The 137345-nt window shown below is 54.9% G+C and overlaps 7 protein-coding genes across 12 annotated transcripts; 4 read left to right on the top strand and 3 right to left on the bottom strand.

The window, feature by feature from the left end:
* The first annotated feature begins 48933 nt into the window (after positions 1-48933).
* On the top strand, positions 48934-58888 carry ZNF703 (zinc finger protein 703). Of its 4 annotated transcripts, none has more exons than XR_010442628.1 (3): positions 48934-49146; positions 49571-51626; positions 53698-58888. XR_010442628.1 is itself a non-coding variant. In XM_064731100.1 (2 exons), the coding sequence occupies exons 1-2, from the start codon at positions 48934-48936 to the stop codon at positions 50948-50950; spliced, it is 1593 nt and encodes a 530-aa protein (XP_064587170.1). In that variant the 3' UTR covers positions 50951-58888. The 4 variants fall into 4 exon arrangements, 1 of the variants encoding a protein (XP_064587170.1); XR_010442630.1 differs by having other exon boundaries at positions 49571-56970; positions 57070-58888; XR_010442629.1 differs by having other exon boundaries at positions 49571-58463; positions 58564-58888.
* A 4834-nt stretch (positions 58889-63722) lies between these two features.
* Positions 63723-75382, top strand: ERLIN2 (ER lipid raft associated 2). Its single transcript, XM_064731115.1, has 11 exons — positions 63723-63854; positions 63962-64043; positions 64189-64235; positions 64572-64633; positions 66012-66137; positions 68092-68165; positions 68529-68587; positions 69352-69443; positions 69733-69822; positions 71232-71311; positions 73005-75382. The coding sequence occupies exons 1-11, from the start codon at positions 63748-63750 to the stop codon at positions 73212-73214; spliced, it is 1029 nt and encodes a 342-aa protein (XP_064587185.1). The 5' UTR covers positions 63723-63747; the 3' UTR covers positions 73215-75382.
* Positions 75383-76260: 878 nt separating this feature from the next.
* Positions 76261-81708, top strand: PLPBP (pyridoxal phosphate binding protein). Its single transcript, XM_064731131.1, has 8 exons — positions 76261-76371; positions 77244-77351; positions 78158-78193; positions 78714-78789; positions 79086-79220; positions 79321-79463; positions 79873-79971; positions 80207-81708. The coding sequence occupies exons 1-8, from the start codon at positions 76276-76278 to the stop codon at positions 80342-80344; spliced, it is 831 nt and encodes a 276-aa protein (XP_064587201.1). The 5' UTR covers positions 76261-76275; the 3' UTR covers positions 80345-81708.
* A 3954-nt stretch (positions 81709-85662) lies between these two features.
* Positions 85663-109097, top strand: ADGRA2 (adhesion G protein-coupled receptor A2). The gene is made up of 19 exons (XM_064731084.1): positions 85663-85916; positions 94749-94820; positions 98584-98655; positions 98740-98811; positions 98953-99024; positions 99653-99816; positions 99884-100097; positions 100958-101122; positions 102085-102286; positions 102365-102514; positions 102645-102806; positions 102902-103117; positions 103853-104054; positions 104287-104495; positions 104602-104729; positions 105103-105226; positions 105316-105461; positions 105788-105877; positions 106374-109097. The coding sequence occupies exons 1-19, from the start codon at positions 85696-85698 to the stop codon at positions 107554-107556; spliced, it is 3864 nt and encodes a 1287-aa protein (XP_064587154.1). The 5' UTR covers positions 85663-85695; the 3' UTR covers positions 107557-109097.
* Positions 109098-109214: 117 nt separating this feature from the next.
* On the bottom strand, positions 109215-114068 carry BRF2 (BRF2 RNA polymerase III transcription initiation factor subunit). Its single transcript, XM_064731114.1, has 4 exons — positions 113895-114068; positions 113276-113335; positions 112080-112401; positions 109215-110481 (listed from the first exon to the last, which is right to left on the bottom strand). Exons 1-4 carry the CDS (start codon positions 114046-114048, stop codon positions 109878-109880), a joined length of 1140 nt encoding a protein of 379 aa, XP_064587184.1. The 5' UTR covers positions 114049-114068; the 3' UTR covers positions 109215-109877.
* An 834-nt stretch (positions 114069-114902) lies between these two features.
* Positions 114903-128594, bottom strand: RAB11FIP1 (RAB11 family interacting protein 1). 3 transcript variants are annotated; one of them, XM_064731081.1, is made up of 6 exons: positions 128196-128594; positions 124563-125008; positions 123593-124385; positions 120121-122298; positions 118804-118909; positions 114903-117321 (listed from the first exon to the last, which is right to left on the bottom strand). In XM_064731081.1, the coding sequence occupies exons 1-6, from the start codon at positions 128516-128518 to the stop codon at positions 117103-117105; spliced, it is 4065 nt and encodes a 1354-aa protein (XP_064587151.1). In that variant the 5' UTR covers positions 128519-128594; the 3' UTR covers positions 114903-117102. The 3 variants fall into 3 exon arrangements, with proteins under 3 accessions (XP_064587151.1, XP_064587152.1, XP_064587153.1); XM_064731082.1 differs by having other exon boundaries at positions 120121-120270; XM_064731083.1 differs by lacking the exon at positions 120121-122298.
* Positions 128595-130830: 2236 nt separating this feature from the next.
* ADRB3 (adrenoceptor beta 3) lies at positions 130831-133090 on the bottom strand. Its single transcript, XM_064731112.1, has 2 exons — positions 131871-133090; positions 130831-130870 (listed from the first exon to the last, which is right to left on the bottom strand). The coding sequence occupies exons 1-2, from the start codon at positions 133088-133090 to the stop codon at positions 130831-130833; spliced, it is 1260 nt and encodes a 419-aa protein (XP_064587182.1).
* Between the last annotated feature and the right edge of the window lie 4255 nt (positions 133091-137345).

The raw sequence follows: 137345 nt of genomic DNA, 5'->3' as shown, positions 1-137345 counted from the left end.
CCTGCAAGGAGCTCGCCTCGTTAGGGCGATAATGGAGCGTTTCAAACCCTGCTGCATTCAAACCAAGCCCTCCCCACGCCTCACCCCTGCCCTAAATATCCATCACAAGGCAGGAAGGCAGCCGGGAGCGGATGTTGACAGCCTTGATGTCTTGGCAGGCAGGATCCAGCAGCATCTCCCACTGTATGGCGCTAGATATTTAATAAAGTAAAACCCCCAGGATCAAGCAGGCTGCAATCCCTCCCAGCTCCTTTCTTCTGCCTTGCTCGAGCTCTTTCAAGCCTGCCTCCCGTCTCTCTCCAGAAAATCCTTTCATGCCTCCCTCACCAGACTGACATTTTGACAAGTTGCCACGAGTGACATCTGATTTGTACAAATTTCAAGACTAATAAATCTACCTGTCAAAGCGGAAACTTTAAAAGGAGCTAAGCCCAGCGGGTATAGTTTAACAGAACTCAAGTTGATGAAACTGTAGGATGGAGAAATTATATCTGTCACAATCCACCCACATTAGTTCTGTAGAGATGTTGGCAACTGAAACAAACGTCTTTCACAGCCTTGGAAAAAAAAAAAAAGGGGGAAAAAAATAAAAGGAGACTGTTAATACTGTGAGTAACAAGTAACAGTTCTATTTGTAAACTAGCAAATTTATTTATTTCATTTTTAATTTGCCTGTAGACACGCGAGGAGGGGAGTGACCCTCCCTTACCCCACACCCCTGGCCCAGGGTCTGGGGGCTCTGGGCCCCCCACTCTGCCCCAGTTCCTCGCTGTGCTTGTGGCAGTGTGGGGATGTGCTGCTGCAGGTGCTGTCCTGCTGGATCCAGCCATGAATCCCTCTCAATTTCATGCCTCTCCTCACCCTGAGCCTGGTGGGATGTGTCACCCCCAGCCCTTCTGTTCTTTGCTGGCTTTTTGGTTGCATTTTTGGGGGTTTTGCTGGTATTTTCTCTGTTCTCTCTGCTGTGGTTCTCCTGGGACACTCAGGGAATGCTCTGTCTCTGCCAGACTCACCCATCCACAGCCCTGGAGCTTTCCAAGGGCTCTGCTTGACCTTCCCCCCTGTCTGAGGTTGGTGTCCCCAGGAACCGTGAACACCCATAGCAGAGCAGAGCAGGGGCTCCATCCCCCTGGCTCTGTGCAGAAATGAAAATAAAGGAAAGAAATCACAAACCTTTCCCATTCCCTACCTTGGAGTGCAGAAAATAAAGGAAAGAAAACACAAACCTTTCCCATTCCCTACCTTGGACACAGGGATTTGAAACTTCCTGATGGGTGTTTGAAGAGCAGATGAAGAGGCATCCAAGGGAAGGAGATGTGGCCTCGTACCCAGCTGAATTCCCTTTTTTATTGCATCTCCTCTTTGAGGCACACAGACGTGAGCAGCCAGTTCATTCTGCCTGCTGGAGAGAGATTGATTTGGAAGTCACACATTGCATGAAACTCCTGCAGCCACGTCTGCAGCGCTCAGAGTGTCTCCAGGTGGATCTAATGACTGAGTGAAACCTCAGAGCTGAATATTTATGACAGCTGGTGTGGTTAGAACTTGCCCATCTCCCTTCATTACAGGGGAGGCAGCAGTGTGAGCTCTTTCCACTCGATTCCCAAGTGTGGAGAGGCTCCCTGCCTTCTCCCCAGCCTGCAGAGCTGCTGCCTCACCCAGCCAGGATGTGTTGGCTGTGCAGAGAGCAGAGGAGGGGAGTGCTGCTGGTCTCCCCTGCCTGCTGTGGGCTCAGTCCTGCTGCCCTTTGGCACAGCACGGTGCCAGCCAGGCTCAGAGCAAGTCCCATCCTGCCAAAGCTCCATGAAATCCCCTTCAAGTGATGCCCAAACAGCAAAGCCAGGCCAGGCTGTGGCTCCCAGGACACTCTCACTTGGGCAAGACCCAGCTGGGAGACCCCAGGTTTGGTTCTACTCCTGGAGAATCAGCAGGAACTCTCCCATTGTGCAGACTGGCATTTCCACAGGATGAAGAAATTCCCACCTGTTGGGGAAGATGAAACAGTAAAGCCTTATAAATATGATTGCCTGACAAAAGATTTTGAGAATATAGAAACTATAAGTGAGATTGAAATGAAAGCAAGCTTTGAGATCCCTCAGTTACTGAACAACTGGAAAACAATGGTGTGGCTGGCTGAGGGTAATCCCCTTTTGATGGAACAACACCCTCTGCTTGCAGACAGCTCCAAGGAGCAGAGCAGACCCTACAGCTTGGCAGAAGGGGCCCAAAGAGGAGTTTTTAGGGTTTAAAATGTAACACAGCATGGTAATGTAATGATTCTTATAGGCTGTATGTAAATGCTGTAGGATTTGTATCTTGTACTAGATTGGTTAGTAAGAATCAGAATATTCAGCACAGAAGATTTATTGTATTGGAACGGGAACTTCACTGTCTTAGCTCTTACCCCTTTTACTCTCTTACCTCTTGTCTCTTAGCTCTTGCCTTTTACGCTCTTACCCCTTTTACTCTCTTACACTTTTACTCTCTCACCCTCTCATCCTCTCTCCCCCTCTCTTCTCTCAGGCCTGCTCTGAGCTGTGGCTGGCAGCTCCAAGCAGGGCCCTGCACTTGGCCCTTTGCAATAAACCCAAATTCCACCATCTGGCTTCAGAGATCTCTCATCTCCATCCGTCCCCACCCTCCTACTCCCCCGTAAATCCTACACCCACCCAGTCAGCAAATCCCACCCAAGCCTCACCCAGAACCTCAGGGAGGTTTCTGAAACCTCAGCTGGGATCACCCAGGGCCATTCCTCACTTCCACCAAGTCTTATTTAGCCATGTGCTTGCAGCAATAGATTTGTTTTCCTGTGGATGTGCAGCTGCAGGAGCGAGCTGTGCAGGAAGTTTATTAAGCTTGGTTAATTTTCTAATGGCCACAGTGCTGATGGATGGGAGCCGCGCCGGCTTCCTGCTCCACTCAGAAGTCAAATAAAAATAATCATGCTGATGGGAAAATATATTTCTTGTAGCTGCAGCAGATAATAGATGAGATGGGAGTACCTGCCAAGTGTCTCCTCTCTGGTAACATTCCCAGGGTCAGGGTTGGGGCTGTGATTTCAGTGTAAACAACCTGCCCTGGGGAGTTTTCAATTGTATTGTTTCAATTCCTGCTGTAGGCTCTGGTGTGATGAGGATGGGACAGAGAGGGGCTCTGGCACCCAGGGTGGGTCTGGCTGATGGGTTTGGGGGTCTCACCTGCAGCTCTCCCACCTGGAGAGAGGAATTGGCTTCCAGTAATACCTGCCATAACCCCAAGGGCTCCCAGTGTGTCCCAGCTCTCAGACATGGCTGTGCCCTCTCACTGCAGATGAACCCCAGTTTGAACAGTCTCTCTCCCTCAGGCCAGACCCAGAGCCACTCATTTCCATCCCAAAAGCTCCTGCTCAGAAAAGCACAGCAGGCAGGGATTATCCAAGAGGAATTTAACTCACTTCTCTGCGATAAACTCTGGTTTAGGGAGATTAGGACTGTTTACCCAAGAAGTAAATATTGCTCAGTGCTCAGCTGCTGCCAGACACCAGGGAAAGGGCTGGAGGCAGGGCCAGGGATCCTGCAGCACCCCAGGAGTGGTGGCAGACACCTGCAATCCTTGTTAATTCCTGCCCTCCTTGTTAATTCCTGCCCATCTCTGCTGCCTGGTTGCTGCAGCCAACCTTGGGACAGAGCTGGAACATGAACTCCACTCTGCACATCTGTTTGGGAGAATAATATTGTAAATTTGTGCACTGGAAGTGTCTAGGGCCAATGATGGGGCTTACAGCAGCCTGGGCTGAGGGTTGAAGTGGACTTTAAGGTCCTTTCCAGCCCAAACCATTCTGGGAGTCTCTGAGGTGCTCAGAGGTTTCCGAAGCACAGCTGAAAATCAGGCTGAGTACCAAGTCCAGCACTCCCAAAGCTTTGTACAGCTGAAAATCAGGCTGAGCACCAAACCCAGCACTCCCAGCTCGTGCTCTGAAGCCACCAGACCTCCTTGGCTGTTTCACACCAGGCACACCTTTGGTGAAGAGCATTTGCAGCCCCCCAGGTCCCTCCTGGAGAGTTTAAACTGGGCTTTGTCCCAGCAGGGATGGCAGCAGAAGACAGATAGACCCCGATGTGTTTGCAGTTCCCCCTCCTTTGTGGCATGGGAGCTCCCCTCCCTGCCTGGGGTTCTTATCAGCCCTCCAGGTTTCAAAGGGCACTAATCAGATCCATCACAGGGCTCCCATTCCAGGCCAGCTCCGGGCTGTCACCGCCCTCCCGTGCAGATGTTGGGTGATTTAGAGGGGACCATTCACATTCACAGTCATCGCTTCAAATAAACAGGCTGAGAGTTTAATGATTTCAAGGTAAAGCTCTTTTATTAAGACAACACAGAGAACTTTTTTTCAACCACAGCTGACATCACTATAATAAATCACCATCATGTCTTGTGGGATTGAAAAAGCCAAAATACTGTCAGAACTGATTTTTCTGGCTACTCGTGCCTCCAGAACAAACCATGTGTTTTTAATCAACAAATCTTTGTTTTGCATTTCTAAGACCCTAGCACTCTTTAAATAGTTAGCATTTACCAGAGGGATATTTTAAATTCAACACACTGCTTCCTTACTGGAGAGATTAGGAAACAGGACACCACATTACAGCCTCACCGCCCCTGTCCGGGGCTCTCGGAAATTTGTTTTTGTTACATCCATGCAGCATGGAGAAGGGCTTTCCCATGCTTGTCTCCAGCTTCATTAGACCTTTTCTCCCCAAAATCAGAACATTTACATCTCATACGAACCAAACCATCTACTGAGACATTGTGAAAAAAGTCTCTGTGCAAAGATGGGAGAAAAAGTAACGGTGTCGCAGACATCTTTTATGAAAAATCCTTTCTTTAGGATTTTTCCTTCTGAGAAGCTGAGAGGCCTCAAGAACAAAATGTAAACAATGATTATCTGCTGCTGTGGAATGCAACAAGTAGATCTTTGATTAGCTCATGTTAGTTGTTTCTAATTAATGGCCAATCACAGTCAGCTGGCTCGGACTCTCTGTCTGAGACACAAACCTTTGTTATCATTCCTTCTTTTTCTATTCTTAGCCAGCCTTCTGATGAAATCCTTTCTTCTATTTTTTTAGTATAGTTTTAATGTAATATATATCATAAAATAATAAATCAAGCCTTCTGAAACATGGAGTCAGATCCTCATCTCTTCCCTCATCCTCAGACCCTTGTGAACACGGTCACATAATGGGAACAGCACAAGGACACAGTCTCAAACTACATCAGGAAAGGGATAGGTTGGATATTAGGAAAAAAAATTCACCAAAAGAATAATAAAGCACTGGAATGCTCTTCCCAGGGAGGTGGGGGAATCACCATCTCTGGATGTGTTTAAAAAAAGCCTGGACATGGCACTGGGTGCTATGGTCTGGGTGAGGTGTTGGGGCACAGGTTGGGCTGGATGATCTCAGAGGTCTCTTCCAACCTCATCATTCTGTGATTCTGGGATTCTGGGATTCTGGGGTTCCTTGTGACCTCCAAATCCCTGGGGTTGGGAAAGCCCTCCAAGATCATTGGATCCAACTTGTGACCTGTCCCCACCTTGCCAACCCAGACCCCTGAGTGCCACATCCAGTTGTTCCTTGGGCACCTCCAGGGATGGGGATTTTACAGGGGCCTGGATCTTACAGGGGCCCTGGCTGGCACCCAGATATCCCTGTTGAGAGGTGCTGGGGCACAGGTTGGACTCGATGATCTCAGAGGTCTCTTCCAACCTCATCATTCTGGGATTCTGAGATCTGGGGAGTCTGCAGCAGGCCCATGAGACCCTCTGCCCACCATCCCTGGGGCATCCTTGCCCCCATGGCCTGGAGGAGCTCCTGCAGAGCAGGTTCTGGGCTGGGCTGGGCACGGCTGGGGCTGTCCCCGCTGTCCCCCAGCGCTGCTGGCCCGTGCCTGGGGCGTGCCAGGCTTCCCCAGCGTGCTTCCCCATCACCAGCAGTGCGTGTGAGCCAGGGGGGCTCAGCTCCCTGCTCGGGTTTCAAGGTCAGCCTGAAAGCAGAGATGTTGGGATCCTCTTTCAGGCTGCACAGGGACCCCTCCTTGCTCTGCTTGCTTGGCACAAATGTCAGGGCTGAGAATAACCCGGGCCAGGCCTGGGGTGAAGGTGCCCACGCCAATCATCATTGAGGCAGCAGAAAATGCCCACAGGGAATGGCCCCAACCCACAGAGAGCAGCCTCAGGGCCCTGGGGGTGCTGTGAGGGGCCAATCTGGACCCAATCCTGGTGGGTTTGGTCTGGAATCCTGATGGGAAGGAGCTGGGTGATCCTTGTACTCACAGAGGACACCATTCAGTGCTGCTGCCTGCTGTCCCCTGGTGCCACAGATGTGGCACTTGGGGTCAGGGTGTGACACTCATGGATGTGATTATGGTGGCACTGGGTTGGTGGTTGGACTGGATAATCCTGGAGATGTCCAGCATTGATGATTCTGTGCCTGTGGTTGTGCCAGGCTGGTGACAAATGATCAAAGGGACACTGGTGCAGGCTCTCAGCAGGACAGTGACAGCAGGGAGGGTGGGGACACAACCAACAGCCCTTTGGGCTGGAGCAGGTGGAGGAGGACAAGGTGAAACCTTCAGACCAGGTGGAGGGGGATAAGGTGACCTCATTGGACCAGGTGGAGACGGACAAGGTGACCTCGTTCAACCACGTGGAGGGGGACAAGGTGACCTCTCTGCAGTGGTGACAGGGCCAAGCCTCCCCACTGCTCACTCACCCCCTTCCCTCAGGCCAGCACCACGACCCTCGGCTTGGGGATGAACTTTCCCCTTCCGACGAACTCGGCTTGGCCCCGGCACCTCCTGGGCTGACCCCAGGCCGGCAGCCGAGCCCCCTCCCCACCCCTGGGACCCCCTGCAAGCAGCATAAAAGCGCCCTGAGCTCGGGGATCGCTCCAACACCCTCCCACGCAGCCGGCCCAGATCAAAGCCAGCGCCGGGAATCAAAGCATGTGACAGGCAGGTGTCCGTCCCCTCGACAGGGCCGCGATTAATCACAGGGTCTATCCCACAAGGAGATCAAACCGGCCCTCCTGCGGCTGCTGCTTAAAGCCTGCCTTCAAGTTAGCCTAATTAAAGTTTTCCCCCGGCCTCCCCCGTGCCTGCCCGGCTGACTGCTGTCCCATGACCGCCCCTTTCACTCCCTAAAACAAAGGATGCACTCAGCAGCTCCGGGCAGCCGGAGCGCCTGCCCTGGCCATGCTTGGCCGGTCCTTTCTTCTGAAACCTGGCAGGAGACCCTTCCCCACATCCCCACCGCACCGAGCCCTGCGCCCACCCGGGCACAGCCTCCCCACCTTTACATCACCCGAAATTCCCTATTTATTCCACCTGGAACTCCCCACTTTTCCTCCTGCTAAGCTGGGAGAGGATCAGTTGAAAAGCATCACTCAAAAGTATTTTCAGAACCCACAGAACGGTGGTGGGACCTCATGGTCTCCGTCCCCCTCGCCGAGATTCTCCTCTTGCCGTGACATCAAGAGCGGCATTTTGATGAGAAGCAAAGGAATTGCTCCCCTCCAGCGAGGCTTGGCTTTGAAATGCTGCAGGGCTGCATAAAAGCGATGCAGGGGGAGAACCAAGCCGTTTCTGTAACCAAAAACTCGGGGAGGGGGAGGTTAAATGCACATTTTAGACATGTCACATTATGAAGAAGTTTTCAGGTTTTTTCCCTTCCCCTTAAATGTGCGCAGGGGGAAGAAGAAAGGGGAAGATCACACGGTTTCACGGCGAGGCCACTCACAGTGGGGAAATCAATCATTGCCATGGCAAAACCTGCTCCAAAGAGCTCTGGCATGACCAGGGCTCACCCCTGGCTGCACCCGGGGAAGGACAGAGGGACCGGGAGGAATGACTGAGCTGGGGATGCTCAGTTTGGTTACAGCCCCTCACTCTGCTCTCGCTCCTCGCTCACCCAAGGCCAGCAGAGTGGAATGAGGCTGTGGAGATTGATGGCCATGAGGCAGAGCAGGAGCCAGCCCAGGCTGACTCTGGCACGGGCACAAAGCACCTCTGACAGCCTCTCTGCGCTCCTCCCCGTCACCGCTCCAGCGCCTGCCCCAAACCTGACCTTTTTTTTTATTTCCACAGGAGTGTTTCCAAAAGCAGCATTCCTTCCCCAGCCCCAGCACAGGAATTTGGTGGCTGTGGTCTGAGGAGGTCACCTTGTCCCCCTCCACCTGGTCCAACAAGGTCACCTTGTCCCCTGTACTTGGTCCAACAAGGTCACCTGGTCCCCATTCACCTGATTTGAAGATGTCACCTTGTCCCCCTCCACCTGGTCTTAAGACATCACCTTGTCCCTCTCGCAGGGATTTATCAATTTGCACAGCTGCTCCTCATCCCCACTTTGAAGTCCTCCCTCTCTGCTTTCCTGGCTGGGTTCTGGGGGTCAGGACAGCAAAAAGGGCTCGCAGGAAGGTTCAGGGCAGCACCCAAAATTTCAGGCTCTTCCCAGTGCCCAGCACGAGCATCCTCCCACTGAGGCCGCTGCAAACTTGGAAATTTGGGCTGTCCCAAATTAACAGGGGACTCCTCTGTTAAAAACACCAAGGCAGGGGTTTTGTGCAGCTCACACGCACACAGCCTAATGCAATGTTGTTCTGGTCTTGGCCTTACATTATTAATAATAATAACTGTAAAATTCTGTTACCCACAACGCGGATTTAAGTAGCCAGATAAAGGCCTGAGAGCTGCACAATCTGCTCCTGGGGGAGCTTGTAATCTAAATAAGATTTTTTTTTTAAAGCCCAAGATAATAATGATAATGCTAATAACAATAATATAATAATTCCTCTTTTTAGCCTGCTTCAAGATCTAGATCTTATCCTAAACAAGAAAGTCATTCTAAACCCTGGAGAATGCATTGAGAATTAATATTGATTATTAGGAATAATATTCGTGCTAGGAATGGCATTGCAGTGTCTAGGGAAAGGATTCCTCCAGGGCCAGGTAATAATCACAATCATATTTAGTGTCTGCACTGTACTTTGTGTCCCAAACCTGATTAACCCCTTCTGCACCACATTCCTGGAGGCAGCAGCTGTGCCACTGGAACACCTTTCACGGGAGGACTCCCCAAACTTGAAACACCTGACCCTGCAGCAAACATGGCCCCAGGAGAGCTGTGAGGGTCCCCAGGAGCCAGCAGGGTCCTGCTGCCCCTCCAGGCACCCCGACCCCTCCAATCTCAGCCCCCTCCCCTGCTCCAGCTGTGCCAGGTTCTCTGGGAGACCACACAATGTGCCTGACATGCCATTTAATACAACACAATGAAATATTGAAAAGGCTTTCAAAACTCTACGTGTTGAGGCAGAAATCTATGGAAGATGTTTAATACTAATTCTATTAGGCATCTGAGTTAATGAATCACAACTGTAAGAAATCATGATAATCCAGCAGGCATTAGTGACAGATTAGCTTCAAAGCTACCATAAAAGTGCCATAATGCTTACCTAGCGGGGTGATTAATGCCAGCAATCCATAATGGCATTATGAGGGATGGAGCAGCACGGGCTGGCAGCCCCTCTGCCCCTCACCTCACACCTCACAGCCTCCAGCAGGCTCTGCCTGAATAGAAACCCCCATGGGGCCCATCCTGCTCTGCTCTCCCCCATCCCAGGCAGGGATGCTGCAGGTGCTGGCACTCAGGAAGGGGTGAGAGGTCATAAACAGGAGCTCAGCAACCCCAATCCTGGTGTGGGAGCTGCTCTGGGGGCTCTGAGGGTCATGGCTGGACCAGCAGGGCATGGTGATGGAGGTGCTCACAGGTGGCAGAGAGAAGCTCCTGTGCTGTGATGCTTCAGCTGTTCCTCCAAGGCACTCCCAGCTGAGACTTCAAAGTGTGGACTCAATGATCTCGGAGCCCTTTTCCATCCTAAATGATTCTGAGACTGTGATTTGGCAAACCCTGAAGGTGGACTCAATGATCTCGGAGCCCTTTTCCATCCTAAATGATTCTGAGTCTGTGATTTGGCAAACCCTGAAGGTGAACTCTCTGATTTTGGAGCCCTTTTCCATCCCAAATGATTCTGAGTCTGTGATTTGGCAAACCCTGCAGAGCTCGCCTGTCCCCAGGGCTGGTGCTGCCAAAGCCGGAGTCCTTCTGCACTGAGGGTCACACCAGCAGAGCTCGATGGCTCTCACCTTCCTTGGCACCTTCCTGGGCACTGGATGTGCCCTCCTGGCTGGGCACTGGCAGTGCTGGGTGTCAGCACAAACCTGAGTGCAAGGAGCTGCTGTTGAATGGAACTCGACGTCTCGTTATGGCTCTTCGGGATTGTTTTCCTACATCTTTATTGCTCAGGTTTGCTTAATTCTGGAGTGGATGTCTGCCAAATTGTCTATCAAATTACTTACTGGCAAGTAAACCAAGATTAGTTCACTTGAGTGCGGCCCTCTTATATTTGACTTATAGCCAAGCAAAATATGGGTTTAATCAAGGGATAAATTGGACATGATGTTTCAATGAAAGATAGCAGGGCACTCTCTGCTCAGCGGAAACAGGGGAAGACAGCACCTGAGGCAGCAGCAGAGGAGGCTCCACAAGAACCAGCTGACGATGGTGGCTCTGAGCAGCTTGGGGACACAGAAACTCACCCTGCAAACTGCTCCTTGTGTCCTCCTTCTTGCTTTTTGCTCTCCTTGGTGGAGGTGAAATGATGTGGGGACCCTAACTGGGCTTCCCAGTCATTTCTTCCCCACAGTGATGTCCCCTTCTGAGGATCCCATGATGTTGCAGCTGTGTCCTGTACAGGTCCTGTCCTCCAGGAAACCCCTCCTGTCCCAGGAGCTGGGTTAGGAGATCACAGGTTAGGAGAACACAGATCCTGCTGTGCTTGCCCCAGGTAGAGCAGGAGCAGACAGAAGTTGGTGAGCTCACACTGACTCAGCCTCAGCTGCTCTGATTTGCTGTCTGAGGGAAGAATTTCACCCAGGCCCTGCAGATCCAGAGCCCCAACAACTATAGGATGGGCTTGGTTGGGAGCTGAGGAAGAAGATGAAGCTCCTGTGAGGAGCAGGTACCCCACATTTAGGGTTTGTGCTGGCACATCAGCAGCTTTGGGTAAAATCTCCATCCAGCTCCTTGTGCTTCACTTCGAGCTTTGAGGAACCAGAGTGAGACATGGGGATGTTCCTGTGCCCCAAAACCTTTTGGCTCTGGGATGGTTCTCTTATGGTACCACTTCAAACACCCAGCTTCATGTGGGCACATTCCGCTTCTTTTCTTCCTCCTCCCCTCTTTAATTTTAAGCTCAAAAATCTGACTCCTGAAGGCTAAAAACTGGAAGGTAAATAAAAATAACCCCAAAGTTAATTATACACTTAACAAGTCATGATTTTTTTAAGCCCAGCTCGTTCCTTGTGGGGGTCTGACTCATGGCTCTGAGCACTTGCAGTTGGCGATAATATCTTGCTGTAATTTGAATTAAACCACTTGTAGCAGCGCTCTGTTCTCTAATTTCATTTAGGCCCAGTGGGTGTCCTGTCTTCCTGGAATTTGTTGGCTATCTAATGAGAAGCAGCCCAGCAAAGCCAGCTAATGAAGCAAGGCAGTGTCTGCTGGGGTGAGAGGGATGGTGGGAGGGCTTTGTGGGGCTGCTGACGGGGGCTCCTCAGGCATCAGGTGCTGCCTGAGCTGTCCCTGTGTCCCCATGGTCCCTGCAGCAACCTCTTGACCCAGCGCTGAACTCAGCCCCGAGCTGCAGAGGTGTGTTTGATCCTTGCCATCTGCCCCAGGTCTCCTGTGAAAGGGCTCCGTGCTGCTCAGGGCTGTCCCTTGGCCCAAGGAGCGGCTGTGCCTGAGGGGCCACCAAGGCTGGGGGAGCAGGAGGGAACATGGTGCCCCCAGAAACCCTGTGATGGTGTGGGATGCTGTGGGACACGGGTGTGTGACACTATAGGATGCAGTGTGTGACCCTGTGGGACACTGTGGGACATGGGTGTGTGACCCTGTGGGACACGGGTGTGTGACATTGTGGGACACAGTTGTGTTACCCTGTGGGACACAGGTGTGTCACCCTGTGTGGTGCTATGGGACATAGGTGTGTGACCCTTTGGGACATAGATGTGTGACACTGTAGGTTGCTGTGTGACACTGTGTGACCCTGTGGGACACTGTGGCACACAGGTGTGTGATGCTGTGGCACATGGGTGTGTGACAGTGGCAGGATGGGGGTGTGACACTGCAGGACATGGGTGTGGGACACTGTAGGACACTGTAGGACACAGGTGTGTGACACTGTGTGACCCTGTGGGACACAGGTGTGTGACACCGTGGGACATTGTGGGACGTGGGTGTGTGATCCTGTGGGACACTGTGGGACATGGGTGTGTGACAGTGGTGGCATGGGGATGTGACGCTGTGGGACACGGGTACGTGACCTTGTGGGACGCTGTGGGACACAGGTATGTGACACTGTGGGACAATGTGGGACATGGGTGTGTGACACTGTGGGATGCTGTGGGACATGGATGTGTGACACTATGGGACACAGGTGTGTGACACTGTGGGACACGGGTGTGGGACCCTCTGGGACACTCCCCTCCATCTCACAAATCCTGTCCTGCTCCCCTCCATCCCACATGTCCTGTTCCCCTCCATCCCACAATTCCTGCTCCCCTCCATCCCACCCATCCCACTCCCTCCCATCCCTCATGTCCTGCTCCCCTCCATCCCCCTGTGCCCAGCCCCACACTGGAGCTCCAGCCCCATGGAGCCGCCTGCTCCCCGTTACCTTGGAGAAAGAACAGGGAGGCAGCAGCCATGCAGCCAGTGCTGCTCCTTCAAGGGGGAAAAAAAAACGGAAAAAAGAAAAAAGAAGGAAAAACATTTGGGTTTTTATATGTTAAAAAGAGCAAGGGGAGGAAAAAAAGAAAAAAAGAACAGGCTTGCAAAGAGTTGCTGAGTTGAATTACGGGGGCTGGGGTCGGATGATTAACAACCCTCCCGCATTTCGGCATCGCAGTCATTACTCACTCCAAACCTGAGGCTTCTCAGTTACATACCCCGGCACAGCCCGACCATTTTTTCCATTGACTGAAAACACATTCTGACTGAAAACAAACTTTCGATCCCCGAGGCTTGGCACGCTGCGGGTCCTTCACCGTGTTTAATCAACGGGAAGCTAAACACTTTCAATCTGTGATGGCTCATTTGGAGAGGGAGCTCTGGGCCCTCGCTAGGTGCCAGATATAATAACTCTCCCCTTTTCTTTTCTGAGGCCTACTTTTATAATTTTGCTATTTTTCAATGTCAGACCCATCTTTTGAAGAAATTTTATTGGATTTCCTGCTAGACTTCAGCAAGGATTTTTCTTTCTTTGGCAGAAATATCAAGCAGAACAGGGGAAAAACTCAATCATAATCTTGGAACAAGGATTATTATTAGTTGGGATTTCTTTGTCTGTTTGCACAAACACATTATTTAAGAGCCCAGCAGGTCAGCAAACCCCCAGCTCTGGGGCTCCAGGCTCTGCTGCTGCTGGTCTGTGCTGGGAGGGAAGCAGAGCACAGCAAGGAGAGGCTTGGGGGCTGTTCCCTCCTCAGCCAGGGTATTCCCAAAACCTTTCCAAGGCTTTAAATCTTTGCCCAATCATTCAGCTCTGTGCAAAGCAGGGTCTGGGGGCAGCCAGGTGTTTGGGGGGCTTCTCTGTGCAGGCAGGTCCTGCTGGGTGCAGGCACAGCAGGTGCTGGGAGCAGGGTTTGTGCTGACCCTCCATTCCCCAGCAGGGATTAAAGCCCAGGGGACCTGCAGGGATGAGCTCATTTCTTCTTTAGCTCTGCAAGTGTCACTGGATGCTTCTGTGCCTCCATCCCAGCTCCCTGTCCCTCCTGCTCTGGGGGTCCTGGCAGTCAGAACAGCTTTGGAACCAAACCTGGGTGTGAGTGAGCACAAACCAACCCCATCCCTGGGCTCTGGGGTGTGGAACCCACATCCCTCTCCTGCTCCCAGCCCTTCCCAGCAAGTCCCTGCTGCTGGAGTGAGCTCCTGCCCTCCGAGCTGAGCAGCTTTTGCTGCCTCAAGGTTTTCCAGGGGTTCTCAAGGCTTTCCTTCTTTTTTTTTTTTTTTCCTGCCGGTGTTTGAGGTTAAGAAGAATGCTACAGGATTCAATAAATCGCTTGGCATGGCGTAGGCCAAAACAAGAAAATGTAATTCAGATTAAAGTCACCCTCTGGCTAAACTGATAGTTTATTAAATAAACTGCAGCGCTGCCAATCAACTCTGCTGGCAAGCAATCCTCTGACATTAATCTTTTCTGATGTGATTTAGGGTACACCTGGGCCTTTGTAGAGTATCTCCCATAATTTCTTTCCCATCTCTCTGGATCAAGCTGCTGTGCTTGGCTCCGTTGACAAATTCCCCAAGTAATCCCTCAAAAGATTGGAGAAATGCTCCAAACGCTCCATTAAATTTATTTTCCGTGCTTTAAGAGCCCCAAAACTATGTCCAATAAATAAGTGTTCGCTGTGATTTATTGAAATGCTGCTCTGATTTAGAGTTATAGGAGGGGGGAAATATGTCACCCTTGGGAACTGGGAGCCCAGCCCTGCGAGCAGGACCAGATGTGCTGGTGTGGGCGGGGGGAACCAGCCAGGCCAGGGGAGGCTGCACAGCCCAGAGCTGGACCCCGCTCCCAAACCCTGCCCCAAAAGGGCCCCGCTCGAGTTTTCTTGCCTGCAAAATTTATTGTGGTTGTAGTTATTGGGAGAACCATCAAAAGAGTAATTCTGGCCCTTGTTTTTGCACAGGCCTTTTGATAAATATGATACTTAGAAATATGCCTCCCCCAAGACGGGAAAGCCATAGAGTTAAAATGAAGTAATCTGTCAGTAAACTCGCTGGAATCGAGGCCAAACCGAAACCTGCGAGAGCAGGAGGGGGAGAAGGGAGCCCGTGCTCCGTGGATTTGTATCACTGCAGATAAAAGTGAGGATTTATTGCCAAAGGGCTCTGTCCTGGCTGCTCTGCTGCTGCACAGGCTCGTGCTCTGTGCCCTGGGGTTCCCCCAGATGCTCTGAGGGTTTTGGGGGGCTCACCCTGGGGGATGCCCCAGCTGGGTTTTCATGCCCAGGGTCTGCATAGCTCCTGGAAGGGGCGAGGTGCTCTGCAGCACCTGCAGCACTGGGGAGCTGCAGTTGGGGCAGAAACACTGAAAACACTCAGAGCTCTTTGGGCAAGGGCAGCTCGTGTGACAGCAGCGATGGCCCCGATAACTCCAGCAGGGCTGCTCCAGCAGGAGGCAACACGAAAATCCAGTCTGGAGCTCCGGTGTGTGAGCTCAGAGAGTGCCTCTGATCCACTGCCAAGCTCCCTGGGTGCTGCTGGGAGGGGCTGTGCAAGGAGAACCTGGGGATCAGGAATGGGGGATCAGGGATATGGGATGTGGGATGAGGGATCAGGGATGTGGAATTGGCTCCAGACCCACAGCGAGGTCCATGCCCACCTGCAGCCCCCCCTGCTCAGGAGGCACCCATGGGGTACCTGTGCCCCAAAATCAGTATGGTGCCCATGGAGTATCTTGCCCCAAAATCAGCATGGTGCCTATGGGGTACCTGTGCCCCAAAATCAGGAGGTGCCAGGGGTACCTGTGCCCCAAAATCAGCATGGTGGCCATGGGATACCTGTGCCCCAAAACCAGCATGGTGCCCTCTTGTTCCACTCTTTGTCAGCCAAACCAAAGGTGCCATCCACGAGTGAGGAGGCTGCAGATGCACAGGGTGACCTGAACCCTGCCTGGCACCCAAAATGCCCCGAAATCCTGCACCCCCAGGTTGTGCTTCTGGCAGGACAAAGGCCAGTGGGTGCTCTGGGCACCCTGACCCTGCCCAGGCCCACAATGAAGAGAAGGATTTTTCAGGACACTGCAGAGCAGAGGGAGCAGGGAGGGTTTTGGGGGGTTCTGGGACCCTCTCCAGGATCTGGGTCCTGGTGTGGAGAAAGGGGAAGGCAACCAGAGGGGCTGAGCAGGGAGAAGGGGGAAGGAAAGCAGCGAGGAGGAGGCGTGTGTGTGACTGTTCAGAGAAACAGGATTCATGGTAATTTCCTGCCAGATGCCTGAGCTCCTCCGGCACGCAGACGTTTCACATGAGAAATATCAAAGCGTTCCCAGTAACAAATGTACTTCCTGCAGTTCCTCAGATCTGCCTCGGTGCCAGGGAGCGGGGCCGCCCGAGGAGCAGCGCTGCCGCCGCCGTGGGGTCGGGCTGGGTCGGGTCCAGCCCGGCACGGTCCGGTCCGGCTCGGCCCGGGGGATGCGGCACCGCCGGCTCCGGGTGGGAAAGGCACACCGAGATTTTTGGGAAGTGCTGCCCGCTCCTCCCCGGGTGGTTGTGCGCAGATTGATCCTGACAGCTCGAATTAATCCGTCAGAGTGTGCGATCCGCGCTGGCCCCTGACCCCGTCAGCACCGGCTGAGCCTCTCCCGGCCTCTGTGCCGAGCTCTGTAAACATCCTGATGTGGGGCAGGGAGAGGGGAGGAGGGGGAAACACCCTCAGCACCGAGCTGGGATGGGAATGTGGGAATATGGGGATGTGGGGATATGGGAACATAGGATGGGAATATGGGAATGGATGATGGAAATGGAATGGGATGGATGGAAATTGGGAAATGGAGATAGAATGGGAGGATGGGAAATGGGAATTGGGAATAGGATGGTGGATGGAAATAGGAATTGGGAAATGGGAATATGGGAATATGGGAATATGAGATGGGATGGGATGAGATCAGAATATGGGATGAGATGGGATGGGAATATGGGATGGGATGGGAACATGTGAATATGGGAATATGGGAGTATGGGATAGGATGAGAATAAGGGATGGGATGGGATGGGATGGGATGGGATGGGATGGGATGGGATGGGATCAGAATATGGGATGAGATGGGATGGGATGGGAAGATGGGAAGATGAGATGAGAATATGGGATGGCAATATGGGATGGCATGGGACCATGGGAGTACTGGAATATGGGAATATGGGGTAGGAATATGGGAATATGAGAATATGGGAATATGGTAATATGGGATGGCAATATGGGAATATGGAAATATGGGATGGGCTCTCCTGATCCCTCCATGTCCCCTCAAAGCCACCCCTGGAGCTGTGAGTGCTGCTCACTGGCCCCCACCAGCCCAGCCTCAAGATGTCCCTGCTCTCTGGGGTTTTTTCAACAATGTCTCATAGTTTCTCAGTTTTCTTTGCAATTCTTTTTAATGCCTCAAAAAGTTGTTTCACAATCCCAGTGTAGATAAAACCCACCCTGTGAACTTGATCTGATGATGTTTTTCAAGCTCTTCCTTGTCACTGCTCATGGAAAAGTGGAGAATTTAATTTGATTTAGCATTTTTAGTGTGTGGTAAGAGCTGGAAGATGCTGCCAGTGTTCTCCAAGCAGTCAGAGGGCCCTGCCAGGTGCCTCAGCCTTGTGGACCTTGCAGCAAACCTCTCTCCCTCCTGCTTGTGCTTCTCAGCACAAACAAATGCGTGAGCCTTGTGGGCACAGAGCTGCTGTGCCTGGGAGAAACTCATGCAAAAGACCCAAATAATCATAAATCAATATTAACTCTGCATTGCTTATTATTTCCTGTTTATTGTCTCTTGGCCCGAGAAGTTGGTATTGACCCGGTCAGAACAAAATGCCAATAACTGCAGCCCTTGAAGGTCGGGGGAGATTGATGCCAATTAAACTCCTTGGCCAGTGGTGTGGGCAGGAGCAGGGATGAGCCATGGTGGGACAGAGGCAGCTCCTGATGGGAGAGGTTCAGGCAGGGAGGAACGTGCCATGCCAAAGCCAGGGAATAATCCTCCTCTTGGTCCTCTTGAGCTGGTTCAGGGAAGCAGAAAACCTTCCCCAGGTGAGTGCACCAACACCTGGAGCTGTTTGTGCCCCTCCTCTGCCAGAACTCTGAGGGACAAGGCCATCACCTGCCCTGGGGCAGTGTCCCCAGGGTTACAGCCCTGCCACAGAGACTTGGCATGCAACAGGCCCCAAACTGGTGGGAGTCAAGGTGAAAAATTGACTCCTTCTCTGCAGTCCATTGTTCTGCTCCTTCCCTGCTCATTCCCTTGTGTTTCCCTGCTGTTGGTGTTCCCCTGCCTCCTGCCAGATTTCCCTGATTTCCCAGATTTCTCAAATTTCCCCAATATTATGAGAATATTATATATATGAGAATATGGGATGGGAATATGGGATGGGAATATGAGAATATGGGATGGCATTATGGGAATATGGGATAGGATGAGAATATAGGACGGGAGTATGGGATAGGATGAGAATATGGGATGGGAATGTGGGATGGGATGTGAATATGGGATGGGAATATGGGAATATGGGATGCAATGAAAATATGGGATGTGATGGGATGGGAATGTGAGAATATGAGAATATGAGATGGGAATATGGGATGGGATGGGAATATGGGAATATGGGATGGGAATATGAGAATATGGGACGAGAATATGAGAATATGTGATGGGAATATGGGAATATGGGATGGCAATATGGGAATATGGGATGGGATGGGCTCTCCTGGCCCCTCTGTGTCCCCTCAAAGCCACCCCCGGAGCTGTGGGTGCTGCTCACAGTCCCCAGGCCGGTGCCAGCACCCCGGCACGGGGCAGAGCTGGGCAGTGCCCTGGCAGAGCTCCTGCCTTGGCCCAGCAGAGCAGCAGAGCGCGGAGCTGGCGCCGAGCCGCCGCGGGAAGGGGGGGACGCGTCCCTGGGGAGCGCGGGGCTGCTCCTGGAGCCTGCCCGCTCCCTGTCACGTCTGTCACTTCTCGTTAGTGCCCGTCAGGCGGGTAACACGACCTGACTGATGTAATGGGGCCGACACAGCGGCACAGAGCGGCTCTGGAAATTTTACACCACGCGCTTTCCCGGCCTGGCTCGTTCCTGGAAGCTCGGAGGCGACGCCGTGCCCGGCACAGGGCACAAAGTGTGGCAATGCCACGTGCTGGCCTCCCCTCCTCTCAGGATTTGAGCCTCTGAGAAATGTTAAAAGTCTCTTTTCTCAGCCCGAGAGCTTCAAGAAGGAGTCAAAGCTCTTCATTTCTCGGTCTCAAGGTTGTTTATTGCATCTTATCTATAAAAATTTTTCTCCTGCCCTGCCGAGGTCCATCCAGCAGGACAGTTCCAGCCACTCTGCCTGCCCCCAGGGCGGTGTTATGTCTTTATACTAAAAACTACAATATTTACAATTATTTTCCAATACCTATCACCTGTGTTAGACAGTGAGCTTCTACTGTAAACCAATCCAAAAATGCCACCATCACAGCAGAAAATGGAGGCCAAGAAGAAGAAGGAGAAAGGCTGGACATGCCCAGATCTCTCTATCTTGCCTCTTGAACCCCGATTCTAGAAACCCCAAAATCTACTTTTCCACCCCATGATAACTTCACTAATACTCTACTTAAACTGTTGTGATTTGCAGATCTTCATATGAGGTTGGTAATTTGCTCCACAGGTCATAATCAAACCCACAGGCGTTTTGGGCTCTGTGCCAGGGTCTCTGAGCCCCCTGGCAGGGGTCTTGGACAGGCAGAGGGATGTCCTGGCTTCCCACACCCTCCCAAAATGGGCAACTCACAGCAGCCCAGGGCGCTTGGGCAGGGCTGGGCTCAGCCCAATCCCCGCTGCCTCAGAGGGAAGGCGCAGGCAGAGCCCGGCCCGGTGCCAGGGCAGGGTGTGGCAGAGCTCGGTGCGCCCTTTGAAGCCGGAGCCGGGCTGGCACCTCGCTCGCACCTCGCTGCTTTGGCCCCGGCAGCTCCTGACGCACCGTCTGCACCATCCCGGCCCCGCGGCGCTCCTGGGGCTGCCAGAGCCCAGATTTGGGGTGTTCCTGGTGTGGGTCTGGTGGGGAAGGGGTGATGGAGTGGGGAGTGCTGCCATCCCTCTCACCCCTTCTGCCACCCCGTGCCACAGCACCAACTTGGAGCCAGGGAACCCCAAAACTGCTTCAGGAGGGTTTTGCTGGAAGGAGGAATAAAGGCATTGGGATCTAGGCTGAGTCCCACGTGTGTGGCAAAAGGAGATGGGAGAAAACCTCCTCCAGCTGTGCCAGGTTGTCTCTCACCTCTCCAGCTGTGCCAGGCATGGCAGAACCTCCCAGAGATGGGCTAGGGCCAGCATGGGCTGTGGGAATGGGTCTGGAGGGAGGATAAGAAGTTAAAAAAGGGGTTTGAGTCCCCTGAGAGTTTCTGTGGGGTGGGAAATGTCAGCATTGAGGTCTCCCCACTCCCTCCTCCCCACCCAGGCCTGACAGCTGCACTTCCCACATCTGGAACAAACCCCAACAGATACAACTGCATTAAAACTGCATCATATCAGTGCTCCCAGGGAAATTCCCCCTGCCTGGGGAATTTCAGGTCTCCATCCTGGTGCTGGGGCAGGGCAGTACCCACCTTCCTCCCATCATGTGCACACTGGGAGAAAAAGGAATTGCAGCCAGGGTGGGTGGTGGGGACAGCACTGGCACTTCCCCACAGCCTATCTGGATCAATTTACATGGCAGGTTTGGGTGGTTTGTTTGCCAAAAATAGTTGATCATTGCAAGTGAGGAGGAGCGAGCGCATCCGGCACTCCGGGCAGATCGATCCCTCTGCGGTTGTAAATATCCCGGGAAATCAATGGGGGTGGAAAATGGATCTTGTCCATTTTCACTTTTAGCATCTCTTTGGAATAAAAACTGCTATTTTCATAGATGGAAATGGGGAGATGCACTGGGGGTTTGTCATTCCCACCATCATTCCTTGAGCTCGGCTGGTGCAACCCACTGGATGAGGCTGAGCTGTTCCTTTTCATCCTCTGTCCTTCTCCCCTTGGCTCCCTCTGCTGCTCCAGGGCAGTTCCCCGTGTGAATCCTCCACATTTCCAACCCTCCCAATGCCTCCAGCAGGGATTCAGCCCCGTGCCCAGGTGTGTGGGTGGCAGCCCCTGGCACAGGGTGGGGTTTGCTCTCTCTGATCCCACCAGCTCTTCCCTTCATTCCAGGTGGGTCCTGACCCCACAGAATAAGGGGCACCAAGGGCCTAAACAAAATATTTTCTTCCATTGATGGAAAAAAAAAACCCTTGAGCCACCCTGGGTAGTGCTGGAAATGGAATCTTCACCTCTTTGTAATTGCTGTGCAACAGCCACTTGTTAATTACAACATAAAACCTCTTAACCATGTGAGAGATGGATTTATGGATGAAATTCCCTGATCAATATTCACAGCAGCGCCGGGAAAAAACGTGGAGGGTAGTGGGGAATATTTTTTTTTTTAATTCTTTTTAGCAATTATTTCTCTCTGGTTTAATATTGCCCTGACCTTGGAGAATGTAAAAGGAAAACAGAAAGACTGAACATGGGAGCCTGTCCCAAGGGAGATGATGTTGCCCATGAAAGAACAAGACACCAAAAATCCTTTGTGGTGCCATAAAATCCCCTCTTATTGCCCAAGGAGATGGGGATGTGCGAGAGTGGCCAGGGCAGGGCAGCTCCAGGGTCCAGGGGCACCTCCAGGGTGCAGGGCCAGCCGCTGGTGTTGCTGCCTTCCCCCTCCAGGAAGGAAGGCAAGGGCTGTGCTGCACCTCAAGGCTGGGTTTGGGAGAAGGGGTTGGGAAGAATAAATCCCAAGGGAGCAGCCAGCCCTGTGGCATTGCCCTGCGTGGGTTTGGCACCCTCCCTCGCAGACCTGTGAGGTTCTGGGTGCTCCTGTGGTGCAGCTCCTGTTCGCCCGGATTATCGCCGGCCATTGGGCGGTTTCAGGTGCTTGAACTCTTCCAAAACGTTTGTGAAGCGGCTCCATCCGCTGGCTCAGAGCAGGGAGGGAGCTCGGAGCGTCTCCCTTTGTCTGGGAACGCGGTGCCCATGCTCAGGCTGGTGCCTGGACGTGCCCGGGCAGGCTCCCAGACATTCCTGGAGACGCACACCTGAGTTCTGGGAGTTCCCAGGGCAATTAGCATCTCTGTGCTCACCGTGGGTTGGTTTCTCCTCTGTCTAGGCAGCTCCTCCATCAAGGTGTGGAGCTGCCGTGTCTGGCGGTGACGCTCCAGAGTTTAATCAGCGACTTGGCACGACAAGGCAATGCTTGTGCAGCCATCCCGCGCTGCCCCAGGCCTTCCAACCTTGGAGAAAAGATCTGGGGCTGCCTCCAGCGTGTGCAGCATCCCTGTTGGTGCTGCTGGAGCCAGGACAGGGTGGAACCACCCCAGGCCACCACTCCAGACACTGATGGGTGTAGAAGCCCTGTCCCCATCACCGTGAGCATCTCTGTGCTAACCATGGGTTGGTTTGTCCTCTGTCCAAGCAGCTCCTCCATCAAGGTGTGGATCTGCCGTGTCTGGGGGAGTTTAATCAGAAACTTGGCACAACGACCCAATGCTTTTGCAGCCATCCCGCACTGCCCCAGGGCTTCCTCTGTGACCGTGTTCACAGGGGTCTTTGGATGAGGGAAGAGATGAGAATGTTGACTCCATGTTTCAGAAGGCTTGATTGATTATTTTATTATATATGTTACATTAAAACTATACTAAAAAGAATAGAAGGAAAAGTTTCATCTCAGAAGGCTAGCTAAGCTAATAGAAAGGAATGAATAATAAAGGTTTGTGTCTCAGACGGAGAGTCCAAGCTAACTGGGCTGGGATTGGCCATTAATTACAAACAACCACATGAGCCAATCACAGATGCACCTGTTGCATTCCACAGCAGCAGATAATCAATGTTTACATTTTGTTCCTGAAGCCTCTCAGCTTCTCAGGAAGAAAAATCCTAAGAAAAGGATTTTCATAAAAAGATGTCTGTGACATCCTCTCCTGGACAAGAAGCGATCTGGGGCTGCCTCCAGCGTGTTCAGCATCCCTGTCAGTGCTGCTGGAGCCAGGATGGGCTGGAACCACCCCAGGCCACCATTCCAGTCAGCAATGGGTGCAGCAGCCCTGTCCCCATCACCGTGAGCCGGTGGCACCAGGCGGAGACACCTCTGATGTCTCCAGGAGTGGAAGCCAGCACATGGATAATTACAAGGCAGGGCACCTCCATGCCCTGTGACTAAGGCAGCATGTAGAGCAAAGGTAGGAACGAACCACCAGAAGAGCAAATAAATAAAGAAGGCAGCTTTAATAATGGGGTAATTACCCAGCTTAAGTACACAATCATCTCGCATTTTGCTAAACTTTATGACACATGATGACAAGTTAATAAATGAGATGTCTTACCAGCAGTAAAACAGCTGTTAGCAGCCACCTTGTATGTCTGAGTAGCCCAGAGCAAAAAAACCCACCAAGCCAAATGAAAAGAAACTGGTTATTTCTGTTTGTGAAATAGCCCGGGTAATAAATCACCATTAATGATGCTGTCACTTATCAAAGGGAAAGCTCTTGTTGCACAAGCCTTTGAAGTCATGGCACCTATAATTTCCTAACTATAAAAAGGTACCTTTGTGTGTGTGTGTGTCATACCTGGAGGTGCCGGGAGTTCAGCCCCGCCCAGCCCCGCAGTGAGGAGGGGGTGCCTGGGCTGCACGGAGCCCTGGATCTAGCAGGGATCGATTAGTGATGGTTTAAAGGTGGTTTTCCTCTCCTCCCTGCACCTAATAGCTTGTTTACCCAGGGATATTAGGGTGGTTAATTCATATTTATTAACAGGGATCTAATGTGGTTAAAATAATCAAGTTGACATCTGCAGTGGTGGGATGGGCCGGGAGCAGAACTCAGAATGAGCTCACTGCCCCTGCCCAGCTCTCCTGGGGATGCACAAACTTTATAAATGGTGGCCCAGCTGTCACATTGCAGTGAGGATCGTCCTCCACAGCGTGTCCCAGACACTGCAGTGCTCTCCCTGCTGCCCCAGCCCTTCACTGCTCAGCCACCGAGCCCGGGGACATGCCAGGGCCACGGTGACAAACGCAGCCCTGCAGAGGAGCAGTCTGGCTGTCAGTCGAGATTAAATCCTCTGTCAGCACAGAGCAGGAGGCACCCGGCTGAAGGAACCTCTCCCTCAGGTGTGAGAGCAGCAGGTAACGGAGCAGAGCTGGGTGACAATGCCCTGTGCGTGTTGGGGACACTGAGGACCCAGCAGGGCTCTGTCCTGGGCTGCACAGGGGTGGTGAGGGCAGGGCAGGGCTCCCTCCTGACCCCTCAGAGATGGGGAAATGGCTTCCATGGTGAGATCTCAGCACCAAAGCTGAGCTGGTGAGAGCCCAAAGCTGGGCTGGTGAGAGCCCAAAGCTGAGCTGGTGAGAGCCCAAGGCTGAGCTGGTGAGAGCCCAAAGTTGAGCTGGTGAGAGCCCAAGGCTGAGCTGGTGAGACCCCAAAGTTGAGCTGGTGAGAGCCCAAGGCTCTGAGCTGGTGAGAGCCCAAATCTGGGTTGGTGAGAGCCCAAAGCTGGGCTGGTGAGTGGCCAGAGTTGATCTGATGAGAGCCCGGGGCTGAGCTCACCCCAGCATCACATCCAGCCAAGCCCCCCCTGTTGAGGGGGAGGCACAGCCCTGAGTTTGGAGGTTTTTGGCACTGCCAGGGCCAGCAGGGTCACAGCAGGGCAGTGCTGGCCCTGCCCTTGGCGCTCCAGCACAAAGAGGGCAGTTCTGCTCCCCACAACATCCATCTCTGGAGCAGGAATGTGTTTCTCTCCTGGAGACCTAAGGAGGGGGTTTTATTTCCTCCTCCTTGACTACTAAATGAGGCAGCTCCTCTGTAGCTTTGTCATTTCTCTCCTGCTGAAGACACTTTCTTTTCTTCTCATCTGAGCGGCAGGCACCTCACCCGCCTCATAAGCATCTGCTGCAAGGAGTCTTCACCTGTCACCTCTCCCCAAGTGACTTGAGAAAACAGGATAGGAAAGCTATAAATAATTAAGACCCATCCAACACAGGTGCAGCACTAAATATCAAACCTGCCTGAGCATCTCCAGCACTCCCTTGATAGCCAAGGGGAAGCTAACCTAGTTTGGGAGGAGGAGGAGAAGAAGAAAGGCAGGCGCCACATGTTAAAAATTGTGGCCAAACTGGTTTCAGCCCCCATCAAGGGCTGCTGACCCAGGGATAACCCACTTGAGCTGGGCCAAAGGTTCACATCATCCCAAAAGAGCTGGGACAAAGCACCCAGGAGAGAGGAGGGTGCCTGGGGGAGGCAGCCTGTCCTTTCCCCTGGTGTTTGGGGGCAGAAAGAGGAGCCTGCTGCCTGCCTGTGCCTTTCTCTGTTAACTTGCACCATTTCCCACCCCATCCTCTCTCGCAGCTTGTAAGAAGTTAACATCAAAGCCCTGGCAGGGAGGGGATGGCAAGCGCTGGAGAGAGATGTCACATCAGTGTCTGGCTCTCCCAGAGCTGCTGCATTTGAAGCTTTGCTCGTCAGGGCTTCAGGGGAGGCAAGAGAGGCCACATACAAAGAATTCTCCTCCTGCTTGGCAGCAGTTTGGGGCAGCCCTGAGAGAGCCCAGGAGGGCAGGAGTGCCCTGCCAGGGCCACATTCAAAGAATTCTCCTTCTGATGATCCTGCCCTGAGAGAGCTCAGGAGGGCAGGAGTGCCTGGAGAGGGATCCTGGGCACCTCTGAGGCTGTAAATCTGCTGCCATCAGGGCATGACGAGATAGAAACTTCCCCTTCGGGCACTTTTCTGTAATTGTTGGTGAGGGCAGCAGCTCAGCAGAGCGTGATTAAATTCCCAAGCGAGCAAGCAAGGAGATAATTAACTTTGGGAACAACTTACCTGTGAGACAAAGTATTCATCACTCAAGGTCTTTAAAGAGCGAGTGATGCCCTGCTGAAAGATCCTGGAGGTGACCCCGCAGCCTGGCCAGTGGGAAATATCCCCCAGGGGTTGGAAAATGCTGATTTACCCAAATCTGAACGATCTGGCAACAAAGGAGAGGCCAGCTGCAGAATGTGCTGTCAGCCTGGGGACAGCAGGGTCACCCCAGCACAGCCACCACCCTGCTCCCCATCCCTGGAGTGACATTCCAGCTCTGCCACCACCACCCCAGCTCCCCACGGGGCTCTCTCCACCCACACACATGCATGCCTGGTATTTTGATTTATTTTTTATGTCTGATTTTCCCCTGGTTCAGGTTGAAATAATGAGCGTTTTGGGGGCAGAGTGTGCTGGGTAGAGCTGGGATGTCTCTCCTGACGCTTCTGGATTCTGGGAGTGTGGAGGCAGCCTGGCTGGGTGACATTTGTCTCTCCAAACATGCCAAGCACAGAAAACCAATAAGGTTTTACCCCAGGGATGAAGTGCCCAGGTCCTGGTGGAAGAGATCAGGCAGAGGGGCAGGAAGGGGGAAAAGCAGCCCAAAAACTTTCCCAAAAGGTGCAAAACACCCCAAAAACCTTTCCAAAAGGTGCAAAACTGCACCAAAAAATGAGCTCACGTCCAAATGACTCCTCTGCTCACCCTGTGCAGGGAGGTGACCCCAGCCCGAGCCCCTGCCCTGCTCTCAGCTGCCCCTTGAGCTGCTTTTATTTGGGCTCCATGGCACAGCCCCGGCAGATTTACAGCCAGGGCTCCTTTGATGTGAGCCCCTGATAAGCATCAGAAATATTTTCGTTCCATGACAATGTCAGCCCCTGGCTCTGCCCGGGGGGGTTTATGGGCAGCGATGTTTCCTGCAGCTATTGAGGCTGCCACATTCCTCGGGCAGGCCAGCCAGTAAAAGAGAATCGTAAAACCCCCTCTGGAAGGGTTTATAAACAGAGGGAAGCTTCTCCTTTCAGGGAGAGGATCGGGGAGTATTTCCATTTCAATCAGGGGCATCTCTGGAAGCAGAGCACAGGCAGGCCTGCAGAATTTGTCAGGGGATTAGCTCAGGAACAGAGCAGGGCAGGGTTTTTCCCCTTCACACTCGCTGCCTGTTATTCCAAATTAGGCTCTTGGTGCTGGGCTTGGGGGAGGGTGATGGAAAGCAGAAGGAGCTGGGAGAGTGTGGCTGGGGACAGGGACAGGCTGGAGGAGCCCCAAAGCAGGACAGGTAGGGCAGCTGGGCACCCCTGGGGCACACAAGGACACGGTGGCTCAGCTCCGTTTTTAAAAATAGGTTAGAAACTGTTGGAAAATAATTGATAGCTCATGAAACATGTACTTAGCTTGTGTTACATGAAGCATGTGTTAGTTTGGTTATTCTATTGTAAAAGGGGTTAAAAGGGAAATCCAGTACTCAAGGTACCATAACACACCTCAGTAAAGCGCACCACGAGCCAGCCTGGACAGAACTGTAATGGCCAATCAAGGCCTAAAACCTTCATGTAAATGAAATATACAAAAAGAAACCAATCCAAAGGGTTGGAAAACCAATCCAAGGGTTGGTACTTCGCTGCTGGAAGGAAAACCCAGTGAAATAAAATAGAAAATAGAAACCCAGTTATAATAAATATAATATAATATAATATAATATAATATAATATAATATAATATAATATAATATAATATAATATAATATAATATAATATAATATAATATAATATAATATAAATAATATATAATTTAATAATATAATAAATAATATACAGTATAATAAAGTATAATATAATATATAATATATAATATATAATATATAATATATAATATATAATATATAATATATAATATATAATATATAATGTATAATGTATAATATTTATATTTTATAATAAAAATATAATAAAATATACAATATAATGAAATAATATATAACAATATAACAAATAATATAATAATAAATAGTATATAATATAATAAGAAATATATTAAAATATATAATATAATAAACTATAAACCCAGTTTCTATTTTAACACTCCGGCGCTGCAGCATCCTCAACAGGAACGCTCCTGCTCAGCCCATGGGTCCCCTTGCTTTAGGGCCTTTTTTTTTTTATAATAAATGCTGAAATCACTTTAGTACCAGGAATCTGCTCTGGTTTTTACCACTCTCCTTCCCTGCAGGCACCACCGGGATGGCAGGAGAACCCCCTTGGGCACTTGCAGCCGGACGGATGTGGGGTCCTGGGGTTCCCCCCACCACAGCTCTGCTCCCTGACAGCTGCTGCTGTGATTTATTGGAGGTTTCAGCTCCAATCTGTAAGGCAAAACCACAGAACACATTTCCTCCTCCTCCTCCTCGTTGTTCCGCCCCCGCCACAGCTCACACCTGGTACAAACAACCATAAAAACACATCTGCAGTGCTTGGGCAGGAACACACCCGGGAAAGGGAACCCTCCCCGGGCCCTTTGCAGCCTCCAGAGCTGAGTTCCCATTTCCCTTGGGGTTTGGGGATGGATTTTGGGGCAGAAATAGGGATCCCCTCCTCACACATCCCTCCTGGGATTACCACGCTTTGTTTTCCTCCAAGGGTGGTATTACCATCCCTCCTGCTAATCCCAGGCCTGAATTCAGGGCTTTAAAGACAAATTATTACTGCCCAAGATGTTTGAAGTGCCCCATGGTTGGGAGATTTATGCAGTGATGGTTTTCCTGAACTTTTCCCCAATACCACAGGTCAGGGCAGTGGGGATATTTCAGTCCCTGGAGGCAGCAAGGGCCCCTTGGCCAGGTGGTCATGGAGAAGGAGAGCAGCAGCTCCAGGAGTGCAGGTGACCCCCCCAGAAAGGGACTGGAAGCACCGGAGGCTCCATCCCTCCATCCCCCTGCTCTGGAGGCTTTTCCACAACCTCTCTCTCCTGTTGATCTTCACCTTTCCCGTCATTTTCCAGTCTCAATCTTTGTCCTGGCTAATTTATCCCCTTTTTTGTCCTTGTGCCAATGTTGTCCTTCCACTCAGCCAGCTCATCCCCTGCCTGTTGTTTACCCACCCCTGGCTGTTTGTGGGAGCCATCATTTCCCTGCTCATGGATAAACAGCCTGAGCTTGGATGGTTTGCAGCTCCTCCCTGGCACCACTGCCATGGGACAAATCCTCATTTCTGCAGCTCCAGCAGCAAAGGAGGTGAATTTTGGGGTGGGAAGGGCAGTGTGGCAGCTCCTGCCAGCACCAGGGTGAGCCTGGCACACAGACTGGCACGAGGAGGAGATGGGACACTCCGTGCTCAGAGCTTGGGAAGTTTCTTGGCTGGTAGTTTCTTGGTTTCTTGGCTCCCCAGCAGGACAAACAGGTTTGGTGGGTGGTGTGGAAAAGAAGGAGGGATAAAAGAATCCCAACCCAGCAGCTGTCAGTGTCCCCTGCTGTGTCCCCAGAGATGTCCCCATGACATTTCTTTCTCCCAGGGCTTTCCATGAGTCCCAGGGCAAGGAGGAGCAGAGCTCCCAGCCCAAGCTCCTCCTGCCTTGGCCCATATTTCATCCCCATCGGCCGTGCCTGCGGAGGGAAACCAAGAACTCCGAGCAATTTTAAATGAACTTTCAAAATGATGAACAAAGAGCCCTTGTCCGCGTTCTACGGGAAATAAATCACCCCAAAATGATAGTTGTGATTCCCAAAAGTACACAGAGAATTGATTTTCTGATGACATTTATCATGATAAACCGGTATGGCAGCACACAGGCACATCTTAAGCTGCAGCTGCTCGGCTCCCTCCCATTTATCACCTGTCCCATCTCGGCTGGCCACATTTGCACGGTTGCACAAGTGATTATTGCTGCTCAGGACAGCAGTCCTGGGCCAGTCTCAGCTCAGCCCAGGGCTGAGTCAGGCCCAGCCTCAGTGGGAGCAGGGCAGGGAGGCCCTGCCAGAGCTGTGGAAACTGCCTGGCTGGACATGAAGCACCTGCAGATCCAAAAACAGGTTGGGTCTGGCTTGGTGTAAGCCTCCCTCCAGCTCTGGGCACTCCCAGGAGTGAAAGCTCCCATCTGGAGCAGCTGATTTGGGCATGGGGTGAAGGGCTGGGGGGTCCTGCTGGGGTAGGGATGTGCCAGGAGTGAAGATTCCAAACTGCTCCCATTGCAGCAGGCAGTTGTGGTTCCCAGAAGTGAATCCTGAGGTGACAGAATCATGGAGTTATTGTGTTTGGAAAAGCTCTCCAACATCAAATCCTGTCAAATCTGTGCCTGGTTTAAGCCTCCCTCCAGCTCTGGGCACTCCCAGGAGTGAAACCTTCCACCTGAAATAGCTGATCTGGGTGTGGGTGAGGAGCTGGGGGGTTTTGCTGGGGCAGGGATGATGATTCCAAACTGCTCCCATTGCAGCAGGCAGTTGTGGTTCCCAAAAGTGAATCCTGAAGTGACAGAATCATGGAATCACTGTGTTTGGAAAAGCTCTCCAAGATCAAATCCTGTCAAATCCACAACCCTGCCACCTTCACCACTAATCCCTGTCCCCAGGTGCCACATCCACACGTTTTCTGAGCACTCCCAAGGGTGGTGACACCACCACTGCCTTGGGCAGCCTCTTGCAGTGCTCACCACCCTTTCCATGAAGGGATTTTTCCTGACATCCAGCATACACCAGCTGGGCTGGTACCAGCATGAAACTGCCTTGGTTTGGCTTTGGCTCTGCCCAGGAAATCTGGGAATGTGCTGGTAGGGGCAGCATGGATGGGGAGCACAGCCAGTGCCCCCAAACATCCCAAAAAAGAGCTGGAGGTGCATTTTGGCTTCATAATAAAACCCAAACCTTCTCAGAAGCTAAGGAGGAGGTTAGGATAATCCTGGAATAGGATAACCCTGGGTCCCCAGGCAGGGCTTGGAGCTCTCAGGGCCGTGCATCTCCCTTTGTCAGAGCCTCCCCCCTCACCTTTATTTGTCTTGCTGCTGTAGCAGCAGGAACGGATTGGCTTTGCAGTTAGTGATTGCACGTCATCACCTGCCCAATTTATAACCCCAGACCCCAAAGAACAGATGTAATAAAGGCAGGCCAGGAAACAGGGATGTTATAAAGCTCAGCAGCCGGCACAGAGCTCTGTGCAGGGAAGGAAATATTGCAGCCCTGCTTGGGAGCTGCTGAGCAGGGATGGGGGCTGTCTGTCTGTCTGTCTGTCCCACAGGGATGGGGGGTTCAGTCCTGGAGCTGCTGTCCTTGTTTGGAAAATTTTAAAAGTTTAATAGGAATAAAATGGTTATAAAAATAGTAATACAATTAGAGTAATAATAATTTGGACAATTTGAATTAGGACAATATTAGACAACAAATACAAAGAGTTACAGATGGTCTGGGTACCTTTTCTGGGCAAAATAAGCCAGAAAAAGGACACAGTTGACAAAGGATTAACCCTTAAAAACAACAGCCTGTTGCATATTCATACACCTCATACATGATGCATAAATTCCATTCAAATACAGGATTCTGTCTGGTCATCATCAGCTTCTTCCTCTAAATCCTAACAGCGCCTTCAAGGCAGGAAGAAGTTCGTTTCTTCTGATAAGAAAGCAATAAATTCTTTTTCTCTGAAAGATTCGTGTCCTGTGGCTGCTATCTTGCTGCAAGTCCTTTCTTCACAAAAAGTATCCTACATAGCATCATTTCTATTTTAACATTTTGTTATAACCTATAACTATATTTAACACACTACTTAAGAGAATTAATACAGAATATTATAATGAGAATTATTAATTAAAATTAACAAAATAAAAATATTAATTAAAAATAATAATTTCTAACACAACACATATAATATTCATTTTAATATTTGCGAAAATCATAAAATAGGCATTTTTCACAGAGGGGCTGCAGGACCCAGGTGGGGCTGGGCACAGCTCTGGGCACATGAGGGTTTCTTCCAGAGTTAAATCAGCATTTCCTTGGTCTTGGTGCTGCGTTGAGCCCTTGGCTCTTCTCACCAAGGCGAGGGGGGCTCTTATCTCCATAACTTTGGAGAAGCCCTGAGCTGCTGTACCAGGAGATGCTCTGTACCCAGAGCAAAGATTTCTGCTCTGTTCTTGGCAGCCCTGGAGATGCCAGCCCTCCAAGGGGGGACAGGATAATCACAGGCAGAGATAACGGAGCTGATAACGGGCAGGGCTGGGTGTCCCCTGTCCCCTGAAGCGACCACAGAGATCAACTCATTATCGGCAAGTTTTTGTTTAATAACCCAGGGTAATAAAATGCACCTCTGGAGGGCTTTGCCCAGATAAAAGAAGGTTTATGGTGATAAAGAGTTTTGAATTTAGCTGCCACAAAGGAGGTATTGAAGCCCTTTGTTCCGCCAGGCTCTGGGGGTGACCTTGGCCGTGGCTGGACAGACAGCTTGGAAGGACTCACGGATTTCCTGGGGGTCCCCAGGAGCTGGGGTGGGCCTTGTGTTGGTGGTGACAGCAGGATGCAGGTGAGCATCTTCCAGGGAGATGCGATTCCCCAGCAACGGGGGAAAATTGGTTTGGGGCTTTCTCCAGTTCTTCCCCAAAGCTCCAGAGCCAGAGCTTTGGGAAAGAACTGGAGAAAGCCCCAAAACTGGAGCCAGAGCCTTGGAGATGGCACAGGACAGAAGCAGAACCTCATCCAGGGATCAAAAACACAACCTGGCTACGGTTAAAAATAAGAAAAATAAAAAAGGAGCGAACGGCAACAACAAAAAGTCTGATCCCAGATTGCACATGCGGTTTGGAAAACGATGTTATGCAAATGAGTTCACTTCAAAAGCTAATCACTTTGAAAGGTCAAAACTCCCAGTCATAATCGGACTAAACAAAAAGCTAATTAGAGGCCTTTTGTGTGCCTAAATGAGGCCGGGGAGCTGCCCCTGCTCCCAGGGGTGCCCAGGAGGGCTCTGGGCAGGATTATTGGGAGGTGTTTGCTGGTGGAAGCCTCTCCCGAGTGAATGGGAATGATGATCCGGGAGCGGGGCCGTGGGGTGGAGACACAGCGAGCTCAGGGATGAACCGAGACAGGCCCGGGATGGAGCTCTGGGGGTGCGGCTGACACGGGAGTGACGGCGCTGCTTCCTCACCTTCATCTTCACCTTCATCCCCAGCTCCATCCCAGATCCATCCCAGCTCCTTCCTCACCTTCATCTTCACCTTCATCCCAGCTCCATCTCAGATCCATCCCAGCTTCTTCCTCACCTTCATCTTCACCTTCATCCCCAGCTCCATCTCAGATCCATCCCAGCTCCTTCCTCACCTTCATCTCACCTCCATCTCAGGTTCATCCCAGCTCTTTCCTTGCCTTCATCCTCACCTTCATCTTCACCTTCATCTCAGTTCCATCTCTGCTCTATCCTCAGCTCCATCCCAGCTCCATCCTTGCCTTCATCTTCACCTTCATCCCAGCTCCATCCCAGATCCATCCTTGCCTTCATCCTTGCCCTCATCCTCAGCTCCATGCCAGCTCCATCTCAGCTCCATCCTCGCCTCATCCTTACCTTCATCCTCAACTCCATCCTACCTCCATCTCACCTGCATCCCAGCTCCTCCCCAGCTCCATCCCAACTCCATCCCAGCTCCATCCTTGCCTTCATCCTCACCCTCATCCTCAGCTCCATCTCAGCTCCATCCTCACCTTCATCTCAGCTCCATCTCAGCTCCATCCCACCTCTATCTCACCTTCATCCTCACCTTCATCCCAGCTCCATCCCAGCTCCATCCCATCTCTATCTCTGCTCCTCCTCCTTTCCCCACCCCTCGGTTCCGCTCGGTTCCAGGGCAGGGCTGAGCCCCAGGACCCCTCCCAGGTTTGTCCCCGGGCTCTGCCGGTACCGGGGCGGCCCCGGGGCTGCCCCAGGGCCCCGCGTTCCTCCCGGTGCTCTTTAACCCTTTAACGCCTCCCCGGGAGCAGCCCCCGGGCTGTCAGCGGCACCGTCACTCCAGCTGGAGCCCTGTTGCCAAGATATGGATTTGGTTTTAATAACAGTTAGTGCAAACATTGTAAATTTACTGCTGCTAGAGAGAGTTTTTGAAAATGTCCAACTCTGGCCATAATTTTTCACTCGCTCCAGCTGTTTGTGCTCTGCTCATACCTGACGTGCTGCTTTGAAATAGCAATCACTGTATTTATAAGAAGGGAAGGACTCATAAATATGTCAGGAGTGGAATATACAACGCCATATTTCACCATTTTCTATTTTAAAATTGTGAGTTATGGCTACAGAAATGTGGTCCCATTAAAGGTGATATGATGTATTTTGTGTCTTGTTCAGGAGCCCATCCATCACCCAGACAATAAAGAAAACCGCACTTACTTTTTTTCCCTGTCGTCTGTAATTTATGATGCCCAAAAAGCTGTAACCTTTTGGCAGGCTTTGCAGAAACTGCTGCACTGTTAGCAACTAAATAACCTTTTATAAGGTTTTAAATGTGTTGCTACAGTCTCAATGCACTTGCTGTATTGATCCAGAAGATCCTGCAAAAAAGGGGAAAGGAACATGATCTATAACAGGATCGATAACGGTGTATGGATTGTTGAAAGATGCTCCTAATGATTTTTGCCAGCCATCATCGTTCAGCGTGCTGCTCCCCATCTTTGGGGCTTCAGTCTGTGCTCAGATTAATTAACCTGGCTGTGCCAGGGCTGGGGAGGATGTGCTGTGTTCATTCCCAGGGAGACAGGGGGGTGATATTGGGGATCCCTGGCAAGGAACCACCCCAAACCCACCCCAAGCAGCAGCTTGGGAAGGAGCAGGGTGTGCAGGAGAAACCCTCTTGCAGCAACTTCAGGGAAGGATAATTCTGGTTTTTCTCATGGCAAAACTCTGTCCTTTCATGTGAAGCACTGAGCATCCATCCACCTTTGGGCACAGATCCTCAGGAATGTCCCCAAAGCTGGTGACACCCTGTGTGCCGGCTGCTGATGCTCCAGCTGGTGGTGTGTGCAGGATTCAATCATTAATCCTCATCCCAGCCTTAAAAGTGCTGAGTGGAAAGCAATTCCATGGAGAAGTCGCTGTGTTCAGAGGGGATTTAATGGAAAATCAAAGGCAGGAGGGGCATGGCCAGGCTCTGGAGAGCCCAGCAGAGCCTCCCTCCTGCCCGGCCACCTCGCTCTGTCATTGCTGTTTCCCCCCCCAAAGCAGCCACCAAATCATTATTAACGTTATAAATAAAATGAGAGGGCGAGTTATTAAATGTAAAATATGTGGAGTCCTCCTCGAACTCGCGGCGCAGTTCATAAATATGATGGCTTAATTTCATCTGTAATCCGAGCGGCTGATGAAGCATTACACAGCTCCCTGTTAATTGAAGTTGTTAACAAAGCTGAAGAGGGAGATTATTATGTATAGACTTTTATCCTTCAGGGGTATCATCATAACAGATCATAAATGGAAATGAATTCATCGCTCCCACGCGCCATCCCAGCTCGCGGTTTAGTGCCAGCCATGGGGATGGGACACAAGGGGTGATCCCCCTGGAAGGGTCCCCTGTCCCCTTCCACAGCCCCAGCCAGGCTGGCCAAGGCCCTGCTCTCCTTGCAGCACCTTTGGGATGAGTTTCGGGGTTTGCAGAGCCTTTGGAAGCCTCTGGCTGTGATGTGTGATCATTGCTCTGGGCTGGGGCATGCTGTTCCTCAGGGGAGATGGAAAATCCATTCCCAGGCTGCTGAATCCCAGCTCCTCTGAGCTGGGGCCAGTTATTTACTGTGGGGCAGAGGCAGCTCCTGAGGGGGCACCCGGGGCTCCATTTATTTCATTTATTTCCCAGCTCCACGCACAAAGGGTCGTTACCACCCCAGACAGGAGCATCCACATTTCCAGCACATCGCTCAAAGCAATATTTTCCTTCGGCCTCCAGCTGGCACTGGGTTGTTTGTCATGTGGAGAAGTGGCTGCCAGGTGTTGGAGGCTGTCTGGGAGCAGAATCTCCCTTTCTGTGGCATTCCCTGGTCACTCCTCACACCCCACTGCCACCCTGTATTTTAAGATTTTCTAAGCCTTCTGATGTTAACATTCTTGTAGTGAACTTTCTCACACATTTTCTGTAAATAACTCATTGTTTTGCATTCCTTTATGGAAGAAGAGAAAGTTGATGGACTGTTGGTTTGTCCAGTGTCATTGGAGAGGTGGCACTGTCACCCTCCAACCCACTGTCACTCTTGGAAAACTATAAATGTTGGGGTCAGAAAATAAACTTCCCTTTTTTCTTCTGTAAATAACTCGTTGTTTTGCATTCTTTTCTGGAGGATGAGAAAGTTGATGGACTGTTTTTTAGGTTGACCAGTGCCATTGGAGAGGTGGCACTGTCACCTTCCAATCTGCTGTCACTCTTGGAAAACTATAAATGTTGGGGTCAGAAAATAAACTTTCATTTTTTCTTCACCTTGAGAACAGTGGTGTATTCTTGTGGTTTTTTGTGTCCTATAGTGACACCCCACAAAGCCCTGGGAGGTGCTGCCACATCGAGTGGGCACCAATGCCCAGCCCAGGCCCCCAAATCACCCTGTGCACAGCCAGGGGAGCCAGCCAAGGGCTGCAGCCTGCATTTCTGGCTCTGCTGCTTCCAGGTGCACTTATGAAAACACACAATGGCCTTTCCTTCTCCTGGACCCCATCGGCTTTTTCCATCCTGCACATTATCCAGGAAATTCTCGTCTATACCTTAGAGGAGTTACTGTGATTATCTGGAACACGTTACTCTGCACGCAGCAAATGCAAATTAATGTAGTCCTCACATTTCGCCGTGGCAGTAAAGGGGAATGTTGACATCAGCCTGAAAGTGGAATTAACTTTTGCATGATGTGGTGTGAGCGCGAGGTGTTGAAACCCGCGGCCGAGACTTTCCAAGGCGCAGTAAAGAACTGTTCTGGCAGCGTTTCCAGGAGCAGAGAGGTGAGCTGAGTGCTCTCTCTGTTCCAGCCTGGATTATTGCTTTCCAAACCCTGCCATTTTGTCTCGTTTACCTCTAATGTGCTCCGTGGTTTATTGCAAGCTCATCTCCTTAGGAGGAGAGAGTTACGGCGCTGTCAGGCTCTCTGATAAAGGACCGGCAGCTCCTCCCCAGCTCATCCCTCCTCATCCTCACCTTGGGGACCATCTGAGAAGGAGCAGACAAGGCTGGAGGGCCGGGCCCTGCATCCCCTGGCAGCCCCAGCCCCGCGGATCGCTGTTAACACCTTGTCCCGCGGCTTAAATCAGCGGCGAGGCTCAATGGGAAGGGACAGGGCTGAGAGCGCTATCGATCCCTTCTGCTGGCTCCCAAATCCCAGAGCCAGCACAAAACCCGGTGTGGAACACGTCAAGAATGTCCTGGGGGCTTCTTCAGGATGTGCCAAGACCCCAGAGAGCATCCCCAGTCTGGGGAAGGGGCACACAGAGCAGCCCAGCAGCTTTCCACAGTGTGAGAGAGATTCTGGCCGCTCATTTTGGCCCTTCCAGGGGTCAGCACTTCCCTCCCTGGCCAGGCTCCAGGACAATTCGAGCTGAGTGGGCTGTAAATGATGAAGAAGGGAAAACAAATGATGCCAGCAGCAAGTGAAGGAAGTGTAGGAGCATTATGTAAAATATTAAATTTAATGCTATTCCATTTTCCATCTCAGTTATTAAATTAACTGAGAACTATGCTTGCACTTAAAAGATTCCTGTCATATTTTATGCACACGATGATCTCAGAGTAATTCGTGTTAGAAATATGTCATGTTAAATTACAGATCCCAATAAACCTTACTCAAACTCAGCATTGATCATGCGTGGGAGATAAACTCCTCAGGGCCAGATCCCCAGGCTGGGATGGGACAGAGTGGGGGACAGAGGGGGAATTTCCTTTCTTCCATCCCCACCAGCTCCAGTATCTCCAAACACAGGGCTGGGGCCAGCAGGGCCAGCAGGAGCACAGGGGACACAGAGGGGACACTGGGGGGGCACAGGAGGGACAAAAGGGGGACACGGTGGGAACATGGTGGGGTCCATCCCAAGGACAGCAGGCATTGCCTGACATGCTGGGAGAGGCTCCCCCTGCAAGGTGATGCACTATCAGCAAAGATTTGGTATCAGACATGGCATGGTGACAGTGTCTCTGTGTGGTGTCACCTCTGTTGTCCCAGCTGTCCCCTCCCCACAGCAGCCTCAGTTTCCCTGCTGAGCTCTATAAAGCCCCTGTCCCCCTCCAGTGCTGCTCCAAGACTGCACCCACTCAGAGACACCCCTGATCCTGCAATGGGGATGCTGTGGCAGGCAGGGCAGCCCTGGTGGCACCCCAAAAACTCAGCCCATGGCTTTGGGGTGAGCTCCCAGAGCTGCCAGGCATCAGTGCCTGGCACGGGAGGGCTCCTGAGAGGCAGCCAGAGCTGCATTACCCGGCGCCAGGCTCAGCAGGAGAGGGAAAATGCCAATAATAGTAATGATATTCCTGGGGAGAAGGGGGGCATTGTCCCTCCCTCCTGCAGCCTCTGGGCACCAGGAACCCAAGGATGCTCCTGCTCTGAGACCACCTGTGGGAGCAATGGCGGTAGGACGGTGGGGATGGATGGAGATGAGAGATCTCTGCAGCCAGGTCGTGGAATTTGGGGTTTATTGCAAAGGGCCCTGCTGGGAGCTGCAGCCACAGCTCAGAGCAAGCAGGACCCAAAAGAATTAAGAGAGTGGTAAAGAGAGAGAAGGCAAGAGAGTGGTAAAGAGGATGAGAGTGAGGTTCCTGTTACAATACAATAAATCTTCTTCTGTGTTGAATATTCTGATTCTCACTAACCAATCCAGTACAAGATACAAATCCTACAGCATTTCCATACAGCCTATAATAATCATTACATTACCATCCTGTGTTACATTTTAAACCCTAAAAACTCCTCTTTGGGCCCTTCTGCCAAGCTGTAGGGTCTGCTCTGACCCTTGGAGCTGTCTGCAAGCAGAGGGTGTTGTTCCATCAAAAGGGGATCACCTTCAGCCAGCCACACCATTGTTTTCCAGTTGTTCAGTAACTGAGGGATCTCAAAGCTTGCTTTCATTTCAATCTCACTTATAGTTTCTATATTCCCAAAATCTTTTGCCAGGCAATCATATTGATAAGGCTTTCCTGTTTCATCTTCCCCAACAAGCACCCTGTGAGGACAGAGCCCCTCTCCCCTGGGGCACAGCCAGCACAGGGGGACAGCAGAGCCCTGCAAGGGACAGGAGCACCCAACCCTTGCCCAGAGCCAGCCTGGAGCCTGCCCCACTCCCACAGCCCTCATGTGATCCAGGGCTTGGCTTCTCCGTGCTGAAATCCTCTGCCTGTGCTCAGGAATCACGAGCTCTGCCTGCCCCGAGGCTGCTCTGAGGCTTTTCAGGGCACTTTGGCTCCTGCCTCCCCTTGAACAGCAGCGTTTGTTCCCTCAGGAGGGCTCCAGAGCCTCCCACCCAGCGCTGTGCCCTGCCAGGACAGGCTGCACGCCCAGGGTGAGGGCTGCACACCCCCAGCTCTCCTCACCTCCATGGGCAAACCCAACGTCCCCAGGCTGGTGCTGCTGATCCAGAGCCGAGGAGCATCTGAAAACCTCGACCTGTTGGGTCCTTTCCCTTTGAGAGCTCCCCAAGAGCAAAATCATCTCATTATCCATCTGTAACACCAGAGACCCTCAGCGGCACCAGCTGTGACCCTGCCAGGCCGGGCTGTCCTGGGGACCCCAGCCCCACATTGGGGTGACCCTCAGTGGCACTGGCTGTGACCCTGTGACCCTGGAGACCCCAGCCCCACACCGGGGTGACCCTCAGTGGCACTGGCTGTGTTGGGGACCCCAGCCTTGCACCAGGGTGACCCTGCCAGTCCAGGCTGTGCTGGGGACCCCAGCCCCACACTGGGGTGACCCATGGTGATGCCAGCTGTGACCCTGTGACCCTGGAGACCCCAGACCCACACCAGGGTGACTCTGCCAGGCTGGGCTGGGTTTGGGGACCCCAACCCCACACTGAGGTGACCCTGCCAGACTGAACTGAGTTTGAGGACCCCAGCCCCACATTGGGGTGACCCACGGTGGCACTGGTTGTGACCCTGCCAGGCCAGGCTGTGCTGGGGACCCCAGACCCACACTAGGGTGACCCATGGTGATGCTGGCTGTGACCGTGTGACCTTGGAGACCCCAGCCCCACATTGGGGTGACCATCAGTGGCACTGGCTGTGACCCTGTGACCCTGGAGACCCCAGCCCCACACTGGGGTGACCCATGGTGGCATTGGGGTGACCCTGCCAGGCCAGACTGGACTGGGGACCCCAGACTCACACTGGGGTGACCCGTGGTGGCACTGGCTGTGACCTTGCTTGGCCAGGCTGTGGTGGGGACCCCAGACCCACACTGGGATGACCCATGGTGGCACTGGGGTGACCCTGCCAGTCCAGGCTGTATTGGGGACCCCAGCCCTGCACCCCGCAGCCTCTCCCGCTGCCAGGGAGTAATTGGGTGCAGCAGCAAAGCTGCGGGGCTGCTTTCATCCTGCTCCAGGTGGCTGCAATCCAGTGCAGGATTTACAGTGCCCTGACCCTGAGCTGTCAAGAAGGAACAGCCAGATTAATGGGGTGGGCGGGTTCGTGCAATAATCGTTTGTTTGATGTGACAAGCCTGATAGGCGTTGATTTACTTACAGACTGATAGGCTTTTAATTGAGCACCTCCGTCCCAGTCACATCAAAGGCAGAGGTTGACAAGGGGCCCCTTTTACCAAAAGCTGCCGGTGACTGACAGATCCTGGATGCTAATTCTCCCGGGGAGGGGGTTCCCTCTTTTCTCAGTGCTGTTTTACTCTCAGGCTGGGCCGGGCCGTGCTGAGAAAGTTCCTGTTCTGCAGCAGAGCCCTCCAGCTGCCCCCAGCCAGGCTTTGGTTTGTCTCCATCAGAGTTTTGGGGTGCCCCTGCCTCCTCCTGCTGCTGTGGCCACAATGCCCAGGGTGTCACAGGGCTTTGCCCCTGGCACCCACCTCATTCCTGGGGTGCCCTTCTTCACCCCCTTCCTTGGCTATTGAGCCTTTGGGGTTGCTCTGGGTAATTCTTCTCCTAAAGGAGAGGAGGGATGTGGCCCTCTGCTTGTCACACAGGTCTGGGGAGAAAGTTCCTGTTCTGCAGCAGAGCCCTCTCTCCTCACCCAGAGCCCTCCACTCCCACAAGCCAGGCTCTGGTTTGTCTCCATAAGAGTTTTGGGGTGCCCCTGCCTCCTTCTGCCGCCAGGTGGATGTGGCCACGATGCCCAGAGTGTCACAGGGCTTTGTCCCCACCATGGAGATGCTGTCCCTGGCACCCACTTCATTCCTGGGGTGCCCTTCTTCACCCCTTTCCTTGGCTCCTGAGCCTTTGGGGTTGCTCTGGGTAATAATTCCTCTCCTAAAGGAGAGGAGGGATGTGACCCTCTGCTTGTCACCCAGGTCAGTGCCTCACCGACCCCAACAGGAGCAGCCCAGGTGGTCAATGAGCTCCTGCCCAGGTGTGCAGCCCATGCCCATCACCAGGCACACATCTGTGCCACCAAAATGACAAAGGATGGTGGAAATGAGCTGGAGAGCAGAGGCAGAACCAGCACATGGTTGGTTTGTGAGCGGTTTTTGGTTCACCCAGATTGTGTGAGTGACCCTGGCTGGGCACACAAAGTCACCTCAAAGTGAGTGTGTACAGAGCAGGTGTGCACCCTGCACAAATGCAAAACCAAACCTAAGTGGCTCAGGCATTTTGTGAAAGACTTATAGGGGATTATGCTCTTAATGGGAAATTTATGGGAATAAATCACAATCTTTTCCTCTAACCTGTGGGGGCTGGCTGGACACGCAGCTCCTTTTCCCTGTGCTCAGAGGGAGGCACTGACCCCAACAGGAGCAGCCCAGGTGGGCACTGAGCTCCTGTGCAGCCCATGCCCATCACCAGGCACACATCTGGCTCCAGCTGTGCCACCAAAATGACAAAGGATGGTGGAAATGAGGTGGAGAGAAGAGGCAGAACCAGCCCAAGGTTGGTTTTTGGTGTCACACACCCAGATCCTGTGAGTGACCCTGGTGTGTACAGAGCAGGTGTGCACCCCCAGCCCACCAAAACCAAACCCAAGTGGCTCAGATATTTTGTGAAAGACTTATAGGGGATTATGCTCTTAATGGGAAATTTATGGGAATAAATCACAGCCTTTTCCTCTAACCTGTGGGGTAGCATTTCCCTGAGCCTTTGGGCTGGATTAGCTCTGTCTTATTTATGTTTTAAAGACTGATGTGTTTTTCGCTATCAAAATATAAATTATTTTTACTGTATCAATGATTAAATATTTTTTTTCCTTTGAGATCATAGAGTCCAAAAAAATAAATGTTTCTGAAGAGGCATTCAAAAAATTTAAAAGAAGAAAAAAACCCCTCTGAGAACCCCTTTTGTCATTTGCAACCAATAAAAATGCCTATTGTTATGAAGGGCTCATAAATAATCTGATTTTGGCATGCTTTCATACCATACAGAAAATGAATAAATTAAACTTGATTTACAGCCTTTTTCATTTTTATTAGAGTTGCTCCAAACATTTTCTGTGACGTTCGTGCCAGATGAGCTGCACTGAGTGGTTTGAGGCTCTGGCCCTGGTATTACACAAATTAAGTTGCTTTCATTTGCATAGTTTAATTAACTAATACTGGCAAAGAAAAAAAAGGAAACCAGAGGTGAAGGTGAATTTTTTTGGTGGGTGAATGAAACCACCGAGGCTGATCCCCCAAAGTGCCAGCACAGGGACACGCTGGGGTTCCCATAGTGATTTTGGGGGTCCCCACTGCGATTTTGGGGTTCCCATAGCGATTTTGGGGGGTTCCCATAGCGATTTTGGGGATCCTCACAGCGATTTTGGGGGGTCCTCACCAATTTTGTGGGTCCCCATAGGGATTTTGGAGATCCCCATAGCGATTTTGTGGTTCCCATAGCGATTTTGGGGGTTCCCACAGTGATTTTGGGGGTTCCCACAGCGATTTTGGGATCCCCACAGTGATTTTGGGGGTCCCCACAGTGATTTTGGGCCCCCACAGCGATTTTGGGGTTCCCACAATTTTGGGACCCTCACAGTGATTTTGGGGGTTCCCACAGTGATTTTGGGATCCCCACAGCGATTTTGGGGGTCCCCACAGTGATTTTGGGGGTTCCCACAGTGATTTTGGGGGTGCCAGTGCTGACAGTGATGGAGATTGAGGGGTCACCATCACCTCACCTTTAGAGATAAGGGAAACTGAGGCACAGGAGCATGGCCAAAAATCTGGAAATAAAGAGGCAAAACCCCCAAAAACCTGGAAATAAACAGGCAAACCCCCCCAAAACCTGGAAATAAAGAGGCAAACCCCTCCAAAATCTGGAAATAAACAGGCAAAAACCCCCAAAAAAGGCTCAATGAAGTGACTCTGACCCCAAGCTCCCTCCCTGCAAAGCCCCTTGGTGAGTGTGGGATATTCTCCTCCCTCCCCTTTGTGCAATTTATCCCCTCAGAATTCCCCACCAGGAAACAGCTTCATTACATCAACAACAGGAAGACCCCACTGATTTGTCACACAGAAAAAAGCAGCTGTTAGTCACACATCAAGGGAGGGGGAAATAAAAAAAAAACCCTTCACCTTTTTTGTGCTTTAATGTTTGCAGCATTAATGGCTCTGTGGAGGGAAACAGTCCTGGCCATTCCATAACTAACCATCACCAGCGAGGATCAGTTAATATCCAAGTGTCTTCCTGCTTTTCCTGCTACATGATTGCTTTGGAAAGAAAGATTAATTCCAACTTTAAAAAAGAAAACACTATTTTTATCATTGCCAGGAGTCTATACGGGCTTAAAAAAGAAAAAGCACTTGCTTGTCGTTTTACATCTTGCAATTTTGTCAGTTGTTTTAAAACATGTCTCCTGTAATAAATAAGATCATTTTTATGCACTTGTTCTGCAGCTAAAAGCGAGGCCTGGTGCTGCGTGGGGAGTGGAGGGGCTGGGATGGAGCAGGGCAGGGAAAAATCGCTGAGTCGGGAGGATTTGGTGCCATGGAGCTGCAGGAGGGGCTGCAGGGGGGTGAGGGAGGGTTTACCTGGGAAAAGCAGGAGGAAAACAGGCACTGAGGGGCAGAAAGAGGCTCAGATTTAGGGAGGATTTACCTGGGAAAAGCAGGAGGAAAACAGGCACTGAGGGGCAGAGAGAGGCTCAGATTTAGGGAGGATTTACCTGGGAACACATGAGGAAAACAGGCAGTGAGGGGCAGGAAAAGGCTCAGATTTAGGGAGGGTTTACCTGGGAAAAGCAGGAGTAGAACAGGCAGTGAGGGCAGAAAGGCTCAGATTAGGGGATTTACTGGGAACACAGAGGAAAACAGCATGAGGGGCAGAGAGAGGCTCAGATTTAGGGAGGATTTACCTGGGAACACAGGAGGAAAACAGGCACTGAGGGGCAGAAAAAGGCTCAGATTTAGGGAAGGTTTACCTGGGAAAAGCAGGAGTAAAACAGGCAGTGAGGGGCAGGAAAAGGCTCAGATTTAGGAGGATTACTGGGAATAACAGGATAAAACAGCAGTGGGGCAGAAAGGCTCAGATTTAGGAGGATTACCTGGAAAAGCAGGAGGAAAACAGGTACTGAGGGCAGAAACAGGCTCAGATTATGGGATTACCTGGAACACAGGAGGAAAACAGGCAGTGAGGGGCAGAAAGAGGCTCAGATTTAGGGGGATTTACCTGGGAACAATAGGAAAACAGGCATGGAGGGGCAGAAACAGGCTCAGATTAATGGGGATTTACCTGGGAACACATGAGGAAAACAGGCAGTGAGGGCAGAAAGAGCTCAGATTTAGGCAGGGTTTACCTGGGAAAGCACTGAGGCAGAGAGAGGCTCAGATTAGGGGGATTTACCTGGGAAAAGCAGAGTAAAACAGGCACTGAGGCAGAGAGAGCTCAATTTAGGGAGGGTTTACCTGGGAAAAGCAGGAGTAAAACAGACACTGAGGGGCAGAGAGAGGCTCAGATTTAGGGAGGATTTACCTGGGAATAACAGGAGGAAAACAGGCAGTGAGGGGCAGAAAAAGGCTCAGATTTAGGGAGGCTTTACCCGGGAAAAGCACTGAGGGGCAGAGAGAGGCTCAGATTTAGGGAGGATTTACCTGGGAAAAGCAGGAGTAAACAGGCACTGAGGCTCAGATTTAGGGGGGGTAAGAGAGGATTTACCTGGGGAACACAGGAATACAACAGGCACTGAGGGGCAGATAGACGGTCAGATTTAGGGGGGGTGAGGGGGGATTTACCTGAGAACAGCAGGAGTACAACAGGGCAGATAGAGGCTCAGATTTAGGGGGAAGCAAGAGGGATTTACCTGGGGAACAGCAGGAGTGCAATGGGCACTGAGGGGCAGAAAGAGGCTCAGATTTAAGGAGGATTTACCTGGCAAACAGAGGAGTACAAAGGCACTGAGGGGCAGATAGAGGCTGGGATTTAGGATGTGCCTCACATCCTCCTGCAGCAGGGGCTGGAGCCACCCCCAGCTCCCCCCACTTTGACTGGAACCTCAATGGGACCCATCCCAGCCTGGCCCCCACACCCCTCACACCCCCATCTCCCCTTATCCTGCCTGCCCTTAACCTGTGTCCAGCAGCAATGAGACAGGAGAGGTTTATTCCAGAGCCCAAGCCCAGCACAGGAGAGGTCCAGTGATTTAAATTCATATCTTATCTTATCCCACCAAATTCTCCGTGCAGGCTGCAGCTCCTCCACCCTGCCTGCTCTGCACCCCCTGGCACTCAGGATAGGACACAAAACTCCCTGCTCAGACCCATCCCAAGTTACTGGAACATCCTGAAGTTCAACAAAAACCCAATTCCCCCTTCCCCAGCCTCGCTTCACAGGTCACAAAGACATCAGAGTCCCTGGGCTTCATTAAGGCTCTGCATGGGAACTCGTCCTTGGCAAAATCAAACAGGGCAAGTCCTGCTTGGGGATGAAAACATCATCAGTCATTGGTGAAAGTGCTCCCCGAGGCTTCTGGGCTCCTTTGGCTTTGCTTCTATTCCAAATATTTTGCTTTTCCTTTGGTGCTGGTGTTATTTTTGTTGGGCAGGGGTCTCGCTGCTTTTATTTGAACTTGTGCGAGCTCTGAGCAGAGAGGGGCTTGTCATGGAGCAGAACTGGATGTGGAACAGGGAAATTTCACTTTCTCCCCTTTGGTTACTGTTCTTAATGGAAACAGGGGGTTTTAGAGGAAAGGATCCAACCTGCAGCAGGACGTGGATCCATCACTACCCTCTGATGAAGGAAGAGCTGTTTGCTTTGCTCCAACAAACACAAACTGATCCAGAATGGTCTCTGGGTGCCAGGATCAGGCCTTGGGCATCAGGGGAAGAACAAACAGCCCCAGGGGCATAGCAGGAACAGGGAAATTTAAGTTTCTCCCCTCTGGTTCCTGTTCTCCTTAATAAAAATAGGACCCTTGAGGGTTTTGGAGCCAAGGATCCAACCTGGATCCAACCAGGACTGGCACCAGTGTGGATCCATCACTACTCTCTGATGAAGGAAGGGCTGTTTGCTTTGCTCCAACAAACACAAACAGATCCAGAATGGTCTCTGGGTGCCAGGATCAGGCCTTGGGCATCAGGGGAAGGACAAACAGCCCTGGGGGCATCACAGGAACAGGGAAATTTCACTTTCAGCCCTCTGGTTACTGTTCTTAATAAAAACAGGACCCTCATGGGTTTTGGAGCCAAGGATCCAACCTGCACCAGGACATGGATCCATCACCACCCTCTGGTGAAGGAAGGGCTGTTTGCTTTACTCCAGCAAACACAAACTGATCCAGAATGGTCTCTGGGTGCCAGAATCAGACCTTGGGTATCAGGGGAAGGACAAACAGCCCCAGGGGCACCATAGAAAAGGACAAACAGCCCCGGGGGCGTCGCTGCTCCTGCCCTCGCTCACCCCTGCGATGCTGCCCTTACTCACTCATCCCACCTGATCTTGGGTTACTCGGTGAGGGCCGTGTTGTTGTTGTTGGCCAACAACCCGAGTGACTTTGAGGAAAGGCTTTTTTTCAGTTTCCTCCTTCCCTGAATGGCTCCTTTGAGCGGCAGCGCCTCTCCGCTCACATCCCGCTGTCCGGATTGAATCAATCTTGCGGTCAGCTTCGGGAGGGAGGGAAAAAAAGAAAAAAAAAGAAGAAAAAAGGCTCACAAAGAGGGGGAATTGACAGGTCTGACCCTGGGTGTGATTGATAGGGGTTGGAGGAGCGGGACTGAGCTGGGCCATGCCAGCACTCGCTGGGGAAATGCAGCAAAGCCTTTTTTCCCAGAACCCGGAGCAGCGGGCTCGGAGAGGGGTGGGCACATGAACTTAATAATAGCAACATTGTTGGAACATAAAGCATCTGTCAGGAGTTAATATGATTAATTAGAGGTGTCTGTCTCTCCCCCTTTCCCCCCCCTCTCCCTTTCTGCGTAGGCAGGAGGGACCTGAAACACAAACCCCCAGAGGGCAGAGGTGGGGCTGGATGGGCACCTGGCCCCACATCGCCTTTCTTTAGGCCAAAGGTGCTCAGTTCCTCAATTCTCATCCCATCCTGGCCGCCAGGATTTTATCCACACCCCCATCCCATTGCACATCTCCCCTCCAGCCCCCATTCTCCCACCTGAAGGCCAGGAAAGGAGCTCTCACCCCACCTCACATGCAGGACATCACCTGGACAGAGCTCCAGGATTTATCCGTGTGCTTTTGCTCCTTAGGGACAGAACCTGGCTAAGCTCGGCTGTTTTTCACCCCCCTGCAAATATGAAGCCCCAGGGGTTTGTGGAATTAATTCAAGGATGTCTGGAAAAGGTAACTAGAAATAGGAAGTTAATTGTTGGAAGTTAATTAGTTATACAGCAGCCTGCGCTGGCACCCGAAGATTTTTAAGACTCAGCAAACCAAAGAAAGGAGAAAATGACTGGGAAAAAGGAGTTGTGGGTTCATAAGGGAATTTCACTTTGTGAGAGCCCTGAGTTAAGGTCAGGCCCCTCACCTTGGGTGGCACCAGGACGGGCACAGGTGTTGGCTGGTGGCAGGGCACAGCCCCTGGGTGCAGCTTTGGGTGCTGAGCTGTGCCAGGCTGATCTTATCTAAGCCATGCCATGGCAGCAGTGCCATGCCGTGGTGTGCCAGCTGAGCCATGCCATGCCATGATCAGCCACACTGGGCATGCCATGCCAGCTGGGCCGAGCTGTGCCATTCCAAGCTGTGCCATGGCGTGGCAACCATGCCAAGGTGTTGCAGCCAGTGCCAGCAGCTACAAGGTGCCCAGTGTCCATGCCAAGGCATAGCCATGCCACGGGCATGTGGCCAGCTAGTGCATGCCATGCCATGGTAAACTGGCCAGCAGTGCCATGCCATGCCATGGTAAACTGTGACATCAGTGCCATGCCATGCCACACTGTGCTGGCAGTGCTGTGCCATGCTGAGCTGTGCCATGCCATGGTAAACTGCGCCAGCAGTGCCATGCCACGCCATGCCAGCAGTGCCATGCCATGCCATGCTGAGCAGTGCCAACAAGGCCACACTGTGCACGCCATGCCAGCAGCATCGTGCCATGCCATGCCATGCTATGCCATGCCGTGCCAGCAGTGCCGTGCCGTGCCATGCCATGCCATGCCATGCCGTGAGAGCAGCACCGTGCCATGTCATGCTGTGCCATGCCGTGCCGTGCCATGCCGTGCCAGCAGTGCCGTGCCGTGCCATGCCATGCCGTGCCGTGCCATCCTGTGCCAGCAGCGCCGTGCCATGCCGAGCCCTGCCAGCGGCACCACGCCGCGCCGTGCCATGCCGAGCCGTGCCATCCTGTGCCAGCAGCGCCGTGCCATGCCGAGCCGTGCCATGCCAAGCTGTGCCATGCCATGCCGTGCCAGCAGCGCCGTGCCATGCCGAGCCGCGCCAGCGCTGCCTCTGCCGCTCGGGCCGGTGCCGCGGTTCTCCCCCGCGCGGCGGCGCGGGGCGGTGGCGGCGGAGCGGCGGCGGCTCGCCCCCCCCACCGGCGGCTCTCCCCGCCCCGGGGGCCCGGCCGGGCGCGGATTGGTGCGCGGCGCCGGCCCCCTCGGAGCGCGGCCGCCATCGGGGCTATTTGACGTGTCGGTGGGGCCGGGGAAGGGCTTCGTCTCGCCGGGGCCGCCGCCGCCGCCGCTCCGCCGCCCGCCCGGCCCGGCCCGGCCCCGCGGAGCCCGGGCACCCCCCCCTTTCCCCCGCCCCAAATGAGCGGCGCTCCCGGCGGGCCCCGGCCGAGGACCCCGCCGAGCCGCGGAGCCGCGGCCGCCCCGTCGCCCCGGCCGCCCCCCGCCGACCCGCTGCGCCAGGCCAGCCGGCTGCCCATCCGCGTCCTGAAGATGCTCAGCGCCCACGGCGGCCACCTCCTGCACCCCGAGTACCTCCAGCCGCTCTCCTCCACGCCCGTCAGCCCCATCGAGGTCAGTGCCCGCCGCCCCCGACCGCGCCTCGCACCCCCGGAGCGCTCCCGGTTCTCCCGGCCGGCTGCTTCTCAGCCTGGCTCTCCCGGCTTTTCCCAGCCCGGCGCTCTCGGTTCTCCGGGCCGGGCTCTTCCTGGTTCTCCCGGCTTTTCTCGGCCGCCGCTCCCGGTTCTCCTGGCCGGGCTCTGCCCTGCCCGGCTCCCCCCACCCCGTTCTTTCCCTCCCCCGCCGCCGCCGCAGCCCCGCTCCCCCTCACCCCGCCCGGTCCCTGTTCTCCCCGGCCGGGCGCGTCCCCCCGCCCCGTCCCCCCCATCCCCGCGCCCTGGCTCCGTGCCGGGCCCGGCCCCGGGGTTTCGCCGGTGGGGGGAGGCCGGTGCGGGGGCGCCGTCGGGGTCCCCCCTGACCGGCTCCGCTCCGCCCGCAGCTGGACGCCAAGAAGAGCCCGCTGGCGCTGCTGGCCCAGACCTGCTCGCAGATCGGCAAGCCCGACCCGCCGCCCTCCTCCAAGCTCAACGCCGTGGCGGCCGCCGCGCCCGCCGCCGACAAGGAGCCCTCGGCCCGGCCCGCCGCGCTGAAGCCGCCGGGCAGCGGGGACGCGCCCGCCGAGGACAAGTCGAGCTTCAAGCCCTACTCGAAAGGCGGCGGGGAGCCCCGCAAGGAGGGCGGCGCGGACAAGGCCGGCTTTCGGGTGCCCAGCGCAGCGTGCCCGCCGTTCCCCCCGCACGCCGCCGCCTCCTCGCCCGGCGGCTCCCGCGGGGCTTCGCCGCAGCACCCCGAGCCCAAGGGCGCCGAGGAGAAGAAGGAGCCCGAAGGCGGCAAGCCCAGCCCCGAGGGGACGGGCGGGGCGCTGGGGCGCGGGGTGGTGGAGGCCGGGGCGCACGGCGAGCCCCCCTCGGGCCGCAAGTCGGAGCCCCCCGCGCTGCCGCCCGCCGGCCATGTGGCCCCCGTGTCGCCCTACAAGCCGGGCCACTCCGTGTTCCCCCTGCCGCCCTCCAGCATCGGCTACCACGGCTCCATCGTGGGCGCCTACGCCGGCTACCCGTCCCAGTTCGTGCCCGGGCTGGACCCCACCAAGCCGGGGCTGGTGGGCAGCCAGCTGCCGGGGGCGCTGGGGCTGCCGGGCAAACCGCCCAGCTCCAGCCCGCTCACCGGGGCCTCGCCGCCCTCCTTCATGCAGGGATTATGCCGGGACCCGTACTGCCTGAGCTACCACAGCGCCTCGCACCTGGGCTCCAGCAACTGCTCCAGCTGCGTGCACGACCCCGGCAGCCTCAAGAGCGGATACCCCTTGGTGTACCCCACGCACCCCCTGCACTCGGTGCACACCACGCTCTCCTCCAGCGGCACCCCCAGCCTGCCCGGCCACCCCCTGTACACCTACGGCTTCATGCTGCAGAACGACCCCCTGCCCCACATATGCAACTGGGTGTCTGCCAGCGGACCCTGCGACAAGAGGTTTGCCACCTCGGAGGAGCTGCTCACCCACCTACGGACCCACACGGCCCTGCCGGGGGCCGAGAAACTCTTGGCGGGTTACCCTACCTCCGGGCTGGGCTCCGCGGCCTCCTGCCACCTGCACCTCCCGCCCGCCGCCCCCGGGAGCCCCAACACCTTACCGGCCTCGCTCTCCTTGAGGAGCCCACACACTTTGGGACTAAACAGGTACCACCCGTATGGCAAGAGCCACTTGCCCACGGCCGGCGCCCTGCCCGTGCCCTCCTTGCCGGCCGCCGGACCTTACTACTCCCCGTACGCTCTCTACGGCCAAAGACTCACGTCAGCCTCGGCTTTGGGATATCAGTAACCGGCTCAGCCCCAGCCCCCCGCGCCCTCCTTGGACTCTGTATTTATTACTGTATGTTAGCTTAAAGCTGGGAATATAAGTGCATTATACACCAATGAATCAATGGTATGCAAAAAAAAAAAAGTCTGTGTTCCAAAAAAAAAAATTAACCCGAAAAAAAGAAAAAAAAAATTCCCTTCTTTACTTTGCAGGTGTGGGGCTTTGGTTTTCCCCTTCTGTTTCTTTTGAATTTTTTTTTCCTTCCCCTTCTTAATTTCCCCTGAGAAATTCTTGCATGACATGGAAAAGCAAAAAAAAAAACCAAAAAAAAGGCATTTTCCTCCTTCCCCTCTGCGTTTATCGCTCTGGGATTCTGTTCTCTGCATTTGTAACTTGCAGACGTAATTTTTTTTTGTAAATTTTTTTCTTATTTTTAATCTTTGGGGTTCTCAATTTTTTTTTTCCTTTTAACATTTTTGTGGTTTATTTTTTTTTTTAATTTTACTCCTTCTTTTTGGTTTTTTTTTTTTAATTTTTGCGCTGTGTCCGGGGCCAGGGGGGGCTACACCGGTTGAGTGATGCTCACCCCAGGCCGTGCCCCGCCGGGGGCTGCAGGACCCCGCGTGTCCCCGCTGTGTCGGTGGGGGGACCGGAGGAGCGGCAGGACCGGCGGCCCCGGGCGGGCGGACGAGCCCCGGTAAGTCTGATTTTGTTAATAAACGCCTCTTGGTTGTAACCCACGCTCTGGTCTCGTCTCGTCCCTGCCCGGGGGTCCGGCGGGGTCCCAGCACCATCTAGCGGTGGCGGCGGCGGTACCGGAGGAGCCCCGGGTGCGCTCCTGGCTCCGCGCCCCCGTGTCCCCATCCCCGCGTGTTCGTGTCCCCAGGCGTGGCGGCGGAGGGAAGGTTCGAGAAGGTGTTCAGCGGGATCGCAGCAGTGCCCGCGGGTGGGCACCCCTTCCCGGGGTGCAGATTTGGGGGCGCAGTTGTGTTCTGGATCCCGGTGTGGGGGGGTCCTGCCTGCCCCCGTTGGATGTTTGTGCCGGGAGGAGGGTGATGGATGGCTCTGACACGGTCTGGCTCCATCCCCACCATGCTGGGGGGCTCTGCCTGCTCCATGCCCCAAAAAAAGCGCTTCCACTCCAGCTCTGGACCCCTTTTCAAGCTCCCCCTGCATGCCCCATTGCCCCACATCACTTTTTTTTGTCTGCCTCGTTCCTGTTGCATTTCAGTGAGTCACGCAATTAATCCCTGTTAATTGCCTTCTCGATATTGCTTTATGCCCTGTGTTAAAATTCCTTTGTGTCCTTTGAGCTGAAAAATAACGCGCTGAGAACAGGGACTACTTTTGCCAAAGGGATTTCGATTTCCCTGCCTGTGCCTGAGCGTGCGGCCGCTGGGAGGGCCCAGCTTGGGTTTCCTGTGGCAGTGGGAGAGATTTGGTGGTCCAGGGGTGAGTTTGGCTCCGTGCTGAGCTCCCCAAGGCTGATTTTGGGGGTCTGATTTTGGGGGTCTGTGGCTTGGGGATGTGCGGACGTGGCCAGGCTCCGGTTGTGGCCGTGGTGGTGTTGCTCTTTCCAGGTGGGATGTTGCTGGATGAGGGCTGGGGCTGGCACAGGGGTGTTTGCAGGGCTGGGGCTGGCACAGGGGGCTTTGCTGTGGGTGTTTGCTCTGTCCTGTGGGCACAGCAGGAATGAGGTGCCCAGCCCAGGCTGGTGCAGCCCCTCCAGTGTCACCCTGCTGGGTGCTGAGCCCTGTGGCAGCTGATACTGGCCATGGAGCAGGGTGGCACGAGCGGTGGGCACAGCAGCTCCAGAGTGTTCTCTCTGCTGGCACAGGAGGTACCCAGACCCCCCAGCCCTCAGGAGCATCGCTTCTCCCTGGATGTGGTCCCGACTCCCCGCAGTGATGCCGCTCGGTGTTGGCCTCGCTCAGGCACTGCCAGTCCCCATTGTAAATCCTGGCTGTGGCTTTGTGCTGGGGCCTGTCTCAGGTTCCTGCACTGGAATTTTGTCCCACTGTGCCTGTCCCTGGCCATGGCTGGGCACCTCGTGCCACGGGGTGGGAGGATGATGCCGCAGACCCTTGAGGTGCGGTAGCCCAGTGCCAAAATCAGCGCGCCTGGCACAGCCGCTCTGGGTTTTGGGGATCATGCCAGACCCCAACCATGGAGCAGCCAGGGCACAGAGCAAGGGGCTGCACAGCCTCATCCTGCCAGAGCTGCTGGGGGATCCCTCCTCACAGCAAAGCTCCATCCCCTCTCTCCCCCAAACCCTCCCCGCACCAGGATGGTCCCTGCTCCAAAACGAGCCCGCGCGCCTTCCCTTCACCCACAGCAGGGCTGGGTGCTGCCTGGATGAGTCCTGCTGTGCAGGAGGTTCCCTGAGGAATTTTTTCCCCTCCCTAAGGACTGCAGCAGCGGGGCCAGACCATGTAAACACCGCGAGTATCATCTGATAGCGGCGGCACTCGGGCTGAGCTGCTGGGGAACAGTCGCGTTGCCGATATATTAAATAATTCCCTGTGTAATGTATGCCCAGGTTATTGCGGAATTCATTTTATAATAAGAGCACTGGGATGCACTTTATTAATCATTCTGTCTAACAACCTGCACTCCACAGTTTCGGTTTGATTTGATTCAATCCTGTCTTTCTGCAAAATATATGGCTGAGTGGGTCGGATAATGTATGGCTTAATTTAGAGTTGTATGGGTTTGAATTACCATTTTCATAATGTGCTGTGCATTAATGTGTTGCATCATTTATACAGAAAAATGTGCCAGGTTTCAAACCTCTCCAGGAGGCAAAAGTCACCTAAAGGGAACACGGAGAGACAGAAAAAGACCTTTTCAAATCCAGCTGGGGCTGGGAGGACACCGGTGGGTGTCGGACGTGGGGACAGCAGTTTTGGGGCTGTGCTGGTGGCTCATTTCCCCGTGGCACAGCAGCACCTTCTCCATCTCACCCCGAGCTGCCGGGGACCTGCAGCGCTTGACTCGCCGCTGACCCCGGTGCCGCCGAAGTCGCGCCCACCGTCACTCGCGAGGAAAAAGCTCTGATTATCCAAATACAGTCATTAAAGGGGAAATGTGTTTTTTAGGACTGTCAGAGTGATTAATGAGGGTTAGCAATCCTTGCAAATGCACTTGTTTAGTCTAACTGGCAGCCTCTCCTTTCCTATTGATTTATGGTGGCAGTTGCCGGGGCCGCGGTGTGTGTGGAAGGAGCGGGGCTGCGCCGGGGCACGGCGAGGGGCCCGGCCGAGCAGCACGGCACGCTCTGCTGTGCCCGAGGCAGCTGAACAAAGGCAACATTATCCCCTGTGCCGGGGAAGGAATGACTTGGACGCACACGCCGAGCCGCTCCGCGTGCCTTATAAATATCCCCGTCTGTGAAGGCCGAAGCCCAGCTGACCACAGCCACGCCGTCCGCCCAATAAATCCGTGAATGAAAGAGCCAGGCCCTATTTTTTCTTGTTGTTTTTCCTTTCCTCTCCTGCACAAAAATCCCCGATGTCTTTTAGGTGATGCAGAGGTGGCTGCCCGCAGACGTACAAGGCGTTTCAGAGCGCGGAGCGGAGCGCGGCGTCCTCGAGGGCTGGAGCCTGCCCAGGGGTCAGGTCGGGATGCAGAGCCATGGTGGGTGGATGAGAAGTTCCTCAGCTGCATAAAGCAGCTTTTCTTTCCACGTGAGCACTGGAGGAAGCCACAGAGAACACGGGCTGTGTTTGTCCTCCAAGCCAGAGTGGCGTGGACACCTCCTGTCCCCTCACCAGCATCCCCGTGCCCAGCCTAGGGTCAGGGTTTGCTTTGGGGCACACTTGGTGCTGGGTGAGCTGAGAGCAGACCTGGAGGGACAAAGCCGTGCTTGGAGGTGGCAGCGGAGGTCCTGTGCCTGGCTGTGTGCTGGAGCCATGCAGGAGGAGCAGCTGAGTGGTGACACCGTGGTGACACGGAGCAGCCAGAGCAGCACCAGGGTGTGGAGCTGTGTGTGCCCACCAGAGCCCCACACTGCCCTGCTGTGGGGCCACCTCCAGCCACTCCAAGCAGTGGGACAGCACAAGTGACAAGAGGCTGGATGAGGTGAGTGGAGAAGGACGAAGGACAAAGTGGAGAAGGACAAAGACCTCGAGGTGCCAAAGCCAGAAGAGTGTGGGCAAGCACCCGGGGCACTGCAGTGGTCAGGAATGCCACAGATGGGAATGGACTTTCCTCTGGCTCTGGATAACGGCTGAAGAGCTGCTGCTGCTGCTGCCTCTGCTCTGGCCATGGATTGGTGTGTGCTGCAAATCCTCCAGCAGCTCTGATTCCAGCTTCAGCAGTGATGCACTGACGTGTTCCTCACCACACCAGGACACGGGGCCTTGGCTGGTCACCAGTGACCCACGGGAAGTCCCCAGTGTGACCACAGCCATGGTTTCCCTCTTGTGCAGTGTGCCAGTCCAGCACAGGGCCCTGGCAGGTGACAAAGCCCTGGGACCACAGCTGTTCCTTCGCACAGGTTGTCACAGGAGTGTGGCAGCAATGCTGGGTCAAGTCACCCTCTGTTTATCGTGGTGACAAACTGAGGAGTGCTGATCCTCACACACCATCACTTCAGCTGAAGCTCCCTGGAGAGCAGGGGAGAGCACTCAGCTGACAGCTCCGTGCACCGAGCAGGGTCCTGCAGCTCGAGTCCCAATAACACAGATTTACCCTGTTTTCTGAAGGAAACCTCCAGGAGCAGCTTTGCCATGACTTCCAGCCTGGTGCAGGGAGACAGGACAGGAGGATGTGACCCACAGGGGAGATGCCTTTGCCAAAGGTGATGGTGGAATGCTGACCCTGTGCTATCAGGGCTGGCCCCAACAGGCTGAGCAGAGCTGGACAGGACACCCAACATTGTGCAGGGTGCAACGTGACCTCTTCAACACCTTGTGGTCCCAAAATTCCTGGATCACCTCTCCTGACCTGGCAAAATTGGGAAGGAGATGAAGGATGCAGCATCCTGGGCATCTGTTGGCTTCTGACAGTCCCTTCCTGCAGACACCTCAGTGGAGCAGAGAACCAAAATGGCCTTTTTTGTGTCCCCCACAGCTGCAAAGGTGCCCACCACAGCACCCCTGCATCTCCAATTGCATCCCTGGGAGAGGGAGATGCTGCTGCACCGAAGAAGATGGGGAGCAGTGAAAGCCTCAGGTGCTGGTGCCACCTCCCCATGAGCAGCTCCTGCAGGAGGGGTGACTGAGGGGCTCTGAGAGAGGACAGGACAGAAATGGGGACTGTTAAGGTCTTTCTTGCTGAGCTCTCACCGTCTTCTCTGCACCCAAAAGATTTGCTGTATTTTCCTCTGGATGAGAAGGATGGGGCTGGATGAGAAGGATGGGGGCTGCTCATCACCCAGGATGGAGTCCAGGCCAGGAGCCCTGCTCCTATCAAGAGGACTCCTGGTTTCTGCTGGAGCAGCGTTGCCTTTGTGGGGTTTGGTTTTGTTCCCATTCCCTGCACAATCCCAGTAACATCCAACAGGCTGGAGAAGGACAGTGCCCTTCAGAGGTGAGAAGAGCTCTGTTCTGGGCAGGATGGAAATGGAGCCTAAAGCCCTTCCTTGCTTCCCACAGTCTCTGGGACTCTGCTTGGGGTTTGTTTTGGGAGCAGCTGGGACAGATGGGGCTGGCTGGGTGCCTGCTTCTCTGGCTGCAGGGATGTGCTCTGTCCCCATTGCTGCTGCTCCTCCAGAATTCCCAAGCTTTTCCAAGTTGCTGTGCTGGCACAGAAATCCTGCAGCACTGGGGCAGCTCGGGGGGGGTCCTCACAAGGGGAGCACCAGGATCCAGCACCTCTTGTGATTTTGGGATGTCCTGGTGTGGGGCAGACCCTGAGCCCTCCTGGCCATGGGGGGCACTGGGACTGTCCTGCTGGGTTTGGGGACTGGCTCTGAGCACTGGGGTGTGCACAGCACCCACACACTGCAGGTGATGGGGGCCAGGGCAGGGCTGGCAGCTCCAGGGTGCTCTGTGCCTCCATTTCAGGGCACAGAGAGAGCTCAGCACCACAGCCAGGGGGTGGGCAGTGGGCACAGCACACACACACTGCAGGTGACTCCAGGGCAGGGCTGGCAGCTCCAGCAGGGCACAGGGAGAGCTCAGCACCACAACCAGGAGTGGGCAGTAGACACAGCCCCCCACCTTTAATCACACCCCAGATGGTCACAAGCCCCAGGGCAGTAATGGGCTTAGGGGGACTGATTTCTGGGTGCTGTGCCAGGGATGCTGCCCCTGCTCATCCCTCTGGCCCTGCCCTTCTCCTGCCACCAGCAGCGGCCCTTTCATCTCCGGGGGAGGTACAAATGGAGCTGTCAGATGCCATCAGCCCCGTGATATGACAGGCTGTGGGGCCGGGGCCCCTCGAACAGAGCAGCCTTGTCTGTCAGAGCCGCCTGACACTCCCCATAATGGCCAGATGGATGAGACTCTGAAAGTAGGGCCCGGCGCGTTTTCAACTCTATTTTGGGTGAAAACACTTCTTGAAAGATCTTGAAAGGAGCTGGCAGTTTAGTAGTTCAGATGATTAATGAGCACTGGCTCTGGCGGGTGGATTTCTCGAGCCGTGCCAGCAGCTGGGCTGCTCCAGCGGGCCAAGACACGCCGAGCGCCCCCCGGCCCCCCTGGCCTTCCCGGAAATGACACTGAGGCGACAGGCCCTGCATATGGAAAAAGTTAAATATAAATTACTGCTGAAAGAGGCCTCGCCGAGCCGAGTTAGTTAAAAGATGTTTATGGATTCAGAAACACGGGCCTGCATATGTATTTAGGGATGACAAATGTGATTCAATAAGTCAGGAATTTCTCCGTGGGCTGAGGCGGGACCCGCGCTGCTCTGGGCTCGGCAGCTCCGTGCCATAAATCCTGCAGGCAGGCTCCTCGCTCCTCCCCGGCCTGCTTGGGGTTGATTTCTGCCTTTTCCTGCAGCTCACCAAGTCACTGGAGATCCCAAACCGGGTTTGGGAGCAGGCCTGCTCTCTCCATGGGTTTGGGGGATTGGGAAAACCCATGGGGGCACTGATGGCCACGCTGACACCAGTGCCAGGCACATCCTCGTCCCTGGGCTCTGTGTCCCCCCAAAGCTGCTCTGGGAGCAGCCAGGCCCTTCAGGACTGCCAGCAGATGATTTATGACCAACACCTCCAGAGCAAGTTTGGGGTTTGACCCGGTGCTTCACGAGTTCAGCCCTAATTCTACAGCCCCTTCATGTGGGGCAGCTTGGGGGCACCCACCCAAACTGCCCCCTGTTCGTGCTGCTCTTGGGGTGCACCACAACAAACTGAAGCAGGAAACCCCTAAATTAAACTCTAGCGGTTGTGGCAGGGGCCTGGCATGGGTGCCAGGCCCATGGTGGGGGTACCAGGTCCATGGCAGGGGTGTCAGGTCCATTTCAGGGGTGACAGGTCCATGGTGAGGGTGTCAGGTCTGTCTCAGGGGCACCAGGTCCATGGTGAGAGTGCCAGGTCCACAGTGGGGGTACCATGGGGGTTCCAGGTCCATGTCAGGGGTGCCAGGTCCATAGGAGGGGTACCAAGTCCATGGTGGAGGTGCCAGGTCCGTGTCAGGAGTGTCAGGTCCATGGTGGGGGTTCCAGGTCCATGTCAGGGGTGCCAGGTCCATAATGGGGGTACCAGGTCCATGGCAGGGGATGCTGAATTTGGATTTAGGGTGACAACCCCCAGCAGACCCACAGCAATGGGCAGTGCAGGATCCACCCCCTTGGCTCCCCTCATCCCACACCTCTGGGAGGCTCAGAGGGAAATGCTTTTCAGGGGGTCAGCGCCCGGCCAGGCCTTGGACCCACATCCACATTCCTTTGTCCTGATTTTATTCGTTAGCAACATTTGGCCTGGATATGGAGACAGCTAATGAGGGACGGAGTTTATTGCAGTTTGATTTTTCTGTTAAAACAATACAATAAAATAAATGCACTTGGAAATCTGGTCTGTGTTTGTACATAGGAGATTTATGGCTCTGAAGGCTTCCAGAGAGACGCAGCCTTTCATTCCCTTCCTTATTGGAACAGATCATGTTGCAGAGTTTAAAGGCCTCTGGAGCTGTGATTTATTTGAAGGGAGAAATAAGGGAAATCCAACTATCTGTTCCCTGGCTCGGATCATCCAGTAACTCCCAGCCAAGGGGACGGATCTGCACCTCCTCCCCAGATTTTTTTTTTTTTTCTTTTTTTCCCTCCTGTCACTTACATTATCCCGCTCTAAATATATCACTGAGCCAGGGATGGCTCCTGACCTGGGCTTCAGCACCTCACAGAGGTTTCCCCAGCCCTTCCTGGAATCCCACAGATAAATAAATCTCTCTCCTAGAGCCCTGTCTGAGCTCCTCCATGCTGCTGATGGGATGGGACCTGCGTGGGGCCAGCTGCTGCCTTGATCCAGAGCTGAGGCAAAGGCAGGATCTTGGGGTTATCTCTGGATTCAGGTGATAAATTCGCATTACCTGTTCCTGCTCCCCTCCCTTGCTGCTCTCCTGGGCAGAGAAGAGCACAGAAGCAGCTTAGAACCAGGTCAGGATTTGTGCCTGGAAACCTCTGCCATGAACTCAGCAGGATGATGCTGCAGCTCCCACACTCCAGGGGCTGCCACAGCCACCTCCCTCCCACTCATGGAGGAAAACTGTGTTTTCCCCTTCTCTGAGGTTTCCTGCTGCTCAGGGATGAAGCACCTGGAAGGCTCCAACCCATCCCAGTGGATCCTCCCAGCAGGAGCAAGGTGAGATCCTTCCCTGAGACATTTTGGAAGCATTTGGCATTTACAGGCTGGAGTTTCCTGGCTTTTCCTGCTTCTCCCAGGTATCTCCTGGACTTCTGGGAATGGTGTTGGTGCCATCAGCACCATCCATCCTCTGCTGTGCTGTTGGGACACGTGTGAGAGGAGAATTCCCTTCTCCATCGTCACCATCACGCTGCAGCTCAGGGAAGGAGTGACAGGATCCCAGCTGGGGAGGGGACCTGGCTGTGCCAGCCACTCTCCTCCTCCTGGAGCTCCATCCCAGCTCCTCCAGCCCATGTTTTTGGCGGGCTGCTCCCTCCCCCTGCACACAGACGGGCTCTGTTTGCCATTAGCTCCCCCCCCCTCTGCCCCAGGAGCCCATCCCAGCACTAATTCTCACGCATGTTTCGGGTAAATCTACTTTCTTTGCCGGCCTGAATTGTGGTTTCCAAGCACCATTAATCATTTCCCTTTAGAAAACAGCATTGGGGGGCTGGAAACACATTGCTCCTTTCTTTGCTGGGGGATGACCTGGCACGCTGGCACCCGGCCACGGGGCTGGCGCCTGCGGGACGTGGAGAGCAGCCTCGGGGAGAGCTCCCCTCCTGTGCTGGGAACTGGCTCCCAGTGGGATCAGCGACCCCAGGACAGAGCCCAGCTCCTGCCCAGGGGCTGGGGAAGGACGGGAGGAAAGGCTGGGAGTGCCAGTTCTGTAGGGCTTTCCCTCCCCAGAGCCTCCTCCCAGGGGCTGCTCACTGCGAGCTCGGTTGTCTCCCTGCTCTCTGCCCACCCCACACGCCCCTCTTGTGGGTCCTCAGCTCATGATTTTGGAAGGAAAGAAGGGAGCCCCCCTGCCCTGCTGGCCGTGGGGAGGGGGCACAGTGACCACGTGTGAGCTCTGTGCTGTCAGGGGATGATTAATGGCCAACGCCACCGAGCTGCCAAGGGCTGCATTGTTAGAGCTGACACGGAACGAGCCCCGACACTCTGGAACACAGCTCGGCCCCATAATCAGCAAATAACCTTCCATGGAGGGAACTGGGGGAGTGTTCCCCCTCCCAGCCCCCTCCCAGAGCAGGAAAGGGCCCAGCCAAGCACCCTGCAGCTCCCAGCTCCTGCCAGGGATTTCCCTTCCTGGGATCCACTGCTCCTTCAGGTGTCAGCTAGGGGAGAGCTGGATGGGATGGGATGGAATAATGGGATAGGATGGGATAATGGGATGGGATCCATGGGATGGGGCAGGATGGGATAGGATGGGATCCATGGGATGGGATGGGATGGGATGGGATGGGATGGGATGGGATGGGATGGGATGGGATCCGTGGGGTGGGGTCCATGGGATGGGATGGCATCCATGGAATGGGATCCATGAAATGGGATGGGATCCATGGGATGGGATGGGGTGGGATTCATCGGATGGGGTGGGATGGGATGGAACTGGAGATGGAGGCAGAATTTGAGATGGGCTCGGGGACAGGATGGAAATGGAGATGGAGGCAGGAGTGGGGTTGGGGCAGGAGTGGCTTTGGAGCAGAGCTCTGCACCCCCCGCTGCAGCTGCACAGGTAACCTTAAACGCCAGAGCAGGAGCGCGGGGACGGAGTTTTTCCAGCCCTGTTCGCAGCTGTCAGGCGGTGATTAATGGCCAACAGCCTCGGAATTGCCTTTATTGCCAGCGCGGCATTGTTACAGTGACAGCTAACGAGGGCAGACAGGCTTTACACCGCGCCTTGCCCCGCCCCGCTGGCAACGAGCCGGGACCGAGCCGGGACCGAGCCGGGACCGAGCTGGGACCGAGCCGGGACCGAGCCGGGCCCGTCCCGCCCGGGGCTGCCCCCGGGGAACCCAGCTGTGCCCATGGCTAATCCAGGTGTGCCCATGAGGAACCCAGCTGTGCCCACAGGGAAGTCAGCTATGCCCACGGGGAACCCATGCTGTGCCCATGCATAACCCAGCTGTGCCCACAGCCATCCCAGCTGTGCCCATGGGGAACCCAGCTGTGCCCATGGATAATCCAGCTGTGCCCAGGGCTATTCTAGCTGTGCCCACGGCCATCCCATCTCTGCCCATGGCCATCCCAGCTGTGCCATGGCCATCCCAGCTGTGCCATGGCCATCCCAGCTGTGCCATGGCCATCTCAGATGTGCCCACAGCCATCTCAGATGTGCATGCCAACCCCAGCTGTGCCCATGGCCATCCCATCTCTGCCCTCACCCCACCCTGGGTCCCATCCCAGCTCCATCCCCACGAGTCCGGACCCACAAACACCCAGAGCCCCCCAAATTTTCTCACTGAACTGCACAGAAAACCCCCCAGGATATTTTCACAAGGGCAGGGGGATGAGGTAGGGATGAAAGAGCTGGAGAGAACTGGGTGCAATAACCCATTTATTCCTCCAAACCATTTATTCCTCCAAACAGCCCTGTTAAAACCCCGAGCGCCGTGGCACAGACACCACTGAATGTTCCTGGCCTCCAGTCCAGCGGTAATGATTTTTTTTGGCTTTTTTTTTTAGGATTATTACAAATAATATTTACCTTTGTGCTGGTTCACATCTTGATGCTGTTAAACACGTGGCCACAGCTGGTTTCCCGCTCAGGGCAGTGATATAGTGCTGGTGTTATGAAGCAAAACCTCTCCTGCGAGCCAGAACACCCCACATTTAAAAACCTATTACTTTTCAATATTCCATGGATGCATTTTGCTCCAGCTCAGAGCAATTTCCTAGTTTACCCTTATTAAACCGAGAGGGGCTGAGCAGAGCCTTGTGATTTATGAAACACATACTAGATTCATTAAAACCTTTAAAGATTTAATACATTTTATCAAGGCCTTAAATCTGGGCAACCGCCTTTATAAAAACACCAACTGTGGGGTGTTTTTCATCTCTGGCGCCCTTTTGGGCTTCTTTAAGAGCTGTAAAATTTGGATTGACAAATATCGTGGATATTTCATTCCTTATTCCTAAATGGCACTGAACCCTCCTGACAGGGTTGTTATATATAACCTCAGAGATCCATCACGAGGAAAGATCAAATCATTCTGCTTTATTGACATTTTTTACGTGGTTTTTAAGGCTCTTTCCAGGATTTCAGAGCTGGATTATTCTGTTTTCTGGACCATCCCATTTCCTGTGATTGCCCAAACGAGCAGGGGGGTCTGTGTGGGGGGCAGGAGGAGGTCAGAGAAAATGTTATAAAATAAAAATGTTGTGGCTGAGAAATATAAATGTTGTGGCTGAGAACAATAATTGACAGAGGAGGGATTTGGGTTAGATATTAGAGTCAGATCTCCAGGAGCATTTGGACAAGGTGGGATTGTTGGGGTGGCTGTGCAGGGCCAGGAGTTGGACTGGATGACCCGATGGGCCCTTTCCAGCTGAGGGTCTTCTGTGGGAAATGTGGAAAATTGGAAAAGTGGAAATGTGGGAATGTGGAAAATGGGAAAAGGGGGAAAGTGGAAAAGTGGGAAATGTGGAAAATTGGAAAAGTGGAAGTACAGAAAAGTGGGAATGTAGAAAAGAGGGAAATGGAAATGTGGAAGCGTGGAAATGTGAAAAAGTGGAAGTATGAAAAAGTGGGAATGCGGTGGAAATGTGGGAAAGTGGGAACGTGGAAAAGTGGGAGATGGAAATGTGGAAATGTGGAAAAGTAGGAATGTTGAAGAATGGAAATGTGGAAATGTGGGAATGTGGAAAAGGGGAAAAGTGGAAAAGTGGGATTGTGGAAAAGGGGAAAAGTGGGAATGTGGAAATGTGGAAAAGTGGAAAAGGGGAAATTTGGCAATGTGGAAAAGGGGAAAAGTGGGAAATGGAAGTGTCCCGGCCCGTGGCAGGGGCTGCAATGGGATGAGTCTCGACTCCTCCGCCTCTCCCTGTCCCCCCTCCCCGGGGTCTCGGGGGTCTCCGCACCCCCACCCCTCGGGCGGGCGCGGGCGGGTTTCGAACCCGCGGCCTCCGACTCCTGATTCCCCGCTCCTCCATCGCCCCCTGGCGGCGGCGGCGCGGGGGAGGGTCGCGCGGTGATGACGTCAGTGGCGCGCCGCCGGTGCCGCCGCCGCCGGTGCCGGGCATGGCCCAGCTCGGCGCCATCGCCGCCCTCGCCCTCGGCGTGGCGGCCGCCGCGCTGCTCTCGGCCGTGCACAAGATCGACGAGGGGCATATCGGCGTCTACTACCGGTGAGGCAGCCCGGCGGGGCTCCCTGCGGGGAGAGAGCCGGGTACCGGCCAGCCGCCGCCGCCGCTCACGGTTCTCTGTCTCTCTGTCTTCTCCCGTTCCCTCACAGCGGCGGAGCGTTGCTGACCTCCACCAGCGGGCCCGGCTTCCACCTCATGCTGCCCTTCATCACGTCCTACAAGTCAGTGCAGGTGCTGCTGGGCGCGGGCCCGGGCGGGGCGGGCACCGGGGGCACCGGGGCTGCTGTGGCCGTGCCCGGTACCGGGGACAGGCGGCTCTCGGTAAAAAATCCCGGGAAAATCCCTCTCTTAAGCCTCTTTCCTTCAATCCCTGCAGACCACGCTGCAGACGGACGAGGTGAAGAATGTCCCGTGCGGTACCAGGTGAGATGGTCGGTGCTTCGGAACCGGCTGGGAGCTGCTCGGAACCGAGCTCAGACTGGGGGCACCGGCAAAACCGAGCTCCTTTCCAGCCCCAAACAGGGGAAATTGGCAAAACCGAGTTCTCCCAGTCCCAAACTGGGGACACTGATAAAACCGAGCTCCTCTCAAGCTCCAAACTGGGCTCACTGGCAAAACCCAGCTCTTCCCAGTCCCAAACTGGGCTCACTGGGAGCCCCAGGCCCGTGTGCTGGGCTGGTCCCACAGAGGGGACAGTCCCCCTTGGAGCCCCTCAGCCTCCTGCAAAGCTCATTTTGTGTTTTCGCCGTTTTTTTGCAGTGGGGGAGTGATGATTTATTTCGACAGGATCGAGGTGGTGAATTTCCTCATCCAGAGCGCGGGTGAGTCACCGAGCTCTGCCCTGGGGCTGGGCTGGGCTGGATTTGCATGGAGGGAGCCAGGAGGGGCTGGAATTACCTGGAGGGAGCCAGGCTGTCCCTCAGGAGGGGCTGGGCTGGGTTTGGTGGGAGTCAGCCTGTCCTACAGGGGGGTGATGAGTTTGGAATTGCTTGGAGGGAGCCAGGCTGTCCCACAGAGGGTGCTGGGCTGGGTTTGGTGGGGGCCAGGCTGTCCCACTGAGGGTCTTTGGGCTGGATTTGCCTGGAGGAAGCTCAGGAGGGGCTGGGGCAGAGTTTGGTGGGAGTCAGGCTGTCCCCAGGAGGAGCTGGAATTGCTTGGAGGGAGCCAGGCTGTCCCACAGGAGGGGCTGGATTTGCCTGGAGGGAGCCAGGCTGTCCCACAGAGGGTGCTGGGCTGGATTTGGAGGGAGCCAGGCTGTCCCACAGCAGAGGTTGGGTTTGTCTGGACAGAGCCAGGCTGTCCCACAGGTGTGCCCTGAGCTCTGCCTGTCACCTCTGCCCCCTCCCCATGGAATTTGGGCTGTTGGTTGTCTCTACCCCAGCCCCCCTGAGCTTTGTGCAGCAGGTTGGAGTCCCAGGGGGTTCAGGGGCTGTGAGCAAAAGCTCCTGGAGATCCACCTGGGCAGCTTTTCCCAAATCCTTTGGGTTTGAGCATGGGAATGCAGCAGGGAGCTCTGTGTGTGTGCAGCCCCAGCACTGCCTGGGGGTGCTTCAGACCCTCCTGTTCACAGGGCAGAGTGAGGAAAATACCAGATATTGGTGCCACAAAATAGCAGCAGTGAATAAACCTGCCCTGAGCAGAGGGTTTGAGAGCAGGGGGTGCCTCATTTTATTCTGCACTGAGACTGAGCTGCAGGGCTTTCCCTGAGGGTGCTGAGCCTGCTTTCCCTGCTCCATCCCCCCTGATCCCTCAGGATGTGTCAAGGAAGGTATAGGGTGGATATTAAGAAAAAATAATAGAAATAGAATAGGAATAGAATTGGAATGGAATGGAATAGGAATGGAATGGAATGGAATGGAATGGAATAGAATAGAATAGAGTAGAATAGAATAGAATAGAATAGAATAGAATAGAATAGAATAGAATAGAATAGAATAGAATAGAATAGAATAGAATAGAATAGAATAGAATAGAATAGAATAGAATAGAATGATAAAGTACTGGAATGTTCTTCTCAGGGTAGAATGTTCTTCTCAGGTTCTTCTCACAACCATCTCTGGATGTGTTTCTAAACAGCCTGGACATGGCACTGGGTGCTATGGTCTGGGTGAGGTGTTAGGGCACGGGTTGGACTCAGAGATCTCTTCCAACCTCATCATTCTGTGATTTTCTGATTCTGTGGTTCCTCTCTTCTCCCAGTGTACGACATTGTCAAGAACTACACAGCTGACTATGACAAGGCTCTCATCTTCAACAAGATCCACCACGAGCTGAACCAGTTCTGCAGCGTGCACACTCTGCAGGAGGTGTACATCGAGCTCTTTGGTGAGCTGCTGCTCCTGGGGGCTCCCTGTGGGCTGTCAGTGCAGAACCCCAACTGTTGGGGGGTTTTATCCATGAATCCCAACTGTTGGGGGGTTTTATCCATGAATCCCAAGTGTTGGGGGATTTATCCATGTTTTATCCATGAATCCCAAGTGTTGGGGGGGTTTATCCATGTTTATTCATGTTTTATTTGTGTTTTATCCATGAATCCCAAGTGTTGGGGGTTTTATCCATGAATCCCAAGTGTTGGGGGGTTTTATCCATGTTTTATCCATGTTTTATGCGTGAATCCCAAGTGTTAGGGAGTTTTATCCATGTTTTATCCATGAATCCCAAGTGTTGGGGGTTTTATCCATGAATCCCAAGTGTTGGGGGGTTTTATCCATGTTTTATGCGTGAATCCCAAGTGTTGGGGAGTTTTATCCATGAATCCCAAGTGTTGGGGGATTTATCCATGTTTTATCCATGAATCCCAAGTTTTGGGGGGTTTTATCCATGTTTTATCCTGAATCCCGAGCTGGCTCTGCTTGCAGCAGGGTTCTTAGCCAGCTGCCATGGTTTATCCCCGTTATCTTTTGGAGCTGAGTGCCTCAGTTCTGTTGTAACAACAAACTGCACAGCCAGCCCTGCCAGCAGCCTCCCTTTAGGGAAGGGAGCAGCAATTCTGTGCCATTCTCTGTGCCTGCAGCAGCTGGGATGGATTGAATTGGTCACAGGACTGTCTGATCCAGATGGAACAGCCTGGCTGTGCCTTTCTGCTCTCACAGAAACTCAGCACACACCCCTGGCCAGAGCTTTGGGCTGTAGCTGTGCCCACAGGGCTGGCAGGAGCTGCCCTGCCCAGCAGGCAGGCACAGGGCAGCAGAAAATGAGGGAATTCTGTGGTTTCCTGCAGTGCTGAGTGTTTTGTTCCTGGCTCTGGGCTCACAGGAAATCCTCCCAGGCTTTGGGCTGTTGGGGGCCCAGCAGGACAGGTTTTGTGTCTGAGTGAGCTCAGGGTGTTTGCAGGCTCCTGTTGGCTCTTCAGCCTGGCTTTCCATGGAGCCTTCCCACAGTGGGGCTCAGCTCCCCCCAGTTCCCAGCTGCTGCTGGTGGCTGGATGAGTTCCTGGCCCAGATGTTGGCAGCTGCTGCTTGAAATGGGCTGAAATCTCCTGAACTTGTGCAAACTCCCTGGAAGCCCTGGGGCTCTGCAGTGGGGCACAGCCCCTCTGAGCAGCCCCACATCACCCTGTGCCCCCACATCTGCCAGCAGGTGCAGGGAACTGATAACAGCTGCTTCCCAAACTCCTGGCTGGCCTTCATCAGGAGCTCCAGAGAGGAAACTGGGACCAAAGCAAACAGTCCAGGAGTGTGATGTGATCCCTCTCAAGGCTGTTACTGTTTGATTTTCCCTCTGCACTTCCCAGCAGGCCCCAGCTGGAAGCTCTGCCCTCCTTGGAGCTTTCATCAGAGCAGGGTTTAGGTTATGTTTCCTTTTGAAATCCTCAGCTGTGCTGGAGTTCTGGGTCTCCTTGAGCCAAAGAGACATTGCTGATGATTTTTGCAGCCTGTTAAAGTAACTGATGCTGCCATTTCCCATTCCTGCCTTTCCATTTGCTGGCACAGGTCACAATCAGTCAGGATTTACCTCATCACTCCAGGATTTAGTGGGGAATTTCAGTGGGGAAGGGGTAAGAGCACAGATTGCTGGTTATAAAGATGCTGTATGTGGCTCAGGAAGATTCCAGGCTGCAGGTTAAGGGAAGCTGCAGGGTTTCCTTTCATGCCTGCCACATTCCTGTGGTGTGTCCCATTGCTGGGAGCCTGCATGGGGTCAGCCCAGCACTTCTTCATCCAAATCCCATTTGTGCTTTCCAGGAATAAGAAATGTGAACCATCCCAGCTCACTCTGGGTGCTGACAGCAAACTGCCTTGGGGGATCTTTCATTCCCTTCTCTTTTCTCTCCAATCAGATCAAATTGATGAAAACCTTAAACTGGCTTTGCAGCAAGACCTAACCACGATGGCCCCTGGATTAATTATACAGGTAATCAGGGTTTGATTGAGATATTGAAGGGGCAGATTGTTGTGGCACTAGAGGCTCTTCAGAAGTTGGGGAGTCAGCAATAAGATTGTGAAGAGGGGAAAGAGCTAAAAGGAAACAAGGAACTGAGATTTCTTTAGGAAATTGCTTTACAACACAGATTTCATTTAACCTGGGGAGTAGGAGCAGTGCCCTTCCTGTCCCCTCCCAGTTTTGGTGTGTTGAGTTTCTCCTGGAGTTCCTCTGGGTGCTGCTTTGCCCAGGTTACACTCCTGTCATGTCAGGAGACCTTTCAGTGCTGTTTCTCTGTGGGTTTTGGGCCACACAATCTGTGGCCCAGGTTCTCTTGTGTATCTCTCTGTGCAGGCAGTTCGAGTGACAAAGCCAAACATCCCTGAAACCATCCGGAGGAACTACGAGCTCATGTAAGTGCCCAAAAAGACCCAGAAGGGCACAAGAAGTCAGGGTTGGGGCATTGTGGTGCCCTCAGCCTTCTTCCCCTCAGGATGGGGCCGAGGAGGAGCAGCTCTGAGCACTTCAGCCCTTGAGCACAGGCAGGGTTTGCCCTGGGGCTCCTTCCCCTGCTGAGCCTGAGTGGCAGAGGGATGGATTTCACCACTAATCCTCTTGTTTGACTGGGATGGAGAAACTGTTGATTCAACAAGCTGAAGACTTGCAAAGCTTTGAAATAACTCTCTTTGACAGCACTTGACAGTGCTGATCCCTCTGCAGTGCCCTGAGCCAGCTGCCAGCACTTTGCTCAGCCAGGATTGGATCCCTCTCATCCATTCTGCTTCCCCAGCACTGCCTGTCACCTTTTGGGCTTGCTTGTGGTAAATCCTGTGTAATAAATACAGCAGGATGTGTTGAGAGACTCAGTTCCAGGGTCTCTTCCCTCATTGGGAGCAGGAGCAGAGTTTTTATTTATGTTCACTTTAAAAACTCATGAATATAAGTAAAAACCAAAAAGATAGAAAAGGCAGCAGGGCAGCCTGCAGGGATTGTCACAGGGAAATCTTGCTGCTGTGGAGGGGAGGAAAGAATGTTTTGATTGGGGCAAAAAGCTCTGTGCAGACATTGCTGATCCCACATGCTGGAAGGAGGGGAGAGGCAGCAGCTCACTCTGGGGCTGTGCTGGGAGTCCCACAGCAGTGAGCTCCTGGATTTAACTGGTTTTTCTGCTCCCCAGGGAGAGTGAGAAGACAAAGCTGCTGATAGCAGCCCAGAAGCAGAAGGTGGTGGAGAAGGAAGCAGAGACAGAGAGGAAGAAAGCTCTGATAGGTCTGTGGGGCTGGGCTGGGAGAGGGAATGGGGGGACAGAGAGCAGAGACCCCAGGGAGGGAGGGATGCACCTGGTTCACTGAGACCTTCCCTGATCTGAAACATCCCCAAAGAAACTCAGGAGTTTCTCAAGTGGGTTCCAGCTTTGTTCTCTGCAGGCTGGAAATTGTTCCCACCGTTTATTTGCACCTGAAGTGGGTGATGAGTGAGGATTTTCCAGGGTGAGGCTGCTCCTGGTGTTAGGAAAACGTGTGATGACAGCGTGGGCGTGTTCTTGTTTGCATTGCAGAGGCAGAAAAGATTGCACAAGTTGCTGAAATAACTTATGGGCAGAAAGTGATGGAAAAGGAGACAGAGAAGAGGATTTCAGAGATTGAAGGTGAGTGAGGGGTGAGCTTTCCTGTAAGTAAATCCTGAAGGAGTTCTTGAAGTGTGTGCTGACTGTTCTTCAGTCCAGGCTGACGTTCTGAGGGGTGAAGTTCTTGACCACAAGCAGGAGTAGGAATTCCTTTGCAGGCTGTGCTTCTTGAAACTCCCTTTCTCAAGGTGATCTCTGTAGGAGTTTGAACTTAAGGAGATGTTCCCTCACCCCTCTGATAAAGTGCTTTGTCAAAGAAACTCCAGGGCGTGGAGAGGGCTCTGCAATTCCAGCTCGGGAGTGGCAAGGCCTTTTTACCCCTTACATTCATTAGAGGCCCTGACAAGCTTTGCAGAAGCCATTGAGGAGCCAATTAAGAGTTTTACAGGTCAGCAGCTTCTCATTAAGAAGCTCTTTGCAGAAATACAATGGGATTTATTTCTTATAACTGTGTCAGCAGGTGTCAGCCCTCAGTCTGGCAGAGGATTCCTGCCTCCTCTTTTTCCTGGTGTCTCTGACTGGGCCCAAGCTCTCCTTTTAGCCAGGAGAGGAAGCTCTGGGCCAGACCATCCAGCTGTTTACAGGATCTTGAAGTGCAGCAGCTCCCAGGCCTCCCTGCTAGGGGAAGTAAACAAATGGTTTATCCAGCTGTGCAGCTCTCAGATGTTGCAATTGCAAAAAAAATTGTGTGGCTCCATGCCTCAGAAGGAGTGGCAGGACATGGGCAGAATTCTACTCATTTTATCTTTTCCCTGCTGGCCTGATAGCCATCATTATTTATCACTGGATGGATGCAGAGGCAGAGGGGGAGAGGAGTGCAGAAAAGGGGGAATGTTCCTTAAGTGTCTGTGCCAGGAGTCAGGAATTTCAGTATCCACAGTCAGAGCCTTGGAGCAATTGTTGATAGAGCAGAGAAAAGGATTCAGAGATCCTGGCCAGGATCTCTGCAAGGGGCAGAGCCTGTAGAGGTTAAAATCCCCTGTTCTGCCTGCCAGAACTTCATCTGCACATCCCAAATCCCATCTGGGAATCCCATCCACAGCCCAGAGAATCTGCTGGGCTGCCCAGGCTGCTGCTGGCCCTGGGCAGGGGCTGTGGGTAAATCCCACGTCTGCAGTTCTGCATTTCAGCACCAGAGTCAGCCCTGGCTCAAGAAGAAAGGCTGAGCTCTGCCCATGTGATGGGGATAATCAAATCCTGATGTTTGTCAAGTTCTTGGAGCTCTGCAGTTGCAGATGCAATTTGCTTCTTGGTGCTCTCATCCTGCAGCCATTTAACTGTAAATTGAGCTCCCATTTCTGGGTTTCCCATTTTGTTCCCTCTTCCCTGTGTAGTTCAGAGGTGGCTCTGGCCACCTTCTGAAGAGTTACCAGCTGCACACAGTGCAAAGGGAAATAAAAATGTGATTGAGAGCATGTGTTTGCTTCCAGATGCTGCTTTTCTTGCACGAGAGAAGGCGAGAGCTGATGCTGAGTGTTACACTGCAATGAAGGTGGCTGAGGCCAACAAGGTACTGTGCTCTCCTTTGTGGTGCCTCAGGCTGTAGGGAAATACCAGCACAAGGGCAGGCAGTGATCCTTGTTTAAGTCAAAAAGCAAAACAAGGCCGTGTCCTCTCAGCAGAGCTTTCATCTGAAACAATTAGTCAACAATTAGATCCTTATTTGCAAGTTCATTTTGTTCTCTGATCCGTGTCAGGGTGTGTGAAATCTCTGTTCTGCCAGGGGCTCACGGGGCTCTCTGTGGAATATCACTTTCAGTGCTGCCCTTTCACACTGTTGTGATGAGAAATGTGCTTTCATTGCAGTCTCAAGTTGGCAGGGAGATCTCCAGGGTGACAGGCAGGGGCAGAATAAGGGAAAGAACTGATCTCAGACACCCTGGGAGAGCCTCAGTACTGCAGAAGTAAAAACAACAAAAAATCCAACGTGCAAACAGAAAAATGACATGGATAGAATGGCCAGGTGTGTTCCTGCCCACAGCAAGCTCCCAGGATATCCCAGCAGGACGTTTTAGTTGTGTGGTGGCCAGGGAGAAGGAGCAGAGAACTGGGGTGTTTGTGCCCAGGGTTTGTCCTCTCTTAAAATGTCATTATCCTGAAGGAATGAGCCAGATTCACCCAGAGTCACTGGTGGATCTGCTCCCAGGAGAGAGCCAGGGATATTTCCCTCACATCCAGGGATGTTTCCCCCCTCAGAGCCAGGGATATTTCCCTCAGGTCCAGGCATGTTTCCCCCCTCAGATCCAGAGATGTTTCCCCCTCACAGCCAGGGATGTTTCCCCCTCTTAACCAGGGATGTTTCCCCCTCACAGCCAGGGATGTTTCCCCCTCTTAACCAGGGATATTTCCCTCAGAGCCAGGGATGTTTCCCCCCTCAGAGCCAGGGATGTTTCCCCCCTCAGAACCAGGGATGTTTCCCCCTCACATCCAGGGATGTTTCCCCCTCACATCCAGGGATGTTTCCCCTCACAGCCAGGGATGTTTCCCTCCTCAGAACCAGGGATGTTTCTCTCCTCAGAGCCAGGGATGTTTCCCCCTCATATCCAGGGATGTTCCCCTCAGAACCAGAGATATTTCCCTCAGATCCAGGGATGTTTCCCTCTCAGAACTAGAGATGTTTCCCCCTCAGAGCCAGGGATGTTTCCCCCTCACATCCAGGGATATTTTTCCCCTCAGAACCAGGAATGTTTCCCTCAGATCCAGGGATGTTTCCCTCTTCACATCCAGGGATATTTTTCCCCTCAGAACCAGGAATGTTTCCCTCAGATCCAGGGATGTTTCCCTCCTCACATCCAGGGATATTTTTCCCCTCAGAACCAGGAATGTTTCCCTCAGATCCAGGGATGTTTCCCTCTTCACATCCAGGGATATTTTTCCCCTCAGAACCAGGAATGTTTCCCTCCGATCCAGGGATGTTTCACCCCTCACATCCAGGGATATTTCCCTCAGAGCCAGGAATGTTTTCCCCCTCAGAACCAGGGATGTTTCCCTCCTCAGAACTCCTTGCAGGGGCTGCAGTGAGGGATGAGCTCTCCAGCCTCTCCATCACGCTGCCCTCAGCCCTGCTTGGGTAAATCCTGGCTCTGGGCACTCTGTTTTCCCTGGGGAGGGCTGGCCATGCCCCATGGAAAGCCTCATATGCTCAGGTAGGAATTTCCTTTTCCCAAACCTGAGCTTTTGTGACTGATTTTCTCTCCGTGCAGCTCAAGTTAACTCCTGAGTACTTGCAGCTGATGAAGTACAAGGCAATTGCAGCCAACAGCAAGATCTACTTTGGCAAAGATATTCCCAACATGTTCATGGACTCTGCAGGGAGCCAGAGCAAATCTGCAGAGGGACTGGCAGAAGGAATCCAAGAGGAGGACGGAGCAGGAACCAGTGAGGACACAAAACTACTTCATAACATCAACTGAAAAGATTTCTATTCATTTTCTATCAAAAAATCACGAACTGGGAAATTCCTTTTAGTTTTCTCCCTTTTCCTGTGCTGAAAGAGATGAATCAGATTTAATCCTTTCAATCTTTTATATGACAATTAGACACAAGGACTTTGGTATTTATGGGGTGGGTTTTCTGGTAATTTCTAAGCTCCAGGTTTGTTCTGTAGCTGCACCTCCCCAGCTCTTGGGTCATCCAGACCAAGGATTTGGGAGAGGCTGTCAGGGCTATCAGCTGGGTGGGAACCTCATTTGGGATTGAGGTGGTTCAGAGCAGTTGCAGCTAAAGAGAAGTTGATGTTTTGGAAGGAGGGGAATTGCTGCTACAACTTGTTGTAGGGGTTTTTTTCTTACTAAAAATTCCAAGTACTTTATTTCAATCCCCTCTGAAAATAAGGTGCTAGATTTTGTACTTTACATACAAGTGGCTGCTCCAGGCTGGGGCTGCTGAGCCCACATGAGGTGACCCCATGAGGGACAGAGGAGCCCTGCAGGTCCCACCCATGGGGGGATCAAAGCCTTAGACCACATCACACTGAGAGTGACCCAAAAATCTTCATTTTCTGTGTCCTGACTGCTTTGTTTTCCATTTGTCATGTTGTGGGGCACAGGAGAGTTGTCCCAGCAGTTCAGCTGCAGCATCCTGGAGTGCAGAGCTGGGTGAGATTTTCAGTGAAACAATGGAAATTGTCACAAAAAAACAGAGAGAAAAGAATTTTTGTCTCAGGGACCCTGACTTTACAAAAGGCCTTGCTGGGGAGGAGCTGCAGGAGAGTTTTTCAGTTTGTTATCTGCTCTGTGGGAGCAGCTGGATCTCAGTGTTTACAGTGTCTGACTAGAAAAAGAACCTTCAGGTGGAGCTGAAATGATCTCCTGTGGGATTGGGGCTGACTGGACCTTGTGGAAGGAAGGACAAACCATGATCCTGGGACAAGCAGCTCTTCCTGAAGCACCCAAAGATGGATTCCCCTTCTTGTCTCAGAACACTTTTCCAGAATGTACCTTCCCCTCCTGAGAGCTGATCAGCTCCTCACATCCCAGATGCAAGGAGGGAACAGAGATTTCTTTTCCACACATGCAAAATTGGAGGATAAAAGTCCAGGCCTAGAGAGAACATTTATTTTTTCCCTACCCAATCCAGCAGCAGAGCCTGGTGATTAATTGCTGATGTAATTAGAGGCCAGGATGCTCTTCTGAGATGATGCCAGTGCTCCTGCCCCAAATTTTTGCTGCCTGGTCTCACCTTTCAGTGTTCAAACCTTCATCTCTCTGTGTTGCTCTGAGAGAGAGCTCAGGTGAATCTCAGCTGCTGCCTCCAGGGTTTTTACAGCAGTTTTCTCTTCCCTGTTGATGCTTGAAAATGCAAAATAGAAATGAAGCATTAGAGTCCCATCCTCTTTGTATTTCTTAGAAAATATGAACCTACATCAGACTCAATTCCCTCCCCAGGGAGGCTGTGATATTCCTGACTCATAACTAGGTCTGTGCAGCCAGATCCTAACAGGGAATAGCAGAAATTTCACCATGAGGATGAGCTCACTTGAGATTGTTCTGTGTTCATGCTTGAGGTTTCCATCAGCAACTAACACCTCCTTTTACACAAGTATTTTTCACTAATGAAAGGATCCTACTAAGCCAAAGTGGTATTATAAAGGCTTTTTTTTAATGTGTGATTTCACAGCAAGATAATAGCTTGGGATAAAGAGCTCTTAATGATTTTTTTTAATTAAAACCCTGACTGCTGAAGTATTAGTGTAATTTAGTTAAGTTGTTCTAAGAGTAAAAAAAGAAAAGCAAAGTTGAGAGTGTGTCAGTCTTCATAAGCCAAAATCCTTTGTTGTGTCTTCATTCAGGTTTGTTCACTCTAAAATGTTCTGAATGTTCCAGAGTGGATCAGTCTCTCCATGTAAACCTTTATTCCTCTGTTTTTAACAGGCAAGTTGTCCTGTTTATGTAACCCTGAGATGAAGATCTGAACTTTAAACCCACTCTATAGCAAAGGGAACAGAGGTTTGTGGCACTGCTGAGAGCTGGGAGCATGGAAATGCTCTGCCAGAGCAGTCCTTGATCTTCTTATGTACTGAATTCAAAGCCTTTTTATTTTGGTATTTGCTATGACAATAAAATGGCCTTCGATTTTAGAATCTTCCAATGTTACCATCAGGGTTTGTGGATGGAATTTAGTAGGAGATGTTTGCAGGGGAGGATTTTGCAGAGGGAAGGTCAGGGGGATTGGGGGGCTCTGGGGTGCTGGGGGTAGGGCTGGTTCTCCTTTTCCAGTGAGGAGGAGGAAGGTGGAAGAAGGAATCCCATTTCTGTCAGCGCCTGCTTTGCTACGGAATGAGCAAAAACACCAGACTGGAGCAGCAAACACCTCGGATTTGGTGAAGTTTGCAGAAAATCCTTGTCGTGTTTTACCAGACAAAGGGCAGGAACCTTCTGGCTGTTTTTAGCCAGCTGTGTCAACACTGGATCTGCAGAGGGCCGGCGAAGTTCTGCACATTAAGACAAATATTTGAGTTAATGTGTTCCAGCCGGCGCTTCCCACTCTGCCCCGGGAGCTCCTCCATAAAGCCGGGCCTTGTCCCGGCCCCTCCGGCTGCTGTGGGGCTCTGGCCGCGCTCCAGGCGCTGCCCACACCTCAGGCAGGGCCTGCGGGACAATTCCCGTTCCCTGCTGCGCTTCCACGACGCCTTTTCCCCTCAGAAATTGAAACTGAGCCCCTTGGAGGCGGCTCCTCCTGCAGGAATAGCAACATCATCTTTGGGGGTGGGACCGTGACAGTGGGGAGGGCTGGTGGCAGCCCTCGCTGCTGTTACTGAGGGCACGGAATGATTTGGATTTGTCACCAAAATCCAGGGAAGGGAACAAGCGGGGATCCGCTGTTCCTCAGGGCCGCCATGACGGCCGCGACCTTCCCAACATGGCGGCCTCGCCCCGCCCCACCGCCCCCATTGGCTGGCGGTGCCGTCGGAGCGAGCTGATTGGCGGAGAGCGGGGGCGGGGCAGGTGTGTGGCGGAAGTGGCGGCGGGGGGGATGTGGAGAGCGGGCATGGCCGCCGGGGACGGGCTGGGCCCGGCGCTCCGCGCCGTCACCGAGCAGGTGCAGCAAGCGGCGGCGCGGCGGCCGCAGGTGAGCCCCGGGGACACGGGGGACAACCCGGCGGGACACGCGGGGCGGGGTCGCTGTGGCTGCGACAGACCTCAATCACCATAGGGACGGGCCCGCGTTGTGGGCACAGGTCAGCGGTGACCGTGGGGACGGGCCCGCAGTGGGGACAGGCCCGCAGTGCCACCGGGACGGGTCCCACCATGGGAACAGGTCACCGGTGACCGAGGGGACAGACCTGTATTGCCACCGGGCCAGGTCACTGGTGACCATGGGGACAGGCCCGCAGTGCCACCAGGACTGGTGCCACCATGGGCACCGACCCGCAGTGTCACTGGGACAGGTCACCGTGGGCACAGCTGGTCGCTGTGGGGACAGACCCGCAGTGCTGTGGGGACGGGTCCCACTGTGGGCACAGACCCACAGTGCCACCGGGATGGATCCCACCATGGGTACAGGCTGCTGGTCACCATGGGCACAGACCCGTAGTGCCACCAGGATGAGTCTCACCATGGGCACAGGTCACTGGTGACCATGGGGACAGACCCACAGTGCCACCGGGATTGCTCTCACCATGGGGACAGGTCATTGGTGACCATGAGCACAGACTCGCAGTGCCACCAGGATGGGTCCCACCATAGACACAGACCCGCAATGCCACCAGGACGGGTCCCACCATGGGCACAGCTGTTCACCGTGGGCACAGACCCGCAGTGCCCAGGGCCAGCACACCAGGATGTGGCCGTGCACACCCCCAGCAGCGGAGCCGGCCCCGCTATCGCGACAGCGCTCCCTCCTGTCGAGCCGGCACTCCCCGCCAGGGCCGGGCTCCCCTCGCTTCCCCCCGGGGCTGGGCTGGGCTGGGCTCCCCGTGCTCACCCTCCGTGCTCCCGCAGGGGCTCCCGGCCGTGCAGCCGCGGCTCGTGGCCGTCAGCAAGACCAAACCAGCAGAGATGGTGATGGAAGCCTACAGCCATGGGCAGCGCAGCTTCGGGGAGAACTACGTGAGTGGGGGGCTGGGAAGGGTTGGGGGGGGCTGGAAAGGGTCAGGGCTGGGAAGGATTGAGGGGACTGGAAAAGGGTCAGCAGGGCTAGGACAGGGTCAGCAGGGCTGGGAAGGATTGGGGGGCTGGAAAGGGTCAGGGCTGGGACAGGGTTAGCAGAGCTGGAACAGTCAGCAGGGCTGGATAGGGTGAGAGGGGCTGGGAAGGGTTTGGGGAGCTGGGAAGGGTTGGAGGGCTAGAAAGGGTTAGCAGGGATGGAAAGGGTTGTGGGGACAGGGTCAGCAGGGCTGGGAAAGGTTGGGAGGCTGGAAAGGGTTTGGGGGCTGGAAAGGGTCAGGGCTGAAAGGACTGAGGATCTGGGACAGGGTCAGCAGAGCTGGAAGGGTTTGGGGGGCTGGGAAGGGTCAGCAGGGCTGGGACAGGGTCAGCAGAGCTGGGACAGGGCCCCTGCAGAGGGCACAGAATCCCAAAATCATTCCAAGCCCTCCAAGGGCATCAAATCCAAGCCGTGCCCAATCCCCACCTTGTCACCCAGCCACCTTCTGAGTCCTTCCTTGGACACCTCCAGGGATGGGGACTCCAACACCTCCCTGGACAGCCCTTTCCAATGTTCAACAACCCTTTCTGTGAAGAAATTCCTCCTGAAGGCCTAGGCCAGCTCAGTTTGTGTGGCTCTGTGGGTGACACATCATTCCCTGGCCTCGTGTTTTGGGGCTCAGCTTGGCCCCAAGATCACACATCCCAAAGACACCAATCCTCTGCCTGCTGTGGGTTTAACAGAATTTAATTCTCCTTCACTCTCCCAGGTTCAGGAGCTGCTGGAAAAGGCATCAGACTCCAGGGTAAGCACACAGTTCCCTTCATGCTTTTTTACCATGTATAGCTGTGTCCTGGGAGCTGCTCAAAGTCCTGGGCTTTGTTAGGGATTTGGTTGGATCCTTATCTGTGCAGATAAATGCTGGGGTGGGTTATTCTTGGCTCAGTTCCTCTGCCCTGCTCCCCCTCCTGCCTTGCTGGCTCCATCTGCCTCAGTCATGATTTGTCTGCACAAGGCTCTGCCTTTTGTGCTCTCTTTAGGAGAAGCACAGTCCTTGTTGAAAAAAAAAAAACATGTTAGCACTCAGTTTGGGAAAAATATCATTTTATGAATGTTGCACAATGTTCCCATGGACAGCAATCCCTGCAGCCACAAACCCATCCCTGTCCAGGCTCAACCTCAGCACAACCACAGGCTGAGCCTTCAGGATCAACAAACAGAGAAATTGGGTGTCTGGTATTTGGTTGTGGGCAAACTAAGACTGAAGTGCTGAGTGGGGGAAGAGGGAATTGTTGTTCCAACCTGAGCATTCCCTCTGCTTTCAGATTCTCTCATCCTGCCCAGACATCAAGTGGCATTTCATTGGCCACCTGCAGAAGAACAATGTCAACAAGCTGATCGGTGAGTGCTGCTTGGTTTGGTGTGGGCAGTGATCCTCCAGTGCTCAGATGTGTCAGGGAGGGTCAGGATTTCACAGAAAGGCTCTTCCCCCAGAGGGTGCTGAAATGGGCACAGCCCTGAGGCTGCCAGAGCTCCAGGAAGGTTTGGACAATGCCCCCAGGATGGGATTTTGGGGTGTTTGGGCAGGAAGAGTTGGACTCAGCCATCCCTGGGGATCCCTTCCAGCCCTGAAACAATCCCCATGAACTCCCAAACAATCCCATGCAGAATCCCCTCAGGCTGTGTTCTCTCCCCAGCTGTCCCAAACCTGTTCATGCTGGAAACAGTGGATTCTGTGAAGCTGGCAGACAGAGTGAACAGCTCATGGCAGAAAAAAGGCTCACCCCAGAGGCTGAAGGTCATGGTGCAAGTTAACACCAGCGGGGAGGACAGTGAGTGGCTCTTGGTGACAAATGCCTGGCTTGGCAGGGAACTGGGACAGGCTGGGCTCTGAGAGCAGAGCTGGGCACTGATCTCCCTGTGCTTTTGCAGGCAAGCATGGCCTTGCCCCTGGGGACACCACGGCTGCTGTGGAGCATGTCATCACCAAGTGCCCCAGCCTGGAGTTTGTGGGGCTGATGACCATTGGCAGCATCGGCCATGACCTCAGTAAGGGGCCAAATCCTGACTTCCAGGTAAGGTTTCCTCAGAGGAAATGTCACTGTGGGCTGGTTTCCTGGCAGTTTGTCTGTCCCAGTCAAATCAGGGTAAGTGAGGCTGTCAGGAGGCAGGAACACCTTGTGCAGAGCCCTCAGTACCAGTGTCAGTGCAGGTGGGAGGCTTCTTTCTGCAGGGTGTTGCTCCCAGCCATGCTCTGAAGCTGCAGCCAGGATTTTGGAGCCCCAGGTGGGGTCTGAGCCTCCTGTGTGTTGTCAGTAAATCTGGGCAACCTCCAGACTCTGTTATGGTGCTTCCATGGGAAGTGTGGGAGCTGCAGGTTCTGTGTGGAGGAGACATCAGGGACAGGCAGGAACCAGGATCAGTGGGACAGAGCTGGCTTGGCTGTCCAGGTGTGTCACCTCTGCTGTCCCCTGTGCCCTGCAGGTGCTGCTGTCCCTCAGGCAGGAGGTGTGTGAGAAGCTGAACCTGCCCCTGGACAAGGTGGAGCTGAGCATGGGCATGTCCACAGACTTCCAGCACGCAGTAAGTGTGTTCCTGCCCCTTCCCTGGGCCTGCACCCCAAATTCCAGCCCAGGTGCCACCCAGACAGGCCTCTAAAGCTTCCCCTTGGGTGAAGATCCTGGTCCTGGGGGAGATTCCTGGGATCAAATCAGCCCCTGGGTGTAGCTGTGGGTGCTGAGTCCATGGGGAACCATCCTGTGAGAGCTGTGGGGTGCTGGCAGCCCTGCCCTGAGCTGCTCCTCTCTGTCTCTTGCAGATAGAGGTTGGATCCACCAACGTCAGGATCGGGAGCACCATTTTTGGAGAGAGGGATTATTCCAACAAAACCACTGGAGGCAAGGCTCCTGCAGGGGGTGGAGGCCAAGCAGAGGCTGTGACAGTGCAGGGCCACTAAAGGGAACACAAGTGGCCTCAGCAGAGCAGAGACCTCACTATGCATTTTACCTCCCTCCGTGTCGGCACCCACCCTGATGGTGAGAGGGAATTCCTCAGAGCAGGGGCCAGAATGCCTCATGATCATTGTGATTCTAGAGTACCCCTAAAAACTGGAGATCTGCTTAACCAACAAGGAGATTGAGGGTTGGAAGTGGCTGTGGTGTCTTGGTTCCTCAGGGTCATCAAGGACAGAGACTTTGGGGTAACTGGGCTGGACAAACACACCCCCAAAGGTGTTTGTCAGGCTGGAGTTGCTGCTGAGCAAGGTGGGTGGCACTGCAGCAGTGCTGGTGGTTGTTTTTGCTGAGGACTTCATTCAACACGTGATGATCTTGCCAGAAACCTGTAAATGTTCCCCCAAATACAAGTTTTGCCCGTGGATGGTCACACAGGAGCTGGGATGGGGCCCAGGAGAGGCCGTGGGGGAGGGTGAGTGACAGGCACAGGGGACTGAGGAGCTCAGCTGCCACTGTGAGTTCATGCTGTGAGGCTTTGGCTGCACATCACAAGTGTGGGAGTGACTTTTCAGCTCAATTTTATCCTTTTCAGGCTGACACTGACTTTTCCCATGGCTGCCCAAATGTGGAATGCTTTCCCCCCTTCCCTTCCTTTCCCCTCCTCTGTTGTTGGGAATTATTTTCATCCTGCCTGGTAGTTTTGCTGCTGTTTTTTGGTCAGAATGGAGGTTTTCTGCCAGCTTGCTGCTGCTTTCCAAGGTGATTCCCTCATGGTTTGGTGCCTGTGCCATCCCCTTTACACCTGTGTGAGGATAACAGTGCTTGGCTCAGGGCAGAATAATTCAGAAAAGGAACTTTTATTGTCCCACTGCATTCTGGGTTCCTGAAAAAAAAAATCATTTGGCCACTGAGAGAGTTTCTAAGCTGTGTCTTAACATCTTCTCATGCTTTTGGAAGAGGGAAATGGGAAATGCAGTAAGTTCCCATCAGGTGTGAGCAGACCTCCTGCCTCGTCCTGTGTTGTTCAGCCAGTCTCACAACCCATGTCCCAGCTGATTTTTGGGCTTTTGTGTCTGCTGAGAGGAGGAGGAGAGCTCAGCTGCCAGCAGGACCATCCTCCCCAGGCTTTGCTCTGTGTGCTCCGTGTGGTTCCACCTCGCTGTTGGTTTCACTCTCTCTAAAATCTGAATGTAAATGAGAAGAGAACTCCACCCCCAACCTGTCGTAGCTCCGTGGTTTAGAAGCACCGAGGGGTCGGGGCCGCCCCCCTCGGCTGCACCGTGTGTGGTTCATAGTCCTGTAATAAACAGTGCTCAGTGCAATGCCATCTGTGCCAGCTCAAAAGCTATTAAAGATGTTATTTTTATGTCCCAGCGTGGTGAATAAATGCCCTGAGCTGCCCTTGGAGCTGCTTCCTCAGCCTGGGGCGGGGAGAGGAGGGTGAAAAGCAGCTGAGATGGGGCTGGCAGAGAAAACGAAGTGGGTTTTGATCAGGATGGGTCAGAACTCGCTGTCGTGTGTCGCGAGCTGTCCCCGCAGGAGCCCCTGGGTGGCGCTGCCCGCCCGGGCGCGGGGTCCGAGCCCCAAAATCGCCCTGTGCCCACCTTGCTCAGGTGCTGAGACCCTCGGGGGGCTCGGGGATGCGCTTTGCCCAGGACACCCCTCCAGGACACCTCTCTGGGGATCTCCCGTGGCCATCAGGGACAGCCTGGGTGACTGTGACCGTGTTCACAGGGGTCTCAGATTGAGGGAAGAGACGAGGATCTGACTCCATGTTTCAGAAGGCTTGATTTATTATTTCATTATATATATTACATTAAAACTATACTAAAAGAATAGAAGAAAGGATTTCATCAGAAGGCTGGCTAAGAATAGAATAGAATAGAATAGAATAGAATAGAATAGAATAGAATAGAATAGAATAGAATAGAATAGAATAGAATAGAATAGAATAGAATAGAATAGAATAGAATAGAATAGAATAGAATAGAATAGAATGATAACAAAGATTTGTGGCTCGGACAGAGAGTCTGAGCCAGCTGACTGTGATTGGCCATTGATTAGAAACAACCACATGAGACCAATCACGATGCACCTGTTGCATTCCACAGCAGCAGATAACCATTGTTTGCATTTTGTTCTTGAAGCTTCTCAGAAGGAAAAATCCTAAGGAAAGGATTTTTAATGAAAAGATGTCTGTGACAGGTGACAGCCTGGGGACAGCCTGAGCTGGGCTGTGACAAAGCTCTGGAGATGAGCGGGGATCTGCAACAGCTTCTGCTCCTTCCCCAGCAGTTTCTTCTCCCACCCATGCAGCTTCCAGCTGATTTTTCTCGTTGTGCACCAAAGGTTTTCCCGCTCCCCACGGCTCTGAGGAGCAGAGGGCGCTGCCCCAGGGCGGACGGGAGCGGGGATGGCACTGGGCACCGGTCGGGGGGCACAGGGCTCAGACCACCCATCCCTCTGCAGGGCTCACCCGGCAGATGGGAGCTGCTGGTCACTGGAGTGCAGCCAGAGGATGAAAGAGCTCTGAAAGAGCCCTGAAAGAATCCTGAAAGAATCCTCGGCCTCGGGATGAACCTCGGCCCCCGCCCCCGGCTGGGTTTGCATCCAGCCCAGTCCCAGCCACTCCAGCTCGGGCTCCTTGAACCATCCCTGCCTTGCAGGACTGTGCTACCCTCGTGATTTCCAGTGGCTGGCGGTGCTGGATGGCCCCAGGATCCCCAGCGGTCCCCTGAGGTCACCACATGTCCCTTGGGTGGAGGTGAACCAAGCTGACCCCCCCAGAACCTCGGCACTTCACATGCTCCATGCTGAAAAACCTCCTGGGGGCTTGGAGCATGGCCATGGGCAGGTTTGGCTGATTCTAGGGAGAATAAACCCAGTGATGGTGCTGGATTTGCTGCTGCTCTTGGGAAATGAGTTATCCCCACCCTCAGGGAAGCACCAGGGCCCAGAGAGCAGAGATGGGGAGGGAGATCAGCTCCCTGCTGCTCCTGGTGGGAGCTGGGACAGCCAGAGCAGCTCGGATCCCCCTGCAGCCCTTCAAAGTGGGAAGTGTGTTTATTTCTGGGATATCGCCTTTCCGGCAGGAAGGACGGCCACTGCCAAGGTTTTTATTGGATCCCAGTGAAAGGAACTGAGAGAGTCTCGTGCTTGTTGTCTTTCCCTGTGCCTGCAGTTAAGGGGGATTTTTTACCTTCGAGTGGGAGGGAAGGAGGGACACAGGGATTTGGCATCCAGCACCGTGGAGATGGAGTTTCAAACCCTGCCTTGTCTCCTGGGCTGGAAGCATCAGGAGGGGTCAGGGCTGGAAAAGCAGGGAGAGGGGCTTGGAAGCACTTGAAAGAACCTGAACTCTCAGGCTCAAAGCATGTGGAAAGTGTTGCTTGAGCTGCTCTCCTCCAGCGGGGCTGGGGCAGGGTATTCCACACGTCGCAGCTTGGACAAGGTTCTCACTGTTCTTGGAGGGAGTTTAGAGGCTGAAATCCTGAAGGGGAGGCACAGCAGTGTGATTGCTTCAGAGGGTCATGGATGCAATTCTAGTGCTGGAGCTCCTGGAGACTCAGATTTCTTCATTTGGGGTTCATGCAGTGAAAGGAGGTGGCTGATCCCAGTATCCTGAGGAGTTTTGGGGTGTCTCTGTGTGGTGCTGTGCTGGGTGTGAGAGACTCCTCTCCCTTGTGGGAATGCCCAGGGGGAGCAGCAGGCTCCAGCCTGGAGCTCATCCCCCCCCCAGGCCACTCCTGCTCTGGGCAGTGCTGGAAGGGGTCTTTGAGAGTGTCACAGACACTTTCTTATGAAAAACCCTTTCCTTAGGATTTTTCCTCCTGAGAAGCTGGGAGGCCTCAGGAACAACATGTCAACATTGATTATCTGCTGCTGTGGAATGCAACAGGTGCATCTGTGATTGGTCTCATGTGGTTGTTTCTAATTAATGGCCAATCACAGTCAGCTGGCTCGGACAGAGACCCACCAGGATCGTTGGTGCTGCACGGGACAAGCCCAGGACAATCCCACCCTGCCCCCGAGACCCCTTGAGCCAAGGGTGTCCTGTGCCAGGGCTCACTCTGGGGCAGCGTCATTCCCCAGGCAGGGAAAATTCTGCTCAGTGGAAAAAAACGGGAAGAAAAAAAACCCAACAAAAAACGGAAATACGTGGGACACCTCATTGTCTCTCTCACCAGCAGGATGATGCTGCTCTCCAGGGCTCCACAGCTGATCCCTGGTGCCAAAATGGGAGGTCTGTAGGGTGGGACTGGCCATGGAAGAGCCCTTGGTGCCACAATCCTTGTCCCTGCCTGGGTGCCCGGGAGCACATGTGGGAGCAGCCTGGGCTGTGAATTGAGCAGTTCTGAGTGTGAGCTGAGCAGTTCTGGGTATGAGCTGAGCAGTTTTCTGCTCCCCAGCGCCTTATTCTGCCACGCCGGGTCCTATTTATTTAGAGAAAGGAGTAAATTTCTTTTCCCCTCCAGGAGCTGTTGGTCCTGGAGAGAAACCGCATTCCCAGCGTCGTCTCGTCGTCCTTCCATGACCCTTTCCCTCCGCTCCCTCCTGGCACGGGGTCCCGCAGACTTCACTGCCGCCTTTTGATCCCTTTTGATTCGGCGCTGCAGCGAGCCGTGGCCTCGGAGAAGCCGAGCCCCGGGGCGGCCGGGAGGGCTGCGGGGACGTGGGAGGGGGGAACGGGAAGAAAAATATTGAACTTAGCGAGAAAAGCAGCGGAGCAAACAGGGAAGCAGAGAGGAAGCTGGGAGGGGACAAGGCAGTGACCACGGAGTGAACTGTGAGAGCTTTGGGACAGCACAGAACTCCCGAAAAACTCACAAAAAGAGCTCCTGGGTGGGGGACACTGGAGGGCCTCAGGGAGGTGACACTGGGCTCTCCATCCCACTTGTGAGCTTTCCTCTTAGGGCCCTTCCTTGTGTGTCAGCCCCTCACAAACACTCGTGGGGACTTTCAGTCCTTTGTCAGTTTGTGTTTGGGGAAATCATCCCCTGCCACATCCCTGCCCAGCTGTTCCCTGCGCTTGTCACAGCCGGGATGTCGCATCGAGGTGGCCACAGGGACCCTGCGGGCTCTGATCCACGCTGGGCGCGGGCTGGGAGCACCCGGAGCGCTCCGTGGGACCGCGGCATCGCCACTGCCGGTCCTGCGGGACCCCACGGGGCTCCCGCTCGGTGCCGTCGGCGGGGCCGGGGCGGGCCGGGGCGGGCCGGGGGAGGCGCCAGGGCCGGCGGCGGAGCGCGGAGAGCGAGCGGGGGAGGCGGCGCCGCCGGAGCCGCCCCGGGGATCGGGGCGGCGGCGGCGGGCGCGGAGCCGGAGCCCGGAGCCGTGGCCCGGGGCCGGGGCCATGCGGAGGGCGGCGGCGTTGGTGCTGCTGGCGGCGGCGCTGAGCGGCCCCGGGGCCGGCGCTCGGAGCTGCCCCGCGCTCAGCCTGGGCTGTAAGTGCGCGGCCGAGCGGGCCAAGGCGGGCGGCGGCCCCGGAGCGCCCCGGAGGAGGGTGGTCTGCAGCGGAGCGGGGCTGCCCGCGCCGCCCGAGCCGCAACTGCTGCCCGAGGGCACCGTCACGCTGTGAGTACCGCGAGCGGCAGCGGCCGGGCATCCCCTGTGCCCCGGGCACCTCCTTGGGCATCTCCCTCGGGCATTCCCCCTATCCCCGGCATCATCCCCGGCCACCTCCTCGGGCATCCCCTGTGCCCCGGGCATCTCCCTCGGGGCACCTCCCTGGGTATCTCCCCTGGGCATCCCCCTCTGTCCCCGGGCATCTCTCCCGGGTATCTTCCTCGGGCATCTCCCCTGGGCATCTCGCCGGGCAATCCCCGCTGTCCCAGGGCCCCCCGAGCGGGATAAGAGCAGAGCCCACGCGTGGCTGGCTCTGAGCCCTCTCCGTGCCCGGCATCGCCCCGTGCTCGGCAGATGCTGCGGGGATTCGGGAACCGGGCAGCCCCGCGGGGTGCGGAGCGCAAAAATTCCTTTTTTCTCTCGGTGCACCCGCGGAAGTGTCGCTCGGTGCTGCGTGGCGTGGTTTAAATCGCGATAAAGGGTCGCTCTGTGCTGCGCGGTTTAAATCGCGATAAAGGGGTGTCGCGGCTCTGCGCTGCTGAGCTGGAAATGCAGGAAACGCGCTCCTTCTCCCTCCGCAGCGTTCTGCGTGCTGGGGAGCATGTTTTTGTTTGAAAGTCCCTGGAAATATTTCCTGCGAGGCCATCGGGAGCGGTTAATGGCTCTGGCTTTGCCGCTCCATCCCCAAAGGCTCCTCTCTCTCCGTGCCGGGGGCTGGGGTTCGGCTGGAGCTGGCAGCCGTGTGCTGCTCGCTGCAGGGTTTATTTATAACTCCAGAGGAGATGTTTGAATTAAAATCTGGATTGGAGGCTGGGCTGGCGGCTCTGCAGCTGGGGGGAGCGTGGCTTTTCCCCACGCTGTGCCGCAGCCTTGCCCTCCTGAATGGGGCTGGGGTGGGTGGGACAGAGTCGGGTCTGGGGGTGCCTCACATGCTCGAACTCATGGGCTGTGTTGGCATTGCTGTGGTTTCTCGGGTGCTGCTCATTGCTTTGGGGTGATGGTGGCACTGAAAGTGACCCCAGTGGCACCACTGTCCCCACTGGAGTGTGGCTGTGAAGGCACCAAAGCCACAGATGGTGCCACGAGCAGGGCCTGAGTGCAGCAGCCACAGCAAAAGCAGAAATTGTCCCAGAACAGCAGCACTGATGGGTGTCTTGGGCTTCCCGTGGTGGGGGACACTGGGGAGCCTCAGCCAGGTGACAGCTGGGCTCTCCATCCCATTTGTGAGCTTTGCTCTTCGCGTTTTTCCTCTTAGGGCCCTTCCTTGTGTGTCAGCCCCTCACAAACACTCGTGGGGACGTTCAGTCCTTTGTCAGTTTGTGTTTGGGGAAATCATCCCCTGCCACATCCCTGCTCCCAGCTGTTCCCAGCGGTGCAGGGGGCTGTGCTGAGCTGTGCTGAGCTGTGCTGGCTGCCTTGGAGGGGCTGGGATGACCGTGCAGAGGCATTAGGGCATTACACGATCCCACTAAAACGTGACATGAAACCTACAGGCGTAGGCAGAAACCTACAAATATGCGGTGACCCTGGCTCTGCTCTCGTGCAGTAAACATGATTTATTCCAAACCCTTTCCAGATGCAACAATCAAAACCAGAGGCTCCGACGTTGGGAGCGTCTCCTGGAGCCACTGGGGTGCGGGCAGGGAATGGAGGGGCCCAGGCATGTGGCAGGGGCTGCACGTGCCTGGGGGACAGCCTGCTGGGGACAGGCAAATCTTGAATTCTGAGGGTGAGCTGGGTGTGAGCAGGGCTCCTACGTGTGCTCCAGGGTGCCAGGTCCTGTCTGTGCCAGGTTCTGTCTGTCCCCAGGGTTCCAGGTCCTCTCTGTCCCCAGGGTGCTCAGCACTGCTGTTGTCCCTGCTTCAGGAAACCTGTTTGTGGCAGTGACACACAAATCTTGAATTTTGGGGGTGAGCTGGCTGTGAACAGGGCTTCTACGTGTGCTCCAGGGTGCCAGGTCCTGTTTGTGCCAGGTCCCCTCTGTCCCCCAGGATGGTCAGGTCCCCTTTGTCCCCTCTGTCCCCAGGGTTCTCAGATCCCCTCTGTCCCCCGGGGTTCTGCGTCCCCCTTGTCCCCAGGGTTCCAAATCCCTTTTGTCCCCATGGTTCCAGGTCCCCTCTGTCCCCTCTGTCCCCTCTGTCCCCAGGGTTCTCAGATCCCCTCTGTCCCCCGGGGTTCTGCGTCCCCCTTGTCCCCAGGGTTCCAAATCCCTTTTGTCCCCAGGGTTCCAGGTCCCCTCTGTCCCCTCTGTCCCCAGGGTTCTCAGCGCTGCTGTTGTCCCCGCTGCAGGAAATGTGTTTGTGGCAGCGTCACTTCAAAGCAGAGCCGAGCTCCAGCTCTCATCCGGCCCAGCCTGGAGCCAGGAGTGCTCAGCACGGGGGAGGCTCTTCCCTGCAGGGCAGGGAGGGACGCTGGCCCTGCCCGTGTCCAGCTGTCCATGCTGGGGACAGACAGACAGACGGCCAGAGAGGTTTGGGTGGCTGCAGGAGGTCTGTCACCCTGTGGCTCCCTGGTCCTGCCTCCCATTTGGCTTTTCCCACATTCTCTCTTTATTTATCTTGAATTATCAGCCTGTGCTGCAGCTGCTGCACATTTACCCCCATTGAGGAGGGGCACGGCAGGGCTGGGGCACCAAGGACAGGGGGTGGGGGATCCCTGTGCCCCCAGGGACCTGCCCTGGGCTCAGCATGGCCCTGGTGTCCCAGGGATGGCTGCTGAGCAGAGCTGGGGCTCCTCTCCCCTCAGAGAGATCTGCAGGGAAGGCTGTGGGGTCCCCTGTGGGATGCTCTGGGGTCCCCTCTGAGATGCAAGGTCCCCTCTAGGATGCTGTGGGGTTCCTTCTGGGGTGCAAGGCTCTTTCTGGGGTGCTGTGGGGTCCCCTCTGGGGGCTGTGGGATTCCCTTTGGGATGCCCTGGGGTTCCCTCTGGGATGCTCTGGAGTTCCCTTTGGGATGCAAGGTTCTTTGGCTCAGGGGAGGGGGTGATGCTCACACATCCCCAGCAGAGGTTTCTCTGTGTGTGCTCTCCATCACCCACCCCATTTCACACCCATTTCACACCCAGGTTGTGCCCAGCTCCCTGCAGGGATGAAGGAGGGGTGCCAGCCTTGCCGCTCTGTCACCCGGCTGTGTTGGCAGCCCCAGGGGGATTTGGCACCTCTGGGCCGTGCCTGGGAGGTGCAGGGGTGCTGCAGACCGGCATTAAGGAGATTTAATCCCCCCAATGAGCCCGTGCTGATCGCCCCATGGAAAAAACGCCACCTCCCCAACGAGGGCTGGGCCAGCCCCGCTGTCACACGGGCGGGAGCCCAAACCTCTTCCAGATGTGGAATCCCAGCCCAGGCCTCATTTATGTGCACAGCTTGATTGCACCGAAATTACAGATTGTCTGCAGGGAATAGAGGGCTTTGACTTATGACCAATTTCCAGTTCTACTTGAACTCCCTGCTCCGAGGCTGCTCCATCCTGGGCTCTGCACATGGTTTCTTTCTCAAAGCTTCTTCAGCTTTTTATTTGTTGTTTTTTGGGGCTGCAGCTCCATAGGGTTTGGGTTTTGCAGGTCGTGGTGCTGCCCTGAGCATCCCAGCCCAGGCTGGCTCTGCCCTCTCTCCGGGGCTCCTTTTTCCTGTGCTAACAAAAGCCGAGGCTTGCAACAATAATTGTCACCATCCGAAATAGCCCGGAGTGACGCGAGGCTGCAGGAAACGCCCGGGCACGGCGCAGGGACGGGAAGAGCCCCCGAGCACCCAAACAGAGCAGGGAGGGAGGGCAGGATCACCCCGGGCTGGGCTTCTGCAGCCCCAGCGGGTTGGAAGGTGTGGGGTCCCCTCTGGGACGCAAAGGTGCCTCTGTGGGGGCTGTGGGGTCCCCTCTGGGATGATCTGGGGACCCTTTTGGGATGCAAGGCTCCCTCTGGGGGCTGTGGGGTCCCCTCTGGGATCCAAGGTTCCCTCTGGGATGCTCTGGGGTCCCCTTTGAGGGCTGTGGGGTCCCCTCTGGGATGCAAGGCTCCTTTTGGGGGCTGTGGGCTCCTTGCTGGAATGTGGGTTCCCTTTGAGATGTTCAGGGTCCCCTCTGGGATGCTCTGGGGTCCCTTTTAAGATGCAAGGTTCCTTCTTGGGGGCTGTGGGGTCCCCTCTGGGATGCTCTGAGGTCCCTTCGGGGGCTGTGGGGTCCCCTCTGGGATCCAAGGTTCCCTCTGGGATGCTCTGGGGTCCCCTCTGGGATGCAAAGCTCCTTCTTGGGGGCTGTGGGGTCCCCTCTGAGATGCTGTGGGCTCCCTTTTGGGACACAAGGTCCCCTCTGGGATCTCCTCTGGGGGCTGTGGGGTCCCCTCTGGGATCCAAGGTTCCCTCTTGGGATGCTCTGGGGTCCCCTCTGAGATTCTGTGGGGTCCCCTCTGGGATGCAAGGCTCCTTCTGGGTGCTGTGGGCTCCTTGCTGCAATGCAGTTCCCCCCAGGATATTGAGGCCCCCTCTGGGATGCCACAGAGCTCCCCTGGGATTCCATGGGGTCCCTCCAGGTTGCTGCTTGTCCCCGCTGTGGTTCTGCCTCCCCCAGCGCCTTCCTCCCTGCCAGACCCTCCCGCAGCTCTCGGCAGCCCCGGGGCCCCTCTGTTCCCTCCCCAAACCCCGGAGCGGAGCAGCAGAGCCGCGCTGGGGGCTCAGCCCGCTCCGTGTCTGCCTCTCCGGGCATCTGCTTTGAATTACCGGGCTGGGAGAGCGGGGCCGGGCCGGGTCCTCCCCGCCCCCAGCGCGGCCCCCCAGCCCTGGGAGCCTCCGTCTGTCCGTCCGTCCGTCCGTCCGTCCGTCCGTCCGCCTCCCCGAGTCCTTTTTTGGTTGGGTCCAGAGGAAGTTTATTGTTCCAGCAGCCCGGTTTCTGGAGCTGTTATTTATCCAAGTGGATTCCAGCACGCTTGAAAAAACAATCTTGGTGGGTTTTTTTTTTTTTTTTCGTTTTTGGCTCCTCTTTTTGAGATGAAAAAAGAGGAGAAAGAGAAGAAGGGATCTGTATCTCTCTGCCGGCAGCCTCGAGGGCTCCAAGCCCCCACGGATAGGGGAACATCAGAGCCATGTTAGAACTCGGGAAGTCAGGATCTTTTTTGTTTAGAATTGTAGAACTATTTAGGTTGGAAAAGTCCTCTAAGATCATTGAGTCCAGCCATTAATCCATGCTCTCCTTTAACCACGTCCTCAGGAGTTTCTGCCTTTTGCATTTATTGATGTTTCAGGTGTGGCCAAGCCGCATCCTCGGGGTGCGAGGATGCTCCTTGGGGCGCCATCGTTTCCGTTTGACTCCGTGCTCCAGCCCTTAATCCCCGCATTGTCCGCAGGGGCTTTTCCAGCCGCCGCCGCTCAATTAACCGATTATTGTCCCCGTGGCGGGGCTGTCACCGGCAGGAGGGGGCTCAGGAGGGTCCCCGGCACCGGGCAGGGTGAGGGAGCCGTGCCCGAAGGAGAAGGGAAGGTTCTGGAGTCTCGGGTTGCTGTTAATTGCTGCCCCGAGATGTGCAGGATGTCTCTGCTTCAGCCCAACTGAAGAACCAGTCTGGACTCTTCACTTTTCGGTCTTGAGGTTGTTTATTAATTCTTATCTATAATTTTTTTCTTTCTGCTCAGCAGGGCAGCCACAGGCACTCTGTGTTGTCCTTTTATATTACAAACTACGTATAACATATTTACACTTAATTCCCAATACCCATCACCCATGTTAGACAGTGCACTTCTACTCTAAACCAATCCCAAAGTGCCAACACCAGTGCAGAAAATGGAGAAAAAGAAGAAGAAAGGCTGGACAGGCCCTGATTCCTCCATCTTGTCCCCATAACCCCCACACCAAAAATCCTAAAATCCACATTTTCACCCTGTGATGATTTTGTTACTACACTATTTAAACTTCTGTGACTTTCAGGTTCTCATACAAGGCTGGTAACTTGCTCCAGGGGTCAAAATCAAATCCCCAGGTGTTTTGGGGAGCATGCCAGGGTCTCTGAGCCCCCTGATGGGGTCCTTGGCAACTCTGGACACCCAGAGGGATGCGCTGAGTTCTGACAGGGTGGGCAGCGAAGTCTGGGGGTGAGGGGGATCCCCCTTTGGGCATGTGGGGAACACTGCAAGCCCTGTCTGGATCTCACAGCAGCTCAGGTTCAGTGAGCCTGGCTGGTTTAGAGCCCCACAGCCCCTTCCCCCCAGCAGATCCCTCCTCTCAGGGTGTGAAATGCAATGGGGGGCTCTGGGTCTGTCCCCACAGCTGCTGGCCCGTGACCCACATGGGCTGGGGTCGTGGGCACAGTGACCCCATTGTGTTTTGGGGGTCTCAGTTGATTTTTGGAGGGTTCTCAGTTGATTTTGCGGGGTTCCCATTTAATATTCGGGGGTTCTCAGTTAATATTTGGGTGTTCTCAGTTAATTTTTCAGGGTTCTCAGTTAATATTTGGAGGTCCTCAGTTAATATTTGGGGGTTCTCAATTAATTTTGGAGGTTCTCAGTTAATATTTGGCGGTCCTCAGTTAATATTTGGGGGTTCTCAGTTAATATTTGGGTGTTCTCAGTTAATATTTGGCGGTTCTCAGTTAATTTTTTGAGGTTCTCAGTTAATATTTGGAGGTTCTCAGTTAATTTTTGGAGGTTCTCAGTTAATATTTGGAGGTTCTCAGTTAATATTTGGGGGTTCTCAGTTAATATTTGGCGGTTCTCAGTTAATATTTCGGAGTTCTCAGTTAATTTTTGGAGGTTCTCAACATTTGGAGGTTCTCAGTTAATTCTTGGAGGATCTCAGTTAATATTTGGAGGTCCTCAGTTAATATTTGGGGGTTCTCAGTTAATATTTGGGGGATTCTGAGTTAATTTTTTGAAGTTCTGAGTTAATTTTGGGGGGTTCTGAGTTAATATCCTGTGAGGGGACAGTGCCAAGGACCCACACACAGCTCTGCCGCCTGTGGCCATGTGGGAATGGAAAGTGCTGTGGAGCCTGATGAGAACTTCCTGGGGAAAAAAAAAAACACCAAAAAATCCCTAAAAAACCCAAACACAAAACAATTTGGAACATAATCTCCATGAAACTGGAGAAAACAAAACAAACCCGTGCTGGAGGATGTGGGTTGTGACTGGGGAGTGCGACCCAGATGGCTGCTTTGGGACAGGGGAAGAAAAGAGGAAAATTTTTACTGTGGGGGGAAAATTCTGGGCAAACCATCACTGTCAGCACAGCATTTTTGTGCCAAACCCTCCTTTTTTAGTCAAGGATTTCTGCTCCTGGGCAGCACCTGGGTGCCCTGAGCTGGGCAGGGGGACTTTTTCTGTAGGGCCTCTGAGGGTGGATTTGCAGCCTTGGGTTGGGCTGGAGATACCAGGGGCTGCAAATCCTGCTGGAAATGTTGTAAAAGCAGGAATTGTGGTGTTGTGGCAGAGGTGCAGATGGTCCCGGGGGTCTGAGTGAGCCACCCCAGGCTCGCCTGAAGGCTGCGGGTCCGGGGCTCCGGTTCTGCCACCGAGTCGGGCTGCAGATACCAGAGGCTGCAAAACCTGCTGGAAATCTTTAAAAGCAGGAATTGTGGTGTTGTGGCAGAGGTGCAGATGGTCCTGAGGGTCTGAGCGAGCCTCCCCGGGGTTCCGGTTCTGCCCCCACGGCCGCAGCCCGTGCCCTCGGTTGTGAAACCTCCTGGAATGAAAACCCCTTGGAGCCCTCGGGGACAGCTCGGCCTTGAGCAAATCCCCCCCGATGCCGTGGTGGGGAATTGGGGCGAGCCAGGGGCTGCAGGGGCTGTGCAGCAGCGATGGGACACCCCTGGAAGCTGCCCCCGCCCTGGGCTGAGCCAGCCCCGGCACAGAGGGGCCAGGCCGGTCCTGCCGTGGCGTGTGGAAGCAATTTGCAGCCGCCGGGGCCGCCGGACGTTTCCGCTCCCCGCCGGCCGCTCCGGGGCCCCGCGGACGCGCCGGTGCCCGGTGGCGGCTCCGCATTATGAGCGCAGGATGCGGGGGCAGCGCTGCCAGACCCCGACCCTTCCCTTCCCTCCCCTCCATCCCGATCCCGGTGCCGGTGCCGGTCGTGCCCCGAGCCCCGCGGGCAGCGCGGCCGGAGGGCCCGGGCGGAGCACACAGCGCCCATTGAGCCGGGCCCGCCCGTGTGTAAACAGCCCCGGGCCGCCCTCAATGAGCCCTTTCTGCAGCGGCTCCCCCGGCCAGGCCTCCAGGATGCCCTCCCGGCCCCCGCTCCCTCCGCCTCTCGGCCGCCGGTGCCCGCACGGGAGTTCCGCTGGTCCCCGAGGGCCGGCTCTGGCTCTGCTAATTGGGCTAATGAGCTTTAATGAGCTCCTGGCTGCATCTCCATGCGCTGGTGCCCTCCGTCCATTCCCGTCACCCCGCAAGGGGCCCTTGGGAGGGCAAAGCTGTTTGTTTTGGGGTGAAATCTCAATGCTGGGGGGCTCCTGGGATGAGCAGCAGGAACTGGGGGGCTCCTTGCAGCTGCAGGTCCTTGGGGTGGGGTGGGGGTCACCTCCTGCCCCAGGAACTCCTGGCACCAAGGTGATGGCCAAAGAGGCAGCACAGGGCAGTCAGTCCGTGTGTCCATGGCAGTCTGTGTGTCCATGGCAGTCCGTGTGTCCGTGGCAGTCAGTCCGTGTGTCCATGGCGTGAGGAGCACTCAGAGCATCCCAGCACGGCTCCCGCATCCCCACTGCATTCCCTGGTCCCACCTGGCCATGCAGGGGACACCTCCGCGGCCACCACAGTGGCGCAGCCATGGGTGTCTGTCTGTCCTCGCTCCTGCCAGCCCCTGGGCACTGCTGGGGGGCTGTGGCAGGTGAGGTGACAGCGCTGCCCCTCTCCCTCTGCTCTTCCCACAGGCTGCTGGGCAACAACAAGATCACGGTGCTGGAGAACGGCTCCTTCTTCGGGCTGCGGGCTCTGGAGAAGCTGTGAGTGGGGCTGGGGGGCACCGGGGGGCTTCCAGGGTGGGTGGGAGCGCCATCACTCACGTTCTGCCCCCGATGTGCTGCAGCAGGAGCAGCTCTGCAGTGCAGAATTTGCCCCTGGCACCCCCGGGCATGGCGGGGTATGAAAAGAGACATTGTCCCCCCGAACAAAGTCAACTTTCTTATCTCTCCATGAAAGGCATCTCTATGGAGGGAGCTGCGAGGAGGGGAGATTTATGGCCCCCAGATGGGTTTGATCTGTAGGTATGCAGGCACAGGGACCGGCACTGAGGGCGTTTTGTTCCCCGCTGCCGTGGCCCTGAGAGGGTCTCACACATTCCTGAGCTCTGTGGGCTCTGTGGAAACCCCCACAGGAGAGGCATCACCTTGGGGACACCGTCCCACAGAGCAGATGCACATAGCTCTGCACCCCCCTGAAGGTCTCCGTGTCCTGGGGGGTCTCAGCTGCCCCAGGGAGGAGCAGGGCTCTGCACCCCCATGAGTCTGGGGTCCCCCTAAAAATCTTCATGTCCTAGGAGAGCAACTGCCCCAGGCACTGCACCCTCATAGGACATGGGAAGGAGCAGCCAGGGCGGACACCTGGGGAGGAGCAGGGTTGGGGTCCCCCTAAGGGTCTCTCCATGTCCTGGAGGGTCTCAGCTGCCCCAGGGAGGAGCAGGGCTCTGCACCTCCTGTGAGTCTGGGGTCCCCCTAAAAGTCTCCATGTCTGGGAGAGCAACTGCTCCAGGCACTGCACCCTCATAGGACATGGGAAGGAGCAGCTTGGGGGGGACACCTGGGGAGGAGCAGGGTTGGGGTCCCCCCAAGGGTCTCCATGTCCTGGAGGGTCTCAGCTGCTCTGCACCCCCATGAGCCCGGGGTGCCCCTAAAGGTCTCCATGTCCTGGAGGGTCTCAGCTGCCCCAGGGAGGAGCAGGGCTCTGCACCCCCCTAAAGCTCTCCATGTCCTGGGAGAGCAGCTGCCCCAGGTCACCCCCTGCCCACACGGGGTCAGAGGGGGCCCGGGCCGGGCGGGCAGAGCTCCCCCAGCCCCGCCGCGCCTGATTGCCCCCGACAAGAGCCATAATTGCTCTCATGGGGTCCCTTCAGGGCCGTGCCCCATGGGGAGCCCGTGTTGGGGGCTGCAGCGCCCCTCGCCCCCCATCCTGGGGCTGGCAAGGTCTCTGCCCACCCTGGCACCCACCGTGGGGGCTTTGGGGTCGCAGCAGAGCGGGGAGAACCCCATTCCCCGCGTGTCAGGGGTGCCCCCACGGCCGCCTCCCCCCGGCTTGGCATCCGCGGTGATTTGTAGCGGCGTAATGAGATTAATGAGTCTGAGCGGGGACGGTATGCGGCGGCTCATTAGCAGGGCCCCGCTTGGGAACGGCCCCGGGGGGGGTGCCAGGGGGCTCGGTGAGTGACAGCAGGGACAAGGACGGGCTCTGTCCGTCCGTCCGTCTGTCTGTGCTGGGCTGGGCTGCAGTGGGCGCACAGGGAGTTGTGGGCTCACTCCAGGCAGTGATTTAGGATGGTTCGGATCCTTGGGGCCGGGATTTGCTGCAGTGGGGTCTCTGTGCCCTCGTGGTGGTGATTGGGGTCCCCATGCAAGTGTGGGGTCCCCTTGCAAAAGTGACACTGAGCTGCTGCTGCTGGCTCTCCTGCCCCTGCCTGGGGGAGGAGGGGGCTCGGGACCGCAGGGAATGCAAAGGCAAACGCTCAGAGCAGGGAAAAGCGGAGCTTTATCGGAAATCAGCAGCAGCAGCAGCCCCGGCCTGCGGGAGGAAGTGCCGGGGTGAGGAAGGGAGGAAGGCCAGCCTGGCTGCAAACCCTGGGGCCCAGCACGGTCCCAGGCCGGTCCCATCCCCGGCTGGGGGTCCTGCAGCACCGAGACCCCCCAAGCCCGAGCCAGGTTTGTCACTGGAGATGTTGTTTGGCTGGCAGGGTGTGCTGGGGGGGCTCTGGGGGTGGGAATCCCTGGGAAACCCGGCTGGACGGGGGGCAGGGGGTTTGCAGGATAGGGGTTTGCAGGATGGAGTTTGCAGGATGGGGGTTTGCAGGATGGGGGTTTGCAGGATGGGGTTTGCAGGATGGGGATTTGGGATTTACAGGATGGGGGTTTGCGGGACAGGGTTTGCAGGATGGGAGTTGCAGGATGGGGTTTGTGTGATGGGGGTTTGCAGGATGGGGGTTTGTGGGATGGGAATTGGAGGATGGGGGTTTGTGGGATGGGGTTTGCAGGATGGGAATTGCAGGATGGGAGGTTGTGGGGTGGGGTTTGCAGGACGGGGCTTTGGAGGATGGGGTTTGTAGAATGGGGGCCAGAGGGTTTGAAGGACGGGGGTTTGCGGGACGGGGTTTGTGGCAAGGACACTCCTGCTGGTGCAGGTGGCGGTGCAGGTGAGAGCGGAGCTGTTCCTTCAGCACCAGCGCTCACCTGTGCGCACCTGCCTGCCCAGGACGGCTGTCTGTCCGTCCGGGAGCGGCGGCCGTGCTGGGCAAGGCTTTTACATCAGCCGAGAGGGCCGGGGTGACCCGGCTGCGTCTCCTCTGGCCGAGGGGCCCCTCTCGTGTCTCTGCCCCTCGCACCCCGCTCCCCATCCCGGTTTGGGGCTGTGGCTCACGGGGTGTCCCCAGAGCAGCAGAGACCCAGCGAGGAGCTCAGCCGAGGAGCTATAAATCAACACGGCTCCACATGGATCCCATTTCCTCTCCCGGACATCCCCGGTGCTCAGCAGAAGCTGCCGCGGGTCCCAGAGGGTGCCCAGAGCAGCCGATGCCACCAGTGCTGCCCACGGTGCCGGCAGAGCGGGTGCCAGGCAAGCCCCTGATTAGATGTGCGCCTGTAATCAGGCTAATTGCTCAAAGGAGCTGTCAGGGGCTGGGCTCTTATCTCGCATATGGGAGATAAACCGGCAGGAGGAAGCAATGTGGGGCTGGTGCCAGCAGCCAGAGCCAGCGTGTGGGGACACCCACAGGGCACCCAGGGGCAGCAGATGCCCCTTTCCTGCATCCCTCGGAGAGATAACGAGAGAGAAATGGGATGGAAAGCTGCTCAAAGGCCTCGCAGGGGGTGGGCAGCACCATGGAGTGTAGGAGCAATGGGGGTAGGACGGTTGGGATGGGTGGAGATGAGAGATCTCTGCAGCCAGGTAGTGGAATTTGGGGTTTATTGCAAAGGGCCCTGCTGGGAGCTGCCAGGCACAGCTCAGAGCAGGCCCGAGAGAAGAGAGGAGGAGAGAGGATGAGAGGGTGAAGTTCCCATTCTAATATCATAAATCATTTTCTGTGTTGAATATTCTAATTCTCACTAACCAATCCAGTACAAGATACAAATCCTACAGCATTTACACACAGCCTATAAGATCATTACATTACCATCCTGTGTTACATTTTAAACCCTAAAAACTCCTCTTTGGGCCCCTTCTGCCAAGCTGTAGGGTCTGCTCTGACCCTTGGAGCTGTCTGCAAGCAGAGGGTGTTGTTCCATCCAAAGGGGATCACCTTCAGCCAGCCACACCATTGTTTTCCAGTTGTTCAGTAACTGAGGGATCTCAAAGCTTGCTTTCATTTCAATCTCACTCAGAGTTTCCATATTCTCAAAATCTTTTGCCAGACAATCATATTGATAAGGCTTTCCTGTTCCATCTTCCCCAACAATGGAGGAGATGGGGCAGGAGTGGCACAGGTGTGCTTGTGCCCTCAGAGCTGTGTCTCCTGGAGATGGGGCTCCCCAAAACACCTCCCAGAGCTGTGCCTGTCTCCCCCAGGGACCTGAAGAACAACCTGATCAGCACGGTGCAGCCAGGCGCCTTCCTCGGCCTCCCCGAGCTGAAGCGGCTGTAAGTGCTGGGGCTGGCCCTGGGGACAACAACGGGGACAGTGGGGCATCCCCAGCCCTGATGGCCCCTCCGCTCTCCTGGCAGGGACCTCTCCAACAACCGCATCGGCTGCCTGAGTGCCAGCGTCTTCCAGGGCCTCCACAACCTCCTCCGGCTGTAAGTGGCTCCTGGGGACATCCTGGCCAGCCCTGTCCCCTCTCCTGAGAGCCAGGGGGTGTCCCTGGTGTCCCCACAGGTGTCCCCTCTCCCAGCAGCTTCCTGGCCAGCTCCATGCCATCTTTCTCTCCTGTCCCACAGGAACATGTCTGGAAATATCTTCTCCAGCCTCCCGCCCGGTGTTTTTGATGAGCTCCCGTCGCTGAAAGTTGTGTGAGTTGGTGCCCTGGGATTCCAGCACCTGGGGAGGGGGGGTCCCTGCCGAGGGTCTCAGGGCCTGTGGGTGCCCCAGCCATGCAGTGACACCATCCCTTGCAGGGACTGTGCCACCCTGCCAAGGGTCTCAGGGCTGGTGGTTACCCCACCCCTGCAGTGCCACCATCCCCTTGCTTTGCCACCCTGGAGTGACACCATCCCTTGTAGGGACTTTGCCACCCTCCTGAGGGTCTCAGAGCCAGTGGTTGCCCTACCCTGCAGTGCCACCATCCCCTTGCTTCACCACCATCCCCTTGCTTGCCACCTTGCCAAGGGTCTCAGGCCCTACAGTGACACCATGCCTTGCAAGGACTGTGCCACCCTGCCAAGAGTTTCAGTGACACCATCCCTTGCAAGGACTGTGCCACCCTGCCGAGGCTCTCAGGGCCCATGGGTGCCCCACCCCTGCAGTGCCACCATCCCCTTGCTTTGCCACCATCCCTTGCTTTGCCACCCTGCCGAGGCTCTCAGGCCCTGCAGTGACACCATCCTGGGTGGGTGGGTACCCCAGCCCTGCAGTGCCACCATCCCTCGCAGGGACTTTGCCACCCTGCCGAGGCTCTCAGTGCCACCATCCCCTTTGCAGGGACTTTGCCACCGAGTACCTGACGTGCGACTGCAACCTGCGCTGGGTGCTGCGCTGGGCCCGGGAGCGGCCGGCGCAGCTGTCGGAGCGCACGGCGTGCGCCTTCCCCGGGCAGCTGCGCGGCGTGGCGCTGCGAGGGGCGCGGGACGGGCAGCTCCGCTGCGGTGAGCCGGGGCCGGGGCGGGGGCGGCGGCGGCGGCGGCGGCGCGGGCTCACCTGTGTCCCCCGCAGCGGGAGCCCCGGAGCTGCACACGCACCAGCTGATCCCGTCGCTGCGCCAGGTGGTGTTCCAGGGCGACCGGCTGCCCTTCCAGTGCACGGCCACCTACCTGGATAACAGCACGCAGATCCGCTGGTTCCACAACCGGCAGCCCGTGCGGGAGGATGAGCAGACGGGTGTCATCGTGGAGGAGAGTCTCATCCATGATTGCACCTTCATCACCAGGTCAGGGGTGGGGCCGGGATGGGAGCGGGAACGGATGGAGATGGAATTGGGATGGAGATGGAATTGGGATGGAGATGGAATTGGGATTGAGATAGCGATGGTATGGGAATGGAGATGACCACAGGAGTCACAGGTGTGTGGGTACCTGTGGGAATCCACAAAATCAGAGGGTTTTGGGAAAGCTGCAAAAGGCAGCCCCCAGAGGCAGTAGAACTGTGATTAGAGCTAAGCAGCAGCCATCATATAGGTCAGCAGAAAAACTATTTAAAAGAATTATAGTAAATAATAATTATTTACTGTAGAAAAGCAAGGACAAATAAAAGAGTAATCTGTATATTAACCCTTATCTAGAATAACTCTCTAAGCTACAGAAAAGTTTATTTAGCAAGATATTAGGAAGTTCTAAGCTTAATAATGGAGCTCTGTGCATTGTGTTTTAAGGCTCACAAGCAGGGATTGTATTCGAAATAAGCAAGCATTGTTTTAACCAAAGGTACCTGTGCTTATAGTAATTGGACAGAACTACTGTCAATGTGCTTTTGCTTTGTGTGATTGGTCAAAAAATTTATAAAGTGAGTTGTAACATTAAGTTCTTGGTCTGCTGCCTGGGATGTGAGCTGGTGGCATCTTCCCATTGTCATAACCATGGAATGAGACTGATGCTGGAAAATCAAACAGCTCAAGGCACGTTCCCAGCAGTTCTGTCCTGTTTGTGATTTGTAGCAGCCCCCAGCTGGGGTCAGGTACCCAGTGCTGTGGGTGGGCTGCAGAGTGTGGGCACCTTTGGTGCTCCATGGCCTGTGTCCCCCTGTCCCCAAGCCTGGGGGATCACCGTGCCAGCCCCTCTCCTGTGCCCGCAGCGAGCTCATCCTCTCCAACATCCACGTCTCCGCCAACGGCGAGTGGGAATGCGCCGTCTCCACCTCGCAGGGCAACGTCAGCAAGAAGGTGGAGATCGTGGTGCTGGAGACCTCTGCATCCTACTGCCCTGCCGAGAGGGTCACCAACAACCGCGGGGACTTCAGGTGGGGCCCTGGGTGGCACAGGTGTGGCGGCAGGGGGGACACACGAATAGGGAGGGATGTGTGCAGGGCCCCGCTGGCCGCAGGTGACCGCGTGTCTGGTAGCGATTAACGGGGCGGCTTTTGAAGGGCTTCCCGTGCCGGCGGCGCAGCCTGGCTCCAGCAGCAGAGGTGTTGGAATTTCTCTGGCACGAGACGAAAGGCTCCGGGCGCCCGCCGTAACCCCGGCGGGGCCCTTACGGAATATAAATTATTGGCACATGCAATGTGGATTAAATTAGCGGTGCCCCCCACTGCCCGCTGCTTCCCCCTGTGCTGACGGAGCCGAGCGGGATACGGGGCTGGGGAGGGTGGGGGATTTTGGGGGAGCAGCACGTCAGCATCCCCAGAGCCCAGGAGTGCTGAGGGCGCTGTGGTGTTGCGGTGTGATGTAATAGCCTGTTTCAGTCATCCTGGTTCTTTCCCCAGGTGTGCCAATTACCTCTCCCTTCCACAAAACCTCGTGGTTGCTGTGTCTTTTAACCCCAGGGAGAGGGAAGGGAAGGGAAGGGAAGGGAAGGGAAGGGAAGGGAAGGGAAGGGAAGGGAAGGGAAGGGAAGGGAAGGGAAGGGAAGGGAAGGGAAGGGAAGGGAAGGGAAGGGAAGGGAAGGGAAGGGAAGGGGATAGGGATAGGGATCCCACCAACCAGGTAAGGTAGGGGGAAGTCTCAGGGGACAAATGACACCCGGATGGCCCAATGTCCCCAGGGCTAAGAGGCATCTTTTGAACTTTGCCAATCACTCGACGCCCTTGCTGGAGTGCCAAGATTGACAGACAGCTCTAAGCAAGGGAGGGGAAGGGGTTCTGGGGAAAGAACCAGGATGACTGAAACAGGCTGTTCCATCACACCGGTGCACAGGGGCAGCACGGGGGGAGCAGGCTCGGGGCAGGGCTGCCCCGGGGTCACCGTGTGGTGCCCACTGCAGGTGGCCCCGCACCCTGGCGGGGATCACGGCCTTCCAGCCCTGCCTGCAGCACCCGTTCGCCGCGGGGCCGGCGGGCGCGGGCGCGGCGGGCGAGAAGCAGGCGTGGCGGCGCTGCGACCGCACCGGGCGCTGGGAGGACGGCGACTACTCCCACTGCCTCTACACCAACGACATCACCCGCGTGCTCTACACCTTCGTGCTGGTGAGTGGGGGGCCCGGGGGCTTGGCTGTGACCCCCAGTGACCCCCCAGTGACCCACCGTGGCCGTGCCACCCTGCAGATGCCCATCAATGCCTCCAACGCGCTGACCCTGGCTCACCAGCTCCGCGTCTACACGGCCGAGGCAGCCAACTTCTCAGACATGGTTGATGTACTCTACGTGGCCCAGATGATCGAGAAGTTTATTGGCTACGTGGACCAGATCAAGCAGGTAATGAGCACTGCGGGTGACCCCTGCCTGCCCCAGTGCAGCCTGGTGCTTTTGGGGCAGAAAAGCGTGAATTGGGGTGTTTCCTCGGGGGACGGCGGTAGCTCTTTGCAGAGCTGCTTGCTGTCCCCAGCTGACAGACGTGATCGTGGAGATGGCCAGCAACATCATGCTGGTGGACGACCACATCCTGTGGATGTCCCAGAAGGAGGAGAAGGCCTGCACCAGCATCGTGCGCTCCCTGGAGAGGATCGCGGCGCACACGCTGGGCAGCAACTCCCAGCACATGGCAGTGGTGAGGGGGAGCACAGGGGGCTGGGTGGGCTCTCTGGCCATGCCAGGGGCTCTGTGCCCATGCCAGGGCTGATGATCTCTCCGTGGTGCTGGCAGAACTCTCGCAACATCGCCTTCGAGGCGTACGTGGTGAAGCCCGAGAGCTACGTGGGGCTGAGCTGCGTGGCCTTCCAGCGCTGGGATGGGACCCCCAGCCCCCCAGGACGGCCCCCCCAGGCCGAGCGGGGGGCAGAGCCCACCCCTGACCAGCAGCTCCGGCTGCGCTGCACCACAGGGCGCCCCAACATCTCCCTGAGCAGCTTCCACATCAAGGTACAGGAACGACATTTTTGACAAAATTTGGTTTTTTTGTCAAATAATTAAACCGTATATCCCTACATTATCCAAATCAATTGTCATTAATACACTTTCAATTATCCTTCCTCTGTATTTCCTAGTATCAAAACCAATAATCAACCGTCATCATCACTCCATAAGCATCCCCAAACAGACATGTCCCTGAGCAGCTTCCACACCAAGGAATGGGCTCGGGGGGCTGGGGTTGGGGGGTTGGGGTCGGGGGCTGTGCTTGTAGGTACCCTCCCATCCCACATCACATCAATCCAAAACTCCTCCACAGGAGAACATCTCCTCATAGCCCTCCACATAATCCCCACGATGCTTCTAATCCTTAAACCCAAACTAATCTCCTTCATCCCCATGTGAAAGTATAGTTTTAACCAAAACATTAGACCTTGACTCTAAAAATAGAAGTTAAACCCTTCTTACCTGCTGAGGAGAGGTAAAACCAGCGAGAACTGCTAACTCTTGTATCTGAGTATAAAAGCTCAGTCTCCTTACTTTCAAAGGATAATAGCAATTCAATGCTCTTAGGAGCCACTCATCTTGGTGCAAATCCAAGTGAAAGCAATGCACCTCTCACTAGTCCTAAACCTCAAAAACACCCCCAGCACAATCATAAACACAGTTAAAGCTTTCTTTTTAATCAGGGGGGTCGGGGGCTGGGGTTGGGGGGCTCGGGGTGCTCACCAGTGCCTGCACCCGCAGAACAGCATCGCCCTGGCCTCCATCCAGCTGCCGCCCACCCTGTTCTCCAGCCCCACCCCAGCCACGCCCGGGGCCAACTGCAAGCTCCAGCTGCTGGTGTTCCGAAACGGGAAACTCTTCTGCAGCACCGGCAACTCCTCGCGCCTGGCCGACGATGGCAAACGCCGCAGCGTGGCCACGCCGGTCATCTACGCCGGGACCTGTAAGGGCGGCATGGTGGGGGGCTTGGGGCGCCCCGTGGGGCTCCCTGGGGCGTTGTGATGGTGCTTGGGGTGCCCCATGGGACTCCCTGGGGCGTTGTGATGGTGCTGAGCCATCCCTGGGGTCCTCATGGGGAGGTGGCAATGTGTGGGATGTCCCCTGTGCCCAGCCCCTCTGGGGTGCAGGTGGAGGGGTGTCACTTGTGCTGCTGAGCTGGTTTTCTGTGGCTGCAGATGGCTGTGGAGTGGGGAACCTGTCCGAGCCGGTGGCCGTGTCCCTGCGACACCCCGGGGAGGGCACAGACCCCGTGGCTGCCTACTGGAACTTCGAGGTGCTGGGGGGCATGGGGGGCTGGAGTGCTGAGGGGTGCCAGCTGGCTGCCCGTGAGCCCAACGTCACCTCCCTGCACTGCCGGCACCTCAGCAACGTGGCCGTGCTCATGGTAGGTGTGGGGACAGCACCAGGGGGAGAAGGGAGGGTGATTGTGGGGGTGTCAGGGGCACAGGGCTGCTGCTGTGGGGTCTGACGGGCTGTGCTGTGCTGTGCAGGAGCTCAGTGGGTTCCCCAGCGAGGCACAAGGAGCTGTGGAGGTGCTGCACCCGGCCATGTACACCTGCACGGCCGTGCTGCTGCTCTGCCTCTTCACCACCATCATCACCTACATCGTCCACCACGGGTGAGGGAGTGTCCAGTGCCTGGGTGCTGCTCTGGGGGCTGGGCTGGGCTGGGGGTCTCTGTGGGCAATGGGAACAGCTCCCCAGGTGCCCCAGCTCCCCGGTGCTTCTCCCCAAGCCAGGAGAAGGTGTGTGGGCATGGCTGTGCAGTGATACAGCCCTTTAGGATGGGGGTTCTCAGGACAGTGAGGGAGCACATTCTCAGGGAATGTGCTGCTCTTCAAGTGGCCCTGGGTCCTGCTCCTTTACCTGTGTGCATGCACGTACCTGTACACCCCCTCCAGGCTGTGGGTGCCTCCCCCAGGTGCAGCATTTGTGGCTCTCTCAGGACCAGGTAGGATCTCACAGGTGCCCTCTGTGCTCTCGCTCTTGCAGCACCATCCTCATCCCGCGGAAGGGCTGGCACATGCTGCTGAACCTGTGCTTTCACATCGCCATGACGGCCGCCGTCTTCGCGGGAGGCATCACCCTCACCGGCTACCGGGCCGTGTGCCAGGCCGTGGGTACCGGGCAGCGCCCAGCCCTGCGTGGGCACCGGGCACCGGGGGTCTGCGACATCCCGGCGCCAACCGCCGCCTCCTCCCGCAGGTCGGCATCATCTTGCACTACTCGTCGCTCTCCACGCTGCTCTGGATGGCGGTGAAAGCCCGAGTGCTCTACAAGGAGCTGAGCTGGAAGGCGCCGCAGCAGCCGGACAGGGATGCGTCCCAGGCAGCCCCCAGACCAATGCTGAGGTATGGCCCCCTCTGCCCCCACCTCCAGCAACCCTCTCCACCCCCATCCTATTCCCTCTTCTATCCAACAACCTCAAAAATACCCCCAGCACAATCAAAACTTCCTTCTTAATCAGCCTAATACCAATAATAATGTCCATCCATTCCGGAACAGAAAGCCTCACCTCCTTCTGGGAATGAAAGTTCATCATCAACTTCAAAATAAGTTCATCAATAAAATCCCCATCAGGCCCTCAGAGGCTCAAGGGGCTGGGGTGGGATTTGCTGCCCTGGACGAGCCCATGCCGTGCTCTCCAGGTGTGCAGTGACATTTCCCCTCCCTGCAGGTTCTACCTGATCGCCGGTGGCATCCCCCTCATCATCTGTGGGATCACAGCAGCTGTCAACATCCAAAACTACCACGACAACAACCCCTAGTAAGTGTGTCCCTGCTCGACCCTTCCTCCCTCCCAAGTGGGTGGCCTCTCTCTGCTGGGGCAGGGAACTGGTGGCACTGGGAATCTGGAGAAGTCTGGGGAAAGGTCAGTGAGTTTTTTCCTGAGAGTTACTGGGAAAAAATCATCCAGGCAGCTCCACAGGGCCGATCTCCTGCACTGGGACTAGTAAATGCTTTAGCTGGGTGTGGGGAGTAGCTTTGTTATTCCAGGTCATGTCAATTGGGCTAGAGTTTGGCATCAAGATGTTCTGGCATTAACAGACATCTTTCAGGTGTAAGCTGAATGCTTTTGTTTAAGCTACGTCTTGGTAGCCTAAGTGCACCTTCCAGTACACTTACCTTGTTATGACTTACCTTGTTACGAGTTACCTCATCTTTGGCTGGATAGCTTGTGAGCTTATGAGAGCCCTGCCATGAGGGCAGAGGTGCCCTCTGAGCAGCTCCAGGCCCCTCAGAGCCCCTCTCCTCCCACACAGCTGCTGGCTGGTGTGGCGGCCCAGCCTGGGCGCCTTCTACGTCCCCGTGGCCTTCATCCTGCTCGTCACCTGGATTTATTTCCTCTGTGCCGGGCTCAGCCTCCAGTGCCGCCCCTCGCACCAGAAGGACATCCCGGAGCCGCTGGAGCCCCCGCCGCGATTGGGGGCCACCGGTGACCTCCTGACAGACTCTGGCTCCATCTCGGTGACGCTGAACTCGGGGCCTCCCTGCCCTGAGGGGGACGGTGTTTACTCCCTGCGGGTGCAGTTCTGGGCTCTGGTGGCCACCCACGCCCTGTACGTGGCCCTGTGGACGTTCGGCGCCATGGCCGTGTCCCAGCGCTGGTACCTGAGCATCGTCTTCAGCTGCCTCTACGGCGTCACCGCCGTGGCGCTGGGGCTCTTCATCTTCATCCATCACTGCCTGCGCCGCCGGGACGTGCTCAGCTCCTGGTTCTCGTGCTGCCCCTCGTACCGGAACGCACTGCCCATGCAGGCCTACGTGCACCCCGGGCTGGGGCCAGAGGATGGCTCGCAGGTCTTCATCGGCTGCGAGCCGGAGGCCGCTCGCTCCGGAGCCTCCTCATCCTCCTCACCCAGCAGCGCTGGCTCTGCTGGAGGCCGCTGCAAGCTCACCAACCTGCAGGTAGCCCAGAGCCAGGCGGAATCGCGGCTGCCGCCCTGCCCGGAGCCGGACACTGCCGATGGGAAGCCCGTCAGGCACAGCAGCAACGTGCACGGCCGCAGGAGCCACCGGGGCAGGACGAAGCCGTGCCGCGACGGGAAGCACCACCGCTTGAAAATGCTGCGGGGCCCCTCGGAGCAGCCGTCCAGCGAGAGCGGCAGCCTCCACAACAGCCACTCCGAGAGCTACCCCAGCGGCAGGACCAGCCCGGCCAGGATGGGGATGCCGCAGGACGGGGATGCGCTGCCCAGCCCCTCGGAGGGCAGCGATGGAGGGAGGAGGATGGCCGACATCAGCGAGGCTCGCCGGAGGAGTGGCAGCCGGGACAACCTGCGGCCAGGTGGAGCTGAGAGGGAGGCGAAGCGGCGCTCGTACCCCCTGAACGTGGGCAGCCACAACGGCGGCCTCAAGGGCAGCAAGTACGACATCAACCTGGCCAGCGCCGACAGCGTGGCCGGCATGAAGACCGGCCTGTGGAAGAGCGAGACCACCGTGTGAAGGTGGGGAAGGACGGACGGACAGACGGACGCAGAGTTTTCCCGTTTTCCTCGTGCACTAGCAGGGATGGGCGGCACAGCCGGGGGGCACAGCACGACCCCGGGCCCACCCATCACCCCGAGCTTTTCCAGCAGCGGTGCAGGAATTGCAGCCGTGCTTTAATCGCTCCTGCATGTCACTTGAGATTGATCCTAAAATGCTATTTTATATTCTACAGAGGAAATGTCTATTTTTCAAAGCTATATTATTGAATGTATATATGTATAGACAGAGCCGTAGGTGACGCCAGGGCCCCGCTCCCGGCCCCGGGTGCCACGACTGCAATATTCCCGCCGAGGGACCACTCCAAGTGCCCTTCACGTGCAGGCACACAGCCCCAGGATGAGCACACTGCTTCTGGAGAGCAGCTGCTGCCTCTGGAATGTTCCTGCTGTGCCAGCCCTGGGGGCTGCGCCGTGCCAAAGCCATATTGCAAAGCCAAGCACAAGGTAAGAGGAGCCTCAGCTCCAAGGTGAGGTGATTGTCTGCACTGCTTTAATGCCAGACACTAAAATAAGGGCCTGGAAAGGCTCCAGACATTAAAACCACAGCCAGAAAATGCTCCCAAGTCCTCAGAGGCTCAAGCCATGCAGTGGGGTGGGCTGGCAGACCTGTGCTGCTGCCAGGACTGACCCTCTGTGCCAAAGCACCCAAGAACCAAGAGGTGGGAGAGGCCCAGAGCTGCTCTGTGTCCTTAATCCAGGCTTCAAGCTCAGAAAATACCTAGGTTTGCTCTTAGGAAGGCAGAGGCCATTCTGGGGAGCAGGGAGCATTCCTGGGAACGCGAGAGAACGATGCCAAGGAATTGGGGACCTTCCTCGGACGGTCAAAGGGCTGGAACCTGGAGAAGCACTTATTGTTCCCACTGGAAAACAAATTTCCCCTTTTTCCCAGCACACAGGTAAACCAGCCAGGCTGCAGAGGAGGAAGGTGGGAGCCTGGTGCCTCCCCTGCCCTTTCCAGCCTCTCCTGCCTCAGTTTCCCCCGCCTGCAAATGAGTTTAATGACGCAGCTACCTCCGAGGGGTCGTGGGGCTGGCAGGGCCACGAGCCAGGGGAGGAAAAAAAGCACTTAGTGGGGATTGGTCCCACCTGGGAACCACTCACCCCACGGGGCTGGGGTACCCCTGAGCCTAACCTGCCACTCCCTGCCCGCCTCGGCTTCTCTGCCCAGTTAAATGTTGAAATATTTCGTTGTCCCTGGGATTTAACACAGTTTAAACCCTTCCTGCAGCTCCTGCAGCCTCTCCTCAGCCTGGCTGATGCCTCGTGGTTCTATTGCTTGCTGCATTGTGACAGTATTAGAGAAAAAGCTTTGTATTCTTAATTACACTCGGTGTGTTTACAAGCCAATGACATATCAACAGAGCTTCCTGCAATATCCGGGGGGAGGGGAGGGAAATATGCCAAAGAAATGTCTTTAAAGGGGTCTTTTTTGCATTTTTATATGAATAGAATGTTTCTAGCAGATATGTTTTGTTTAATATATTAAAGATATGCCAATCTGCCAAGATCTATTGTGTGATTTCTCTCAGAGTTCACGTTCAAATACAGTGTTTGACCCTCACAAAGTCATTCTGCTGAAGAATGAGAAATCCAAGGTGAGGCTGCCCTGGAAAACCTAGTACCTTTTGTGCTTTTATTTACTTATAACAGAAATGTAACATGACCTGAAGCAGTCACTCCATAAAATGCCCCATTCCCTGGGCGACTGTCCCAGCAGCACAATCGCTCTGTCCCAGGTGGGCTCCACACTTCTGGTCCCCAAACTGTCCCTCTGGGCCAGGGACACCTTCAGGACCAAGCCTTGGCCCTCCTGAAGGCTCTGATCTCCTCGGGGCTCCTCAGGTACTGCTCGATCTCGCTGTCTGAGATGGGCTCATCGCCCGTCACGGCCGCGCCCGCAGCGCTCGGAGCCGCCGCCCGCAGCCTCTTCCTGGGGTGGAGGAGGCAGGGGGGCAGCAGGGGCCTCAGGGTGCCCCTCTGCTGCTGCTGCCCTGCCCAGGGACTGCCCTGCTGCTGTGGCACTGCAGGAGAGCTGGGGGGAGCCTGGGCTGGGGAGTCCTTATTCACAGAGTCCTTATCCAGGGAGCCCTGGCTCACAGAGCCCTGGCCTGCGATCCTATAGAGTCCTTTCCTGCAGTGAAGCTGCACTCTACAGAGTTGAACCTGGTCACAGAGTCCTTATCCTGACAGCCCTGGTTCACAGAGCCCTGGCCCCCTTCAAGAGCCCTGGCCACCCTGGCTCACAGAGCCCTGGCACCCTGGTTCCAGAGCCCTGGCTCACCTGACCGGGCCCCTGGTTCTCTCAGAGCCCTGGCACCCCTGGCTCACAGAGCCCTGGCACTCCTGGCTCACAGAGCCCTGGCACTCCTGGCTCACAGAGCCCTGGCTCACAGAGCCCTGGCACTCCTGGCTCACAGAGCCCTGGCACTCCTGGCTCTCAGAGCCCATGCCCAGGCCCGTGTCCTGCTGTTCCTGCTGGCTGAAGGCGCGTTTCAGCAGGAGCAGCCGGTGCTGCAGCAGGTCCCCGATGTGCTTCACCACCGTCTTCCTGTCCAGGCGGAAGCCGCGCAGCCAGGGGAGCTGGGAGGCCATCGCCAGCAGGATCTCCAGCAGCTCCTTCAGCCTCAGCTGGGCTGGAGGGGGCAGCTCCACCCCTGCCAGGCGGCAGAACCGTGCCAGGGGGCACGAGAGGCGCGGGCCGGGCCGCAGGGACTGCCAGGCCAGGAAGGCCGCGGCCGTGACCACGGGCACCGGGTGCCGCCCGGTCACCAGCCAGGTGGCACTGGCCAGCTCCACAATGGCCATGGTCCGGGCCACCAGCTGCTCCTTGTCCTCCAGGAAGGGCCCAGGGATGTTGGCACTGGGCTGGACCAGCCGGAAGCTGCGGGGGAAAGAGCCACGGTCAGTGGGAGCATCGGGGACAAACACATCTGTCATTGTCACATTTTAGGGAAAAATCACCGGGAAGCTGGAAAAATATCTCCTGGGAAGCTGAGAAGCCTCAGAGGAGAAGAAAAACAATAATTATCTGCTGCTGTGGAAAGCAACAGGTGGATCTTTGATTGGTCTCATGTGGTTGTTTTTAATTAATAACCAATCACAGTCCGGCTGTCTCGGACTCTCTGAGAATCATAAGACTTTATTATCATTCTTTCCTTTTCTTCCTACCCTTCTGATGAAATCCTTTCTTCCATTCTTTTAGTATTTAATTTTCTTTTACTATAATATATATCATAAAATAATAAATCAAGCCTTCTGAAACATGGAGTCAAGATTCTCATCTCTTCCCTCATCCTGAGACCCCTGCGAACATCACCACAAATCCCTTTGGCAGAATTTCTCTCCTGGGAAGCTGAGAAGCCTCAGAGAAAAAGGAAAACAATAATTATCTGATTTGCTTCTCCTGTGTTTTGCTGCTTTGGAATGTGGTAGGTGATTGTTTGATTGGTTTCATGTGAATTGTTTTTACTTATGGCCAGTGATAGCCAAGCTGTGTTGGACTCTGAGGAGAAAGTCAGGAGTTTTCATTATTATCTTTTTAGCCTTCTGTCTGTATCCTTTCTGTATTCTTTAGTATAGTTTAGTAGAATAGAATAGAATAGAATAGAATAGAATAGAATAGAATAATAAATCAGCCTTCTAAGAACATGGAGTCAGATTCATCATTCCTCACTTCATCTGGGAACCCCAAAAATCCAAGACACACCCTGTTCCTGCCATGGCTGCTGCTTGAGGACACCAGGAGGAGTTTCTTTATGGAAAAGGTTCCCAGGCACTGGAATTGCTGCCAGGGAGGGGGTGGTGTCCCCATCCCTGGAGGTGGCACTCAGTGCTCTGGGCTGGGTGACAATTTGGGCATCGGGCACGGGTTGGGCTTGATGGCCTCAGAGATCTTTTCCAACCTCAGAGATCTGGGATCCCCTGATCCACAGAGCCTCCCTGAGCAGCTCTCTGAGGAGAATGGAGCAGGATGAGAACCACAGCCTGTGACCGTGTTCACAGGGGTTCTTAGCATGAGGGAAGAGATGAGGATCTGACTCCATGTTTCAGAAGGCTTGATTTATTATTTTATGATATATATTACATTAAAACTATACTAAAAAGAATAGAAGGAAAGGTTTCATCTCAGAAGGCTGGCTAAGCAAAGAATAGAAAAGAAGAGAAAAGAACAATAACAAAGGCAGCTGCCTCAGTCTCTCTGTCCAAGCCAGCTGACTGTGATTGGCCATTAATTCCAAACAACCACATGAGACCAATCACAGATGCACCTGTTGCATTCCACAGCAGCAGATAACCATTGTTTACATTCTGTCCCTGAGCCCTCTCAGCTTCTCAGGAGGAAAAAATCTTTAGGAAAGATTTTTAATGAAAAGATGTCTGCGACAACAGCCCAGCTGTGACAAGGGAGGGACAAACACCAGCCCAGCCCGAGCTGTGCCACACCCCATCCCCTCCACCCACCAAAGGCTGCCCCCTCACCTGCTCAGGTGTGTGGTCACCAGGTCTGCCAGGCTCAGGGCGGGCACAGAGAGCTCCAGCTCCCTCTGCAGGCTCAGGAAGACGCTGGCAAAGAGCTCCTGCTTGGCGTAGAGCAGGGAGCACACGGTGCCCATGGTCAGCGGCCAGCGGCGCTGCCGGCACGTCACCAGCACACAGCACCCCCCCAGCAGCTCCTTCTTCTCCAGGCTGACCAGGTGGAAGGCAGGCAGCTCCAGAGCCCTCTGGAAGTAGGACACAGCCGTTTCCTCAAAGGCTGCTGGCAGCTTGAGCACCTTGCAGAGGTCCTGCACCCGCCGGATGCCTGTGGGGAAAAAGGAATTTCAATTTCTGCTCAGAACCGTTTGGAGCAGTGGGAGTTGCTGCTGGCATAGTCCAGGGTAAAGAGGCAAAAAGGATTTTTGCATAATATCTACAGATGTTTTATCTGTGGATATCATGCAAATAATATCCACGGTGAGATGTTCAGGTGAGATGTTCAGGTCCCAGCAACCACACACAGAGAAAGCACAGAGAAAGCAGCAACACACACAGAGGAAGCACCCACACACACAGAGAAAGCACCCACAGACACGAACCACAGAAAAAGCACCCCCCCACACAGAAAAAGCACCTACACACACACAGAAAAGCATCCACACAGAGGAAGCACCTACACACAAAGAAAGCACAGAAAAAGCACCCCCACACAGACAAAGCACCCTGCACCTTTCTCCCCACAGGGCCCTGGGGCTGTCCCTGCTCTCACAAAGGTGAGGGCTGATCAGGGAATAGGGAAGGAGTGGCTCAGACACAGAGGAACAGATGTAGGAAGGAGCCAATGAGGTCTAACAGCTTTTTGAGGGAAGCTTCTTGTGTCTCTTTAGACCAGGGAATGCCCCCACAGGATCTCCACAATTTCCTGGTTTTTATATTAAAGCTTCTTTTATTATTAAAGCTTTTCTTATACTAAAGCTTTTCTTTTATTATTAAAGCTTCTCTGGAGGATCAACTGAATCAACACAAAATGACAAAACCAGGCAGCACTCACCCAGCCCTGCACACACTAAACCCCTCTCAGTCCCTCAAGGCAGGCAGGCACCAAGGGCCCTCTCCTGGATCAATTCCTGGGGTTTTTGGCACTTTTTCTTCATTCACTGTCAGAATGAGCTGAAACAAACTGGAGGAGCTGCTCTTACCTCGCTGCAGGCAGCGGCTCAGCTGCTCCTTCTGCCCGGTGCTCTGGGAATAGGCGACCTCTGGAAAACAGGGAGGGGAAATCTGTCAGTCCTGCAGGGACACAGAGGGGTCTGTCAGTCCTGCAGGGACACAGACATTCGGTTTTGGGGCCAGCAGGTGCCCACAGAACCGAACTGCAGCAATCTGAGCTGTTTGAGGGCACTGAGAGCAGCTAAAGTGAGATCTTGGATCTCCTCTGAGCTCCAGAGCCAGCAAAAGCCTCAGGGCTGCTCTGCTGCACTTACAGCTTTTCTAAGAGATTCCAGTGAGATTTTAATGATACCTTTTAACAATAAGAGATTAATTCAATTGAAATTCGAGATTTCAATGAGATTTTAAGAATCTCTTTTAACAATAAGAGATTCATTAAATTTAAAATTTTAAATTTAATTAAATGTAAAGCTCATCACCGGCTCCAAGCCAAACCTGGCCGGTGGAAAACCCCGCTGGTGTTTGGGGGGATGGAGAGAGGGGTCTGCCCGGTCTGACCCGACAGTGCCCGGTACAGACACAGCTCGAAGCGCTTCGCTGCTCGGGCCGGCTCGGTCCTGCCCCCCCGCCCCGGTTCCGGTAGCGCACCCCGCAGATGCTCCTCGTCGGTGTAGGTGGTGGTGAGGAGCCCCTCGGACAGGACGCAGCCGCAGGCGGCACACACCAGCTGCTGCTGCGCGTAGTGCGCGTCCTCCACCAGCGAGCCCGAGCCGCACTCGGGGCACCGGCCCCGCGCCGCCATCGCTGCCGCCGCGCTGGGGGAGCACCGGGGCGGGTGCACCGCCAACAGCCAATAGCGGCGCGGCCCGCGGTCCGTCCCCATTCCAGCCCGGCCGCGCCACCGCCTCTGCGCGCTGCGTTCCGCCCCGCGGTAGTTCCGCCGGGGATGCTCGGGGAGAGCGGGACCGGGAGATAACGCGGCCTCCTCAAAGGGGAACCGGAGCCCTCATGGCCTCCTCCTCCTCCCATCACCGCTGCCATGAGGGCCCAGAGTCCCTCCGCGCTCCGTGGTGGTGCTTTACAGGAACCGCCAGGGCTGCCGGAGCGGACGAGCCCGTCCCAAAGGTGTCCCCAGTGTGAAAAATGCATATTTAATGATTGGCTTGTCGCAAATATTAAAATCAATATTATATGTGTTGTGTTAGAACGTGATGCTGTGTTAAATCTCTTAAGTAGTGTGTTAAATAAAGTTTTAGGTAAATACAAAATGTTAAAATAGAAACGATGCTATGTAGGATACTTTGTTTAAAGAAAGGACTTGCAGGGAAATAGCAGCCACAGGACACCTGAATCTTTCAGAGAAAAAGAATTTATTGCTCCATTATCAGAAGAAACGAACTTCTTCCCACCTGGAAGGCGCTGTCAGGATTCAGAGGAAGTTGATGATGACCAGACAGAATCCTGTGTTTGAATGGAATTTATGCATCATGGATGAGGTGTGGGAATGAATATGCAACACTTGAGTCTGAACATGAATTACTGTCTCAAGTGCCTTCAACCAGAAAAACCCACAGCTGGAACTGCCACAGGGGATGAGCAGAGAGGCACAAGGAGGGGACAAAGCCCTTCAGAACAAAGACAGGGTGCTCAGAACTCTGGGTTTAAATTGTCTTTATTTTAGTGTTCCATAAAACCAAAAAGTGTTTAAAACCAAACAAACAGTACCTGGGCTAAAAGCAGAGAGTACAAACAGGGAACATGCATGAAATCCTTCAATAACAAACAAGAAATTTGATTCTTAAGGCCCTTGAGGATATAAAATGCCAGTCCCCCCACATGAAAGGAAGGATTTAATGAGTGTTGTCAATAAAAATGAGGTGTGAGGGCTGAGGGGGTCCAAGATTGGGACCCCCCTGTGCCCCCAAGGACAGCAGAGCTGGGCTGAGCTTGGGTTTCACCCAACACCCAGGGCTGAACTGGCACAGAAAGGCTGCCCAAGTGTTAAGGCTTCATCTCTGCTAACAGCAGAATATTATTTATTTTCTGCATAATAATATTATTTTCTGAACAATAATATTATTTTCTCAATAATAATATTATTTTCTCAAAAATAAAATTATTTATTGCTTTGGTTCTGTGCAGGTCACTCTTCCCAGCAGAGAAAAAGTCTAAAATACAAATTGATCAGTGAGGTACAGGATCCTGTGTGCAGAGAGGAGGAAACAAATCAATCCTTCATCTTCCTCACTCGAGAAGGCACAGGAGGGAGCAGCAGCAGCACTCAGAATGAAACCACCACCAAAGCTGCCTCACTCAGAGCAGAGGGGGCAGCAGGAAGGACAGAACACCCTCACTGCTCAAATAACACTAAAATGAGATTAAAGGATCTGAAGTCTTTCCAGACTTTCAGCTCTTAAGGCTTGTTTGAGGTCAGAGCTCAGTAAAGCTCCAGATTTTGGTAACAAGAATAAAAATGTCATTTAGAGCATTTCTTTGATTTTTCTAATAAATGTTTACATCTCTGTGCAAATCTATCAAACTGCTCCTTGCTACAAAATCCAGCATTTGGGATCTCCAGTGGTTTGTGACATTGCAAGCAGCCTGCTCACAGGGTGAGAGCTGCTCCAGTCCCCCAGTAAAGTGCTTTCCTGTAGAAAAATGGAATTAGAAACTCACCCCTGGGCCAGGAGTGACCCCATAACCCAACCATTTCCAAAGGTAGGAGTGTTCATTTCTACAGAATTAAGGCTGGAAAGCTTTAAAGCTTTGGTCCTCATGAAGCTTTGGTCCTTTGCAGGGCTCTGTTGGTTTTCCAGCTTCTCTCTGAGCCTTCCATGGACTCTCCCTACCCTGGTAAACCATCCTTTGGAAGGGCTTCAAGGTGAGCCCAGCTCCAAACCCCAAAAGATTTCTGTGTCCCTCAGAAGGAAAAAGTCACAGAGCTCCCACTGGGCACAAGGGGCAGAGCCAGGGCAGCCTCTGCCTGCTCTGAACAAGCTCCAGAGCAGAAATTTAAGACATGAGAGAAAAATTTCTGGTTTAAAATGTACCTTTGGAAGGGGCTTTAAGGTGAGCCCCAGCTCCAAACCCCAAAAGATTTCTTTCTCAAAAAGGAAAAGTCACAGAGCTCCCACAGGGCACAAGGGGCAGAGCCAGAGCAGCTTCTGCCTGCTTTGAATAACCTTCAAAACAGAAATTTAAGACACTAAAAGAACAATTTCTGGTTTAAAATGTACCTTTGGGCTAAATTCACTGATGCCATTCCTATGGTAGAAACGTACCATGAACCTCAACATCTCCTACTCCAAAAAACCTGAAAACTTTCCCTTGAAGGATTCTTGGGAATGTCCACTTGATGAGATGAACTGAGATTTGGTCAGCTTACACTCAACTTTCAGGGCATTGATTCCTTTTAAATTACAGCCCATCTTTGGATTTCTCCAGTGTAGTTAATTATTATTATTATTTTAAAAACAATCAAATCCTCAAGCTCTACTGTCCAAGGATTTATATTGCACTACAACTTCAGATGTGGAAAGAAAAGTAACTGATCTCTAAAAGCTGCTACAAAACAAAACCATTTTTAAAAAAAATCTTCCTAAAGGATCATCAGTGCCTTGCTGGGAAGCAAAACACATCAAAAACCCTCCTCCTTCCCATCACAGCCTGACCTTCCCAAACAATGGGAAGAAACCAAGAAAATAAATACAGTAAGGTGACCTGATGGGACTATTAATCAATCTGAGGGTTGCTCAAGGCAGGAACAGGAAAAACTCATTTTCTGGGAGCAGCACAAGCAGCACCAGCAGCTCCTCACCCTCCCCTGAGGGGGATCAGTCCTTGCCCACCAGACCTTTCACATCTTCCCAGCTTTTTTGTTGCCAGACATGGAGATTCTGAGGATGTTTGGGGTTTCCTCCATGACTCTGACCAGCAGGTTGTCGATGTAATCCTCGAGCTCCCTCACCTGCAGGTCCTTCCTGGTAATGGTATCCTTCTGTTTGAGCACCAGCTGGATCAGCTCATCGTGTGTCAGCTGAGCATAGGCATAGGCAGGGTCTGAGGGATCGTATTTCTGCAGAGGGAGGGAGGGAAGGCAGGCTCAGAGCAGGCACAGCACATTCCAGACCAGACACAACACCCAGAGCAGCACAGAGACAGCTGCTGCCAAACAAACCTGCAAAAGCCTCAAGCAGCTGCTTAGAAAGCCAAATTCAGGTTAGACAGCAAGAAACACCCACCCAGGCCTTTGCTGGTTCTTCTTATTGCTCTGAAAAAATCTGGTTTTAAGCCTCAAGCAGCATGAGAGGTAATGGGCAGCTTGAGGGTTAAAACCAGATTTTAAAATTTTCCTTTGAAAAATCTGGTTTTAAGCCTCAAGCAGCATGAGAGGTACTGGGCAGCTTGAGGGCTAAAACCAGATTTTAAAATTTTCCTTTGAAAAATCTGGTTTTAAGCCTCAAGCAGCATGAGAGGTACTGGGCAGCTTGAGGGTTAAAACCAGATTTTAAAATTTTCCTTTGAAAAATCTGGTTTTAAGACTCAAGCAGCATGAGAGGTACTGGGCAGCTTGAGGGTTAAAACCAGATTTTAAACCAGATTTTAAAACCAGTCAGCTTCTGCTGACTCCTGCAGCTCCCAGAACACTGCCCAGGGAAGGAGTGTGAGCACAACAGGCTCCTGAGGGGCATCACACAATTGAGGATGTTCATGTGCTATAAAGAAGTGGCTGTGCTGAGAATTTCCCCCACAAAACACAAACCCCAGCTCTATTTATAGGTCACTCTGCAAAAAAATAAGAATTTAAGGATTGCTCCCACTTTTGGGGGCTGACCAAAAGGGCATTTGTGTCCCAACTATCTGGAATATACAATTCTTAAAACCTCAAGCAGCATGAGAGGTATTGGGCAGCTTGAGGGTTAAAACCAGATTTTAAAATCAGATTTTAAAATCAGTCAGCTTCTGCTGACTCCTAGAACACTGCCCAGGCAGGGAGTGTGAGCACAACAGGCTCCTGAGGGGCATCACACACAACTGAGGTGCAATCAGAACACCCATTGCAAGTTTTGAACTCTTTCTCAGTCTGAATCTCTCAAATCCCATCCTCTCCCCTCTCACCAGAAGGAGGCACTGCTGTTATTTCAGTTCTAACTTCCCCATTTCCCCAAAAAAACCCTGACAGACCATAAGGGCAGCTGGGATTTTCCCTGCTGAGCCAGGGGTGCTCCCAGCCTTTCATTTCAGCCTGCAGGGAAGCTGTGCCTGAAGCTGGAGGTCTCTTTTGAGGGCAGGATTAAGCTGAAAGCTCCTCTCAATCCCACTGCTGACCCAACTGCACAAGTGTGCTCCAAGGAATTGGGTCTGCCTGAGAATTTCCCCCACAAAAAATGAGCCCCAACTCTATTTACAGGTCACTCTGCAAAAAAAATGAGCATTTAAGGACTGCTCTCACTCTTGGGGGCTGACCAAAAGCATGTTCATGTCCCAACTATCTGGAATACACAAACTCTTCAATAAATCAAAGCTTGGGCAGTGAAATTGCCACTTCCCTCCATACCTTCACACTCATTTCCAGCAGCTTTTCATTCATGGTGCTGATGACATTCAGGTTCTTGCTCTGAGGTTTGTTTGCCATGGCATTCATTGGCTTCACAGGATGGAGTCTGTAACAGCAAAAAAGAAAGGGTCCTGTTGTTCAGGCAGGAGAGGTAACAGCAGCATGAGAAAGATCTTTAGAATGAGAACAAATACAGCAAGAAATTGGGGATGATTCCCTCCCTGCTCTATCTCCTGAAAGAAAAGAGATTCAGCTTCAGGAAGACAAGGCATTTCTAAGCCACAGGGGGTTTGTAAGTATTTTAAATATTTTCCAGTTCTCTGCTATCTTTACTGACTTAAGGTGTTGGAGATAAAGCAGCAGCAGGAAGGGAAATACATCCTGTGTGTGTCATGGAAGAAAAGCCAGGTCAGGCTGCACGAGGAGACAGAACACAGGGCAGCCACTGTGATCCCTCAGAAACTGGTATTTCAGGCTGCCTTTCCTAATCAGAACATATTTGTGATCTTACAACACACCAAATACTTCTGCTGCCCTGAGACAAGTGTCAGGCCTTGGCCAAGCTGAACTGACACCACCAGCTGCGAGGAAGTGCTGGCATTATTTGGACTTACAGCACCAATTCTAACACAGGAACAAAATTTTATTTTTTATTCCAGGAAACATTGGCCCTGAGGTGTCCTAGACCCCAGGAAGAGCTCTGCAGGTGAAGTCTCAAGGGCTGACAGGTCAGTGGCAGCACTCCACAGAGCAGGTGAACCCTGAGGAGCCCACACAGGCAGAAAATGAAGCACCACCTCATTTATCAGGTGTCTGACAAACAGCTCAGCCCCAGGCCCTTCTGCCAGTGGCATGGAATGATTCCATTCCCCCTGCACTTTCCCTAAGCTCCCCTAAGAGCAGCTGCTCCCCTGAGGAGCTGCACAGACCCTCCTGCAGCCAGCAGCAGCCCCACAGCAGCCAAGCCCTGACAAACCCAGCTCCCAGAGGAATCAGGGCTGTCCTGGCCGGGTGCAGCAGCCTCAAGGACAGAAATGCACCCAGAGGGCAAAGCAAAGCTGAGAGCTCACTGCTGTGACCCCCACATGTCTCACCTGTGCTGGGGATACACAGTTTCACACCATTAGGGAACATTTCAGAGGGTGAAACCTGTGCCTGGAGAGGTTTTTTTCTCCTCAGGGTGCTCCCCTTGGCAGCCAAGCCCTGACAAACCCAGCCCCCAGAGGAATCAGGGCTGTCCTGGCCTCATGCAGGAGCTCAGGGACAGAGGGCAAAGCAAAGCTCAGAGCTCACTGCTGTGACCCCAACATGTCTCACCTGTGCTGGGGAGACACGGTTTCACCCCATGGGGGGTGGTTAGGGGACGTTTCAGAGGGTGAGACCCGTGCCTGGAGAAGTTTCTTCTTGCCCGAATTTCCCGCTTTATCTGCGAAGCCCTCGGCTCTCGGCTTTTTCGGAGACTCTGCTCTACAACTCGGGGTGTCAGAGAGGAGGGAGTGAGAGGAAGAGTGGGGCTGGCAAGGACTTGACAGGGAGGAAGAGAAAGCAGAAGGCTCAGAGAAGTCACACTCTGCACGCTCCTCAGCACCTGCACTCCTTTCCAGCTGTTGTTTCTCAGAAGGAGTGTCACACTCCTTGGAATGAGATGTCACAGCTAAACCTGAGTCAGCTCCTTGGACAGAGACCCTGGGAGCCCCCAGTGCAGCAGGCAGCTCAGCCAAACTCCCTGGCAGCTCAGCCAAACTCCCTGGCAGCTCAGCCAAGCTCCCTGGCTCACAAGCACCAGGAATGGCTCCTCCTCCTCCTCCTCCTCCTGGAGCAGCAGCAGAGCTATCAGAGAGCTCTCTCCGCTCTCCATGCAAAGCTGTCACACCTCTGGGCTGCTCTCCATTCCCCAGAACACCTCTGTCACCTGCAGGGGCCTCACAGCTGTCCTGGCAGTCCCCCAGCAGCTCCTCATCAGAGCCTCCCTCAGGGATCACGGGCAGCACCGAGCCACGGTCCCCAGGAACAGGAAGGGCAGACCTGACATTTGTCAGACAGACAGACAAACCATCACCACCCTCCTTTTCTACAGGCCTGCTCTGTCCTCTTTGGGGACTGACACCCCTGGGTGCCACTGCAGGGGTGACAGTCCCCAAGGAGCCCCCCTGAGCAGGGAATGGGAGCCCTGGGGTGGAATTTGCAGCATCCCCTGGAGCAGGAGCATCAGCCTGGGGGGTCCCTGGGGGTTTCCTCAGCAGCACAGCCACTCGTGGGGCTGGCTTTGGGGGCACAAGGAGCTCCCTGCCAGCCCTCCCTGCACCCCCTTCCCCAGGGCACACCCTGCAGGCTCTGGGTGTGGGCTGGACTGGAGGAAGGGGCTGATTTCCAGCAGCTGGAGGTGCCTGGGGCTCTGACATGGGCACACGTTCTGCACACTGCTTTCCACAGGGCTCCTGCCCCTCCCTGAGCTCACTCCTGGGGGGTTGTGCCTGCTCAGCCTCTGCCACGAGGCTGTCACTGCACTTGGAGAGGGACACAAAAGCAGTGCTCACACCAGTGGCCTCCACAGCTGCTCCATCACTGCTCCAGGTGGGATGTGTGCTGTCCCCAGACAGCTCTGTCGATGGGTCACCCCCAAACCCTGCTGGCTCTCCTGCTGCTCCTGAGCTCATCTGTAACCTCCCACTGGGATCCAGGGGCTGCTCTCCACCTGCATCACCTGCTGGAACACCCTGCCATCCCCCAAGGACAAAGGACACACATTTCCCAGGGCCTGGCTTGCTGCTTTCCAAAGAACCCCCAGGCTGAAGCTGGGCAGAATCCCAGCGTGGCTCTGGAGCCAGCCCAGGGGGGCCAGCCAAGGTGCCCAGAGGGTGTGGCACAGCTGTGGCATCACTGCTTAAAGCCACACGTGCAGAGCCCCCTGAAGCACCACGAGCAGGGGGTCCTGCAGAGGAACAATCCTCCCCAGCAGGAAGGCAGGAAGGGGAAGAACCAGCCTGGGCAGCTGGCACTGCCTGTGCCCCACGCCTGGACACGAAGGGATTGTTGTCATTGAAAGGACAGACAGAGGGGACAGAAGGTGTGTGTGGGTCAGAGAGACCCTGGGAAGCCTCAGAGCCCTCAGGACCCTGCCCCCAGCCAGCAGCAAAAGGATTATTGCCCCGGGCAGAGCCCTGCCCAGGAAGAGGCACTGTGGGAACAGAGGCTGCAGGATGATGGGATGAAGGGAAATGGGTGATGCTGTTGGGATCCAGGGCTCTGGATGCCCTGTCCCACTCAGCACTAAAAGGGTTCTTGTCATTCCAGAGCTCTGCAGCAAAAGCAGGAGAAGTGAGAGAGGCAGGAGTGATGTTTTCAGAGTCTGGCACTTGGACTGTCTGCCCCACTTCAGAAATAAAAGGATTATTGGCACTGCTGATAGGGTGCACAGACAGGAAAGCAGGGAGGGGGGCAGGTGCAAGAGTAGGAAGCGTGGCTTTGGGTTCCTCCTCTGGAGACAGGCCCAGTCTGCAAAAAGGGACAAAAAACTCGCATGTCACTTGCAGATGCAACACGAGGCAGGAACAGACAAGCTTTAGCACCAGCCTCCATCAGCTCTGCCACTGGAGATGAGCTACACCTTACAGAGACCTCAGAGAGAGGTGTCCCCTTGTCTGTGAGACTTTACAGCACCTTTACCAAGCTCTGGGCTTATGCCAGAACTCTCCTGTCACAGACATCTTTTCATTAAAAATCTTTCTTTAAGATTTTTCCTCCTGAGAAGCTGAGAAGCCTCAGGAACAAAATGGAAACATTGATGATCTGCTGCTGTGGAATGCAACAGGTGCATCTGGGATTGGTCTCATGTGGTTGTTTCTAATTAATGGCCAATCACAGCCCAGCTGGCTCAGACAGAGAGTCCAAGCCACAAGCTTTTGTTATCATTCTTTCTTTTTCTATTCTTAGCCAGCCTTCTGATGAAATCCTTTCTTCTATTCTTTTAGTATAATTTTAATATAACATATATCATAAAATAATAAATCAGCCTTCTGAAACATGGAGTCAGAGTCTCATCTCTTCCCTCATCCTCAGACCCCTGTGAACACTGTCACACTCTCCTGCTGCAGAGCTTGGTTTGCTGCTTTAAGCACCCTCTCTTTGCACCCCAAGCAGGTTTATTAGTATGTAAAACACTGCACAGGCAAGAAACTCAGACTTGAGAAGCACTGAAAATGAGGAGTTAGGGACACACACAAAACACAGCCTTATTAGTAGGGCACACCTACAAATATATATATTATATACCTCATACACAATTAATATATTTGTATGAGGGATAAAGGAGGAGAATTTCCGAAAAAGCCTCGTGTACAAATCCACACCAAATCCCTCTGTGCTGCTGTGAGCAATGCCAAAAGCAGAAGGGCTCCAAGGCCACCCTTTGGGAGAGCACAGCCAAGTAGGGAAGAGGAAAGCAGAGATGTTAGAACGGGCATTTCACACCCTGGGGAGGCTGCAGCCACACAGCTCGGACAGAGTTAGTTTGTGCAAGAGATCCAGCAAGAAAATTCACCCCTTCAGCACCTGCACAGGTGCCTCCTGAGCTAGAGAGCCACTATTTCAAGGAGCACCCCCACATCCATCTTTTATTCACACCGAGGAAGAACTTGGGAGTTTTTCTTTGCTATCAAAGCTCCCAACACCAGAGTAAAACCCACAGGCACCCACAGAGCAGCACCTGAGCCCAGGTGTGGCAGACACAGCCTGCTGCCACCTGCCACCAGCAGTGCCCACCCCACTCCTGCCAGCAGCTGGGGCTCACCTGGGTTTCACAGCTTTGGTCTTGGCTGGTGCAGCTTTCTCAGGTTTCTGTTCCTCCTCACAAGGGCTGGGCTGCTGCTTGGTTGTGATGGCCTCCCCTGCATGGTGAGCATCTCCTGAGGGGCTCCCTCTGCCCACATCTGCTGGGGCTTCAGGGCATTTGGCCTCCTCTTCACTCTTCTCTTCTGGAATTGTATTTTCCTCACTCTGCAGGGTCCTGTCAGGAATAATCTCAGCCTCGCTGGGCTTCACCATTTCCTTCTTCCCAGTGACCAAGGAGAGCAAGGCAGACTTTTTGTGGTCTGGTTTTTTGGTCTCTCTGACAGGCTCAGTGCTTGGTGGAACGCTGGTGTCCAGGTGCTCCTCACTGCTGAGCAGTTTGTACGATGGCAAAGTCATGGATTTGAAAGTCTCCAAGGATGTGGAGCCAGAGAATGCCTGCCCAGGAGAGGTTCTCCCCGTCTCTTCAGGTGGCTTAGTGGACCTGGAGGACAGGTTCTCCTCTGAAGCAAAGAGCTGCTTCCTCCTGAGGTTGTGAGGAGAGGGGGAGGAGGTTGGAGTCTTGTCCTTTGTCGTGGTCTCTTCCATATAAACGTGACTGCCATTGATACACAGACTGGACTTGGACACGGGATCGTTTTTGGATTTAAGGCCACTGAACAACGAGAGCCCATCCTTTTTGGTGTGGTTAGTGGTTCCCTGGGTTAGCTGCCTACTGTCCAAAAAGGCTGGTTTACGAGATTTGAACAGAGGAGAAGGAGCTGGCTTCTGTTCTGGCACACTTTCAAAGGATCCTGGAAAAAAAAAAAAAGAAAAACAGGGAGAAATTGAAGATGCAAGAATAATCTTTTCTCTGACACTACTGCCAGCCTCAGTGCTAGCAGGGAGGATTTGGTCAGAAAGGAGAATTTAACCAGTGCTGTGAAGAGTGCAAAGAACCCTTTGGGGGAAGGTTTTGTGCCAACACTCACGTTCTGAGGCAGGAGAGGTCTGGGACTCCTCCTCCTCATCCCACTGCGCCTGGAAGTCGCTGGGCCGCAGCCGAACCCTCGGGGTGAGGGGCTGCTGGGTGGGCAGCACCGACATGGACTGGGACAGCGATGTCTTCTGCAGGCCAGGCTTGGAGAACAGCGCTTTGAACTTGGATTTCTTCTTCTCCTTCTCCACTGCCTCATCCTCGCTGTCAGCAGGGGAGTGGGAGGTGCTGGGGACGATGGCTGACGCTGTGTCTGAGAGGCCACTGCTCCTCTTGCCCTTGAGTTTGTCTTTGAGCTTCCCAAAGGGAGAGCGGGGCTTGTCCTTCATGGACAGATCAAACATGCTGGCTGTCATGTTGCTCCTCATGAACTGGATGTCCACCTCAATCTCCCCTCTCTCCTTTTCCTTCTTCCCAGGTTTGGAGCGAAGCTTGTACCACCTGCAGCAACAAGGAGGTTTCTTTAACAACCAATGTCACAGACATCTTGTATGAAAAATCCTTTCCTTAGGATTTTTCCTCCTGACAAGCTGAGAGGCCTCAGGAACAAAATGTCAACATTGGTTATCTGCTGCTGTGGAATGCAACAGGTGCATCTGTGATTGGTCTCATGTGGTTGTTTCTAATTAATGGCCAATCACAGCCCAGCTAGCTTGGACAGAGTCCAAGCCACAAGCCTTTGTTATCATTCTTTCCTATTCTATTCTTAGCTAGCCTTCTGATGAAATCCTTTCTTCTATTCTTTTAGTATAGTTTTAATACAATATATATCATAAAATAATAAATCAAGCCTTCTGAAACATGGAGTCAGATCCTCGTCTCTTCCCTCATCCCTGTGAACAGTCACACACCAGTAATTGAGAACACAGAAGGTTCTTACGGCTGAAAAATCAAATCAGCCCACAGTGTAGGAAAAGAAAGACTTTAATCTTAAGGTGACGTCACCTTCACAGCCCCAGGTGCCAAAGAAAACATTCCTTATCATACCAAAGTTATTAATAAGATTTGGTTTCAAACCAGATAAGGAAGGGTTAAAAAAAAAGGAGAAAAAACAGAGGCACAAGATGGAATTCCTGCATTTCAGCTCAGCCACTCTGCTCTGCCCTTTCATCTCTCCTCCTGACACTGGCAGGGGCCACAGCTTTGAAGTGGAGCAGAGCAGCAGCCTCAGAGCTGCACACGCTGTCCCACGCCCTCATACCTTTCATTCCAGCTCCTTAATGCCTGCTAAGCCAAGGAACCCCTAATCAAGAGCAGAGAGCCAAGCCCAGGCTCCCAGAGCTCGGGCATTTCCACTCCCCTCCGCAGGCTCGTGACTGGCACGCACCAGGAAGGGCATTGCTCAGGCAGAGCCCTCTCCCTCCCCAAAAACAGCTCCCCAACAGTGCCCAGGGCATCTCAAACCACAATCCCACCACCCACACGCCCTCAAACACCCCTTGGTGACACTCAAACCACATCTGAGGCAGCACAGAGGATGAGCAGCACTGCACACCAGTATGGTTTTGTTTGTTGTAGCATTTCCAACCCCACAGAACCCATAGGAAAGGCTGCCTGGAAACTGATTGGTTTCTTCCTCCAAATAAAGGCAGCAAACAGAGCATGCAAATGCGCCCTGCCATCAAATTTGCACTTCAACCTCCAAAGGTATACTGGAAGCAATAAAAGAGAACAGGAAAAGGTGACTTGCTCCAGAGAAAATTCAAAACTAAAGGGGATAACTGAAGGAGATGGATTCAGGAATCTGCTACAGACACTTCAGAGGGAAATGTGGAAGAAATTCTTCCCTCTGAGGGTGGTGAGGGCCTGATCCTGCAGAAACTGTGTCTGTCCTGTCCCGCAAAGTGATCAAGGCCAGGTTTGGAGCAATGTCCCAGTGGGAGCTGTCCCTAGGCAGGGCAGGGGGTGGAACAAGATGGGTTTTAAGGTCCATTCTGGGATTCTGTGACTCTAAACAAACACTTGGCTGACAGTCAGGCACTCTGGCACTTAGAAGACACCCAAGGAAGGGTTTTTATCAGGACACCAAGGCTTTGCCCAGTGCCTGGAGCTGCAGCAGCCCCAGAATCACAACCCCTGTGCCTTTAACACGAGCCAGCACTGGGCACTGTTGTTCCAAAGTGATTTCTAGGAGCATCCCGTGCCACAATCGATCCCGTGTGCTCAGCAAAGGCAGCTCAGCTGAAAGCAGCACCCCTGGGGGTGGCTGGAAGGAAATCACCGACTGACAACCCCCAAACCACAAAAACCAAATCTCATTAGTGGCATTTATGGTGTTAGCAAGCACCTGTCAATCAACATTATCTATTTTCCAAATAAAACTACTCCTTTATGGCTACACATCACCATGGCAGCAAGAACAAAACAGGCTTCAAACAGGAAACAGACGGCTACAAACAACTGAAAACACCAGAAATTTCCCCAGGACTACCAAAGCTGTGTTTTCTCTTTTTTTTTTTTTTTTTATTCTCCCTCTCAATTTTCCTTTGCCCAGACACAAAGGAATGCCTGGGAGCCCCGAGGCACCGGCCCTGAGCTCTGCTGACCAAGGGGCTCTGCAGTGTAAACACAGCCCTGTCTGACACAGCCTTAATGAACCTAATTAAGCCTTGATGAACGGGACGGCTCGGCGGTGCTCAGGTGAGGCAGAGGAGGAGGAAGGTGACTCACCAGCACATTACAAGGCTGCTGACTCCCAGTAAAACCCTCCCGGGCACCACCCCTGGGTTTCACCGTGCCCGTGTTTGTGTTCAAAGCAGCGAGTGTGTGACACACAGAGCTGGAGCTGGCCCGTGGAAGGTGGAATTATCCACCCTGACACGCTTCAAGTGTTTGTTAGCAAAAATAAATTAGCGTTCAGTCTGTGCTGGAAGGGGCAGCACTCTGAGGACATCAGGTTTCAGGTTCAGGCTGGCTGTTTTTTCTGTCAGTGTTTGAAAATCAAACCCAAGGACCAGGCAGGACTGGATGGAAAAGTTGTCTCGGGGACCCCCAAGCCTCTTCCAGGGGAAGGCATTCCCCAGCTGTGGGGGCTCATAGGAGTGGGATGCACAGGTCCCCTCTAAACCTCTCCAAAGCCCCCATGAGCCTGAGAGGCGCCCCAAAACTTCCTCCCCATCCTCTGCATGACCTGGAGGGGCCACTCCATCCTTCTCCCCAGCCCCCGTCGGACACAGAAATCCCCTCCAAACCCCTCCATGACCCCCGTGGGCCTGAGAGACATCCCCAAAACTCCCTCTCCATCCTCCGCATGACCCAGAGGGGCCTCTCCATCCTTCTCCGCAGCTCCTGTGGGGCACAGAAATCCCCTCCAAACCCCTCCATGACCCCGCGGCCCTGAGAGCCTCCCCAAAACCTCCTCTCCATCCTCTGCATGACCCAGAGGGGCCTCTCCATCCTTCTCCCCAGCCCCCGTGGGACACAGAAATCCCCTCATGGCTCTCCCAGACCTCAGTGGGACGCCCCAAATCTCTCCATGACCCCCGTGGGCCCCCAAAACCTCCTCTCCATGATCCAGAGGAGTCTCTCCATCCTCCTCCCCAGCCCCCCTGGGACACCGCAGCCCTCACACCCCTCTCCGTGCGGGTCCCCATCCCTCCCGGAGCCCCCCGGAGCCCTCCGGTCGCACCTGGTGTGCCGCCGGCCGCCGTCCTCCTTCAGCGGGCCCAGCTCCACCTCGGCGCGGCCCAGGAACTTGTCGGCGCCGGTGAGGGCGCGGTGCAGCACGGTGAGGCGCAGCGCGGCGGCCTTGGCGGGCAGCTCGAACGTGGCCTCCTCCCGCCACAGCGGCTCGCCCCGGCAGCGCTCGGCCACCGACGTGCGGAACTTGTCGCGGCCCAGCGCCATCACCGCGTACGCGTCGCTGCCGCCCGCCGCCGCCTTGGCGCGCAGCCCCCGCGCCCGCAGCACCGTCACCCGCACGTGGGTGGGCGCCCAGCCCGGGGCCGCCATGGCTGCGGGAGAGCGAGCGGCGGCACCGGGGATGGGGACGGGCCGAGAATGCGGCGGGATGGGACGGGACGGGACGGGAGCGGCGGCGGCAGCGGGCGGGGAGCACCGCCCCGCCCCTCTCGCGAGAGCGCCGAAAGGGCGGGGCCTGAGGGGCGGGGCCTGGGCGGACAGGTGGGTACAGGTGAGTGTGTACATGTGTGTACAGGTGTGTGCAGGTGTGTATGCAGGTGTGTACAAGTGTATGTAGGTGGGTACAGGTGTGTGCAGGTGAGTACAGGTGGGTACAGGTGGGTACAGGTGTGTATAGGTGGGTACAGGTGAGTTCAGGTGAGTACAGGTGGGTACAGGTGTGTGCAGGTGAGTGTAGGTGAATGTGTACAGGTGTGTATAGGTGGGTACAGGTGAGTACAGGTGAATTCAGGTGAGTACAGGTGGGTACAGGTGTATGCAGGTGAGTGTAGGTGAATGTGTACAGGTGTGTATAGGTGAGTACAGGTGTGTACAGTTGAATGTGTACAGGTGGGTACAGGTGTGTATAGGTGAGTGCAGATGAATGTCCACAGGTGTGTAGAGATGTGTAAAGGTATGTACAGGTGAGTGTGTACAGGTGAGTACAGGTGTGTAAAGGTATGTACAGGTGAGTGTGTACAGGTGTATACAGGTGAGTACAGGTTATACTGGTGTCTATCCATGGGTGTGTACAGGTGTGTACAGCTGAGTACAGGTGTATACAGGTGAGTGCGTACAGGTGTCCATGCATGGGTGTGTACAGCTGAGTACAGGTGTGTGTACAGGTGTATGTGTACAGGTGAGTGTCTGTGCATGGGTGTGTACAGGTGAGTGAGTACAGGAGTGTACAGGTGTATGTGTACAGGTGTGTACAGGTGTATGTGTACAGGTGTGTACAGGTGTGTACAGGTGTATGTGTACAGGTGTGTACAGGTGTATGTGTACAGGTGTGTACAGGTCCCTGCAGGGACACCCCGCAGCATCCCAGGTCAGGTCCCTGTGCAGGCGCTGGCATTTCCCTGGCACAGGAGGTGGCACCGGGCAGCTCCGGCAGCTCCAGCCCAGCTCTTCCCTGCCAGCCACGGCCCCGGGAGGGGATGGAGCCCCCGAACCTCCGGGAACTGCACATGGAGCAGAAAACTGCACATGGAGCAGCACCTGGAACAGCACCTGGAGCAGGGAACAGCACATGGAGCAGCACATGGAGCAGGGAACAGCAGGTGGGAACAGCCCATGGAGCAGCACCCGCTGCTCAGGACAGATGTGGAGGCACCGCAGAGATCCAGAGGTTTATTTCACACGGTAGAGGGGACACAAATCGGGACAAAAACTGTGCAGTCACTGAACATCCTGCCAGCAGCTGTGCCCAGAGGTGCTGCGGGACAGGGCACGTCTGCACGGTGTGAGATGAGAATGAAAATCCACCTCCTGTCCCCCAGTCTGTCCCAAACGAGAGGGGGAAACTGCCGAGAGAGCCGACACGATCCCGGTTCCCTGCGTTTGGAAGTGCTCCGTGCATTCCCCTGAGCTTTCCCTTTGCCGAAGGGATTGCACTCAGCCCTGGAATGCAGCAGCTGGGGCAGGGATGGAAACCCTGGGAAGGGCTTGAGCCTGCAGGAGGCTCCTCTGTCCTTCAGCACACTGTCTGAAACTGGCCAAGCCTGGGACAACAGCGTCCTTTGTCCTTCAAGAAAGCAGAGCTGGCATTCTCCACTTCCCTCTGCCAGCCGTGCCAGGAGCACCCCGATGGGAGCTTGTCCTGTCCACACATCCCTGAGGCTGTGCTGCCCCTCGCTGAGCAGATCCAGAGCTTCTCCCCAGCTCCAGGTCTGCAGCACCGACGGCACGAAGGAGATGGTGCTGTCCCAGAGAGATCCTCCTCCTCCTCCTCTTCCTCCTCCTCTCCGGGTCCTGCCAGCACCGTCACCCCTGGCGCTGCTTCTGCAACCCCGGCCCTGCAAGGAGAGGGTGGGAGGTGACACAGTGCCACCCAGCAGAGGGTGGGAGGTGACACAGTGCCACCCAGCAGGCTCGGCTGGGGACAGGGACCCGCGGCCACCACCCCGGCGGGCACAGAAGGGATTTGGGAGCGCCAGGCACCAGCACAAGCAGGGTTAAAGCGGCTCTGGCCCGGCTGATCCGGACTCACATGCCCGGAGCCGGGCAGCAGCCCGGGGCTGGCTCTGCTCCCCGGGGAGGGCGGCGGCCAAGGCGGGCAGAGGAGAGGCCGGGGCGATGATGATGATGATGATGACGACCCGGCCGGGGAAAGCGCTCTCCTCCCGGCTCTCGGCTGCTCCGAGTCACTCGGATGGACCCGAGGGAGTCTCTCCGCCAGCAAACCTGAAATGGGGGAGTGCAGGGGTGAGACCCCAGACCCTCCCACCATCCAGCACCCCGTGTCCCCAGCATGGGTGAATCCTGCCCAGGGAACACCTCCGGCACCTCTACCTGCACAATTCTGTCAGGAAACCTCTCCTGCCCTCAGGAGAAACGCGGCTACAATTCACAGTAACCAGCAGAACTCCAATTTTGTCATACTAATAAAAAAACTCAGCGTGGAAAAACCCCACCCTGAAATTGGAGGTGGAAATCCCTGTCGGGGTGCTGGCAGGGCAGAACCACAGCATGGGTGTCCCCATCACTCCTGCCAACCCTGCCAGCCTCTGCCAGCCCCTGCCAGCCCCAGCCCCCTGCTCTGAGCGGGCTGCCGCCTCCGGGAGCGCATTTCCCGTCATGGAACACAGCGGGATGAAATGAATTCCCTTCCCAGATTTACACCGCTGGAGGGCAAAGCAACCTGCAGAACCCAGAGTGGGGAGGGCAGCCACAGTGCCTCGCTGCAGAGGGGATCCCCGCGTTTTCCTTCTTTAGCAGCCCAAAGGGGGATCGGGAGAAGGGGAAAATGCCAGGTTTGGGGACACACAGCTGGTTTGCTTCGCTGTTCACCACCCGTGTTTCCTTTGGCCAGGAACAGCAGAGCAGGTCCTGGCGGGCTAGAGTGGGACTGGTTGGGACCCCAATTTTGCAGCCCAGCAGAGGGGCCAGAGTTTTAGGGGAACATCAGGGAGCAGGGCAATGCTGCCCATTACCACATCCCAGAGCCTCTCCCGTGCTCCCCCAGCACCGACCCCAAAGGGCTGGAGTGGGACTGGTTGGGACCCCATTTCTGCAGCCCAGCAGAGGGGCCAGAGTTTTAGGGGAACATCAGGGAGCAGGGCAATGGTGCCCAGTCCCACATCTCAGAGCCTCTCCCGTGCACCACGGGGTCTGCCTGCTCCCCCAGCACCGACCCCAAAGGGCTGCACCGAACCCCTCAAGCCCCTCCCGAGCAAATACCTACTCATGCAGCTGGGAACACAGCGAGCTCTGCGCTCCCTGCAGCCGGGACTCGCCCGGGGGGCGCTGCCGGTGGGGCAGAGGAGCCTCCTCCGTTCTGCCCTCGCCATCCTCCCCGAGGGCCGCCTTGCTGTCCCCTGCGGGTCCCGCCCGAGGGCTGAAGGCACAGGGGTAGCGCTGCAGGTCCTGTGAGACGGCGTGGAGCCGGCGGTCAGCACGGCGGGGGCAGCACAGCAGCTTGCGGAAGGCGCTCCTGAAGTCGGGGCTGCGGCAGTAGATGATGGGGTTGAAGGCCGAGTTGATGTAGCCCAGCCAGTTGAGGAAGAGGAAGAGCTGATCCGACACCAGCGAGCGGCAGAAGACCTTGATGATGTTGGCCACGAAGAAGGGCAGCCAGCAGAGCGTGAAGACGCCCATGATGATGCCCAAGGTCTTGAGAGCCTTGTGCTCCTTGATGGCCAGCAGGCGTGAGGGCCTCCTGCGCCGGCTGCTCCGGCCCGTGGGGCTCGGCGGCTCCTGCACGAACCTCACCTTGTCCTTGCCGATGAGCCGGACGTGCCGCGAGGCCACGGCGAAAACCCGCACGTACACGAAGATCATGACGAGCAGCGGCACGTAGAAGGAGATGGTGGACGACACGATGGCGTAGGTGACGTTGGTGACAAAGTCGCAGCACCGCGGGTCCTCGTAGCAGCGCGCCGCCCGCTCGTCCCCTCCATCCCTCCACCAGTGGTTCATGATGGGGAGGAAGGAGATGAAGGCAGAGATGGCCCACACCAAGCACACCACGGCCCGGGCACGGCCCTTGGTCACCAGCGCCTCGTACTGCAGCGGGGCGGTGATGGCCAGGTAGCGATCCACGGCGATGGCGCACAGCGTCTCGATGCTGGCCGTCACACACAGCACGTCCAGCGAGGTCCACAGCTCGCACACCGTGGTGCCGTAGGGCCAGTGGCCGCTCAGCAGCATGGTGGCCCCCGGCGGCACCACCAGCAGGCCCATGATGAGGTCGGCGCACGCCAGCGAGGTGATGAACACGTTGGTCATGCTCTGCAGCCGCGGCGTTTTGGCGATGGCCACGATCACCAGCAGGTTCCCGGCCACGGTGACCAGCACGGTGAGGGTGATGGCGGTGCCCAGCACCCACTGCCGGCCCAGCGCAGCCCCGCTGCAGTTGCCGGAGCCCCCCCAGGCGCTGCCGTTGCCCGTGGGGAGGGGGCTCATGTCGGCCGGGCTGGGCTGGGGGCACCGGCCCCGCCGTGCGCTCCCCGCCGCGCTCCCGGCGCAGCCCTCGGGCCGGACCGGCGGGGCCGGGTCCCCTCCGAGACGGAGGAGGAGCCTTTAAAGGAGCGGGGCGGCCCCGGGCTGCTCCGGAGGGCGAGGGAAGGGCAGCGGACAGCGAACGGCACCTCCTCCCCCCGACGGGCTGGCCGGGCCCGCCCCGCTCCCCCCGGCATCCCCGCCGGACGCTTCAGCCGCTGGCCGTGCTCTCCCGGTCTTGTCCGTGCTCTCCATCCCCGCTCTGTGCCCTCCAGCCCCTCTCTGAGTCCCACACGTCTGTCCCTGTTCTGCACCCTGCCGTCCTCTCCATCCCCTCCCTGTGCTCTCCATCCCTTCTCTGAGTCCCCAGTCTCACACTCTGTCCCTGTTCCGCACCCTGCCGTGCCCTCCAGCCCCTCCTTGTGCCCTCAGCCCCCTGTGTTGCCCTCACCGTGCCCTGCTCCGTGCCCCCCTCGCTGAGCTCTCCCGCCCTTCTTCCTCTCTCCATCCCCTCCCTGTGCCCTCCATCCCCTCTCTGAGTCTCCATTCCCACACGTCTGTCCCTGTTCTGCACCCTGCCGTGCCCTCCATCCCCTCCCTGAGCCCTCAGCTGTCTATGCTGCCCTCACCGTGCTCTCCCGCTCCTCTCTGTGCCCTCCATCCCCTCCCTGTGCCCTCCAGCCCCTCTCTGTGCCCTCCATTCCCTCCCTGTGCCCTCCAGCTCCTCTGAGTCCCCATTCCCACACATCTGTCCCTGTTCTGCACCCTGCCATGCACACCATCCCCTCCCCAAACCCTCAGCCGTCTGTGCTGCCCTCACCGTGCCCCTCTCCGTGCCCCCCTGGCCGTGCTCTCCCACCCTTCTCCCTACTCTCCATCCCCTCCCTGAGCCCTCCATCCCCTCCCTGTGCCCTCAGCCCTCTGTGCTGCCCTCACCGTGCTCAGACTCTCCCCGGACAGGACACACTGCCCCTGGTGACAGTGACACCCCAACATCAGCACAGGGCTGGCAAGGTGACAGCCAGTGACACCCAGGTGACACCCAGGGCCACAGCCACCACTTCACTTCCATAGTTACTGCCTGAGCCTCCTGCCCAGTGGATGGAGGAGATCTTTCCTTCTCCCTTTCCTGAATTTGGGGGGGTGCTGCTGTTTGGAGACCCCCACCCAAATTCACCCTCCACCCACATTTCCTGTCCTACTCTGGAGAACCACCAAAGCTCAGGGAGGCTCCACAGCCCCATCCCAGTTCCCAGGGCCCCTGGGCCGGCTCCAGAGTGGATCATTCCCTATCAGTTATTTATTTATCCAAATCCTGCAACTTCTAAGACAGGCAGTCTCCAAATGGGGCGGTTTGAAGTTCCAGCCAAATGGGGGAATGTTGACAAAGACGGAAAAAACATGTGTAAAAACGATCTGGCTGGCATTCCTTCCCATTCATGAGCTACGAAAGCAGAGCCCTGCTTTTACAAGCTTCATCTTTACAAGGCTGTTTTGGATTTTCAGAGCCCTCAGCCAAGGGCTTGATCTGATCCTACTCAGCTCCCAGCTCTCTGCAGCCTGGGAGAGAGCTGGGAATTGCTGAATTTGCGTCCCTGGCACACACACAGGGCAGGGAGGCTGTCGTGTGTGATCCCTGCACATGCAGCTCCAGGTCACACTCACATTTTTGGGTCTGAGAGCATTGCAAGAGCACATGTCCTGCTTTGAATGTCCCTTTTTTGAATGTCCCTGGGTGATGAGGGCTCTGGGGAGTCACCAAAGGGGCTGTTGGCTTCCCATCCTCACCTCTGCTTCCCATCTTTGCCTCCTTTTCCATCCCTGCCTCCCTTTCCCTGAGCTGAGCTGAGCTCTGTGCTGGCCCCCAGACCCCCAAGGAGCTGCCAGACCCATCCCCAGGGATTTTCCAGCCTGATTTTCCAGCCTGTTTTCCTGCACACAGCCCCTCTGGCATTGCTGGCCTTCCTCCCCCTGCATTCCCAGGCTTTGGTTCTGGATCTTTGTCCCACTTTTACAGCTGGAAAAGCTGAAGCACAGAGGTGCTGGGTCTCACCCCCATCCCTGCTGCTCCAGAGCTTTATCCAAGGAATGGAGACACCAGGAGAAGCATCCTCTTCCCTTTCCCAGCCCAGGACAGACAGACAGACATCCATCCCCTCGTTCTGATGCTTCTCTGTGCACCTCAGAGGATCAGGCAGGGCTGGGGAGGGGAAGGGACAGCCCCAGGCTTTCCTCAGCACCGGGGAATTAACGTGGTTCTGGATCTTTGTTCCACTTTTCCAGCTGGAAAAGCTGAAGCACAGAGCTCACCCAGCCCTCATCCCCATCCCTGCAGCTCCAGAGCTTTGATCCAAGGAATGGAGACACCAGGAGAAGCATCCTCTTCCCTTTCCCATCCAGAAGAAGAATCCTCTCCCCTTTCCCACCCCTGCCAGGACCTCTGGCCTGGCTCTACCTGGGGGAGGCAGAGCCAGCCTGGCAAAAGGCCACAGGAAGCCAAAGGGTCAAGGGTTGTTTAGAAAACTCTGGGAAAATCTGTTTGTGCCATGGATCAGAGCAGCTCCTTTGGCTGTTGCTGCAGGATGAACAATGGGTATTTAAAAATACGTTTTACACACAGAGAGAATTGGAATTAATTAGGGGAGATCCCTGCCTGGAGAGAGCAGGGAGCAGGGAGCAAACATCTCCTTGCTGAGCAGCACATGGAGTTCCTGGTGCCCAGGGATGTGTTTGGAGAGAGGAAACAGATGCCTGAGCTGATCCCAGACACATCTGAGGGCACACGGGCTCTGCTTGGTCACACAGAGTGAGGGGTGAGAGCTATGGATAAAACAAAAGCTTTTTATAGCTGAGAACTCGCTCCCTCCCTGGCATGTACAGGGCACGAGATAAACCCATCACACGCTGGAGTCACTGTGCTGCCCCTGCTCATGGCCACACCAGCTGTGGGGACACCACCAGAGCCCCCTCTCCCCTCTGCCTCATCTTCCTCAGCCTCCCATTGTGGGAATCCACAAAATCAGAGGGTTTTGGAAAGCTGCAAAAGGCCCCAGAGACAGCAGAACTGTGATTAGAGCCAAGCAGCAGCCATGAGATTGGTCAGCAGAAAAATTATTTAAAAAGTAGAAAAGCAAGGACAAATAGAACAATGGGCTGTGTATTAATGCATGTCTCTAAGCTACAGAAAAGTTTATCTAGTGAGATATTAGGAAGTTTGAAGCTTAATAATGGAGCACTGTGCATTGTGTTTGAAGGCTCACAAGCAGGGATTGTATTTGAAATAAGCAAGCATTGTTTAACCACAGGTACCTGTGCTTATAGTGGTTGGATGGAACTACTGTCAATGTGCTTTTGCTTTGTGTGATTGGTCAAAAAACTTATAAAGTGAGCTGTAACATTATTTTCTTGATCTGCTGGCTGGGATGTGAGCTGGTGGCATCTTCCCATTGTCATAACCATGGAATGAGACTGATGCTGGAAAATCAAACAGCTCAAGGCACGTTCCCAGCAGTCCTGTCCTGTTTGTGATTTGTACACAGCCCCTGGCCAGTGACACCCATCCCAGCACAGGCTCCACAGCCAGCCCAGTGCAGCAGTTGATGGCACCAGTGCCACCCTCAGGGGGTTTCACCTGCCCATGCCAAGGGGGGACACCTGGGGACAGCACAGGACAGGGATGAAGGCTGTGGGATGCTCTTCCTCTGCCTGAGGAGATGCCAAGGAGAAAGCAGAACGATTTCACCCAAATTCCCTGCCCAGGGAGGGAGCTCTGGGCCGGCTGGGGTGGGCACAGGGCCAGGCTGGGCTCTGGGAATGGCCCTGCCCCAGCTGTGTCCCCACAGCAGTGACACACTCCCCTGCATTTTCAGAATGTTTCCCCTATCAGCTGCGCAAATCTCGCTTTGAAGTTGTTTGGGATTCTCTGTCACCACATTTCCTTGTCAGCACATAAACAGGCTGTGCTGGAGCTTTAACCCCTGGGTACTGCCTGTCCCAGGAAGCCCTGCAGGAAGCTCCACATAAACTCAGATCCCCACACAAACCCTCCTCCCCTGGCAAAGGCGGGCACGGGAGGGAAAAAATCCCCGGGTCAGAAGAATAAAAAATGATAAAAATGTGCTGTTTCACAGGCATGCTCAATATCCCGAGGCAAATATCCCACAGATAGTTTGTATCCCACATTTCCAGGGGCTGTGCTGTGGTTTTGGGGTGCTTCACA

Source organism: Zonotrichia leucophrys, chromosome 22, assembly GCF_028769735.1.
Source record: "Zonotrichia leucophrys gambelii isolate GWCS_2022_RI chromosome 22, RI_Zleu_2.0, whole genome shotgun sequence".
Lineage (NCBI taxonomy): Eukaryota > Metazoa > Chordata > Aves > Passeriformes > Passerellidae > Zonotrichia > Zonotrichia leucophrys.
The sequence above is the reverse complement of the archived record's forward strand: the minus strand, read 5'-3'. Positions and strand labels throughout refer to the sequence as shown.

Excerpts from the sequence above, each read along its gene's own strand:
- ZNF703 (XM_064731100.1), top strand. The coding sequence starts at position 48,934 with ATGAGCGGCGCTCCCGGCGGGCCCCGGCCGAGGACCCCGCCGAGCCGC. Across the intron at positions 49,147-49,570 it reads CGCCCGTCAGCCCCATCGAG|CTGGACGCCAAGAAGAGCCC; the intron begins GTCAGTGCCCGC and ends CTCCGCCCGCAG.
- ERLIN2 (XM_064731115.1), top strand. The coding sequence starts at position 63,748 with ATGGCCCAGCTCGGCGCCATCGCCGCCCTCGCCCTCGGCGTGGCGGCC. Across the intron at positions 64,044-64,188 it reads CGTCCTACAAGTCAGTGCAG|ACCACGCTGCAGACGGACGA; the intron begins GTGCTGCTGGGC and ends CAATCCCTGCAG. Across the intron at positions 71,312-73,004 it reads AGGTGGCTGAGGCCAACAAG|CTCAAGTTAACTCCTGAGTA; the intron begins GTACTGTGCTCT and ends CTCTCCGTGCAG.
- PLPBP (XM_064731131.1), top strand. The coding sequence starts at position 76,276 with ATGTGGAGAGCGGGCATGGCCGCCGGGGACGGGCTGGGCCCGGCGCTC. Across the intron at positions 77,352-78,157 it reads GCAGCTTCGGGGAGAACTAC|GTTCAGGAGCTGCTGGAAAA; the intron begins GTGAGTGGGGGG and ends TCACTCTCCCAG. Across the intron at positions 79,464-79,872 it reads GGCCAAATCCTGACTTCCAG|GTGCTGCTGTCCCTCAGGCA; the intron begins GTAAGGTTTCCT and ends TGTGCCCTGCAG.
- ADGRA2 (XM_064731084.1), top strand. The coding sequence starts at position 85,696 with ATGCGGAGGGCGGCGGCGTTGGTGCTGCTGGCGGCGGCGCTGAGCGGC. Across the intron at positions 104,055-104,286 it reads GGTCATCTACGCCGGGACCT|ATGGCTGTGGAGTGGGGAAC; the intron begins GTAAGGGCGGCA and ends CTGTGGCTGCAG. Across the intron at positions 104,496-104,601 it reads GCAACGTGGCCGTGCTCATG|GAGCTCAGTGGGTTCCCCAG; the intron begins GTAGGTGTGGGG and ends TGTGCTGTGCAG.
- BRF2 (XM_064731114.1), bottom strand. The coding sequence starts at position 114,048 with ATGGCGGCGCGGGGCCGGTGCCCCGAGTGCGGCTCGGGCTCGCTGGTG. Across the intron at positions 113,336-113,894 it reads CGACGAGGAGCATCTGCGGG|AGGTCGCCTATTCCCAGAGC; the intron begins GTGCGCTACCGG and ends CCTGTTTTCCAG. Across the intron at positions 112,402-113,275 it reads GAGCCGCTGCCTGCAGCGAG|GCATCCGGCGGGTGCAGGAC; the intron begins GTAAGAGCAGCT and ends TTTTCCCCACAG.
- RAB11FIP1 (XM_064731081.1), bottom strand. The coding sequence starts at position 128,518 with ATGGCGGCCCCGGGCTGGGCGCCCACCCACGTGCGGGTGACGGTGCTG. Across the intron at positions 125,009-128,195 it reads GGCGGCCGGCGGCACACCAG|GTGGTACAAGCTTCGCTCCA; the intron begins GTGCGACCGGAG and ends TTGTTGCTGCAG. Across the intron at positions 122,299-123,592 it reads ACCAAAGCTGTGAAACCCAG|ACTGGGCCTGTCTCCAGAGG; the intron begins GTGAGCCCCAGC and ends CCCTTTTTGCAG.
- ADRB3 (XM_064731112.1), bottom strand. The coding sequence starts at position 133,090 with ATGAGCCCCCTCCCCACGGGCAACGGCAGCGCCTGGGGGGGCTCCGGC. Across the intron at positions 130,871-131,870 it reads CTGTGTTCCCAGCTGCATGA|GTTTGCTGGCGGAGAGACTC; the intron begins GTAGGTATTTGC and ends CCCCCATTTCAG.